General features: G+C 42.7%; 2 protein-coding genes across 12 annotated transcripts in view; one reads left to right on the forward strand and one right to left on the reverse strand.

Annotated features, from left to right (window-relative positions):
• Positions 1–808: 808 nt before the first annotated feature.
• On the forward strand, positions 809–103,691 carry PIGG (phosphatidylinositol glycan anchor biosynthesis class G (EMM blood group)). 11 transcript variants are annotated; one of them, XR_013924815.1, is made up of 14 exons: positions 817–5,296; positions 8,811–9,016; positions 11,529–11,738; positions 13,283–13,471; positions 14,937–15,075; positions 17,469–17,681; positions 26,206–26,423; positions 29,198–29,479; positions 38,607–39,064; positions 46,419–46,610; positions 51,291–51,600; positions 62,763–62,926; positions 65,323–66,397; positions 102,307–102,439. XR_013924815.1 is itself a non-coding variant. In XM_080371719.1 (13 exons), exons 1-13 carry the CDS (start codon positions 5,137–5,139, stop codon positions 102,524–102,526), a joined length of 2,961 nt encoding a protein of 986 aa, XP_080227845.1. In that variant the 5' UTR covers positions 4,120–5,136; the 3' UTR covers positions 102,527–103,691. The 11 variants fall into 11 exon arrangements, 8 of the variants coding, with proteins under 8 accessions (XP_080227846.1, XP_080227851.1, XP_080227845.1 ...); XR_013924816.1 differs by lacking the exon at positions 102,307–102,439 and adding an exon at positions 66,538–81,076; XM_080371719.1 differs by lacking the exon at positions 65,323–66,397 and having other exon boundaries at positions 4,120–5,296; positions 102,307–103,691.
• A 36,987-nt stretch (positions 103,692–140,678) lies between these two features.
• The window catches only part of TMEM271 (transmembrane protein 271), a 23,114-nt gene continuing 19,613 nt past the window's right edge, over positions 140,679–144,179 (reverse strand). Inside the window, exon 1 of the mRNA XM_080371763.1 lies at positions 140,679–144,179. This exon is cut by the window's right edge and continues 19,613 nt beyond it. The gene's annotated coding sequence lies outside the window, so the exon portion shown is untranslated.

The raw sequence follows: 144,179 nt of genomic DNA on the forward strand, positions 1-144,179 counted from the left end.
GCGTGTGTTCTGGTTGGGAGGTTCATATCATGCCCCTTTTCTCCCACTTCGGAGATTCTTTGGCACCTGCTAAGGGGCCAGTTTACACCACAGAGGGTTTTCTTGATGGGGGCACTAATAGAGTCTCTTTGTTGCTTCCAGTTTCTCATTAAACCTGGAAGAACCAGGACCCCTGTTCACTGCCTCTCTAGAAACAAGCTAAGGCTGTCAGGATGAGCAGGAGAGAGACTGCCAGACATAGAGCATAGCTGTGCAAGCTTTTTCCTTAGGAATAAGAAGTAGGGTGGGAAAGGAAATGGGGTTAAAGGAGGACACAGTAATGTAAGGGTGCAAAATTAGAGGGAGGAGGGATTCTGGTCAGTTTTCACGTGTAAAGCAAAGCTGTTGCCTCAGCTGTGCCCTGATTTGGCTCCTTCTCTCAGTGCCTGCCCTGAAGGCTAATGGCTGGCATTACTCTAGCTGGTGACATTTGGGAGGTTTCAGACATTTGTACCACCAAAATCAGTCCACCCACTTAAGTGGTTTGGGAAAGTTTCCTTGAGGACTTAATCTTTCTCATTCATGTTTTATCCAGCCCACTTAGACTGAATGAAAAACTAACATTGGATTAGAGCACCCTGAGATCTGTTCTAATCAGCAGCTTGCGTGGGGATCAGGCTCAGCAATCCCAGCCTATGCCTGCAGCTCGCAGGGAACTGGACTTGGTGGCAGCACAAATGCAGCTCTAAAGCCAGGGCTTTCTTAAGCAGGAATGACTGTTTACATTTCTGTACAACCCTGTTTACATTTCTGTACAACCCTGAGTATAGAAAGGGGGACACAGATATTGCTACCAAGCAGTATAAGCTTTGAGTGCAAGGCTCTAGGGGAAACTAATGACCAGCCTCTTTCTTCAATTAATTCTTGCTCTGCAGCTTTGCTTCCCCTTTGAAAGCAAGTAATTTCATACTGCAGCAGGGAGCAAGTCTGCAGTCTACAGAAACAAAACAGACTTTGGCTTCCTACAGCTCAACACCTCAGGGGTTATCAGGGGTTATCTTCTTCAGTGATCCCTGGCTGACTCCATCTCAAATCCCGTAAGCTCTGCAAGCATGGTCCCCAAAGTATTTAAACCCAGAGGTAGACTTTTGCGCGTGTGTGCACGCGTGCGTGTGTGTAAAGATAGACAATCTATTATTTGATGTGCATAAAGCTAGTGTATCATTTTTTAATACACTTTTGCTGTTTAATTCTCCTTTATGTGCAGAAATTCCCATTTGGTCTCAGCTTTGAGAAGCAGGGTTTATAACGACAGTGCTTCTGCATTGTCTCTTGCCTCAGCAACTACAAACCTCTGAAGATTTTGCAGTGCACTGGAATGGAGGAGGGAGATTCACACTTCAGCAGACAGTCTTTGGTAACTTTTTCTGATGTTTTACCATGGCTCAAATACAGCACAGACCTGACATACATTCAAATTGCCAGGTACTAAAGAACGGAGAAATGATGGGAGACAAAATATTACCATATGTCTTTCTGTATTTCTAACTATATAGCAGTGCTTTCAGAGTGTCAGATCACGTTGGAATGTCTTTTTTTTTCTTCTTTTTTTTTATTACAGCCTCACTTAACTGATATGCTACACAACACCTGTACGTAAAAGTGGTGGCTTTTACTTATACCAGCCCGTTTTGCCACTGTCTGCATTCCTGCTCCTCTTGTGTTCTCCAATACAGTATTGAATGTATTAGAGACAAGTTTAAGAAGTATCACTCCAATTACAGAAAAGGGATGCTCGTTTAAACCACCAGCATGAGATGTTAACATACCTGACCCTGTCAAGTTTGGAAAAATTGTGCAGGTTTCACATAAACACACCTACACACACACCCCCAAAATGTGAAATTGTGATATTAGGACCAGAGAGGGAGAATACCTGAGGCAGTTTGAAGAGCAAATTGGTAAGCTGCAGATCCCCAGAAGTTATTAACTTGGCAGTAGCTAAAGAGACCTGAGAGCAAGACTACAAAGGAATCAGTCAAAATAAGGTTAAGTAAGAGAAGGGGAAAGAAGAAAAAGAAACTGAGGAAACTGGCTGCATATTGGCTGTATTTGAAACTATAGTGGAAGGGAAGACTGGGCCTTATTTTCCAGTCACAATGTGAAACATAAGTGAAATCAGGAGAAAAGGAGCTGCGGAAGTGGGCATGCTGGGTACTAGCTAACGTGTGGCATTTCATTAAGTGCTGGCAGAGGACGCAGAGACTGTTGGAAGGTGGTGTGCTTCTCCCTCATGGGACACACAAAATTTTTTTCTTATCTTTTTAATTGTTGCCCTGGTAAAGAAAAGCCTTTAGAAATGCCAGAGAGATCAACATCACCTGGATCCTTTAAGTGTTGGTTGCTAAGAGCATCACCAAAATGTGTTCCTACTGGTTTAGTACAACCAGCGATAAGCCTGGAGAAGACAAGGTTTGGTTGGCTTTCTGTCTGCTGATTTCTCAGTAGGTTTGGAGCAATGCTTCTAGCGAGGGTTGGGCACAGAGCCTTAAATCCCTTCTTCTTCCTCAAGACGGAGAGCTCTTTGCTTCAGTGACTCTTCACAACAGCTGCAGTAGCAACATGCTGCTCCTGCAGAGAACGAAGCAGATTCATCTCCCATGTAGGTTAGTTGCACTGTGCTCTAAAACGCTTGTTGGCTTTGATGAAGTGACAGCCTTCTGAGTGGCATGGATTGCATTTTACTATACAATCTTTCCTGACACTCTGACGCAAACATTTAACTTTCTAAGGCTACTCAAGTTAGTCAGTGCCCCTTGGCATAAATTGGTATACACAACACTGGTCGTGTGTTTACAAACTAGGGAGGACACGAACATTCCCTCTGAATTCTCATGAAATGACCAGCTCTCACAGGGCATAAACCTGTCACACGAAGTGGGAGAGGTTACACCCAAAAACTTGTAAAATGGCCACAGAAATGCACGGCAGAGATTATGAGTATATTATGCTATCATATCCTTGTAGACTCATAGACAATTACTCAGTGAGATCTAAAGTCTTGCGTAGCACTCAGATTTTTTCCTAGCTATTTCATGACTGCAGTTAAGTGCAATAATAATGAACCTGAAATCATGTTGCTGCAAGAACTTGCCAAATCATGATGGGGGTGAAATAATGATGCTACTCAGGAAATGCTCAGACACAAGTTCTGGGGAGTGTGAACCAAAGCCAGCTAGTATATTAATGTCTGCAGAGAAATCCTTTTGCCTGAAAACAGAAATTATGATCTTATGTGGCAATCTGAAGGTAGAAACAATGGAGAAAGATGCAGTGTTTGGGAAATTTCAACCTTATTGCTGTAAAGGGAAAGTGCTGTAGTATGTGCCCAGGAAATAAAAAGAAGACAGAAATTTTTTAGTTGCTGTTTTGTGATTTATAAACACTACCTACATTAGGGTGTTTTGTATTTGTTAGTGGAGTTAACCTTTCTTGTTTTCTGCTTGGAAAGTCTTACTAGTTCAAGGTTTAAAGGAAAGCAGAAAATGCCCATAAAAAGTAACAAATATGTTTTTCTGGACATACAAATAATGTAACTTTGAGGCACATTACCTAAAGACATTTCAGAGCTTGAAGCAGACATACAATGGTCTGCAGTAAGAGCCAGAAGTTTCCTTTTGCCCTTTCCTACTGATTTAAAGCCTTGCACGTTCTGTCTGAATTTCATTGCACTTTCCATAGTCAGCTGCACTTCACTGCTGAATACCAACTTTCACAGACGTTGAAAACTCACACAGTTCAAGTAATTTTCTGTTTAGTCTCATTAACCATTTGGTTCTCCTTGAGTTTATGTTATTTCCTGGCCTGATGTACTTACAGTGTCTATTCCTTCTCCAAAGGCCATGTTTTGTTAACTGTTTGTAAAGGTTAACGTCCTCAGTTTTTCCAATTCTTTCCTGATTTTCATTATAGATATTTACATATTTCTTTTTCTTAAAGTAAATAATTCTTCTATCCCCAGGACGGTGGCTGCCTGACAGGCCGGCTGTAGCTGGTGGGACGCTGCTCTTGTCAGATCTAGGAAAACGCGCCACCCACAGGTGCAGCCGAAGGGTGGTTACTCATGTTGCAAGAAAACGTTCTTTTTTTGTGGGACGTAAAGAACCTGCCTGGGTACAGATGAGAAGCAGTTTTGTTTTGGGGAATGAAATTTTCAGGGTACCTTCCTGTAGCAATGAACACAGCGAGACCAGTATAAACTCTGCTTCACTTTGCAGAACTTTTTTTTATTCCTTTCTCAGAAAGTTAAGTCTTTTACAAACTTATTTCTCCTCTTTCATCTGCCATGACACACCTGCTACAGTCAGCTTCCTTTCCAATGGAAAGGTTAAAAGATTACTTATTCTGTGTTATTTAAAAAGGGGGGCGAGGGTAGAATTCTGTTTGCCAAACACCTGCAATAGTCACCGACTTCAGTCTCCTTCCCCACTTGCCATACAGCCTTAGCTGGAACTTCGCATAAAGTCTCCCCCCTATCACAGCTCAGGCTTTGGTGCTGTGTTTTACAGGAAGCAGCTCACAGGGCTCCCAGTTCCAGGAGGAAACATCAGCTCTCAGCACAGGCTGCACAAGCAAGTGGTCGCAGCACAGGTTGCCCATGGGAAGCCGAAGCTCCGACACCTCAGTACTTCCCTCTTCCTTCAGCATCCCGCTGTCGCTGGGCCGCAGGAGGCCGCACGGCTGGGTAGCTCGCCAGGGCCTCGCGTCCTGGGGCCCTTCGATCGCCGGAGTGCAGCATGCTACCAGCCGCTGGCCCGACGCAGCCTGCTGACGCCATCCCTTAACGCTCCGGGCTTCCGCCACGGCCGGGGACGCGGGGACCGGCCCCCAGCCAGACCCTGCCCTGCCGGTACAGGCCGCTCCCTCCCCCCAGCTGGCTTCCCATTGGTGCGAGTTGCGGAGGTCTACTTCCGGCTCAGGGTCACACCTCTCGCGGAGGCGTTGGGTGACCGCTAGCCAATAGTAGGGCTCGGCGGACCGAGCGGTGGGCGCTGGTTGGTCAGCGGCGGGGCAGGGGTGGGGAGAGGTGGAAGGGGCGGAGCGCTGCGGGTGACGCCCCGGAGAGCCGGCGGAGGTCGTCGGCGGCGGCGGGGCAGGATGCGGCTGCGCTCGGGTGTGTTCGCCGCCTCCTGCCTTCTGGTGGAGGCCCTGGGGGTCGCGCTGTTTCTCCGCGGCTTCTTCCCGGTGGCCGTCAGGTCCCTGCCCCGCAGGGAGGCCCGCGGGGACCCTCCCGCCGAACCGGCCCCGCCCGGCCCAGGTAACCGGAGCAGCCTGCCCCTCCCCTGTTGGCCGAGGCCACCCTACTCCTCCGAGGCTCTGCTCACCGGGGCCACCGTTCCTTCCCCCCGCAGCTACGGGCAGCGGTGGCCGCGGTAACCCCCCGTCCCGGCCTCGCCGCCCTCGGCTGCGCCGCGCGGTTCGGGCCGAGCCCGGCGGGCGAGGAGCCGGGGCGGCGGAGCCCCGGCGTCCCTGGGCGCCTTTGCCCTTCGCCGCCGCCGGCTTGTGCCGGGTCTCGGGCTGTGGGACTGCAGCCGGTGCGAGCCCTGTGCCGCGGGGTCCGCCGTGCTGCCCGACGGGTTTCTGTAGCGCCACCGTATTTCCAGACCCATTTCGAAATATTTTGGAACTGTTAAGTTCTAAAGTAATTCTAAATAATAATAGTAACTAGTTCTTAATTTTGCATGCAGTTGTCGATCGCTGCCAGCAGTATCAGCTTGCGGTAGCAAAAAGCCTTAAGCATCACCTGTCACGTCTCTGTAGGGTGCACTTTTCTGTCGTTTTATTACACTTTCCCTATCCGGTACAGCTGTCATATCCATACTCTAATGGTAAGTTGTTTGCATTAATTAGTGCCATTTCACTTGCAACGCTTCTTGTGCTTGCTCTGTTACCTTACTGGCTGTGTTGTGTTTGGGGGATCAGTGTTTCTGTGACGGTCACTGAGGTGTGTGAGTGTCTTAATGCCACTTTAGTGAGACTTTTAATGCTTCAGTAGTGAGGAAAGCAACTGTAGTAATACGGGTTTCCTTCACAGACTGGTCAGATTGCAGGATGCACAATAGCACTGTCCGTTACAGTTTCTCTGAAATCAGGGTCTCTACAGGTCCTGCTGTACTCCTTAGTTGAAATTGTGAAACTTCTTTTTAATGAAGAGTCGGTAGAGGATATGCTGATACATAGCCATCTTATATGTATGTCCAGTGGCAAGTTGTATTAAAATAATGTGAAGAAATGTGTACTTGATGGAGTGTTCTTCACCAGTGTTTGGAACTTGTGGGGTGAAACTTCAGGTTCAGTGGACAGCTGGATTCAGTGGTATTTTGCTCATACAGAGCTCTCACTTGGAACATCTGCTTATGGTTACTTGATGGAATAGGGCTGTGAGTGCCAAACTGGGTGTTTAGCTGCTTGTTATTATTAATTCTTCTAATTGTATCATACTATGCGTGTTGGGACAAGCTTACTTACGTTGCTAGAAACAGTGGAGGGAAGAGAAGGTTGTGTAAACTAGAGTGTGGTGTGCTGATACCAGTTAAGATGAATAACTGAAAGAATCTAATTTGGTAAAAGTCCTGAGTAGATGCTGCCAAACGGCAGGTTGCTTTTTAGCTGGAGATTACCAAGACTGCCAGAGATGTTTGATGGGCTGCTGTGAGTGAAATGTTGCATTCACATGTGATTATTAGCAGGAGACTGACATGGAAGGAGGCTTTTTGGGTGGGAGGGAAGTGTCAGACAACTGCGTTTTAAAAAGACTAGTTTGAGTTGAAAAGTATAAATGTGTACAACAGGGCTCCACAAACAGTTTAAATTTAGGCATGTTGCTAGTAATCTTAGGTATAGTTGGGCAAAAATGGAGTGACAGTGGAAGAATTCTTCCTTTCTATAGTTCTTGGGTTACAGCTTTGTAGAGTGATCTTTTGGTTTGGATGATAAGCTCTAAAAGGCAGGGGATTGCTTACTAAACCATTATACATAAGACTTTCAGCCTACTTTAGATCTGTTCAGAAAATAATATTTATTCAGTGCTTCTGTATTTCCTCAATGTTTCACTTTGTGAGCCCTGACGGCCAAAATGAATCCATGCTGTATTGCCTGTGGGATGACTGTATAATAATAAAGCCTTGCAGCACATTGTTGTGGTAAGTTTTTGGTAGAACCTGTGGTTTTTTTCAGTGCTTACAGAAGTTCAGCTTCATTTAAAAGAACTGTTTTCTAAATAACCATAGCAGGGGTAAATAAGCATGCCATGTGCCAAGAGTTGCACAATGTTTGCTCTAGCTATTTTATCTATCTACTTATCTATTATAACTATTTTAGATGGCCTGTAATTGACTCCTAATTCCTTTGCACTTCTCAGTACTTTGACTTACTGATGAGTAACGCTGTAGGAGGGACTTGTGAGTAGGGTATATGTGTTTGTGATCTGAACATTTTTGGTGTCCAGCAATGTTTGTTTCCCTAAGCAAGTGGATAGGAGTAAATTATGAGGATAAAACTGACAGCACAGTACATCCAGTTGTGCCTTCTTGTTTTTTGCTGAGAGCCAAAGCAAAGCATGCCTGCTAATAAGTTGATAATTCGTCCTGGAAAAACTCAGGGTAGCTGATTAAAATGCTAATCAGATAGCATTTTGTTGTTGTTGTGATTTCCTTCTTTCCCTTGCTGTGCCCCCCCTCCCTAGTTTCCTTACCTGAGAAAATCACTAGCAGTAATGAGTCTGTCAATGTCAATTTATTGATGCTTATATATGTACTCAAAAATACAGTTTCTGACGTGTTTACTAACCGAACATTATATGATGCATGTACTGAGAAGTTGCTTTGCCACAATGCTGTCTGAGGAGAGATCTGTGGGTAGAATCTGTTCTGCTTCCATTTTGTCCTTCTGTGTTTTTTTTTCCTGGTAGAGATATGGGACCTGTAGAGGTTGGGCTAATAACTGCTGCTGTAAAAGCTAAATGTCACCATGTGGACGAAGCTCACTGCAAATGCAGAGTTGCTGTGGCCAGCATTAAGTCCGTACAAGAGAAAGACGTGGACTTGAAGGCATGACACTGCCCACTACCCGATGCACAGCAGCATTTTGCTGTGCCCACCCATGTAGCATGTTCAGGGGATTTTGGAATTGGATTCTGGCCCTGCAGCTGCCATCACCGAACTATCCAGACATACAGCCTTCTACCTTGAAGGCTGCAAGCGTACACAAATCTTTTCCCTTCATGTTTCAGTGAAACTGTCTGTTTCTTGGTAATTTTCCTGTTCTCTTTTGGTGGGATTTGATTGAGAGGCATTGCTTGACATACCTTCTGATGTGCAAAATTGGGTATTAGCACAGGTGAATGCTGCATCTTTTTTCTAACAAAAGTTGTCTGTTGGTTATATGTAGTTCAGCTTTACTAAATTAAACAGAGAGAAGGTAGCAGCTATCATTTCTTATTCCTTTGAACCTTCTCAGTTTTGCAGCTTTTCCTTATTTCTTCCAATTGCACATCGTGCATTCCATTCACATTTTGTCTTCCACCCTACAAGCTGTATTGGACTTTTTGTTGTAGTTGTCATGTCATTCCTGTACTGGATGGCCTGAAAACTCAGCTTCCTCTGATTACTTCTTGTGTTTGCTGTTGTTTGCAACTTCTCGCTTCTGAATGTAAATTTAATAAAGAAGTTGGAAGTACTTATTTCTGTGATATTGTCCTTCAACTTCTGTCTAGCCATTGTTAAAATTTGCTGATGACTTTTATATACCCTTGTTTTGTTGTTGTTGTTTAGGAATGGTTTCTAACTGGACCAAAATTCCACCACCGCTTTTCAAAAAAGTTGTCCTCGTGCTGATAGATGCTTTGAGAGATGACTTTGTGTTTGGATCCAAAGGTAAACAGTTCATGCCATATACTACACAAGTTGTTGAGAAAGGGACATCCTACAGTTTCATTGCTGAAGCGAAGCCACCCACTGTGACAATGCCTCGAATTAAGGTAAGTGTTTTTTTTCTACTTAGGGTTGTTCCATTGGGAAAGTTTTGAAGGCTGTGTTGTTTCATGTGCTCAGAGTTGACATGAAGGGCAGGTTTGCTGTGTTACTGAAATTTGGGCTGAAACTTGCTTTGCTGTAGTAGAGCGTGTGACAGTCCTGATTTGCCATGGCCCAGAGGTGCTTCCTGCAAGAAACATCAGGTCAGGGAACAAAGGAGAGTAGAGAGGCTGAGTAAGAGGAAGAGGTGGCACCTTCCACTTAAATCACTTTGCCTTGTTTTGTTCTTTTATTTGGTAGCTCTGTGGTAGGAAGGTCTGTGAGAATCAGTTAAGGGCAGTTAAGGCTCTAGTGCTTATGAAATGATTGACATAATTTTTTTATTTGTAATGATGGGAAGGCAGTAGCCTCTCAGGCATTAAACTTTCCAGTCGTCTTCTCTCCAAGAACTTTTTTGTTGGTATTTACCTGTGTTCTTGTAAATTCTGATACGAAGTCCAGTTTTGTGTAAATCTGTTTTGTCATAGGGATGTTCTTGCAGAGCTTAAGAAAATTGTGCCTAGTTCCAGGTAACTAAAAGATGAATTGTGGCTGTGTCATCAAAATACTTGATCAGGCAGGCTTCTCAGTGGTGGATCTGAGTGATATTTCTTGCACTGAAGAAGCAGAAGCTGAGGGAGTGAGCACAAGTCCGTGGGATCTGATGAGATGCATCCATGGGTCCTGAGGGAACTGGCAGATGAAGTGGCTAAGCCACTATCCATTGTATTTGAGAAGAGGTGGTAGTCTGAAGTTCCCACTGACTGGAAAAGGGGAAATAAGAGAGATAAGGAAATAAGGACCTGGGGAACTACAGACCAGCACAGTCTCACCTCTGTGCCCGGCAAGATCATGGAGCAGGTCCTCCTGGAAACTAAGACACATGGAAAATAATGAGGTGGTTGGTGACAGCCAACATGGCTTCACTAAGGGCAAATCATGCCTGACAAATCTGGTGGTCTTCTGTGACAGGGTTATGGTGTTGATGGATGAAGGAAGAGCAATTGCTGTCATCTGCCTGGACTTGTGCAAAGCATTTGACACTGTCCTACATGACATCCTTGTCTCTAAATGGGAGAGACATGGATTTGATGGATGGACTACTTGGTAGATAAGGAGTTGGCTGGATGGGTTACACTCGGAAGAGTTGTGGTCAACGGCTCAGTGTCCAGGTAGAGGCCAGTGACGACTGGTGTTCCTCAGGGGTTGGTACTGGGACCGGTGCTGTTTAATGTCTTTGCTGGTGACGTGGACAGTGGGATTGAGGGCACCCTTGGCAAGTTTTCAGACAGCACCAAGCTGTGTGGTGTGGTTGACACACTGGAGGGAAGGGATGCCATCCAGAGGGACCCTGACAGGCTTGAGAGGTGGGCCCATGCAAACCTCATGACGTTCATCAAGGCCAAGTGCAAGGTCCTGTGCCTGGGTTGGGGCAATTGCAAGCAGAAGTACAGATTGGGCAGAGAATGGATTGAAAGTAGCCCTGAGGAGAAGGACTTGGGAGTGTTGGTAGATGAGAAGCTTGACGTGACCCAGAAATATGTGCTTGCAGCCCAGAAAGCCAGCTGTATCCTGGGCTGCATCAAAAGAAGCATGACCAGCAGGCTGAGGGAAGTGATTCTTCCCCTCTACTCAGCTGTTGTGAGACCCCGCCTGGAGCAGTGTATTCAGTTCTGGGGCCCTCAACATAAGAAGGACATGGACCTGTTGGAGTGAGTCCAAAGGAGAGCCATGAAGATGATCAGAGGGCTGGAGCACCTCTCCTACAAAGTCAAGGCTGAGAGGGTTGGTGTTGTCAGCTTTGGGAAGAGAGGCTCCAGGGAGACCTTATAGCAGCCTTCCGGTACCTAAAGGGCGCCTACAAGAAAGCTGGAGGGAGACTTTTCACAAGTGCTTGTAGTGTTAGGACAAGGAGTAATGGCTTTAAACTGAAAGAGAGTAAATGTAGGTTAGGTTAGATACTAGGAAGAAATTCTTTACTGTGAAGGTGGCAAGACACTGGAACAGGTCGCCCAGAGAAGCTGTGGATGCCCCATCCCTGGGAGTGTTGGAGGCCAGGCTGGATGGAGCTTTGAGCAACCTGGTCCAGTGGAAGATGTCCCTGCACATGGCAGGGGGGTTGGAACTAGATGGTCTTTAAGGTCCCTTCCAACCCAAACCATTCTGATTTAATGACCAGTAAATGAAGCAAATTTCAACTCGCATACAAGGTCGTTTTGCTGTCCGCTAATTAAGAAAACATTATTTTTGGCTTTCTGCAAAGCACTTATTCTCTCTGACATCAGCTAGCACTGTGTTGTGGCAGATGATGTAGTATGACATGGCAGCTCACGTGTTCTTTTACTTTATTATGTTTCTTTATTGAAAGTGTAATTTCTCTGCTGTTTCATTACTTCCTCTTACACTATTACTGTCTTCTGACTACTGGAAACTTCTTTTTCTGTTAATATGTCTCTTTTCTTTTCTTGCTTTATGTAGGCTTTGATGACGGGTAGCATACCTGGCTTCATCGATGTTATTGTGAACCTCAATTCTCCAGCCTTGTTGGATGACAATCTGATATGGCAGGCAAAAACAACTGGAAAAAGAATAATTTTTTATGGTGATGATACTTGGGTTAAATTGTTTCCAAAGCATTTTGTGGAACATGATGGAACAACATCCTTTTTTGTGTCAGACTTTACAGAGGTGAGAGGCTTTGTGTAATCTGAAGTTAAATAATCTGAGTTATTTACACACAAACACATTGTGGCAACTTCTAAGAACAAATGAGTAAAAGTATTCTTGTTCTGGAACACGAACGTGGTAATTAAACAGAAATTGGATTTATATGTGTTTTTAGTATTGACAATGTGGAAGCTAAGCATTTCCGTCCTCATGCATACGCTGTAGGAAGTGTTTGGATGATACAGTAACAAGCAGTGTGTTATTGTGTGGGTTTTCTAAACATACAATATTCTCAAAAGACTTGTGGTAGTAAGTTAGACAACTTGCTTTGTTTAAAACTGCCACTATCCATGTTTCCAGTTTGCTATTTATGTAAGTGTGTGCCATCTTTAAAAGGGCCATGAATATATCATCTTGGCCTCTTAGAGGCATACATTCTATAGTATCGAATTGCTCTTGTTGCAGTATGAGTAGTGTTTCAGTATGTTATCAAAGAGGAAGCATAAAAAGTAAATTACTTAAGATGTGAAAATTCTTATTGTAGGCACACTAAAAAAGTAAATGGTTTGGCAATTTTAATTCATATTTTGAACTTTTATTGTTTGTAAAACCTCAGGCCATTGACCTGCTGCTACCGTTGTGGTTTATTTTCATGTTTAAGGAAGTTAGGTCTAACATGTGAATTGGAAGATACTTTTAATTGGTTACTTTAATAAGACTTGCAGAAGCTTCAACATGGAGTGGAAAAGTGCAAACATGCTGCTGGGGCTGCAATTATGTGGCTCTCAAGCTCCTTATGAGCCTTTGTGTTTTCTGAATATAGTCCATTAAATGGAAAGCTTCTTATAGTTTTTTTAGGTAGTTATTATCTGGAGTCAACAAAGCAGCATTACATGTGAAATTTTGTAAGGATTTTTTGTATCTTGGAAGAAATATGCAACTAAAAATAGGTTGTGAACTTAAGCAGGAGAAAATGTGAGTTAGGCCCCAAATAGCACTTTTGGAATAATTTTTCTTTCTTGCTATGTCATCAGTTCTTTTTCTTACAGCAAGTACAATCTTTTTGTGTTTGCACAGTAGCAAAAAACTGAGTTGAAAGAGCAGTGGTGGTTTTTTTTCCTCTGTGCTTCCAAGCACCAAAGAGAGGCTTTTCCGTGTACCTATTTCTTGTGAAGTGATAAATCAGGAGTGTGAAAGTGACTGAAAATTGCTCAAAACATTTTTTAAAAGTATCTGTGGAAGCGTGGCAACCCATTTTCTCTGTTTGTATGTAATCTGATGCCTCATAACCAGAAAAGAGTGAAATGAGGTGAAGAATCTGTTTTGTAAGACAGGTTTTTTGACTGCCTGGCATTGAACTACTCAATCTGAGTTTCAGGTGGGTTTTTTTTTCTGTTGTGGGTTGTGTTTTGTTTTGTTTTTTTTAGCTTCTTGTTGATATTGTGAGTGACTGCAATTCTCATCAGCTTCTTCAGAATTTTCATGAGTAGCGTGATCTAATTTTTCTATGTTTGTTACAAGAGGGAAATAATTTTTATCTTTTAACCATTTTCCTTATTTCTGAGGTTGATGATAATGTTACCAGGCATTTGGATAGAGTGTTAAAGAGAGAAGACTGGGATCTCCTAATACTACATTACCTGGGGTTGGACCATATTGGACATATGACTGGGCCAAACAGCCCATTAGTGGGACCAAAACTTCGTGAAATGGATAACATACTGAAGAAGATTCATATTTCTCTTCTTTCAAAGGTAATATAGCTCCTTCTTGGATCTACGTCTGTTAGTTGTAGACCAATACTTTAAAATGCTTGCTTGTTTGTGGGTGATACCTTGTTTACTCCTAGACCAAAGCAGATACTCTGTTCTTTTCCTTCCAAGCCATTCCCCACTTAACAGTATTGTGTACCATTTTTAAGGATTTACCAGCTGACCTTAATAACATCTGTTAAGTCTCTTCTGAACAGCTGTGGAAAATAACTCCCCCTTGGTGTGCAGGAAGAGGAGAGGAATGCATGCCAAAATTCTCTTAAGAATTAAAATGGTGGTTGGTGTACTTTTTATTAATGAAATTCAGCAGAAGGAATAATGAACATGTATAGCCAATGGCTCTGATTTCTACAATTGTGGAGGCATACTTAATTCTTAGATATCAAAAAGATTCAAATAGAAATGATGGTTGTAGAAAGCAGTTTTTCTTATTAAATCCAAATCTGTTTTTAGATTTGGAAATGTAGGTTGTTACTGATCTAAATAGTCTGGATGTTGAAATATAAAGTCCTATATTCCAAGTGACCTGAAGCTTTTTTCTTGTTTGTTTTTGGCAACTGCAGTTCAGAATAGCTACCTATGAAATTTAAATAGTATTTTTAGATCAATACATTTTTTAAATGAAAATAGAGGTTAAATCCTGCTTGTGGAAGTTATAATCTCATTAACAATGCAGTGGTTTTGCCACAACTCTTTTTTTGCTTTTGCCAACTATATACAAGCCACTATCTCAGTTTTAGAATACAGAAATAAAAAAAACACTTTCGGATACAACAGGTACTGGTAATAACTAGAGATGGCAAAAAGCTGCTTTGTTATGGAATGACAATACTTATTCTCTGCCATCTCTGATTTGTTAGCTCAGAATTGTTGGACAGGCCTCACTTATGCTTGTTTCTCTTTCTTCAGAAAAATAAACGTCATTTGACATCAGTCATGTTAGATTTCTACCCCAAAAGCACTTGAGAGACTAGAAACTATTAGAAATAGGATCATATTTTAATATTAAATGTTTATTATATTAATATTTACAATACTGATAAATTAGCATTTATATTGTATTAATAATTAAGTGGAGAGGGGATTACTTCTCTGTTAATTCTGCTGCTACTGGAGTCCTGATTTTCTTCCCACAGTATGGTGACCTTTATTTAATCCTTCAGTCAGTTTCTTGTGACTCTGTAAATTATGTGGTTTTTTTTAAAGCATTTTTATGTTTTTTGTAACATTGAAAAGTATGTTAAGTACTTAATGTGTGCCTTAACTGTTAAACATTACTGCATAACACTAGTTGTAGACATCTCTTGTAATCTGCCCCATGTGTTGTGAGCCGATTTAAAAAATGGAGTTTACTCTGAGAAATATTCAAGTGTGAAAATGATAGTGAAGCATTATGTATATGCATTTTGTTTGTACAGTAACTTAAATTTATTTCTGTGACTTGCAGGAAGAAGCTTCTCTGCCCAATTTGCTAGTTGTTTGTGGGGATCATGGGATGTCTGAAACAGGTAGTCATGGTGGTTCTTCAGAAGGAGAAGTGCACACACCACTGCTGTTTATCAGCTCTGCTTTTGAAAAGAGAAGTGGTAAGGGTCAAAGAAGCTTGACTTTGTAGAATACATTGCCATCTCTAAATTATATTAGCTCTGGAATTTCTCCTGAAAAGTACTTTGGTTTGTTCTGCAGATATCTGGCAAGGCCCATTCTTGTGTGTGACCTAAAACTCTGGTTTTAGCCAGAGTTCGTATTTGTGTTATGGTGAATCCATGACTTAAGCTTTGTAACCACTGGGAAAACTGGGTATTTCTCAGATGATAACATTTTGCAGCCCTGTCCTCCTTGAGTGTTGAGAGCTAATGAGACATGTTGTCAGGATCCTGGGATGCTGGTAAATGAATAGGATTAGAAGTAAAAACCTATTTGAAATGAGTTTTAAGTTTTGTCTTTCTTGGCCAGAATATTACCCTGGCCTCTGTTCTTCCCTGTAAGACAGCCAGGATAGAGGAACAAATTACAGTTTCTCATGCTGAGAGTAACGGGAAAGAGGAAGAATTTCTCTTGTGAAAGGGTGAGAGATGAGAACAGTGAAAATAGGACTGTTGATTGCTAAGTGTTAAGGGAAGAATATAGAGCATGAGTGTATTTACTGTGTTGGCCAGGCAGTTAATTTTAAGTCAGTGATGTGAGTTTATCTGTTTCTGAAACTCATTTTCTGCTTGTGTAGTAGAAGTTAAGGTAAGAGGCAAGAAGGGAGTGGTGTGGTAGAGATGTTTAGTCTAGTTTGTAGAGTCTTGCTTAAATAACTCCTTGACTGACCAAATTGGTGAAATGTAGTTGTTCCAAGAGTATTTTCTTCAAAATAATACTTCCCTCTGCCTTTCATTCTGCCTCTTGCTCATTTCCATCTGATTTCCTTGCTTTTAAAGCCTGTTTGCAGAACCTTGCCTTATTTATCTTGCTGGAGGTTCCTGCAGCACAGTGGAAGTACATTTATCTGTCTCATTTATAAAGCTCTTATACAGCTGCAATAGAAAGCATTGCTTGAGGAGTGATTGAACTCTTCAGATATAAAAACAAAACAAAGTCAAGAGCTGACCAAAGCTCTCTGGTAAGTTTTTGCTTTATAGATTTCACCTCTATGTGTTGACAACCAGGCTACATGAATGTAGATTCTGTAAATGCAATCTGCTGTTCGTTAGGGTTAGTTTCTGTTTGGTTTAAACTGAAGATGCAGTTTTTACAGTATGTGCACCTGTCTTTTGGGATCCAGTTGGTGATTTCTAATGATGCCCATGTAAATATCCAGCAGCTTGCTTCTTATTGCTGCGGTAATCAGAATTCTAGTGACTGGTCCTTATGGTCCTACTGTAAACAAAATGTACTGTGGTTAATTTGGTAGACCTCAAAATAGTAATTCTGTGGGCTTTTGCATTTAGTATGCTGACAGAGTATTGCTTGTGTAGCCTTTTTACAGAGATGTGTCACACATGATTGGCTAAATGCATTTTGTAGTTTGTGGTTTTTTAACCAGTTAAGAACTTTCCTTTAAAGATGAGATCTGAAAACTGCTGACATATAGGCACTCATGCAAAGAGGCTTTAGGGGATTATAGATGGCATTCTGTACAAGTATGGGATTAATCAGAGCTAGATGAGAAATGAGAGAAGTTCTAATGCTCTTAAAGGGAGCCTTGAGAGTAATGAAGACTGTATAGAATTGTGTACTTAAATCAAAACACTCAATGCCTGGAGTTACAAAGAAAAGGAAGTAAAAGTGTAATAGAAAAACACTGTTATGTAACTAGCAGAGCACACAAAGAAACAATTGCCAAGACAATCTTAAACAAAAGGTTACTTATGTTAGTGAAAAAATCCACGCATGTGGGATTCCATTCCCTCATTCTGTGGGACTGAAGGCTAATCCTGATGACTGCAGTAAGGTAATGGGATCCTGCACAGAACCCTTTAAAAATCACTGGGTTTTCCTGCATGGAGCCATGAATTTTAGCCTCAGGATTCTTTACCTGACCTCTAATTCTGTTTGCCTAGCAACCTGATATTAATTAAATCTTGAGCTGTTGTCATTATATCAAAAAGCATCTAGAATGCTGTCAGCATTATTTTAGATTCTCTGTCTTAGTTTATGCATTAAATTAGGCTACTGTAGTGCTTACTGTTCTTTCTAATGTAAAAGTTATCAAACCCTCTTAGAATATAGGCTGCAACTTGATATTAAGGTGATCTGGACCATCTCTTTTCTTACTTGTATAACATTCTGAGAATGGAATAAATTTTGGTTTTACAACAGCAGAGGACAGCAGCTGAAAAAGATTGCTCAGGGCTGTAAATCACTTGAAATAGATGATCTAACACCAAAAAAATTTGAACCTAACAACATGCCTTCTGTCTTTGGAGAAATAGAATGGGCCTGTTATTGGAATACTTTTTTCCCCTCTTTTTTTTTTTTTTTTTGCTTCTAGGTCCTCTAACCCCGCCTGGACTTGTGCAACAAACTGATTTAGCTAGCACATTGGCAGTAGGTCTTGGTCTACCAATTTCAAGAAACAGTGTTGGGAACCTTATATTGCCAGTTGTGGGAGGCAAGACAATGAGAGAACAACTGCGTTTTGTGCACTTGAATGGGTTCCAGCTTAGCAGACTGCTGCAAGAGAATACACCTGCATATGAAAAAGGTAAATCAGCTACAAAAAAAAAAAAAGTTATGTATACAAAAGGAGATTGTTTATAACACTGTTTGGGCATTTAGGTTCAACAGTATAGCATGGCATGCAGATTAGCTATTCAGTTAAAAGCAGTGTTCAGAGAAATGATACTGCATTCAGTCTTTACTGTAACATGCTCCGGTGCTGCCTCTAAATTCTTTTTAATGACCACTACTGCACCTAGTGGTCAAAAGAGGAGAAATAGTGATGAAAGAGGAAGATTAAGGTAGAATTGCTAGTCTCAGTGGTTTCATATCTGCCATTTGTGAGTTATTCTACATAGGGCACTGATTCTGAGGTATTTACAGGAATAGCATAATGGAGTGAATTTTCTAGGATAAATAAGATGCTTGAAGTAAAACTGGGAAATAATTAAGGGTGAGTTATCTTTTTATTTCATTCTTATATATGAATCTACTTGGAGAGAGAACCTGGAGAACTGCAAAGCTGCTTATTAAAAATACACTTGTGCATAGATATGTGTGTGTATTTGGAGGAAGGAATAAAAAACAGGTGGAAAACATGAACCAAACCTAGCAAAATGTAGTATTTCATTAGGAACCATGATAAAACTGCAATATAGGTAAGCAAGTTAATATGACAATTATGTGAAAAAAATAGAGAATGAAGGAGAGCATTTTACCATGGACTTTAAAAGGTGCTGTCTTAAACTGTGAAGCTTGAAGTCCTTGTCACTTGATTTGTAATCTGTTGAATCGTTACAATAACTGGATGAGAATGCAGAGCTGTGTTACAGCTATGAATAATTAAAGGAGCTAACGTAAAGTTTAGCAAGATGATCATTGTAGTTCAAGAATTAATTATCTTTCAACATCATGGCTTGTAATCATAATTAAATCCTGTCTAGGAGGCCTGCCAAAAGAAGTGCCGCTTATGGTAGCAATGTATCAATAGCAGTATCCATGCTCCACCTATCCTGATATTTTTTTCTGCACACATTTGTATCAAGTGAGGAAACTTGCCCTGTTGGTGGTTACAGGATATGGCTGTGTTACTGAAAATTCCAGCACAGAGCTCTGTCTGACAGTATTTCTGCAAATACTGGCAAAACAGACTGAAGTTTCTACCAGCTTCTGGTTTACACCTTCACTTTCATTTTATTTTTGTCCAAAACCAGCTTAATTTCAACTTGTAGCTTTCTTCTGAGAAATGAAATGTGAAAAATTTTTATGCTACTTGCTCGTGACTGCAAACTGCTATTAGAGTCGCTACTGTACTGGAAAGGGGTTGAGGGGCAAAACGTCTGTGATGAGCTTCTCTCCTTTCAGTAATGGAAAGTCTCAGTAACGTGTAACTAGATACAAGTCATGGTAGCTTTTTCTGCAGAGTCTTAAGGTGAAGTGTCTCTGTTGCTGTGAACTTCTTAGAGGGTCTTGTTTTCTGCAGAGTATCGTAGAAGTGCAAGGATGTAGCTTAACATTTTGGTTAGGACAATTAAGATTGGCAGGAAAAAGAGAAGTGCTGTTTGTTTAGTGTTGTTTGATTGATGTGGATACTTCAGGCCCTAGAAATACTAAAGAAAATGTCACTCAGTGACTATAATGTTGCATAGTTTAAAAGCATGCATGAATGGCCCTTTATTTTGGGTGGCTTCTAAGTGAAAATGAATGCCATCCCACCTATTGCACTATAGGAAAGGGATTATCTTGCAAAGAAGTCATTACATTCAGTAGTCAGATTCATCTTCAAGAAGGGATGCCTGTTTTATGAAAGGGTAAAAAGGAGGACCCTGGGAGCTACTGACCTCTCACTACAGCCTCACCTCTGTGTCTGGCAAGATCATGGAACAGATCCTTCTGGAAGACATGTCAAAACACATGGAAGACAGGGAGGTGACTGGAGATAGCTAACATTGCTTCACCAAGGGCAAATTGTGCCTGACTAATTGCCTTCTATGATGGATTAACTGCATCAGTGGACAAGAGAAGAGCAACAGATGTCATTTACCTAGGCTTCTGTAAGGCCTTTGATATGTCCTCCCCCAACATTCTTGCTGTTGTATTATAGAGATACAGGTTTGACAAATGAACTCAGATAAATAAGAAATTGGCTGGATGGTAGCGTCCAAAGAGTTATAGTCAGTGGCTCAATGTCCAAGTGGAAACCAGTAACAAGTGGTGATCTAGTGAAAGCTGTCCCTGCCCATGGCAGCAGGGGTGGACTAGATGATTGTTAAAGGCACCTTCCCTTCCTGAACTATTCTGTGATTCCATGATTGCAAGTTTGGAAGGTAAGGAGGGAGAGTTGTCCTTTACGTGAGAGAACAGTGGCAGCACCTGGAGCTCTGCCTGGGGGTGGATGATGAAACAGTTGAGAACTTCAGGGTTTAGTGGACAGACCAGCATGGGCAATATTGTTATGGGTGTCTGCTACAGACAATCTGATTGGAAGAATTAGTAGGTCTTCAGACAATCTGAGGAAGCCCCATGTGCACCATCCATGGCACTGATACGATGCTTCAGCCATTCTGTTGCAGTTCAGGCTAAATAACTGAACAGTGAGGTGGACTGAAAAGTGGCTCGTCTGCTGGGCTCGTATGGTTGTGATCAGCAGGATAAAGTCTTCCTGGAGGCCAGTCAACAGTGATCAACCCCAGGGCTTGACACAGACTGATACTGTTTTAACATCTCCATCAATGACCTGGACAATGGGGCACAGTGCCCCCTCGGCAAGTCTGCACACAACACAAATCTGGGAGGAGTGGCTGATCCAGTAGGTGGGTCTGCTGCCATCCAGAGGCACCTCAACAGGCTGGAGGAATGGGATGACAGGAACCTTTTTAGATTCAGCAAATGGAAATGCTGAATACTACACCTGGGAAGAAACAATCCCATGCACCAGTGCAGATTGGGTGCTGACTGGCTGGAAAGCACTTGGTGGAGAAGGACAAGGCCTTCTTGGGGATATCAAGTTGAACATCAGCCAGTAGTGCACCCTTGTGGAAGGAAGGCTCACAGCGTCCAAGGCTGCGTTAGGACAGTTATCAGCAGGTCAATCCTTCCTCTTACCTCATCTGTGGTGAGACCACATCTGGGATCCTGGGTCCAATTCTGGGCTCCCCAGTAAAAGAAAGGTATGGGTATAATGTAGTGAGTGCAGTGAATGACCATTAAGTGAGGAAGAGATTGGAATGTCTGTTATACAGGATTCTTGACTGAGAGTTCTAGGACTGTTCAGCCTGGATAGCAAAAACGCAGCAGGGATCTTATCAGTGTAGGTAATATGTGATGGGACAGAATAAAGAAAATTGAACCAGGGTCCCCTTGGTGGTGCCTAGTGAATAGACAGGAGGCAGTGGGCAGAAAATGATATACAGGGGTTTTTTTTTAAATGAAGTAAAACTTTTTTTATGTAATTGTTGTCAAGCACTGCAATGAGTTGCCCAGAGAGGCTGTAGAGTCTCCATACCTGGACACATTCAAGACCTGACTGGAGACAGTTCTGAGCAATCTGTGTAGCTCACCCTGCTCTGAGCCTTTGTTTTTTATTTGTGGACCATCTGGGCATTCATCAGAGTTGTGCTGGCAAGTCTTCGGGCCGTACCATTTCTGAATTCCACAGAAAATGTGTGCTGCCAGGTTTTTTGAGGGAAAGAAACCCCCAGAAGATAACCCAATTAAATAACCCCAAATCTCACTCACATTTGCTGCTGCAGATTCAAGCTTTTCAATGCAGATTCTCAGCTAGTAACAGCTGGTGGATGATAACATTTCAGTTGAATGCTAAGACAAACCCCTATGACTGGACTTCAATTTAAAGTGAAGGATACTTGCAGGGATAGCCTAAGTCTTGATGCTTTTTTTTTCAATTATTATTTTCAACTCTTCCACTGAAAACCAGTAGGTTCTTCTGAAGGGGAAAACGTGGAATTCCTGTGGAGAGTATTTGCAGCACAGAGGTAGGGCACCAGGCATTAGTAGCTTGAATATAGTGGTTAAGTCACAATAAGAAAAGATTCATGCATTTTAAATTATAGCATAATGCATACGTTCATTTTTGGTGCAATATTTGTTTCCTTTTTAATATGAAAAGGTGAAGTCAATTGAGATGAATCACAGTCAGATGGGAAGGCAGAATGACCTTTACATGCTGTTAACGTGAAGCAGCTATGGCGTTCCCTAGATTCAGCAACTCCAAAGTTAAGAACAAACCAGAACAGTACACAAAAATACCTTCCCCTTCAAGTGTGGCTTAAGTTTATCTGTTAATAAAGAGCAGATTGGAGGCAGCTTGGTAATGTTTTTTTCTCTTGCCACTTCCCCTCCCCACAATGTTCGTTCATACAAACATGCATTTTCAAACCAAGAGGTTATAGAGCATTTCATGGGACTCAGGTTTTGTTTTATTGAGGTTCAAAGGAATCTTCATAGTTAAACCTGTCTTGAGGTAAATTCAATTTTAAATGAGAATCTTGGAATAAAAGGCTTGATTATTTTGAGAATGACTTTTTGAAACATACTAATAAATGCTAACATGAGACATTAGGTTTTTGGGTTTTTTGATAGAGACAGAAACATGCAACTGAAAAAAAAAGTCTGGAAAAGGAGAATAGAAAGAGCTGGCAAAAATTAAGCTGAAAAGTACCTAGGCAAAGCATCTAGGAACACACTTTGGGTTTCTTAGCAAGTTCATACCTTAGTGTAAGGTAGGCAGCTGTAGTTATCTAGCAATGCTTCCCTTATGTTCTGAACTTCTGAACATGCATCTGAATGATGGACTGGTAGTGTTTCTTTGAAAGACACTTCACAGTGGAATGAGGAGTCACACTTGAGGGCAAGCTGGATATTGTTACTAAAATGAGTGTCCACTTTTCAGTTTGGGACTAATCCTGAACTTGTATTAGATGCATCTGTTGATTGAAGTAATTTGATTGTTACCAGGAGTTTTATACATTGAAACTGGAGAAGTCACTTCTACATTATCTGTTCTTTTCTCACATTTATAATTTCTTTTTAAAATGATTGCTGCCTGTGACTGGAACTAAGTGAAATTGTTATCGAGCAGGTGCTTGGGAAGCATAGCCATTTGCTTGTGATAACATTAGAGGGAGGCTGAAGCAGAAATTGCTCATGTAATACTACTCAAGTAAACCATTGCTAGTGCTTTGGGAAACCTGTAACTCTGTAAGCTTGCTTTGGATTTTGCCTCAAGTTTAACTTACAAGTATCCCGTGCAGGAGTGACTTGAAAAGGTTACTCTCCAGTTACCAAAATGCTTCTCCAACAACCCAGAGTCTATGACCCTTCTCGTTTTATGCTTATTGCATACAAATGTGCCATTGAACTTGTATCTTTGGGTTCTCAAAGGAAATAACTGCAGTCCTTTATTTCTTTCCTCAGGATCTTTAACTCATTCACTTAATATGTATCAAAGATATAAACCTGGGTTTGACTAAAACAAACATTTTTTCATAACATTGACAGGATGGATTTGGTGGGCAGTAGCATGGAAGGAGGTAGATGACGATGAAATAAAAATGCTAAAAAGAGTGAAGAGGGAGACTGGGCAAAAAGCATGAAAAGGGAGCAGAACAGGAGTGGAAGATGCGGAGAGAATTTATTTAGCTTTCAAAATATATCTTGAACTCATTTCAATGTTCTGTTTAATGAAATAGTCTCATGTCAAATCTCAGTTTGATTAAAGCTCATTTTAGACAATCCTTTCTGGATTTCCTCAAAAGTATGAATATTTAACTTTTATTTCAAATATACTGGAAGAAGAATTTTTTAGGGAATTCACTGTTCAAAGAACTACAGTAGGGAAATGGGAAGTCTCCATGCCCACTGGTATACAAGTGTCTTCTGCTGACTGAATTGTACTTTCTAGCAGATACCTGCAAGCCTCCTGCACAGCAGGATCAACATACTTTGGAGTCTGTTAGAAGCCTTGGGAGACCAGACTGGACATTCTGAGTGAAATGTTACTTTCTAAGATTCTCACTCTGAATTCAGCCTATAGTAGATCACAAAGTGTCTTGTAGTGATAAGGGGCTTACAAATGGTAAGCACAACTCTTTCGTAAGTGTACAAGAATTTTGAATAGAAATAATTTATTCCTCTTCATTCACCTGAAATAAAATTAAAAATGTTTCTGGATTTAATAATGTACTTTTGCTAAAAAAGGCTTAACAAAGAACACGGTACGTTTTTTCCAGGTCTGACATACTGTTATCTACTAGGAGTAAAAATCAGCTGTGACTGAAGTCTTTGTGACACTGAATTTACTTCAGTTATTGCTTTATTCCTTGTTGTCTGAAAGTGTACAGCAAATGTTTTCCTCTACTCTTAACTAAGGATTGCAAGATGGGACGATAACGATAGGCTCCTTATATAAAAATTTCCAAATTGGCTGTTTTGCCCTTAAGTTGTGCCCTTTCAAGTGAAATCATAGGGAAATAGTAAGGATTATTAATGTGAAGTGAAACTAAGCATTTATTTTTTCCAAAAAATACAGATATATGTGAATGTTCACACATAACATAACAATACAGATTTCTGAAATTTATGCTCTTGGTTTTCTTGTGTTTTTGACTGAATTTATGCTGTGATTGCGTACTATGCTTGGTGACTAGTATTTTAAGTATATGGCATGTTGGAGTATGGGGTGATGCACCTATAAAGGGCGAAGACATGTCTTAAGTGCTTTCAGGAACACCACCGTTTTCCACTTTTACAGTAAAACACAGAAACTGACCTAATTGTTCTATTTTAAATAAACTCTCTTGAAATCAAACTTATAGGAAATGAATAGAATGCAGGTGCACGTAGGACCCATGATAATAATTTTGGCAGAAATTATTTATATTTTTTTTACCTTTGTGCTTGTAGTGAGTGTTCACATTTTTTTCCATGTGTGAACAAAATTATGCTCTTCTGTTTTCACCTTCAGAATGTGTTTATTGACACTGCTGAATATATCTTTGGGAAGAAAAAAGGCTATCAAGACTCAGCTTTTGTGCTGCAGCTTTTTGTGTAAATGTTTTGTAATGATAAAATTGATGATGAAAATCAATGGTATTTGACAGGAGAATAAAATAGTAGACTACTTCCGTATGTTCTTTGAATTGATTTGAACTGTTGTCTCTCCACACCTACCCTTTGGCATGTATGAACCAGAACAGGTGGTGTAGAGTAAGGATTCTGTGGAATAACTAGTTAGGGGAAATACATGTAGGAGAAAAGCTACTGCCACTGTACTAAAAGGACTTCTGTAATGTAGGATTTGGTTGTTTGCTTTTTTAGTCTGCCTCCTGTTGTCCTCAAGCTTTTAAAATAAATTTAGAGAGAATAGAATAATACAGATGTATTTCTAGAGTATAAGAGAGAAAGGAAAGAAACTGTAATATCTCTGTACCTATATTAAAAAGGATGCTCGTATTAAAACCCGAACCTGCACAGTTCAGTTAATGATTTAAAATTACTTCCTTCAGGGACATAGTGTAATGCTAGTCTTGCCCTCATCCCTAATTCTGAAAGCAGACCACAGTCTTCATACGTGTTGTCAGTGTTCACCTGCAGTCCTGTTTGCACATAGATTTATCAGAAGACTTAATCGGAACTACATTTATACAAGAAAATAATACCTACATATAGAAAACAAATATGTGTCCTGGAGGTTGGGTTTTTTTCTGGGTTTTTCTTGATTTATTGTTCAGTTTTGGTTTATTTTTTATTTTTCTTCAGGTCAGAATGTTTTTTAGATGTAGATAGGCCATTGTGAAATCAACTTCTGTCACAAAGAGGCTTGCTTCTGTACGTTGGTCGCAGCATCAGATTTTCTCGGTTTTTAATCTGGCTAGGCTGTGGGCCTTCCTTATTATAGCACAGTTACCAAGTTTCACCACTGAGGATTGCTTTGCACCAGCTTCATAGTCCAAATGTCTGAAGCCAGACTGTTTGCTTCAGCTGTTGACTTTTCTAGTGCTCCTTCAAAATCTTGCATTCTGTGTGTTGGACTTCACATTGCCAACTGACTCTTGCTAGCTCTGCAGCGAAATGGAGGTCCCTAATACGGTGTGTGTGTCCCCTTTGGTGTTTCCTCCAGGGATCAGCTATTTGATCATTTCCCCCTCAGCTTGTACAGTATGGCCTGGACAATGAGTGGCTCCAGTGTAAAACAGGACTTTTTTTCAGGATTTAAAGCATTTAGATAGTTTTTTCCTGGAAACCTTTTGTAAGAGTAAATGGATGCTTTATTACATTTGTTACCATTAGAGGTCTTAACATTTTATCTGGTTAGGGATTAGTTGTTTTTATTCTGAGTAACTGGCTCATTGTGGTCTTGCTGCAGGAAGGTAATGTAACTTTCTAGGTATGAAAAAAGTGTCAACCCCCATAGCATTTTTTTGTTAATACTGTACAGGAAGATATAAAGACATGATCACATCTGTAATTAATCCTTCTTGTTCATGGATCCTCTCTTATCTCTGGTGTTTTGTGGTTTGGTTTTTTTTTTTTTTTCTTCCCCTCCTTAGATCCTGGATATGAACATTTTAAGATAGCAGAAAAGTCCCACGGTAATTGGATCAAGTTGTATTTAGAGGGGAATAATTCAGAAATACTCTTAAATCTTGGCAAAAAGGTCCTGAAGCAATACTTGGAGGCTCTGAAGACTCTGAGTTCTTCACTAAGCAAACAAGTGGCACAATATGACATGTATTCGATGATGGTGGGGACTGTGATCATTATGGAGGTATGAAAGTATGTCTTTCTGTGGCAAAGCTAAGTGCACAAACATGAAAGTTTCTGGGTTTTGACTACTTAGTGTAAACTCTTACTGGTCTTCAGAATTACTGAGTATGAACTTTTAGAGTTGGCTGACTTTCTGCTTGGGTGAGGTTAATATCCTTTTTAAAGTATAGCTTGGCCTTATGGTTCAAAAGAGCTTTTGATATACACTACTTACATTTTTGTGTAACTAGTTATAATAAATTTGCAGGTGTGCTGCAGCTTGAATTAGTCCCATATTAATTAGCCTTCTACTTTTTGAGTAGCCTTAATGCATTTAAGAAACCTCAGAAATCTGGCAAGTGAGTTCCTACCTGTTCCTTTTTGTCTAACAGTGAACCTCGCTGCTCAGAACAGGCAATACCTTGTGTGGGCAATTTTCACAATTCCAAGAATTGTTCTTTGTACTGATAGTTGTAGAGCCCTGAAATAAATATCTGCTGTAAGGTGCAGGGTTGCCACTTCGTATCTCCTGTAGGAGTAAGGATAAGATATCCCATGTCTGGAATTTTAAGTGGCTCTCTGCAACTGGTATTTTGGGCAATTCTCAAAATGCTGGAAGTATCCTTTGTGGTAATGCTTTGAGATGCTGAATGGATACTGTGCCTGTATACTGAACTTTTATTTACAGAAGCTTGCACTGACCTTTTAGATGACACAAGTGTCAACTTTTTCAAGGATAGGCATTGTTCCCTAGGATGGAAATACATACTAGAAGCTTAATTTAGTCTTGCATGTGTGTGGTGCTGTACAGGACTGTGTAATTACTGTAGCACTGGCCCTGTTCAGTGCCTGGAATGAATAAGAGTACATGATCATCTGCTCAGTATTTGAGTCTCCTTTGTCCTGGCAGGGCTGTATGCCTCATGTTGTGTGCACTGTTCTCTGTGTAAACTACATCTGAAATGGCTTTCTGGCGGATGGCTCAGTGGGGTTTATCACTCTGTTAACCTCTTCACAGGAGTTAGTTCAACAGTACCCATGGTAGATGAGATGGTAGGTTCTGTTCCTGCTCTACAGATGGCAAATCTGGAGGTGGACAAAGCTCAGCACAAAGTTGAAGTCCTTCTGGGTTTTTGTTTTTTTTTTTTTTTTTTTTTTTTTTTGTTCTTTTGTTTTGGGAACCTACGCATTCAAGCTCTTGACAGTTACTTTGGACCTGAAACCTGATTTCTTTTGCTTTTTTCCCCTGGAATGCAGTTGCAGGTGTTTACACTTTTTACAAAACAAATCTTAGGTATTTTACTCAATGTGCCTTCATCAAAAGAAAACATGCACCTACTAACCATGAAAATTTAGGTTGAGAAGAGCTTGCTCAGCTGCACTGTAAGACTTGGTGCAAAACTACTGGGAATTTATTTTTTTCCTTCAGTGCAGTACTCAAACTGCCTTGCTTTCCAAAAATCTTTTTGTCTTGATTTGTGTTTTTCATGCTCACAGAGTAAAGAAGAATAGGGAATCTCACAGCTGACTTCAAACTACACTGTGCTATAAATGCCATTTATCCTGTATTTCAGATGAGGAGAATACATCTGGGACATGAATTGATAACAGTGCATTTACTCAAAAGAGCTAAATTTAGATTTTTAGTTAACGACAATGAAATAATTTTCCTAGCATGAGTGCTGTCTGTGTTTTAATTGTAAGTGCTGTGTTAAAAGATAAGATCTAAGCCAGTTTGTTACTGTGTAACCTCATATTTTCATAACCAAGTGAACTGTGTGAAGTTGAGTATGAAAAAGGAAGACTGTTGCAATGCATTGAATTTGTTTTGGTCTACTGTACTATACCTCACTGTATTGGGGAGGGGGGGGGGGGGCGGGGGCAGGAGGAGAAATCTTTACAAGTGACAGTGAAAGATTACAGGTTGGCAGTCGTCTGATGTAGTTGTTTTTATCCTGATTCGTTTTTATCTTTGCCTAGTACAAGCTGATTGAGCTCAGTGTAGGCCTAGCTCCATCTGTGCCACTTGCAAAGCATTTTAGCATGTGGCTAAATTTTCCCTTTACTTGTAAACGTTTATACATGGGTAGCAGAAATTATTAATGGTATTATTCATCTCCACTGCTACAGTTACCAGAGAAGAAACTTGGAATTCTGCCTGCTCTGTGTGCAGGTTAGACCAAAGTGAAAGTAAAACCAATAAATCAAGTTAAGATAAGGAGAGGTACAAAAAAACCCACTGGGATAACTCATAAGCTTGAAATGCAGCATACAGTTTTGTGATAGCATGAGAACTTCCCCTGATCTGGGAAGCCATTTAACTCAGCAGGTTCTCTGTGTATGTTTGTTGTGAGATAAATTGCCCAGGACAGAATGTATATGTAACTCTAGGCATCCACAGGTGACAAATAATGGGTCAAATTTGTTTGCTTAGGAACTATTTTGATACTGGGAGACAAAGATACTACTTTTGCAGGGAGTGAAGATCATGCATGTCATCAGTTACCACAGGTGAGGAGGCACATGATAAATTTATTAAACTCTGGTAATTTGTGTGTCCAAGCCCTTAATAAATTAAACCACCATCTTTGATTCTCCTATTCGTATGGTAATAACTTATGGGGGACAAAAATCCAGTGTAGTTCTTCACAGGTTATTTTTGTAATAAAGTATGTATACCAGCAGAGTGACATGGATGACAATGCTATGTTGTTGTTTTTTTTTTTTCTGTGAGTTCTCACTGTATGCTTTGGCTAACTCCATTTCTTTAAGTATTAATTTTCTGTTTTTTTCCAGGTTCTGCTGCTGCTTTTGCTCAGCATTCCAAAAGCTCTGAGCAGCCGGGCAGAATTTGAAGTGCCCCTCTCCCCTCCACTGTTCTCTCTGCTGTTTTACTTGATGTGTCTGATGCTGTGTGCGGTTCATGTCATTGTATGCACATCAGCAGAAAGTTTATGCTATTTCTGCAGTATGTCCTGGTTAACAGCAGTTGGAGTGATGATGCTGATTTCTGCACTCATGTGTGGTATCTTATCTGCCATTGCAAAGATCTTTGAGAATTCCAGACTTCCACTGAAGGTGAGAGCATGCATTAATTATGGTTCGAAATGTTTTGCTCTTTATGGCATACTTTCAGATAAAGTTTCATAAAATTCTTCTATGTGTAGACTTAAATTGTTATTTACAATGTAATTTTAATAATTTAAAATTGGAATTGAAATGTGTATTTACTGTGGTATACCTATTGCTGTAATGAAGATCATAGAAGTGATTATTTTCACATTACTTTTAAGAAAGGTTCTGGTGTAAATTATTTTGCAATCCTTTTTATGAGATCAGAAACATTTACACTGTGTACAAACTTTTTGCTGTTACACAGTGGAGTTTCACAATTGCAATTAAAGCAAGAGGTATGATATTTTGCAGCACGTACCAGTGACAGTCAGTCCTTTCTCAAATACCACAGACATTGATGCTTTAAGGTATTTAAGGTATGCCAGTACCCTTTCTTTTACTGGTATTCTTAATGCTTTTTTGAATATAGTTTTGAAACTGTAGCAGAGGGGGCAAAATTAATCTGTCTATTCTACTTTTTTTAAGTTTGAGTTTAAGAAATTGAGTTTGTTACAGTCCTTGGAATGCTCAGAAATGTTCTCATTTGTGCAAGTAGTTACTTGCTATAAAGTCCTTGATGAGTTCTATTGTTGCATTGAATAGAATTCAGGGAATTCCAAGGAAATAGTATTTGCAATGTCTTACTCTTCTTCTGCTGTGAAACTTAGTATGCCAAGAGCTGTCAGTCACACCTTAAAATCAGCTTCTGGCCATTTTTTCTGAGGCTCGTTAGTTGTATCTTTCTCTCTGAAATTCAGTGGCTTCAGCGCTCGTGTTGCACCATTGAACAAAGCACTCTCTGTGCAGTACAATCCTTTGTCAGTCTGGGTTTCTTTGAAGTATGTTTGTGGATTTAGTACCATTTTTTATTGTGTGACAATGTGGGGCAAGTGTATTGCTTTAATTATAGGATGACATATTCCTTCAAGCTAAAAAGCAAGTTTTCTGACTTAGAGAAGTGTTTAATAACTGCTATATCTCATATAATTCAGAAAATTCACTACTCCTGAGTGGTGGAGATTAATATTTCACTGTGCAGTGATTTTCTGTAATTCCTGAACTTAGTTATAAATTTAAATTCACATAAGTAAGACTGCTAATTTTTATGGTTCAAACTATATCAGTTTATAATGTTTCTGTAATTTCTGAATTTGTGTTTCTTGGAAATGCAGCTTCTCTGAGAGAAGCCTTTGACTAAAAGTCATGCCTTTCTTTCCTGAAGACAGTTTGGGTTTTTTTTCCCTTTTCAGTTTTCTTCCATGCAATTCATTTTAGTGTATTGAAAGTGATTAAAAAAGGAATTATTGATAGAATATGGTGTTTCATTCTTATGTTTGTATTTATCAGCCACGTAGTATTTAGATGTGTCAGTTGATCATTTAGATAGACTAAAGTAGAGTAACAAGTCAGCTAACAACATCTGCTTAATGAAATCAGAGAAAGGAGTTTCATATTGGGTATAGCTGCTAACAGAACAGTCTTTGTAAGCGTAAATCACAGGTTGCTTTTGGTACTGAAAATTTGTAGCGTTAATGTTTTGCTGCAACAGCTACCGATGCTCGTGTGGGTTTTTTTAAAGGCAAATAAAAGAAGGTTAAATTAATCAATGTGAATGGAGAAATCCGCTGAATAAGATGTCTATACTTCGGGGTGTGTTGGTCTCTAAATGGACTCCTTTCACTTAGGGCCTTTATTAGCTCTCTATGTTATTGTAAACGAGGTAGAAATTATTCTTAGAAAAAGTAAAAGAATATGGTCTTGAAATAATAATTAATGATCCAGTGTATTCTGTAGAAACTTCACAATTTACTTGCTGTGCAATGATAAACAAACACAACTGTGGAATACAAGCTCATTTTTCATCTTGTTACCAGTTTTTCTAATTTTAGCAAACAGTAAGAACATAAAAATGACTGTCTAGACCTGTGTAAAATTTACAGGCATTCCACTTCAGCAGAGCTGAGAGCAATGACAACGGATTATGGCTTTCTCCTCCAGGCTGACCCATCTTTCTTACATGTCTAGAGACAAGTTAATTCCTTGTGACACCCACTCCTGTAGGAGTAACTTTCAAGTAACATTCTATGATCCAGGAAAAATGCTTTCCTACTAGGTCAAAGAATCTAGGAAGATGCTGCTATTCCTTGGCTATTACTAAATTTAGAATAGTCGATTACCAGGCACTGGTTGACAGGTACAAGCTCTGCCTTTTTGGTTTGACCTGAGTCTTAGTGTTTCATTCCCATCTGTTCTTGGCACGTTTTCATCCTTGTTAGTGAGACACAGCTGCTGTTGTAAACAACTTCCTGCAGGTGGCTTGTATATTGCTAATACAGCTGCTCTGTCAATGATCACAGCAGCAATTGCAAAATGTCTCCTGGTGTTCAAAACTTGACTTGGGTAGAAGGGCTTTTCTTATGAAAGGAATTAATTGCCAGCTCCCTCATGGAGGCAAATAATTTCTCAAGGAACACGTAAAAGGAAGCACCGATATAATCCATGATGTTCCACTTTTAGAATGAATTTTTCTGAGGAACTTCAGAGGACGAAGTTCCATTTCCATACTGATAATCTGTTGGCCATTTCTGATGATTCCACCTAGTCAGCTATGCCTAGGGTGTATGGACAGAAATGTGGGTGAGAAATCTTTATCTATGCTTTCTATTTCAGTTGTTTTCCTTCCCACCCCTGCTTTCTCCATATGTCTGCCTTTGAGGACAAACTGAGCAAAACTAGACAAACTGATTAGAAATTATATCCAGGATATTGTTTTGTATGTTTGCCTCCAGGACCCCACATTCTGCTTGTGAGATACCTCTGCAGGTGGACCTTTCTCCCTGGTTAATGTTGGGACTTTTGATCTAATCCCCTGTTGCTTGAAGAAGAATGTTTCAGCAGCAGCTTGTCTCATTTTCCTTTTTGATACCAATTATGACACCATCTGGACAAGAAATAGAAAAAAACCCTTTAATTCACAAGTGAAATTTGTTGTCACTGACATTGCCACTTCTGTCATTTTAGGACAGGGATCACTTAGCGTCTTTTGAACATGGAGATGTGTATTTTCACGTTGCCTTTGAAAATATCTCCATTTGGATGTAATGGAACAGTTACCAATTCAAGCATTTCCTGTTCAAACTAGAAAGGCGGTGCATATGTGTTTTCTGGAGTTTTACCTGGCTGGGACCTCAGGACATATCAGCAGATGATCAGATCCTCTGTTTCAAGTTGATAATGCATGAATGAGTAGGTTTTCAGCAATGTCTTCCAGGAGGTTTGTGTGTGTGTTTGGTTTTCCAAGGCTGGCACAGGTAAAAATAAAAAATAGTGGATTCTTCATCCTGGGTCTGTCTGTGATCATATTCCTACCTGAGGCATATCTGAAAATGTGGGAGGCTGAAGCATGTCTTATGAAGGCAGTAGTAATTCTGGTTGAGGCAGACATGACTGTATCCAGAATGTAGAAATCCATTTTCATTGTCCCATCTTCGATCCTGTTCCATAGGTGACTGGATTGCTGGATGTATGTCTCATCAGTCAGAGAGGCACTGCTGTCTCTGTTCAAGTTCCAAAGCAAGTCTGAAATATTTTGTAGGTTTAGTTAGTAGGTACCTCCATTCCAGACATGATCTGGATTTGATTTACATTTTTCCTAGTCTCAGGGCTGTTGCAGAGCAATATGGTGTTTTTGCAGGCGGCTGCTTGTACAAAGATAGAGCCTGGAGAATGCGAAAGGAGCCTGGATAATCTGGTGTTCCTTGCAGTGTGGATGTCAGAGGTTATTTATTGGTAACTGGGGCATACACAGTACAGTTCACAAATGTTCATGTCCCACCTTCCACCCCCTTTTCGAATAGAATACCTAGACTTTGGGGGAGGAAATGGTTGTCTGTATATACTGTGTGTTGATCTTGAAGGGACATCTGTGAGTTAGGAGTATTACTTACGCTAAAATATCTCAGAATCCAAGTGTCTGTGACCTGTGCATCTCCACAGCGTGAATCTATGTATGGGCTCCACTCCTGAAAGAGCCCTGAAGCACTGCTCTTCTGATGGCAGAAGTAGAATCCTGAATCAGGGTCTTGCCATTTTAAAAAGCTAATGGGCTTTTCTAAGTTCATGATATGTGATAAAATGTAGGTATTTTAAAAGGAGTTGAGATAAGCTCTCCTGTTAATGGCTTCAGAGCTTTTTTCTTCAAATTGTTTCCGTTCACATCTAAAGATTTCTCTGAAGTGCTTCTCATTTGTAATGCTTTTTTTTCCCACTGTGGCTGAATATAGAAACTGATTACCAAGTTCATGAATTTTCTGAAGACCAGTGCAGGCAGTGTTAGCATCTGCTTCCTGACTGTTATTTATAGTTTCTGATTACTATGTTTCTAGCAGTGCCAGTCCCTTCTTTTAACGACACTTTAGGCTTTAAATAGTTCTGCAGCCCTTTATGATTTCCAGAAAATCTACAAAAAATTTAACTTGTTGTTCATAGCTTCATTCTAATTGCTTGGTAGTTGACTAAAGTGCGGTATTTACTACTACTAGTTGTGTGTTTTTTCCCTATTTCTGATAGAGATCAAAACCAATAGGTTTTTGAAAACAGAACACAAGTTAAAGTTTATCAAATACAGCTTTTGGTAACTTCTGTTATGCAGAATTACAGTGGTTTTTTCATTATGTAAACAATGTTCTTCTTTCTCTTTATTTTAAAATACCCTGTTAATTTAAAAATATTTCTGGTTTTTCTCCTCTGTGTGATATTCTTACTGAATTGAATAATGAAACATATTTTTATGCAATTATACCTAAAAATCTTACTGCATTTTTTGACCTGGGGATGGGGGTGGGGGGGCGGTGAAGGGTGATGGATAGTACCTTTACTAGGTAGCTTTCAAAAATGATCCCAGACTGCTGTGAAAATGTAGAAGTGTGGTCTGTAGTAGCCTGTCATAGGAAAGTTATCATCATTGGGAATGAAGACTAGGTTCAGGGAGCCCAAATATCAGAAGGAAACAGAATGATTAGTATTTAAATTTTGGGCGATGGTGAGCATGGAAAATAAAACATTTATCATCTGAAAAGTGATTGTAAAATTCCTCAGGCATTAAGTATGGAATGTTAATTTTGGGGAGAAAGAGGTTTACTCTCAGCCATGTAGAAGCCACATAACTGGAATTGGATCCAGACAATTTTGTTTCTACAGGAGTGAAGAAAATGTAAGTTTCATAGGCAGAGATGTATATATTCCATTATTTACCTACTGGCACTTCTGCAAGCTAGCAAGGTATGTTCAAAGATAGGGCAAAGAAGTCAGTTTCTGTATTACTTAATTAGTAATGCTGATACATCAGATGTTAAGGCTACTTCGGCTTGGGAGATTATAGACTTAAACTGGAAGCCTGGCATTTCTGCACTTCTAACCCAAAGATTCTGTATTAAGTTTGTTTGCCAAGATACTAGTGCGAGTCATTGGAGTGCCTGCTGAGTCCCTGAGAGCTGGACATGTTCAGCAGCTAGAAAGAGCGAGCTGTGTGTATCAGAGTAGGACCTACATTTCTGTGCCCGTAAACTAGATCTCAACTAAGTACAATGTAAGTAACCTAAGGTCAGGCTGTATAAAAACTGTAATGATGGCACTTCTAATAAGGCACAGTTCATATATGAGGGATTACCAGTAAATTTAGAAAAATCTGATGAACCTATTTTCAGTATTTCTTAGATCATCAAGGCTCAGGAGATTATAATTTGCAGGATAATTTTTCATTTTGCATAGTGACTAGCTCTGGTCTGAAATGTGGTTTGTCAGTGAATGCCATTGGACTTTAATCCTTTGATATGAATATAACAGTAATTTTTTTCTCTTTTCACTGGAATTGTGAGAGTCAGACAAGCAGATGGGAAATACAGATCTCTGACACTGGACATTTTGCACTAATGCCATCATTTTCCTGAGGCTTCTACATGTTCCCCATTGATAATATGTCACTTCGTCAGTTTTCATATCAGGGCTGACAGCAACCAGATACAAGAGAGCAATCCTTATATAGATCTTATGTTATGTCTTAGAAGACAAATGAATTGTATTGAAGACTCGTTCATTGTCATTTGTTAAGGATCTCCGATTCCTTTGTCTCTGCAAGCAGATGGTGCTTATGTGCTCACTCATTATTTAGTTAGTCAAGATTTTTAAGGTCAGCATGATGGAATTATTGGAGTTTAAACTTTCTGTAGTTTAGTCATGTACTGTTCTTGTCTCATCTTGGTGAATTTCATGGTCTTTGGTCTCTGCATGGGCTACCTTGTCCTTCTGTTCCAAATACCAGCTTATAGTATTCGATATTCAGAGTAGAGCACTAAACAAAAAGGAGCGGTCCTTAGAACACTAAAGAAACTTCAAATGGTAGTAAATTTGTATTGGGCCTGGGCAGTTTCTCAGATGATGACTGTTCTTGTGCTAAGTGTTTACTGTTTTTCCCTCATTATTGTTGTGTGACCTCACGGGGACTTTTTTGTTGCTTTTTTTGTTTGTGTGTGGTTTTTTTTTGTTGTTGGGGTTTTTTTCTGTGGGGTTTTTTTTGTTGTTTTTTGTTTAGTGAAGTGACTGGTGTGGTGTATTTCTTTAACAACACAAGAAAGGGAGAGGATGTGAATAGGTGATAACTTTAACTGTACCTCCTGTATTCTTTCTCATACATCTTAGAGAATCTTGATTTTTGCAAAAGCTGTTTTCCTCAAAGCAAAATTCCAGATAGTGTTAACTAGCTTCTTGCATCTAGTGTGTTTGTTGTCCTCTCCATGTTACGTGGTCTTGCTTATTGAATAAAAAGACGTATGTTGCTGTCAGTAAATCTCAAGCATAAGTGAAACTTGCATCTAAGATGCTCAGGGATATTTGTATTTTTTACATCTACTTTCTTGTTACCTGCTCTAAGGTTAGTGAGTTTCTATATTGTTCTAAGAAATGATTTTGACAGGTCAGGAATCATGGTACACTCTTCATCTTTGAATGTGAGTATGTTCTCTGTGCAATTTGTCTGTGAATATTCAAGGTGTTTTTTTAAAATTTGTTTGTAAGGTCAAGTGTAGGAGAGGAGGATGATAGGGTTGAAGCGTGCAAAGAAATTAATGTGAAAATAGGTTCAGAAATCCTTGTTCTGAGGCATGCAGTGGTTTTGATTTGGCTTTTAAGTTGTTTGTCATATGTTTAAAATATCAATTTAAGAGATAGTCTGTGATATTCTGTAAGAGGAAAAATTAACGAGAAAATAAAACAGTAAAGGATGATTTTTTACAGTGTCTTTTCCAAAATGCAGTATGTAACCCTATGTATTAAGGTATATTAGGAAGCCCTGCTGGCTCCAGTAGCCTCTGGGGCTTGGGCATTTGTCCTGCCTGGCTGCTGGAGCCCAGTTGTGCATGCCCAGTCTCAGTCCTTGTCCCTACCTCTGGCTCAGACTTCGAGGAGAAGTTGAAGAGGCTGAGGTCCCTCCAGTCAGTGATCCTGTGATCTCTCACACATACCGGTGCACGCTTTGGGCCCTCTGTAGATCTGCATCAGCAACCAAGCTTGGTGATCCATAGTTGCTTTTCCCATTGCCAGCACCCTGACTTCTCTTTGCACTCTGATCCCTCCAGCTGCTGGAACCTCGGCACACGGTCCTGATGGCCTATGGTCCCCACTCTGCTCTCTGGCATGTGGACCTTCACACGCTGTGGTTACTGGCACTACAGGCATGTGGTTCCAATGACCAGTGATCCCACTCCAGTTGCTGGTATTTGCTTTTACTCAATCTGGTCTCAAGTTTCTGGCATGTGGGCTTGTGCCCAGTTACTTGAAGTGAGACCTTGGAGCCCCCATGGGTGGGATAGAAAGTGGAGGTCACAGAAACGTGGTTAGGGGAGGATTTGATAGACAGGGTAGACCACTGTGACCAGGCACAAGGCCCAGTGAAAGGAGTTCACTGACTGGCGTCTGCTGGTGCATGACGCTGGCCCCTTCATCCCTGCTCCTCTCACGTTGCCTCCCGCCTCCAGCCTATCCCTCATCACACCCTCTCCCTTGCTTTTGACACTTTCCTGAAGCACTGCTTAATGAGTTTGTGTAGATTCAGAGGCACCATCAGGTATCTGTAATACTCCAGTTCTGTCACTTCCCCCTTATCTGTTACAAAGTCCAGGCTGATGCTCTTCAGAGCTGGTTGCTTAATGGCCTGTCAATTAATGGCTGAAGAGTTTTGGTCATCTTTATGATCTCCCTTCCTGCTTACTTACCAGGCTTGTCTCTCTGTGTGGTCTTTTAGTGGCTTTCCCTGTTACTTTGTATTCCCCGTGAGCAGAAAAGGTCCTTTACCTGATAATGTCAATGAACCAGCTGCTCTCACCTTCCGCATGCCCTTATGCTCTCTTTTTAGCAGTATCATTGAAGGCAATGATGATGAGGCAATTCCGAGTAGCTGCTGTGAACAGGAAATTGAGCTAGTGGGGGCATTAGACAAAGAATATTACGGTTTTAGATAGGCACAGCGTGTGAAGTAAATAATAGATGGGTAATGTTTAAAGTGGATTTTATGATGAAAGACACATTTCAAGCTAAGCAGGGTTAAGGGGTGCCATCAGACTGTCTGCGAGCAACTTTTGTTAATTTGATTAGTGAAGGCTGTCACTGTACTGAGTTGACGGTAGCACAGATTTAAACTTAGAAAATTACCTATCATCTGTATCTCAAGTTTGATCTCTGCAGGACTTCTATTTTTACTTCTACAAATGTGCAACAGGGAGAGAGCTTGTTTCGAATCTTCTGTGACAGAGTGGTAGGGAATCTTAATGTGTATTGTTGTGATGATTATTCATGGAGAAATTTTTTCACTAACACATTGTCATTTTAAAAAGTATCATTATGTTGCAATGCTAGCTAAATAGGCTACACTGAAATGATTCTTTTATAAATTTCTGGGATTTGTCAAGCTAGAAATAACATGTCTCACTGTTTATTTTGTTTTCTTAGAGGAAATGGCTGTAACCACAGTATAAATGCTTAAACAAGTGAAATCTTTGTATGCTTTCACCACTGCTATATTTTTTTGTTTTGTTTGCAGAATCTGGTTGTGTCCAGTTCCAGCTGGTCAGAAATAGATGTGCTGATTCTGGCTGGAACAATTGGCCATGTTTTGAGTTTAGGGGCAAGCAGTTTTATAGAAGAGGAACATCAAACCTGGTATTTTCTTATCAATACGCTTTGTTTGGTGCTGTGTCAGGAACTTTGTAGGAATAATTTTCTTCTGAAAGAATGGGAACCTCACCATAGCACCACTATGAAACAAAATTTTGATAGTGTCGGGGAAGCCTCTGAGTGCAAGAATATAGACATTCCAGCAGCAGGTAATTCAAAGCTGAGCAAGGCCACCTCTTCGGCTGAATTCATAAAAGGATCAGATAAGTGGATAAGCTTAGCAAGTCCATGGATCATCCTTATTTGCTGTCGGCTACTTCGATCCTTGAATCAGACAGGCGTCCAGTGGGCTCATCGGTCAGACTTTGGACATTGGTTGACAAGGTGTGTATCAGATTTATTGTCATATTTTCTGTCTTATTTGAAAACTAATGTATGTTTCATTTGATTAAATAAGTATACATTTTTATAGTCTGTTTAGAAGAGTGCTGCAAACAGTGGTAAACAGTGAAGTAACATAAGGAGTTCTTCACTGCTATTTCATGCAGAAGTAATTCCTCGTGTGCTATCAATAGTTGATAATCTTTGCCCTGCACCATGAGTTATCTAAAGTTTGGGAAATTAAAAGTTAGTTAACAGAACTAAACCCTTGAAATTAGGGCAGAAGGTCCTGCTCAATTCCAAACTTCATAAAGTTGCAGGAGAAGATGCTGTACGTAGAACTCTTCTGTGTCTATCACAGACACTTAACCTGTGGGTGGAAAAGTGAAAAGGAATTTTTCAAGGATAGTATGATAAACAGGAAAGGGAATTTTTTACAACTTGAAGTACACTGGAGAGGGGCTTCTTTTTGTAATACCTTCTAGCATTGTGTAGAAGTACAGTCATTATTCAGTGATAAGAAGTACTTGATATTTGAACTGTCTTCTGTACTTCAGCTGGTGGATGGAGAAGCAATACCTTGTGGCTGACTGAACAGGGTTTTGCAGACAGAAGGTGGGAAGGCTCTGCTGTGTAAGATAGATTTCTTGCCAGTACCTCACAGTGTGTGGATGAAATATCATCATTCATTAAAAGTGACATGAGCAAATGAACTAATATGAGACTTGTTACTTATTGGCAGCCTCACAGATAAAATGTTAATTGCTGTGACAGGCATGAGTGCAGAAAGACATGAGTTATTAGGGAATTTATTGCATTATAGCAATTGTTCTATACCAAAGCTTTCACCATGCCTTCCTCCTCTTGTGATGAGGTGAGGGATTGAGGGAGGAATGTCATATTCCCAATGATAATTGGGAGTTATCTCACATGATAGAGAACTCTTTCATTATGAGCTAAGCCAGTGTGTGAGCAGGATTAGTGTGATCTGATGCCAGTGGGAGGTTTTTTATAATTAATCCTGAACATCTTCCAAAGATGTATTTGCCCAATAACTTCCTAAGAAAGATGTCTTCTTCAGGCTGTCAGCCCTTTTCTTTGGAGTGTACTAGTGCTACAGTGCCACGAAACAAGGACTTGATACTCCTGAAGCTGAAAAACTGCATTTGTTTCACAGATTTCTTTTGCTTGTATGATCCCCCGTGAATGGTTATGGACACTTGGAAATGTTACTAGCCTTCTAAAAATTGTGTGTGCATGCCTGGGTGTAACTTTAAAGATCCTGTCTTGGTTAAGCATGCTCCCACCTCTGATTTCCAGGTGCTAGCTATGCCAGTAGAGCAGCAAAACCTGTTGTAGTCTTGGGCTATGGGGACTCAGGGAGACAGCACAGGTAGAACATGGTCTACAGCTAGAGCAGGTGTTTCTGTGGCTTCCTGATTGATAACAAAACCTGGGAAATCCTGTGTGCCAAACCCTTAACACTGTTGCCTGTGAGGAGCTTCCAAGCAACCCGCTCAGGTAAAGCAAGGTTCTTTACTTTTGTTCTGGCTTAGTCTTTTTTTTAGTTTGTTGGGGAGGGAGCGGGGAGAAGGGAGGGAAGAGACTGTTTTTGTGTTTTATTATTTCTCCTGTAAATTGGATATCAGAATCACAGGATGGTTGAGGTTGGAGGGGACCTCTGGAAATTTTGTTCAGTTCTCCTACTCAGAGCGGAGTGATCAGGAATAGGTTGCTCAGATCTTTGTCCAGCTGGGTCTTTGATATTTCCAAGCATGGAGACTCCACAACTATTCTAGGCAACCTCTTTTTCTCGCCCCCCGCCCCCCATATTTTCATTTTGTTTAAACAGAAATTCCTTTGTTTCAGTTTGTGTCCATTGCTTCCTGTTTGCTCTTTTGCTGGGCACCACTGAGAAGAATATGGCTTCATCTTTTTTTTTAACATCCTTCAGCTCTATAATCAGGCTGGTAAGATTCATACTGAGCCTTTTCTTCTCGAGGCTAAACAGTGCCAGTGCATTGAGCTGCTGCTTGTATGACAGATGCTCTCATCCTATCATAATTTTCATAGTGCTTCACTGCACTAGTTCCAGTATGTCTGTAGCTTTTTCTGTACTGCATAACCCATAACTGGACCAAGGTCTGAGCACAGGGGAAGAACCTTCCTCAACCTGCTGGTGACATTTTTTGTAGTACAGCTCCAAGTGCTGTTGGTTATCCTCGCTGCAAGGGCACACTGCTGGCTGATGATCAACTCAGTGTCCACCAGGGCACTCAGAGCCACATCTGAGAAGATGGTTAGCCCCAGTCTGTTGTGATGTGTGTAGCTATTTGTTCCAAGGTGCGGGAGTTGTTTCTTCCCTATGTTGAAGTTCGTAAGGTTCCTGTTGCGACATTTCTCCAGCCTGTTGAGGTGCCTCTGGATGGCAGCAGACCCACCTACTGGATCAGCCACTCCTCCCAGATTTGTGTTGTGTGCAGACTTGCCGAGGGGGCACTGTGCCCCATTGTCCAGGTCATTGATGGAGATGTTAAAACAGTATCAGTCTGTGTCAAGCCCTGGGGTTGATCCTTCGTGGCTGGCCTGCAGGTCACAACCCTGTGAGCCCAGCATGTGAGCTGTTTTCAGCCCACCTCACCGTCCACTGTCCTAGCCTGGGCTGCTTCAGTTTGCCTGTGGGATGTTATGGGAGACGGTGTTATAAACCTTGTTAAAGCCAAGATAAACAGCATTGGCTGCTCTTCCACTGAGCTAGTCATGTCATCACAGAAATCTGTCAAGTTGAGTAAGTATTACTGCCCCTTCATAAAGCCATCACAACTCTATTATTAAAGCTGTCTGCCTCCCCCTTTAGTAAGGCTGAAGTACAGCAGCTAGATATCAAAACCAAAACTTCAGAGTTTTTTACAATGAGGTGCTCCGTGTGCTTCCCCATCAAACTGTAGCCTCACGTTGGGTGTATTTCCTTGGGTCTTGAAGCAAGAAGAGGAAAGGTCCTACAGCTATAGTCTTAGGCCACAGCTGCTTGTTCGGCTATAATAGTATGTTAAAGTTTCTCTTGTATTACAAGGCAAGTTACCTGCTGTTTTGCTCCTCCCCTCACTAGCCCTGCATTTTACCAGCACAGCTGTTGCTTTGTTAGTATGGTGAACTAAATCATTGAATAAATGTGGCTGGAAAAATAACCCAAGATGGCGTGGGAAACTTTTGATGTTCAGATGGATCACTTCCCAGTCTGATTCATCATCCAGCTTCACAGGCAAATGAGCTGGCTTAGGAATAGGAATGCGGGAAAGGAAGAGTGTGCAAGCCAGCACTGCTGCTGTTGAAATTCCTGTAGAAATGAAATGTGGAAGAAGAATCTGCATGTTTTGAAGTGCTGCAGACATAAACATTTTTTTCTTTCTGCTGTTGTCAAGCATTCCTTACAAAAACTCATTTGCCTTTCAAATCTGATTGAAAAAGAAGCAACTATTCACAAACTTCTACTTTTGGGGGCTTTACAATGATTGTGAAACGGTGCAGAGTGCCTTGCCATGGCAGGCTGAGAGGATGTGTCATTGGGTCTGTAACTACTTCTGCTGTGTTTAGGGAGCAGGTGAAAGAGCAGAACCCTGGCAGCCCTGGCACAGGTTGGCTTGGCCTGTTGTGGAGCTACATCCTGACTTAAATCAATGGGGCGGTTTTTAGCTTAGCAGTAGAATATAATAATGTCACCATGCTGTCCTATACTTCAGTTGCTTTATAGAGTTAAAAGATTGCCCGAAGAGCAGCATTTGAAGTGCACGTTTTTTGGAGTGATGGGACGTAGGTGAGTTCTTGGGTCTGAAATGGTTCACTGGACAAGGTTTGGAAAGATCAGTCAATGATGCAGCTAAATCTTTGAACATCCTGTGGTTTGTAGAGCATCTGTGAATTCCTATTTGGCAATCATGCTTGCATTTTCTTTGGTTGGAAGTTTTAACGTCTGTTACTTCTCTTTCACAAGAGAACAAGGTGGTAGAGATGTCTGTTTCCCTAGTGTTTTGATCAGGATTGAGATGATGTGTTTTCCTTATAGCATAAATTAAAAGTTGGTGATAAGCTGAGTTGCATAAACCACTTATTCCTCTTCCCAAAATGCATTGCTAGTCTGAAAGGTTGATTGTTAGTCTATTTTTAGTATGTGTTTAATTTGCATAGTTGTGTCTTAATAGCACATTTTTTAGTAATAAGAACCTTACTTAGATCATGTGTACCCTTGTTAGTTTGAGTTAAAGGCACTCAAGCTTTTTCTAGCCAGCCTTCTATTTTGTCTCTTAAGGTAAACTAATAAACAAACTACCCTCTTCCCCCCCACCCCCCACCCCCACCCCCTGCTGCATTTGATACAATTATTTACTTTAAAGGAAAAAAGGAAGAATTTGAAAAACAGAGGATGTCAGTTAATCCTTACAAATAGTTAGCCAGACATGGCCTTGGGAGCAGGAATAGACAGCATAAATATGTCAAGCTAAGAAATAACAGGGTAAGCTCAAGGAGAACCAAATGGTTAGTGAGACCAAACAGAAAATTACTGGAACTGTGTGTGAACTGTCCTAATTAGCAGACTAAAAGATCTACCCTCAAGGAAAGAAAGGCCCCTACTAACAAAGCCCCCTCCTCACAGAACATACTTGGTAAAAAAAAGAATCGGTGAGAATTAAGTGTGACTAAACGTCATTGTAAACCATTGTTCAAAGTGTGTGTAGGATAAAATGTTCTACCACGTGTCGAGAGGGGTGCTAGCTTTGTGGATTTACCACCTAGCACGCATCTCTCCGAAGAGGGGCAATAGACAAGTATCTCTACTCTGTGGATCAGCTCTTGCAGGCTGGGTGAAGAACTCGGGTTTGGGATAACATACTGACCTTTTAAGTCTGTGTAAAAGACGTCTTTGTGTCTCATGCTCAGACTAATATTTTGCTTATCTGGACAGTTCTTAAGGGGCTCAGCATTTGAGACAAAGAGGCTATTGTGCAGGTTTGTGCATGGAAAAAAGTAAGCAGCAAACCACAGAAAATCATTCTACCTGTAGCGTGTTGAATTTGGCTACCAGGGATGTATTCAACAGTGCTGAAATAAGGAAAAGATTCCTTGTTGTTTGCAGAGAGACTCTGTGAAACCAGCTACAAAGGAAAAAAAAAAAAAAAAGACTGATGGGGAAAAAGCAAGCAAAAGAAAACCAGACAGTAGATGAAGCAGAAGAGAACATGCAATCCCTAAATTTGTCTGGAAGTCGTGTTTTCTTTTGAATTGGTATTCAGTTAGCTTCATTTGGCTGTTAATCTTGGTCAGAGCTGCTGCATGGCTCACTGTGGAAGGAGTGAAGCTGTCAAAGACAGCATCAGCTTGAAGTGACAAGAAGCAGCAGGAGTTGCATATAAACCCCTGGGCTAGGAGTCACGAATGCACCATTAGTGACTGATGTGCACATGACTTTGAACATACCCTTGTTGTCCACTGGGCCTTCTCTAAGAATTTCCTTTTTTTTGGGGGGGGGGAGGGGGGAGGGGGAGGAGGAAGCAGGTAGAGTAAGATTTCAAATGTTCATTGTACGAAATTGCAGCTGTTAGGGTCTTGCTTGATATAGCACCAGCAGTTACTTAGTAGAGGTAGGAATTTTTAAAATTTTCTATGTGTTTCTATGTAAGTTTTGTATGAAGAGTCTCTTTAATAGAAGTGCATTGAGTGTTTTAGGTAAGAGACAAAGATGATGATGAAGATTTGTTCTTATTTATCCCTGATTTGTTTTATCTCTCTTGTACAATGAACAGCCAAGGAGAAGATGGGGTGAAAGCTTTTAAAATTTTCCCCAAGGGTTCGTTTGCCAGATGCAGTGGCTACTAAATTAGTTCTTCATGTGTTGATCACGAGAGATGGTGTGTGCACCATCTTCACAGGTTGCTACAGCAATCCATTCACTGCTTCTACTGTCTCCTGTAGAGAAAGAGCAATAGTGAGGGTAAACATCAAGACTACATTTTCTCACCCGTAGTGTTTTAGTTCTTATTCCTCTGCTGGCCTGCAGAGAGCAGTGCGTCTCTTGGGTAAGTTGTATGAAGTGCTTGACTGGGTCCTTCAGGGAGGACAAACAGGACAATTTTTCTGCCCCATATCCTTTCCTCTGTGACTTTCAAGCACAGCAGCTGAAACAGCTATTGATCCAACTCCTGATAAAGCATATAGTAGGGAACAGGAAAGTAAACCTGTTAGAAGTATATAATATTGATTAAATCAAAGATAAAATTGCAGTTTTGTAAGTGCAGTCAGAGTTAACACAGATTACAGCCCAGGCTCATTCTCAGTTTGCTGAAGTTGGTGATCTTTTATCATGGGATTTTGAAGTTTGAAAGACAGAAGATGGAGCCCTTGGCTCTCACACACTACATGACGTTCTTAACAAAACCTAAATCTAACAAAATTAGTCGGCTTAGGTCATTTGGGATACTGGCAACATTTGCAGTAGGCAAGGGTTAGCGATTCCTGGATTACAGTGGGCCTTCTGAAATTGTATAGCTAGCTACGGGTAGGAGTTGAGTGCAGATCTTTATGTTACCGCACTACATTTTGTAGTGCTAATTGATATCACTATAGATTTAAATACATAACTTTCCCAGCATGCTCAATGAAATGCCTTTGATTCTGGAATGAATGTTACCTATTTGCGATGCAGGGGAACAAACCAACTGTATCTGTAATCTTGGCTATGATGCAAATTTTTTTGTCTCCTTCTCTTCTATGTACTGATCCAGTAAATGTACTGTAGTTGCGAAAGGGAAACATATTGTGCTTACATTTGTATGTTTTAAACTGTGTAAGTATATTTTTGGTCATTTTGGCTAGGTAATGTTTTGTTTGTCTAAAATTAAACAAATCAAACCATGTGCAGTTATTTAAAAAGGGAGAATAACTGATTTTGTAGTGCAAAAATCTTTTCTGCTTTATGCTAGAAAGTGAAATGCTGTAGTTTAAGCCATATGCACTGTTTCAAAATGTAAAAATAACAAAACCCTAGTTAAAAGCATTAGACCCTTTTCATTATGCAATACGCAGCTCAGTTTTTATATAGTTAACAGAATAACTAGCGTATGGTGGAACACAATAATTACACTTTTAAACATGCATGCTTGAATAGAAAACTTCATTAATAAAACTGCTTTTCTAAAAATAATAAAATATTTTACCATACCTCCTCAAAGTTCATAACAGATGTCAGTTGCAGTGATTAATTTGGAAATACGGTTCTGTAGCTAAGGCTTTGTCAAATGTGTTTAGCAATAATTACAGTGGCTTGAAGGGTTTTTATTGTTTGTTGTTTTCTTTTTTTTTCCAGCTCTGAACATAAATCTGAACTCTCATTCTTGGCTGCAATCTCCCTGCTTATGATCCTCTTTCTGGTTCAAAGAAGGTGCTCCCTAGTTTCAAAAATTGCTATGGCACTCGGGCTCCTGGGAGTCTACAGTTACCGGGCAGCTATTGGAAATGTCATATTTCCATGGCAACATGACAGCAAAGATATTTCAAAGTAAGTTAATCAACAGATATGTAACTCTATTTCTAGAGAGGTGCTAAAACTTTGGATATCAGGGGATGGGGTGGGAGGGGACATGTCTAGGCTGGAATCATATTCTTATGAATAAAACTCTTATTTTGTAGGTGGCCAACACTCAGTTTTTGTGGTGTGTGCATAATTTTGAGCCCCATAAAGCATCTTTCGACTGTGGCAGATCAGTAGCAAGTCAGATAAGAATTAATATGAGGAAAATCTAATAGTCATGCCCTGTATTTTTGCTACAAAGAAACTCCAAAAGCACCACCTCCTCTTGTTTTAGATGGACTTAGCAAATTTAGTAGGGTGCAGGCCAAGCTCATTTAGCAACTTGCTACTTTTGAAAAATGCTCGGGCAGTAATTGGGAGAATTGCTTTTCCATATCTTTCTTTAGCAGGTGAGTGTTCTGTAATGTATGGCTTTTCAAGATGTAACCAGATCCTTCTTGAGGTCTAAGCTATGCTGCAGAATGCATACTAAGAGTATTTATGTGGATGTTAAGTTTCTTCCTGAACTAGTCTGTAACTGTAAGGAAGGTATTAGCTGTTTTACCAATAGCTAGTTTTGGAATGTAGCTAAGTGGCTTTAGTTTTCTTATGATGCTTTTTACTGTTGGATTGTACCTGACTCTGCAGCCTCATTTTTTTTCTAATGTCAGAGAGCTCCAGAAAACTTCCAGAGACAGTAGGACATTTGATGAGGAGGAACAGGTCATAGAAGAGAAGTAAAACAATTGTCTTCTGGATGTAATAAACTTCCTCTCACACTCATTTTGAATTTGGTATGGGTACAAATGGTTTCTGTTGGAGCTTCTTAATCAGTGGCCAGAGATTTACAAGATATGCAGAAGTGGAAAACCCCTGCAGGAGTAGATCTTAGGGCATACAGAAGATCAGATTTGCTAATGCGGCATGTTTTATAACAAATATTTGAATGTATCTATATCTAGATATATTTACATACATTCTGTCATTCCAAATATTTCCAAATAATTCTAGTTATATACTAGTGTTAAGTTAACATTGTGTGCTAGTTCTGTTGGATGGTCAAAGTAATGGTAAACTTTACATAGTTTGCAGGATTTGGCTCTGTGTTTGAAACATTTTGAGTTTTTGAGCATGACCTCTAATTTTGCTTTTTGTTTGAGTAAAATCCTTGGAGAATACTGTCCTTGCATACAGCAATTGATCTGCAAATAAAATGTGGTTAGAGAAATAAGTGGAATACTTAAAGATTAAAGATAAAGCATTTACTGGGAACCATCCATTCTATAGGTAGCATGTTGATCGCTAGTAAGAAAGGTACAGGCTTTTTGTGTAATTTCACCTTAAATAATGAACATGTTGATTTGCTTAAATTATGTCAGACCTTCATATAGCTCTGATTATATACCAGTTTAAAAGCTACTGTCATGTTTCAAAGCTTTATACATTTTTTTACCCTTTGTGTAAGCTCTTTGGTGAAAGCTGGTAGAGTCAGCAAATACAAGTCTGATCTTTGTGTTGGCATGTGTTCTGCACCTGGGGCAGGAATATTGGTGCAAGGCTTTTTCTAGATCTCAGGAAGAAAGGACTAACAACACATATGTAACAAAACTATTGTTTTAATAAGGTAGAGTAAAAAAGGAATGTAGGTAGTGAGTGTCTCCGGATGCTGGGAAACCCTGCTTTTGTGCAGCATCAGACAAACCTCAGATGAATCTTCCGGCGGCACACAGGTCCTACCTGTGGAGAGGTTCTGCATCCCTCCCATACCCATGGTGCCTTTGATTTTGTGTAAAAAAAAAAAACCACCAAAAAAAACCCCAACAAAAACGCCCAAACAAATCCAAACAAACCAAAACAAATCCACTTGTCTAATTCTGCCAGAATGTTAATCTTTGCCATAATGCCCACCAGCATGCAACACAGGCTAGCACAGGGGTTCCAGCATGGTGTCTTGCAGCGGCTACTTATGCTAACATGTGGCCTTCTCAAACCTAAAGTATAAGGTCTAATGGAGCAGGTGGTTTTCCCAAGATCACTGACTTTTCAAACATGTTATTTTCAGCAAGGCTCCCAATACAAGCATGTCAAAAAAGATGGTAGACACATCTTGGCAGATTTCAGATATTAGCTGATGTGTTGACACGGTGATCCTAGTTCATCTTTATTAGATGGCTGATACAATAAATGGTAAAAGCCTATTTAAAATGTTGCCAGGAGCAAACCCAGGACTTTCTTTTACATGTGTCTAGAGGTATCTTTAATATATTTATTATATGGAATAGCTCCAGATCCAGGTGCAAGGTAGAGGTTGTTTTGTGTAATATGGGAAAAAGCTGTAGGCAGCTGCATTTTTCATGCACAGTGCTTTCTTCTGTAAGGTGGAGAATCTTTGCTCTGAAATGCCCCTTCTCTGTACCCTTTAGTGAAGATAAGTGTTTTTTTTTTCTCTGAATGTGACAACTTCTGGGAGGTGGATGAGGGAGAAGAGGCAATAGAGGGGTGTCCCATCTTCTATGGCTCAGACTAAGACAAGCTGTAAATTAAAAATGCAAGAAAGTAATTTGGCCTTCAGTTTTCCTCGGAGTTCTTTTTTAAAAATGATAGTTTGTGTGATGAAAAAGATTAGTATATACCATACTAACACGATAGTAATGCATTTGCTGAGAATTTTTTTTTTAATTTGCATTTCTGTCTATGAGTTAAATGAGTTAAGTGAAAACAGAAAATAGTAGTGGCAAATACCCAAAGCTAGTTCTCAAAGTTTTATTTCTAAGTCACATGAATATATTTGAATATTTTATGGTAATAATTACATCAGAATTACCAGAGATACTGAAAAAGGCCACTGAATTTCTGCATTAGCAAGAAACAGCGGAACTCTGTAAGCTTTACTGTTTTTTTTTCCCCCTAAAGGAAAAAGCCAGTTGTCCTTAAAGGGTTTTTACAAAGGCTTGCTATCTAAGGGAATAAAATAAGAGTAAAGCTCCTTTGCATAGACCATTAGGTATGACTTTGAACCTTTGAAAGCTAAGTCACAGAACTGAGCGCTGTGTTCGTGTTTAGGAAGGTCACATGATTGTCATGTGGTGGTTTTGCCCTGTTTCTTGGTTCTGTGGGTGCAAAAAGAAATCGGAACATACAAATACTGTTGCTTATTATTTCTCCTTTTGCTTTTTGATTCTCTTTCCTGTGTGTGGAAAAGAAATATTGAATTCAAGCTCATTTGTTGGTAGGTGTTTGAGAAGGAAGGTGACTTTCCAAAGAATGAAAAAAAAAAATGGAAGTCAAAAGGAGAAATTTATTTTTAGAGATTTTGACTAGTGGTGTTTTCTGGGGTCAGCTAGTTACGCTAGTTACACCAAGTATAAATACAGTTCTATTATTTTTAGTGCCATGGTCTAATCCTGCATATATTATTAAGTCCAGATGACTCAAGAATCCCCATTTCTGAGTGAATTGTATTAACTTTGTAGGTGTTTGTTCACCACTTGTATATAAATGACTGGTAATCTCTAAGGACAGGTGTGTATTAAATTATGGATAAAATATGTAGATAATGTGTATTTTTATCTTTTGTAAGATTAAAAAATATATTTATAACACAAAATTTAATATGCTCATTTGGCGAGTTCATTGGATGATTATTATTGATTAGCACATACTAACATGATTGTGACTTTTTTTTGTCCAGTAAATATAAGAATATCAGTGCATTTGGATGGATATCTGCTTTCAGGTTCTTTGTTCCTTGGGCCTTGCTCTTCTAGAATAGTAGGTCACTGTTTTTAAGCTTACTGGTCCTTGTCAGTTGTTTGGATGAGATGCTGTGTTTTCTTCACAAGCCAAATTCCACTGGAAACAAAGAGGCAAATGAATTTATAGGTTGAGTGAACATAGTAGTGGATGCTAATTACACTTACTACTTAAAACATCCATTTTTTTTTTAAATGGAATTGCTTAGAGATTTGAAAAATATGCACAGTTACAAGGAAAAAATATGCTGGTATAAACCAGCATGTCTGTATATCTGTGCAGCTGTGTAAGGTGAGAAAATGTCTGAAGAGTGCGAAAATTTCAGACTTCATATGAAATAAAGGTCTTCAGATACTGTTGCTGTTTCTTTGGCTGGTGAAAAAGAAACCTGTATTTGAGTGAATGAGTTGTGAAAAATCACGGAACATCTTAAAGGGAGTAGTAATTTTAATGTCAATTTAATTCCTGAAATGAAGTTTCTTTATCACTTTAAGGAGTATTTTTGGGGAAGTTCATTATGTTATATAAATGGCATGTTTATATGAATATATTTAGGAATCTAGACTTCAAATAATAATAAATTTATTTTGGTTACACGAATTGACATAAAATCTCATTTTTATGTTCTAGGTTAGTTTAGTTTTTAGTACAAGCTGTTTTCTTTGATAAAGTTGATTTGGATGTGTTGTAATGCAAGTATGAATCATTTTTAGAGTTTTTGTATTTGAGAAATCTCTCTCATGAAACTGGTCAGTACTAGCCTTAGAATTTAACCTGTTTGGCAGAACTGCATTGGTCTTGCACCTCTCTTGAAAGACTTTTTGACCTGTGAAATAGATATTAGTAAGTAGTTAATCTTCCTGTTTTATTTATTTATTAATTATTATTACTTTTTTTTTTAAATTTCCTTTTTAGGGGGATTACTGAAGCTCGTTTTGTTTATGTGTTTGTTCTTGGCATAGTCTTCACTGGCACTAAAGATTTACTGAAGTCACAGGTTATTTCTGCAGACTCCAGCGTGAAGAGTACAGGATTATGGGAAGTGTATAGTGGATTGGTTCTACTAGCAGCCCTTCTATTTAGACCTCACAATTTACCAGTCTTGGTGTTTTGTCTGCTGATTCAGACAATGATGACAAAATATATCTGGAGACCTTTGAAATGTGATGCGGCACAGATCACTGTCATGCACTACTGGTTTGGCCAAGCTTTCTTCTATTTTCAGGTAAGCTGAATACTGTCCCTGCTACAGGGGTGGGAAAGGGAATAGTTTTTGAAAGAAATGTTGTCCATTGTGAGTAAAATGCCAAATAAATCTCAGAATGGAAGAGTTTACAGAGTTCTCAGGAGGGTTTAGTTTCTAGCTGTATTATTAATGTTTTGTTTTCACAATCAAGTAGAATGCATACCTTGATGACATCACAGAATGGTCAGGGTTGGAAGGGACCTCTGGAGATCTTCTAGTTCAGCCCCGGCAGGGGGTTCACCTAGAACAGGTTGCACAGTGTCACATCCAGATGGGTTTTGAATGTCTTCAGAAAAGGAGACTCCACAGCCTCTCTGGGCAGCCTGTTCCAGCGCTTTGTCACCCTCAGAGTAAAGAAGTGTTTCCTTATAATCAGATGGGGTTTCCTGTGTTGCAGTTTGTGCTTGTTGCCACTTGTCCTGTCATTGGGCACCACTGAAAAGAGCCCGGCCCCTTGACACTCACCCTTAAGATATTTGTACACATCAACAAGTTCCCACCTCAGTCTTCCCTTCTCCAGGCTACATAGGCCCAGCTCTCTCAGCCTTTCCTCATCAGGGAGATGCTCCATCCCCTCATCATCTTCACAGCTCTCTGGTGGACCCTCTCCAGCAGTTCCCTGTCTCTCTCCAACTGGGGAGCCCAGCACTGGACACAGCACTCCCGATGTGGCCTCACCAGGGCAGAGCAGAGGGGGAGGATCACCTCCCTCTGCCTGCTGGCCACGCTCCTCCTAATGCCCCCCAGGATCCTGCTGGCCTTCTTGGCCACCAGGGCACACCTCTGGACTGTGGACAACTTGCTGTCCACCAGGACTCCCAGGTCCTTCCCCGCAGAGCTGCCTTCCAGCAGGTCACCCCCAACCTGTACCGGTGTGTAGGGTTGTCCCTCCCCAGGTGCAGGACCTTACACCCGCCTTTGCTAAACTTCATGAGGTTCCTCTCTGCCCAACTCTCTGGCCTGTCCAGGTCTCTGAAATAGTCCTCAATAAATTATTCTTATATAGAGAATATCCTCAATATAGATTTCCAAATGTGTTAAAAACATCAGATACTCATACCAGGGGCTTTTTTGGACTGTTGCTGGGCCTCCTAAGTACTGGTCTAGTGATACCAAATTTAAAAATTTCAGCCAAGTTGATTAATATCAGTAAAAGGCAGATGGCTTTTTGCCCCTGATTCTTGAGGCTTACAAAACCTTTGGTAGCATCTCAATAGGTCTGCATACAGAGTAAGACTGAAGGGAAATTCTGTGACAAAGTAATGTCTCTTATAAGAATCAGAATGCCATTCTTATTTTATGAAATGGTATCTTCTTTCTTGAGGAGCTTTACTGATTTCAATCATATAGTTCTCTGCATTGCAAATAAGGTTGCAATTTCATAAAAACTCTCCTTAGCTTTGAAGATGGAGAGGTTGTTTCCACTTCTAATAACGTTGGAAACTTAGTGTAGCAGGCTATCTTAAGAGGGCATTTGTTAAGATGTGAATCAGGTTGTTTCTGGTGTAGGAGGAGAGGCTTTCTGGTTTGTTGCAAAATTTCAGGGTGATACCTCTGTTGGCTTAACTGTTGAGCCATGACCATGACACTCTGGACTCTGTCCATTCTGATTTGAAATACCTGCAAGGATGAAGACTCTGAAACCTCTCTGGGCAGTTGGTCCCAGTGCTTGACTGCTGTAGCCAGTAAAAATTTTTTTCCTGATATTTAAACAAAACTTCCTGTATTTCAGTTCATAAGCATTGCTTTTCATCCTTGTGCTAGTCACTGCTGAGTGACGGAGGTCAGAATATCTCTCTTCTTTACTCCCCCTCATCAGGTATTTACGCACATTATTATGAACCCTGCTGAGCTTTCTCATCTTGATACTAAACAGTCCCAGATCTTTCAGATAGATGTTTGTGTGACAGATACTTGGTTCTCGTTGTCATCAGTGGACTTTCTCCAGTACATGCATGTCTGTCTTGTGCTGGGAACCCCAGAACTGGATCCAGGAGCCCAGATGTGATCTCACCACTGCTTAGTAGAGGGAATGGAGCATCTTCCTCAACTGGCAAGGGATGCTCTTGGCAATGCAGTCCCAGGTGCTGTTGGTAGTTGCACAAAGGGCAAATGGAAGCATGGTGTCCACCAAGACCCTCATGTCCATCTCTGCCAAGCTGCTTCCCATATGGTTAGCCCCTGGATGGACCCTGGCCTGGATTTCTTTCTCCCCAAGTGCTGGATTTGACATTTTCCATTGTTGAAATTCATGAGCTTCTTGACAGCCCATTTCTCCAGCCTGTTGAGGTGCTTCTGGATGGCAGCAGACCCACCTACTGGATCAGCCACTCCTCCCAGATTTGTGTTGTGTGCAGACTTGCCGAGGGGGCACTGTGCCCCATTGTCCAGGTCATTGATGGAGATGTTAAAACAGTATCAGTCTGTGTCAAGCCCTGGGGTTGATCCTTCGTGGCTGGCCTGCAGGTCACAACCCTGTGAGCCCAGCATGTGAGCTGTTTTCAGCCCACCTCACCGTCCACTGTCCTAGCCTGGGCTGCTTCAGTTTGCCTGTGAGGATGTTATGGGAGACGGTGTTGAAAGTGTTGTGAGGTGAAAGTACATTAGATATGTGTAGCCCATATATCTTTGGCCAGTATGGTATGGCGGAATAGAAGATCAGGAGGTTTTGAAATAATACATGCGCTGTAGAAGTGTAATTGGGCAGGTTAAATTCTGTGTCTTCTCTGATCTGAGTGTTGCAAAAAATTGGGGAATAACATTTCTGGAGGAATCTCCATGAACATTGGAAAAGTTATTCAACTGATTCAGAAGTAAGCTATCAGAGGCTATCAAGAGCATAGGTAATCTTTCCTTTTGTCTATGTAATGCCAAAGTCTTTTTTTCTATACCAATAAAACTGTATTTATTCAAGACCAGCAACAGTTAACAGTTAGATCACACATGTCGGGTTTTTTTAGTGGTTTTATTACCAGAGTTAGTGGGAAGATAGAAATGCAGTTGAGGATTTTTTTGCTTTTTAGAAGACTGAAAGTGATTTCCATTTTAACCGGCTGCACATTGTGCTATTGGATATCTTGTGTTTTCAGAGCATCCACCCAGGCCTCATCACACTGCTGGCAAATGTGACATTTCTTCTAGATGGGTTTCCTTTGGAAATAATAACTTCCAGCATGATACAGATTTCAGCAATCTTGAGGATATTTTAAAAATTAGCTCTGACAAGGTAGTCTCTTGCACAGACATGCTGTTGAATCACAGCATCCAAAGTTCGGAAAGGAAAAATTCTCCATTGCCTCATTGTGAGCTAGATTATTTGATTGGTCTTTGTATCTTCTGTCACTCTAAGATCCGGAGAACGAAGGATGATAGTTACTTATCAAAACTTCTAGTATAAGCAGACCAAAGATTCCCCTCTGCCCCTTGTTTTCCATGCTGGTTTACTATTAAGTCTGAGATATGAAATGTAGCAGATCCAGAAAAGGAGCTGCCTTTTTGTGTCTCATCACATGTCTGTAAACTCCAGCTTTGAACAGATTCTTCTGAAATTCTTTCTGTCTTTAACACAGGGCCCTTTAAAAATATATATCAATTTCAGAAGAACTTGAATAGTCTTCTACGCATTATTTTGACTATCTACTTGGAAAAGCAAGGTGTATGCCTATTCAGTGTGTCCAAGACAGAATAAAATGATGAATGACTTAAAATAGAACACAAGGGATTTTAGAAAGAACGGTTTTGGTTGTAGCCTGTGTCTCTCTTTTCTCTATTTTTTTCCTATGTATCTCCATTTCTCTATTTTTTCCTATTTTCAAAACATCCTAGAGATGTTTCAAAAATAGAGAAGTCAATTCTGCTAAAGGAAAAAGTGTTTTTAAGAGTCAAGACAGATGGAATTTTCTTCCACCCCCCACTCCACAGAGAACAAGTTTTCAGTTCTCTTTTTAAACATGCTGTAAGTAAATTTACATTAGAAGCCCTTTCTAGGATGGAGATTAAGAGTTTGACCAAAACACCACTCTTCAGATACTAGCTTTGTTGTTTTATTCTCTGATGAAAAAATTGTTCTGCAGGTATTGAAAGGAACAGATTTAATCATATAAGGCAAAGAGTCGGGGGGATTTTTTGCCCTTCACAATTGAAAGCAATCATCTGATGTGCCAAATATTAATGTAGAAAAACCAGAATGGTCAATCTGATAACTGATAAAATTACAGAAGCTACAAAGGTTCCTCAAAATCTAATTAATGCTCTCTCTTCAATGGGTAACTCTCCCAGTTTGTTCTGAGAATAGGTTTTCCTGTCTGGGGCTGTACATCCAAGGATGGAAGAAACTTCTTCCAGAAATTATGCTTAATTTCATGCTCTTTGTATTTAATTTTGCTCAGTTTAGCATTCTGATCTGCACTACCAGGGAAAGTTACAAACCTGACAACCTACAAAACCCATTTCTTCATTTGCTGGGGTTTTTTTTTTGATACTTAAGTTTCTCCTTCCCTTTCATTTGAGTTCAAAGCATGAATGACTTGTTGCAAAGGAAAAACTGCTCAGTTTGTGTAGCTTAAAATCAGGACTCAAGTGTTTTACTGATTATATTAGTGGCACATAACAAACTGGGAGTCATATATTAAAGGCACTTAATTAACTGGCAATCACTGAACTATAGATGCAGGATTGATACTAGATATACAGCAGATGAACCCTCACCCATTTCTATGCCATTTTATATACCTGATTTTGAAAAGATCTAGCCCTGACCCCTGCACTGGGACCACCTCTCTCAAACACGTAGAGGTAACTTCCCCTTCAGGTGTGTCGTATGGCAATGCAGGTTCCCCTGGTCACTCATACCTTTTGTGACAGATGCGGGCACTCAAACTTTAAACATTTATGTGTATGTGAAGAGTACTGTAGATGAGTAACCTAAGCAGAAACCATAGATGATTTTGTGTGGTTATGCACGTTTTCCAGCTCTTCCTTACCTGAGTGATAGAAGGCAGAACTCTGAAAGTACCCCTAGTTTTCATGATGTAGCTCTCTGGTTTATTAAACAGATTTTAATTGTTTGAATAAACCATTTCATCTTTTTTCCTTTAAAAACCAGGAAGGTCTTTGCTTGGTTGACAGCTTTCAGATTCCCTCCTTCCATGTCTTCCAGTGAAGATACACTGTTCTTACTGAGTAAACTGCAGGTGTCCCAGGTTTAGCAGCTACCTGTGTTGGCCATGACCATTAATACTGAGGTCTTACATTCACTGACTCAGGAAAGGTTGTATTTCAGACAGATTATGTATCATTTATTCTCAAATACTGGATAAATATTAAGGAAGTAAAACTGTGTTGTGTCTGCTGGAGAAGTCTGTCAAGTTCTTAACTTCAGTATGGACCTCTGTTCAGCCTGCCTTGGTACCAGCTAGTCATTCGTTTACTACCTCTGGAGTGAACAATATCTATGCTTGAATGCTAGGGCAGAGATGTGAAAGAAGCACTGTATTATTAGGCATGATGTGCACTGCTGGCATAGATTTACATGTCTTCCCTGACTTACTTTCCTCAAGTTCTGTGTTTACTAGAGCTACTACTATTAAACTGGCTGAGCTTAGAGTGCTGCTAGGTTTTTAATTTCCAGACAAGCACAAAGATCTAATGTAGCGTACAAAAATGATAGCAGGTTTATGGTTGAAATACAGAAATTGAAAAACACTGAAATTAATTGTTGATGTAGATCAGATTGGATACTAAATTTAAACTGTGCTAGCTAAATGAAGCAGAAGAGAACTATAAACTAAATATACAATCCTTCCATCTGGAAATAGGAGAGAGATTTGGAGAACTACTTTTTGCGCTTGTTCTGGTGTGATTATGAGGAGAATGAGACTTCTTGCCCATGTTGCTGAGCCTTTATTAAATCTTGGTAGGGTACGTAATGACAAAAGCAGTAACTCTGTCTTGCTAAGTGTGGAATGTAAGTGATGGCCTTTTCAATATGATTGTGAGTAAAAATAGCCTTGTTCAGGATAGCATATTTAATGAATGAGACAGTGTTCTTTTGAAAAAATACTGTAGCATCCTTAAAGACTTTATGGAAGTATAACTGAAAATCCTAAGTGTACAGAGTAAGCAAGGCTCATAGAAAGAGATACCATTTTCCATTAATCGTTTGGTATAGTTGAAAGCTGCGGGGAAGAATGAAGCGCCTGGGTGTGGAAGCTAATATTTTGATCTGAAGTAGAAAAAAAGCCCCAAGCCCCCACATTAGGTATGGTTTGAAAAAAAAGAATGCCTTGAACTTACACTTGGTTTTGCATTATACACTTCACCTGGGCCAAGGCCCCGAGTGCATCTCCTGTCTAGGAGTTTATTTTAGTGGGGTTCAAGGTCGTCTCCTTCATTGAGAGGGGTTGTTGGGAGAAAAGCTAGAAGGAAGGGCCTGCCCTACTTTCCTCAGGGGGCTGCTTTTAATCCAGTGCTGTACTGCCTGTGCTGTGTCGCAGCTGTGCAAGCAGGTATGTCTATGCCTGTCTGGTACCTTCTTGATCCTGATCTGGACTAGGACCTGGCAGCTGAGCTTCCTGGTCTAATCTTGGACCTGCCTCAGTACTACAGACTTGCTGTGTGATCCCTTGACAGCATCTGGCCCTGATCACTATCTCTGGATCCAATCCTGACCTGGATATGCCACTGAGCATTCCCAATCCTCCTGATTTACTGCCCTCACCTGCCTTGTTTTCATGTGCGTTTCCCAGCTTACGTTCCCTTGCAGAACCAGTTGGCCATTGCTGCTCTCTGACAATGTGAAATTAAAACGCAAATTTATTAAACAGTTGTAACTTATGTGGGAAGACTACACATTAACTAATTTTTCCATCTGTTCAGCAAGATTTTTGTGATTAGTAAGCAGTGGAAAAAGTTGCTCACACAGGTTGTGTAGTCTTCATGCTTGGAGGTTTTCAGAGCTTGGCTGGATAAAGTCCTGTGTTACTTATGTGGAGCTAGTTAAAAACACTTTATTCTTCTGTCTTGTTTTAGTAGTTAGGGTCTTTCCTTCATTTATTGCTTTGTGTAAATCTGTGAAGAGAAGGAAAGTTAAAAATACTCCAGTATTGTTAAACAGATACAAATGTAATACATTTAGTCAGAATGCTACTTATTTTCAGGGTATTATCTGAAGCTTGAGAACCTCTTGATGAATTTTCCAACAAGCTCGAATGATTGATTGTTTTCTCCTAAGTTCTGAGTTGTATACATCTCATAACTCATCAATCACTTCCCAGAAGTATACTGTATTTTTATCATTGCTACCTGCCCTTCAGGTGCCGTAAGACTAGAAATAAATATCTTGGTTGTTTCTCTTAACTGTAGCAGCTTCTAAAAAGATTGTTGCTGTAAATATTTCTTGAAATATTTTAGTTACCTTGGGTGAAAGCTCATCAATAAACAAAAATCCCATGTATTTATTTATTAGCCTTGTGTTTTTTTGTTCCCATCCTTACAGCAGTATATCTGCAGAAGAAGAGAAAGAAAATACAGTCTCAAAACCTTTAAGACTTGCTTGTGTTTTCTGGTATTTTTTATCACTGGAGGAGAACAGAATAGGTTTGTACATTAGAATCATTAATATCTAGTTCATCTTCCCTTCACATAGAGAGATGGACTGAGTGACATTTTAAAGTGGCTTATAGATTTCTCTTGTTATGATTTCAAAGCATTGAGGGATAATTTACATTGGAAAGGACCTCAAAAGGCCCAGAGTTCAACCCTGATCTCAGAGTAGTGTTAGCTGTGAGGTAAAACCAGGTTGCTCAGGGTCTTGAAACCTCCAGGGGTGAAGAGAGCAGAACCTTTCTGGCCAATATTTTCCAGTAACTTCATTTTTTCACCTTAAATAATTTGCTTCAAATAGTTAAAATAAATCCCTCCTCCTACACTTATTTATAGAATTCCAGTTACTAGAGAGGCATACAATTATGTGACGAGCTCAGTGGAAGTGCAGTAACAGTCTGCAGTATTTAATCAGTCATGAAACAGACCAGAAGCGTGTCAGTTTTGTCCTGCACATCTGTACTTCTCAGTTTAGTGAGAGTCATTGAGATACTGCAGGTAATAGCTCATACTCACTGAGTGATGTGGTATCTGAAATTTTCAGAAGTATCATTGCAGCTTTGAAGAGCATTTTAGATTGTTTTCATTACTGTCTGTGGAGGGATTCTCTTACTGTAGCAGATATGCTGGTAGTTTCTCTTAACTAGTGAACACTATATATATATATGTTTGTGCTTCGTGGATCTGGATCATGACATTATCATGGAATGTTTTTATGCAATTGTGCATTGTCTTTCTGCCTATGATAAGCTATTGCACTATTTGAAATACTTGAGTCATATTTTAAAATAAAAGCAGTCTGAATTGCCAGTTATTTATGTCTTGTGTGGTGTATTAAAAGTTACAAGCTGCAAAAATTCATTCAAATATATGAATTAGTCTTGAAGAAAGATATCTAATGTGAAGAAAAAAATGCTTCTTACTGCTTAGCAGAGCTCTTCATAGTAGCTATGAAGCCATCCATGAGGCTTAGGAGATTCCTGGTCAAAGTGGGGTGTTTGGACACTTAACATGCAGTATGGTCACAGCTGGAAGTGTGTGGATCCGAGTGTGTGTGTCCTTGCTCTCCTTGTTCTACAGGTGCATCACTTCACAGCAGGGGTCCTCACACTTTTAACCAGGGCCCGGCGCGGATGCAGTGGCAGGCAGCCATCTGCGGCTGCTTGGTTTCCCCCCCCAGCCCCCGGCGGGGGGGTCCGTAAATACCGGGGGCCGGATTGAGGACCCTGGGGGGCTGTACCCAGCCCGCGGGCCGTAGTTTGAGGACCCCTGCTTTAAACAGTCAAAGATAGGAGGAGTGAGCCCAGTGTGAAAGGAGCCATAGGGAGGCGAGGAGAAGGTGGAAGGCACTGTTCCTTCCTCCTGGTTGCTTTCTCTGCTCTCACTGCCATTCAGAGGACAGTACATCTTTTTTCCCTGTTGTGCAGGACAGTGACGTGCACTCCCAGGTGCTGCCTTTGTTCTTGCTCCTTCTTACATGCATCGGGGTGGGGAGTTGCCCAGAGGTGCCAAGCATCAGCCATGTGTATGTGCAGATGGAGCAAACAGCATGAAGAGATCTTTCAGCTCTTCATGAGAGGAGCAGGACTCCCTGATGTCTCAGGTTTTCTACTGTGCACACATCATACAGAGGAGAAGAAGGAGAGAGAAACTAGGCAGATGTGGTAGGGAAAATACTTGCTGCTGTAGACAGGGACTGGGGGAAAAGAGACCAGGTTCTTTCTTCGCCTGTCCCTGTCAAACTCCTGCATGTTGAGGAGCAGCACCCTGTCCTGCTCTCAAAGTGCTGCACTTGACCACTCTGCTCCTGCCATGTCCTCAGTCTATACCCCTTAAACTTGAGGAGGAGGCTTGTTTTACAGCTTTCTTTTCCAGTCTCGTCTTACAGGTTCTAGGGCACAGATAATGCTTTTTCTTTAGCTGCTGGTCCTTAGTTATGATTTGCTCTGCTCCTATCATTGCTCTACATTATGCTAAATGCATAACAATAACTTATTACACTGGTGTAATGTAACAGTAATTTACTGCAGTGGTGTGTGGTGAAGGTCAAAGTGTGGAGGACTGACAGTCATAAGTCAAAAATTTTTTTCTGCTGTATGATGTCTTGGTAAAATCCATACCTTACTGCCCTCTTACAGCTTCAGGCTGCCCTTACATTCTGGGGATATCTTCATGGTAGGATTCATCGGGACACTGACTACTGATGAGGAGCTCTGAATAGTTCTGTCAGCAGGGACGGCTTTTTTTCTCCTTAGATTTTAGGGCTGTCTCAGGAGCGTGGTTTTTGCTGTCCCTCGTGCCTAGTTACTTATGTACCTGAGAAAGCTACCTGTTTTTTTGTGCTTCCTTGTATGCTCTGGATTTCATGGGCAACTCAGATGTGTTTTGATGACAGTACTTCCTTGCTGGGGTAACTTCTGCGGTTCAAGAAGACTGCAGTCACTAAGGTGAGAGGAGATCAGGTCAGAGGGAAAGGGGGAGCCACACTCCTCATAGGCTCTGCTGGGACTGGGTCTGAGTCTATCTGTGGCGACAACCCTTACATTTGCATTGTTCTGGGATTCTGCAGGGGGGAAAGAATTTGATAGCTGTTAGAATACCAGCGCTGTAGAAACGGATCGGCATCTCCAGATATGGTATATCTGAGAGCTTTTGCACTCGTCTGAGGAAGCCTGCCTGTGACCTGCTAAGCTAAAAAATATTCTGCCTTAATCATGGGGTGTATTTGGTGCTTTAGGTATTTCAGTGAAATTAAATAGTTGGGCATTTTCAGTGGAAAACACTTCCTTTAGTTTTATATTATCCTTTGTTATTTAGTGGTCTTAGTCACTGAAAAAGAAAACTAGATAAAACATACCAGGCTTGGACAGCTCAATACTTTCATTGCTGTATGTTCCTTGTGTTTTTCTAGGTTTTAAATGCCGCTTATTGATGATTCAGGCTGTCTAGGCTGACTTCTGGTCTATTTCAATGCAGTCTATTGTGGTATAGATACTTGCAGAAACGTCTCTGAATTTGCTTGTCTTAATCTGGTTACATGCAGCAACTTGTGTCATGGGACAGGCAGGTGGGTGGTGTAGGGTTGCACTACAGCTCTAAATTAGAGCCCGACTGTCTCTAAGGGCAAGAAATCTTTATTTCCTGGTGTCATTTTAGGCAACAAGCCTAAGATCTTGGGTTTGAATTGTGCGTGATGAAAAATGCATTTTCATTACTGTGACTGAAAAATCAGCAGGTGTAGCTACTTGCTTTAAACTGGTTTTTGGATGTAATTTATTAAACAGGCGTGTTCATTTGCAGACAAAATAAGACAAGTGAAATATCATGTTGTTTATGCCTTCGTTAGTCTGTAAATCCTATATAAAAGCTGTTGTTTGGTAAGGTACTTTACTGAAATTCCCATGTAAAGAATATGGCTGTACTGTGAGGTAGCTTGAAAGGTAAGTATTTAACTGGTACAATAATTAATATTATTCTAATGTATTCTAAATGTTTCTTTCAAGATACTAGAATATTTACTTTTTTATTCCTGCTTTCAGGGGAATTCAAATGGCATCGCCACTGTGGATATTTCTGCAGGGTTTGTGGGACTTGAAAGCTATGTGGAGATACCAGCTATCTTCCTTACAGCATTTGCAACATACACAGGACCTTTGCTTTGGGCCATTCATCTGCTGTGCTACTTGAGTTCTGAAGTTAACAGGTAATCATGTCTTGAACTAAAGTAACACTCCTCTATGTATTGCAGATATGAATACCATTCAGATAGTGTATACCTTTTCAAACAAATAGTTTTATTCACATAATTTTTTGCCTTGGAAGTTAGTTTTCCAATAATAAAATGCATGTGGAGTTTTTTTGGTATGCATTTGTATCATGTCACTCTTCCAGTTTCATTTTCTCTGCAGGAGTTTTGCACTGGGAATATACATGTATATTTTACTAATTTTGTTTCTGAATGAGTTCTCAGTTTGCTGTGCTAAATTACGTAAAATTTTATTATGGTTTTGTAACAGCATGTGCTGCCTAAAAACATTCTTCTTGGAACCTATTAAGTGTGAGACCTGACAAAGATTTTTTAAAGTAATAGAATAGAATTCAAACTCAACTAACATGTAGTTCTTTGAATATTTGTCCTTGTTTGACGTAGTGACATACAGCATTATAAAAAAAAATAATATTTATTGTATGTTACTGGTTATTGCAGTCATTTGTAGCTAAAATATTTGTACTTTTGGGTATCTTGTGTAGTGGAAGGGCTAATGTAAAATGAACTAGTGCATTTGGAATTTTAAGAAGACGTATTTGGAAAACGCTCATGCAACTTACAGCGTGCATGTAAAATCCAACTGGACTCTCCAGTATTGCATTTAACTCACCATCCAGGGCATTCAAACCAAGAGATGCCATATGTTAAAATAGAGGAGCTGTAAATTCCATATATTATAATATCGATGCACAAATGCAAAAACTTGATAGATTTTCACAGAAATAATATTCGACAGTGACTAAATTTTTACTGTCACAGAATCTTTTCACTGTTATCTGTGGAATTCAAATGTACTTTTTTTTTTTTTTTTTTTAATGGGGATCAAAATGTTGCAGCCGGCTTGGCAGGTGGGGTTTTGGACAGTATTTAGTTTATCACAACTCCGCCTTATGCATTGTCATCCTCTGTAAACCTCTGACTTTCCTTTATCTACAGAGTGTCATCTGGTCTCATCTTGTTAGTGCTTTTTGTTTTCTGGCTTCTCTCTTCTTTCCCTTGATTGTTCTGGGCTATACCTACACCATGAACTTCTGTTGGCACATGTGTGTTCATCAGAGGTGTGAGGAGATGGGATCCCCAGCTGTCCAAGCTGCATAGGCTAGTGGAGGCTTTAAACAGGCCCTTCCTGGTTCAAACAGCCTAAATTCCTGCACAGTCATTGTGTCCATTGCTCTGTATTGAGGCACCTTTAACAGGTAGAGTTGTTATTCACCTTAGTCACAGATTTGCCCGTCTGCCATACTGCTTTCTAAAGATGTCTAGCTCTCTCTACTTTGTTGCAGTGCAATTACAGAGCCCTGTGCTGGGCCATTGTATTGGCCTAGTAATGCACTCCTTAGTGCAGACTGAGACTCAGTGCAGAACATTACCTCCTAGTCTGAGGCCAGCTACCTTGAAGTCATCTTTGGTCTTATATAGATTGATGCTGTCTAAGTACTGGTCTTTATGTGTAATACCTCTGAAACCCAGCCTTTCCTTTGTTCATTCTGATATTATTTTTTTTTTGCTGTAGGAGGAGTATATGTAGAGTACTCTAATTATAGATGTCTGGATCTGTATGACCACATAAACCCCTTTCCTGAATTTTCTTTACTACCTGGTGACTTGACACCAAACTAATTTTTAACTTTTTCTAATGCTCCTCAGTTTAGCTTTAGTCACTGCTTTGCTCCATCAATACATCTTCCCAGGATCCAAGCTTTTCAAGTTTTCTCCATTCTTTCAACTTTCTTTAAAAAGAGTTATGTACATATAGAAAGCCCCACCGCTTGTCTTCTGGTAAATATGTGACCCATGACCCTAGGTATCACTTACATTCTGTTAATCTACTGTTTTTTCCAATTACTTTATAACTCTGCCATGCTTTCTTTAAAATAGTGCTAGACAGTTTCATTGGTCACATCCATGTTCCTGTGTTGTTTTTCTCTTTTGTGAGTCCCACTTTCCATTCTTCATTATTACACTGTAGGTGCTTCGGAAATGGAGGTTTTTGCTAGTGCTTGGAGGACTCTGAGCACAGTACAGTAAATCACCTCAGTGCCATTGTCTGGGGAGGGAGAGGAAAAGAGTAAGACTACCCGTAATGTGTTTAAAATAGCTGAAGTTCAAATGTTGTTTACACCCTAGACTGCAGACTGTGATGAACACTAACATACAATGAAGAGAAAATAATACCATATAGCACGTTTTTTGAAAGCTCTTCTAACAAAATAATAATTTCTGTAACAAAATCTTTGAGGATCTGTACTTGTTTAGTATTGTTTCAAATAATGTGCCTCTGTAGCAGTGTTGGTGGTTGTTCTGATGTTTTCTTGGTTGAATTTTTGCAGATTAAAAGCTCAGCTAGTAGTGTTGCCAGGTACAGTGCTGGTTTAAACTGCTCTCAAGTGGGTAGCTGTGACCTGTAATACCCACATCACTTATGTAAGTAGATTCCATCAAGCAGCTTGTGTCTGTAGCCATTTTAAGGTTCACTTGGGTCAACTGGTAAGGTTGTTTCCTCTGTGAAACAGTGCATAACTCTGGGCTGGAATGTCTGTAGCTGCTGGGACTCGTTTAAATTGGTATGTTATGGTGCTCAGAACTTGGTCTATATGCTTTTTATTTTACTTTTGTGTTTTGCTGTTGCTGGCAAGATGGTTGTCTCATTACTTCATTGTTATTCCTTGGAGCCAAAGCCGAAACTGCAGAAGGCAGAGGTCCAGCTGCTTCATGTGTTTTCTTAAATGTATGGGAGACTGAGCTTTTTTAAAAAACCGCTGGATGCTTTAGAATGTTCTTTAGAAAGGCTTCTTACTAACTGTTTTATAAGCAATGTGCCTTCGTCAGGGTCGAACACTTTCCTTTTTTTATATGGTTCTGAGTGCAAGATGAAGATCCTTTCCCTGCTTCCACTAGATGGGAAGTTCTGAAAGAATCCAGCTGCCCTGTTTATTTGGAGTATGCTGAGTGGGTCCTGTTAGATTACTAAAGGATGCCCTCAGGATTCCTGACCCATCCTGGTACAGTCTTAGCTGAATGGATGTGCCCAGAACTGCTCAGCAGTACCATTCAGAGCAAAGTTTCTAGCACACTGTGGCTGTTTTAGAGGTGCAGCATCTGAGGAAGTTGACCTGGACATGGAAGCCTGACTTCAGTGCTAACTTGTCTTTGTTTATTCCAGCCACTTAGCAGAGCCCATGTCATTTATAGCTGCATCAGTTGGGTTGGCTTAACAGAGAGAGCTTCTTGCTGGAGTTCCCAGAAGCTGAACTCCACTGAGGCATAACTTCCTAAGGGCAAGTAAACCTGCACACCCTTCCCTCTCTCTGTACTTCTGTGAAATCACAGAATACTTGAGTCTGGAGTCCAACCCTCCTGCCCCAAAGAGGGTCAACCACAGCAGGTTCCTCAGTGCCGTGTCAGGTTGGTATTTGAGTGTCTCCACAGTCTCCTTGGGCAACCTTTTCCACTGTATGACAACCCTTGCAGTAAAACAGCTTTTTTTCTGTTTAAGGGGAATTTGTCGTATTTTAGTTTGTGTCCATTGCCTTTCCTCCTTTCAGTGGGCACCACAAAGAAAAGCCTGGGTACATCTTCTTTACTTCTGCCCATCAGATATTATGCACATCAGCAAGATCCCTGCTGATCCTTCTCTACTTAAGGCTAAACAGTCCCAGATTTCCCAGCCTCTCATATCGGATGCTCTGATCCCTTCATCATCCTTGTGACCTTTCAGTAGACTCACTCCAGTACACCCATGTCTGTCTTGTACTGGGGGGCCCAGAACTGGATCCAGGACCCCAGATCTGATCTGAACTGTGATCTCCAGCCCAGAACTGGATCCAGAACCCCAAATCACCTTATTCAGCCTGCTGGCTCTGCTTTTTCCACTTACAGCCCTGGGTTCACTCAAGGGAACATTACTTACTTGTGTTCAACTTGTTATCCACCAGGAACAATCTATGTCCTTCTCTGCCAAGCTGTTTTCCAGATGGTCAGCCCCAAGCCTGTCCTGGTGCATGGGTATATTATTCCCCAGCTACAGGATTTGAAATCTCCCTTTGTTGAACTTCTTGACAGCCCATTTCTCCAGCCTGTTGAGGTGCCTCTGGATGGCAGCAGACCCACCTACTGGATCAGCCACTCCTCCCAGATTTGTGTTGTGTGCAGACTTGCCGAGGGGGCACTGTGCCCCATTGTCCAGGTCATTGATGGAGATGCCAGACAGTGTCAGTCCCAGTGTCAAGCCCTGGGGTTGATCCTTCGTGGCTGGCCTGCAGGTCACAACCCTGTGAGCCCAGCATGTGAGCTGTTTTCAGCCCACCTCACCGTCCACTGTCCTAGCCTGGGCTGCTTCAGTTTGCCTGTGGGATGTTATGGGAGACGGTGTTGAAAGTGTTGTGAGGTGAAAGTACATTAGATATGTGTAGCCCATATATCTTTGGCCAGTATGGTATGGCGGAATAGAAGATCAGGAGGTTTTGAAATAATACATGCGCTGTAGAAGTGTAATTGGAACTCCTTAAACAACTTCCTTCCATCCGATCAAACACACGGAACTATGAAATATTCTCCTCATAGGGAAAGGTAAATATGTTTCTAAAATAATTAAGTGGCATGTGACAGACAGTAACATGGATATTATCACCATTTTTAGTCCTTCAGGCTCTCCTAACAAACTTGGCAGTTTAAATGTGTCGGGATTTTCACAGACAGAAATAGAAAGAACTTTTTTGCTTCAGTCTCCATGGAAACTGTGCAATAACTCTTGAAACTGTTTTTGAGACATGGAGTACTGATTAAACTGATGCCTGAACTTAACCAAGTATTCAGTGTGTGATTTCCATGAATTCCAGAGAGCACCTGATTCATGTAAAGGGTAGTTTTTACAGTGACCACTGTGTTGCTCTGACCTGAAGTAGAACTTTGGATTTTTGGGATGCTTATGACCGTGAAAAGGGCCATGTTCTTGGATAATCTGACCTATATTACATGACCTCACTGTGCAATACACTCCAGATGGATTCAGTTTTCAAGCTCCTACCCAAAGAAAATTGTCATGTGGGTGATGTTCACAGTGTTGTGTAATTACCACCCTTGAGCTAGGCATCGTGATAGTTTTCAGATTACTTGCACGTTGGAATCTGTGTTTTAGTTGCTTTAATGAGTCAAGTGTCAGGGTGAATTGGTGGATGTTTTCTAGCATTAGAAGGCTGCATTCTTATTGGGTTTTCTTCGTTAGTGATCAAAAGTTATAATAGTACCTCATGTTAGCAAATGGCTTTCAGGTATTGAAAATATAAGTTATGCCCAACAGGAGAGTGTTAATAGTTGCAAAACTTTTAATGTTACGCTGTGACTTTGTTAATGTAGAATGCCAGCACAGCAAACTTAAGTTTTGCCGTGAATTCTTCTATAATACTGATCTAAACAGAATTAGGAAGGCGTGCTAGCTGAAGGAATTTCAGCAGTCAACATTAGCTTTTGCCATCTTCTACCTAAAGTGTTTGAGACATTGACAGCCCTATTCACAATCCATGTTAACATATTATCCTTTTTCTTTCTGACATAAGCTAGACGTGCAGTGAGTGTTTCTAATCTGTTTTGTTTGTTTTGTTTTGAGTCTCAGGTAGAAAATATAGTAGAGACAAAAGAACAATCCAAACATTTTTCCCTGAACCCTTTAGTATTTTACAGAAGTAGTTTTTATTTCTTCTAGTTTCACTTCACTCTTTCTTCCTTAGTTTAATTAAAGCTGAATAAAATGTTTGCAACTAAGAATATACTGCTGCTGCGTTCGCATGGTAATACTTGTTATCTATTGTGTTTGCCAGCAGTCTTATTCTCTAAATAAAATAATAAATAAAATGTATAGAAGAGGGTATCTACTTGTTCACTGATGTGCATGGAAATCTGGAAGTGATTTGATAAAATAGAATGGGGTTTTATTGCCACAAGCTGGAAGAGTATTTTACTCACCTGTGCTGTCATTGTGGTGATGGCTGGAGATTTCTCTTAGACATCGTTAGTGCTGTGTGATGGATACATCCTCATTCATTTGTCATGCTGGTCAGACACTGACTTTTCCTATAAGTTGCCTTCAGGCAGCCATGGCTCATAGTATTGTAAAGTATTTTCTTAGTGAAAAGTGATCCAGCAAAGTAGGGTAGCCTGCAGTTGCCTCTATGTTGTAAACAAATGACAAGTTGCTTCAAAACCATTTGCAAAATAAATGTCATCGTCTTGTTCCATGGACCAGCTCTACAGCTGTGTTTTAGGAGCTGAAATAATTTCTGTGTAAATATTAAGGAAAGTTGTGTGCACAGAATTTATAAATACACAGATTTGGGATGAGTTAGGTTATTTTTGCTTTGCGTAGATAGAAGTAAGCACCTAAAGAGATCTAATACTTAAAAATTAATGATCTAAGTTTTGGTAGAGTTGGCATATCCAACATGAGGTGTGTTTCTAGTAATGACTGATGACCCTAATGGAGAACTTGTGCTTCAGTGTGCTAGCAACTGCCCAAATGCATTGCAGAGTTGGCCACACAGCTTGTAAAGGGTCTTATTAATTCTGTGTGCTGCCATTGCTATGAGACTCTTCTCATTGACAGAGCTCTGCTGGCTTAGGTAGAGGCCACTTAAAGTAAGCATGCCAGATACGCTTTTTAATTTTTAAGTGGTCTGTCAGTTTGTGGGTAATTTTGAATTGAAAGGAAATACTTCTAAAATTATTTTTTATTTCTGCCCAAACTCTAATTTGAGGGGTTTATGGTTACATTGTCTTCCTCCTCTTGATGTTTTGGTGTTCATCAGACTTACAGAAGTATTCTCAAAAGCATGTAGCTGATTTGACTGTACAGCCTTCCAGTGCCCAGTGTATCTGTAGAGCTGCAAGCTTCAGAGTGGAGGTATGCAGTATCACTTTGCTGTACAAAAGGGTACAGTATTTGACCTTTATTCTTGTTTGGAACCTCTGCATTGTGAGACAGTATTTTTCTGCAGTCCTGCATGGCTGGATTTACAAATCCTGCTTACGCAGAAGAGTTCATTAAATTCAATACACACATAAACTTACTGAGTCTCTTAGGAGAATCAACTTTAACAACATTGGGCATGGGTAACCTAAGAGGCATCAATTATAAGCAGAAATTTGGGGATCCAATGGTAAGCAACTGGAATTTTTTCAAAGAACGACAATCTAGACAGGCTCTATTAGAAGGATTCTAGAAAGACTTGAAAAGTCTCTGAAAATGTGAAAAAAATAATGACAGGAAGGTTGGTTAAGTTACGTGCCTGTAAGTAAACTGATAGTCCTTCCTATTGTTAGTGGACCATGGCAGTTGTAACTTGTCATGGTTTAATCCCGAAGGCAGCCAAGCACGACGCAGCCGCTCGCTCACTCCCCGCCACCCAGAGGGATGGGAAGGAGGATTGGAAAGGAATGTAAAACTCAAGGGTTGAGATAAGACCAATTTAATAGGTAAAGCAAAGGCTGCGCATGCAAGCAAAGCAAAACAAGGAATTCATTCACTGCTTCCCATGGGCAGGCAGGTGCTCAGCCATCCCCAGGGAAGCCGGGCTCCAGCACACGGAACGGTTACTCGGGAGGACAAATGCCATAATGCCAGATGTCTCCCCCTTCCTTCTTCTTCTCCTCCCAGTTTATATACTCAGCATGCCATCATATGGTATGGAATACCTCTTTGGCTAGCTTGGGTCACCTGTCCTGGCTGTGTCCCCTCCCAATGTCCCGTGCCCCTCCAGCCCTCTGGCTGGCAGGGCCCAAGGAACTGAGTATAAACCTCACCCAGCAACAGCTAAACCCATCAGCGTGCTGTCAGCATTGCTCTCCCATCACAGCCCAAACACAGCACTGTACAACTAAGAAGAAAATTAACTCTATCCCAGCTGAAACCAGGACAGAACTCCACAAAGGAAAGCTAACTTGTGTCAGAATTGCAGGATAGCAAGTGGTCATGTGGCATGCTATTTTCAAAAATTGTAGGCACTCTGCAGTGCAATGAAAGGAATTTTAGTACATTTTGATGAAAAGGATTAGGTTTGTCGATACTGACATCTTAAGATTTCTTTGATTAGTCCACACAGCTCTTAGTAGAGGAAGGATTGTGAAGCCTGATGCTGCTATATAATGAAGTTACACTTTCATGTGTGCTTCCCCTCTGTCTCTGACTCACTGTCCCTCATAATCTCTCTCTTTACCATGCTTGGTATTCTCCTCATCCCTCTCGTTCTCTTGCTGTCACCCTCACCACCCCCCACTCAAGCTTCCCTTTTCTCTTGGACAAACTCTACACCTCTTTGATGTGCTTTGGCTCTCTCCCTCTCCCAGTTGCCTTCTCTTGTGCATTTTCCATCTTGTCAGAAAAATTTGCGACTGACCCCTGCCAACTGAGGAGAGAGCCAAGGATGCAAAGTATAGAATTAGAGAAGTAAATATTTATTCATGCACATGAGGTGTCCTAAGCAAACTGGGGCACCCCAAATGCAGTTTTACACAGCGTTCTTACACCTTTGCTCATGTTTCCCTCTTGCGATCCTTCTCTCCCACCAAGCAATTCCTCTCTCTTGCTTTCCCACCCTCTCACAGACACTTCCTCTCCTTGTGCACTTTCCCTGTCTCTCATGCCTGGGCTTTCATGATCTCTCATGTGTGGATGTCCCCAGTTTCTTTTGGATGCAGGCTTTTCCCACCTCTCGTGTGGGCTTCCCACCTGTCATGCGCATGCGTCCCCTCCTTACATGTGCTTACCTCTCTCTCACGGGCTTCCCCACTCTCATGCACTCCCTCACCATGAGTTTCAGTCCCTCTCAGACTTCTGCCTCTTTGCAAGCATGCTTCCCCCGTCTCGTGCTTCCCTGTGCACTTTCCTCCTGATGTGCTGCCTCCCTCAGACTTCCTCCCTCATGATCCCCCATCATTCTTTTCCCCTCTCTTGCAATCACTTTCTCCCTCTCCCTGTCATGCTTTCTCTCTCTCATACATGCTTTCTCCCTACCTTGTTTGCACTTTCTCCCCTCCTTGCATGCACCTCCACCTTCTCCTATACACTTCTCTCGCTCTCATACACGCTTCCACCTTCTCTCATGTAATTCTTCCCTTCTTGCATGCACTTCCACCTTACCTCACACGCTTTTCTGTCTTGCTTGCTTCCCTCTACTTTGTGCTCTTCCCCTTGTTGGCACACTTCCATCTCTTTTGTGTGCCAGTCTCCTCCTATGTGTGTTCCCTTCAGGCATGATTCCCCCTCACTCTGGCATGCCACGCTCCATGCTTTCCCCTCTCATGCATGCACTGTCCTCCTTGCGCATGTGCTTTCTCACCCTTACATGTGCACTTCTACTCACACATGCTCTCTCTCTCTCACTTGAATATGCTTTGTCTTTTCCATGCTTTTTTCTTTTGTGCGCTTTAGCTGTCCTGCTGCCTTGCGTGCCCTTCTGTCTGTTGCTTTTCCTTTTTCTCTCTTCCTTTCCCTTCTGTAGAGTTTCTCCTTGGTGTGCTTTCCCATGCCTCACACTTTTTCCATCTCTCTCACACACTCAAATTCTTAGAAGTTCAGATTGTTTGCACTTTCCTTCTCTGCATGTTCAATCGTTCACTTGTGTCCTTCTCTCTCCCACCTTCTGTCTCTTACAAGCCTTTTCATTCTTTTGCACTTCCCTCCCTCATTCTCTTTGCATCTTTGTATCTTGCTTTTTCTCCTTTGTATGATTCCCTGTCTCTGACAGACTTTTCCTTTCTTGCATGCACTTTCCTTCTCTTAAGCTTGCAGTCTCTCACTTGTGCCTTCTCCTTCTCACTTGCTCTCTGTCCCTGTATAGTTTTTCCTCTGAAAAACTTAAAAAAACCTCTGAAAAACTGGAAAAAAAAAGAGCTCTCCCCAGCCATACCCTGCTTTCTGCTTGTCTCTGACCTGCTTTCCCTCCCTCTTAGATGTGCATTTCCCCTCTCTCAGGCATTTCCAGTCTCTGATGCACTTCGCTTGTCTTTCAAGCTCACCTTGAGCCCCTCACCCCCAACACTGGCTTCCCCCCTACCCCACCTTGCAGTCATCCTCTCCCTTTGTTTCTCTTCCCTCTCTCTATTGTTGTACACCACCCCACCCCATTCCTTTTTACTCTGAGGCTTCCCCTTCCTTTGATACCCTTTTTCTTTGTGTCTTTTTGCCTTTTTCTGATATGCTTTGCCTGTCCCTTATTGCATATCCTTATCAGTGATCTGAATGAGGGGATCAAGTGCATCTCAGTAAATTTGCAGATGACACCAAGTTGAGTAGCAGTATTGATCTGCTTGAGGGTTGGAAGGCTGTATAGAGGAGTCTAGACAGGTTGGACCAATGGTCCAAGGTCAATTGTATGAGGTTCAACAAGGAGAAGTGCTGGGTCCTGCACTTGGGTCATAACAACCCCACACAACACTACAGGCTTGGGGAAGAGTGGCTGGAAAGCTGCCTGGCGGAAAAGGACCTGGGGTTGTTGATTGATATCTGGCTGAACATGAGGCAGCAGCGTGGCCAAGAAGGCCTACGGCATCCTGATCGCTTATATCAGAAATAGCGTGACCAGCAGGAAAAGGGAGGTGATCAGCCCCCCTGTACTTGGCACTGGTGAGGCTGCACCTTGAATACTGTGATCAGTTTTGGGCCTTTTACTTGTCCAAAGAAGGGCAATGAAGCTGGTCTGGAGCACAGGTTTTGTGATGAGTAGCTGAGGGAACTGGGGTTGTTTAGCTTGGAGGAAAGGAGGCTCAAGGGGACCATACTGCTACATGCAGCTACCTGAAAGGGGATTGTAGCAAGGTGGGTGTTGGTCTCTTTTCCCAAGTAGCAAACGAGGGGACAAGAGGAAATGACCTCAAGTTGTGCCAGGGAAGTTTTAGATTGGATATTAGGAAAAATTTGTTCACTGGAAGATATATTAAGTGTTGGAACAGGCTGCCCAGGGAAGTGGTTCATTCACCATCCCTGGAGGTATTTAAAAGACATGTAGGCATGGCATTTAGGGATGTGGTTTAGCAGTGGACTTGGCAGTGTTAGGTTAATGGTTGGACTTGATCTTAAGGGTCTTTTCCAACCTAAATAATTCTATATGCTATTCCTCTTGCATGTGTGTTCCCTCTCTTATGCTTGCCCAGCCCCCCAATGCTTGCATTCTTCTGCATGTTTTGCTGCTGCTGCATTCCATCTGTCTTATGTGCTGTGCCTCTCTGAAGTCCTTTTCTTCTACTTCATGTCGTGCCTCATTCTGTCACTTGGCCCCTTGCGTGTGCTTTGCCTCGTGCATTTCCTTCCACTCGCATGCTTCTCCTTGCATGCAGTTTCCCCCCTTGCACACTTCACTCCTCACTTGTCTTTCTTCCTTGTGCATGTTGTTTTTCCAGTGTGCATGTTGCCTCTCTGCACACTTTGTCTTTCATGTGTTCTTTACCTTTATGTGCTTTGTGTCTCTCTCACTCGTGCTTTGCCTCTGGTGTGTGCATGCACTTTGCCTTTCTGTTTCTTGCATGAGTGTATGCATGTGCATGTTCTCTCTCTTCCCCCCTCAGTTTCTTGTGCTGATGCTTTACTTCTCATGCATGCAATGTGCATGCTTTTCCACTCTCTCTCCTTGTCATGCACTTCTGGTTTTATGTGCTTTGCTACTGCTGTTAGGCACTTAGCTCTCTGTTGCTTTCCTGTCTAAAGTTTCCTGCTTTCTCATGCATTTCCATCTCAGTTTTTCAATTATTTGCCTTTCTCTCACTCAATCTTTCAAACTTTTACTGCCCCACTCTGTCTCACTTGCTGTCCTGCTCTCTGTCTTGCTTGCTGTCCCTCTCAATCACACCCTCACACCATTCTTCTCTCTCTAGAACTTTCAATCTCACTCTACACCTTTCTCTTCCCACCTCCTCCCTCCGCTTACTACATTTCCAGCTTCCTCTGCCCTCTCTCCTTTGCTTCCTTGGTCTCTTCTGCCTGGTCTTACCTCTTTCCCTCTCCCTCAGATGTGTTTTTCCTCTCTGTTGTGTCCCGGACCCTCAGCTTTCCTTCTCTTCCAGACATGTTTTGCCTCTCACTCACATACTTCACCTCTCACATGATTTTTTTTCTCTTGTGCTTGCTTTGCCCCTCTCACTTTCTCCATACTTCATGTGCTTTTCCATCCCTGACACACTCTTGCATGCGCTTTCCCTCTTGCTCATGCTTTTTTCAGTCCCTCACTTGTGCTTTGCCTCCAATGTTTGCTATTCTCTGTTACTCCCTGTCCTTGTTTCTCACTCTTGGTAGCCTTCTCTCTTCCCCCCTTGCTATCTGTCTGTCTCTTGGGCTTTCCCTTTGTCTCAGATGTAATCTCTTTCTCCCTCACAAATTACCCCCTAATCTCACTTTTACATCCCTTCTCTCTATTTAGCTTCTGCCTCTTTATCTCCAGGTGTCTTGGTCTTTCCCTGTACTCCCACTCTCTTGTCCTTCTATTTGTCTTGCCCCTCTGGCATGCTTTTCCTCTTTGCAAGGGCTTTCTCACTGTCTCACTTCTCTCCACCCCCCAGCCTTTCCCTCTCTCGGTCATGTTCTCCCTTTCTTAAAGAAATGGTCTCTCTCAGATGTGCCTTCCCTCTCAGTCTGTTCAGCTTTCTCTTTCACAGGCCCTTCCCCTCTCTCACAATCTTAAACACAGGCTTCCTCTCTCTGACATACTTTGACTCTCGCACATGCTTTGCTTCTCTCTTGGTTTCCTTATCTCTCATGTTCTTGTGAGTATTCATGCTTTTGCATGTTTCTTTTCTATTACTTCTCTGTTCCCCACTTTTCCTCCCCTGCCTCCTGTCTCCCTATTGCTTCTTCTCTTTCTCTTACTTTCCCTATGTGTTTCTCTCTCCCTCCACCCTCCATTTTTTCCTTTTCTCAGATGTGCTTTCCTTCTGTTCAGATATGTTCTCTCACACATGTTCCTGCTTTTGCCGTTTTCCTCTTTTGCTTGCATTTTCCTGCTTCTGCTTTTTCACTTGTGCTTTTCTTCCCCCTCTCTTGTGCTTTTCCTTGCTATCTATTGCTGTCCTGCTCTCACACTTCTGTTTTCTCTTGCTTTCCCTCTGCCCTCATCATTCTCCTTCCCTTTCTCCCTCCCCGTCTCTCTCACCTCCCTCTGGCCCATGCTGTTCTCACCCACCTCGTTTTGCTTTTTTTTTCTGTTTTCACCCACCTACCCCCCTGCCCCTTTTTCTGTCTCACTTGGGATGTCTTTGCCTGTGCCTTATGCGCTGTTCCATTTCTGACAGTTTGCCTTCACTTTCTCCCTTATGCTTGCAGTTTCTTGCTTATGCTGTCGCTCTGTTGTTCGCTATTGCACTCTGGATTGCTCACATCGCCCCCCTTTTGCTTTCCCTCTCCTGAGCTCTCTGTTTGTCTCAGACATGTGTTCCCTCTGTTTTGGATGTGCTTTGCCTTTCTCTTGAATACGCTTTTTCACTCTCTGGTAAGCTTTCCCTGTTGCATGTGCTTCTCTTCTCCGTCTTACTTTCCTTGGCTCCCTTGTGTGCTCACAGTCACTAGCACAGCCTGTAGCATGTTTCTTCTCTCTCATGGTCCCTTGCTTTCTGCCTGTCTTGCACACTTTTTCTCATCTCTTCCATGCACACTTTACAGCTTGCTCCTTTTTCCTTGTGCTTTTCCTCCTGCTTTCTTGTGCTGTCCTTCTCTGTCTTGTGCTGAACCTCTGACACATTTTTCCTTTGTATTGGTTCACCTTGCACATGGTTTGCCTCTCTGAGAGTGAATCCCCCCCGACTCTCTGCAATGCTCTTCCCTTTTCTTGCCCCTCTGCCCCTTACTTTTTTCTCTTGGGCACACTCTCCCTGCCTCTCATTTTTGTTGTCATTTGCACTTTCCTCTCGTTCAGGTTCACTTTCCCACTCTCTCTTCCACTTTGCCACTCTGTCTTTTGTTTTCCCCATCTCTTGCATGCTTTTCCATCTCTGAAACATTTAATTTCTTGCGGGTACTTTCCCTCATTTATGCTTTCACTGTTTCCCATGCTTTCTCCTCTCTGTGGCTCATTACACCATCTCTCTTGCGCAGTCCCCACTGGCCCTGCCTCTCTGATGCATTTTTGCGCTCTCACATGCATTAACTCTCTCTCATGCTTTCTTTTTGTCTCTTTTGTGCTTTGATTCTCATGTGTGTTTTTGTTTTCCTTTGTGTTTCCCTCTCATTCTTTTGCTTTCCCATTCTTTCTTTCCTCATCTAGCATGCTTTCTCTCTGTTGCACAATTTTAATCTCTCCTGCTTGCAGTTCTCCTCCCTTTCTTGAGCTAGCCCTTGCTAACCCTTGCTACCCAATCTCTCTCTCTGGCCCCCACCACTCTTCTTACTCCCTCCCTCCCTCTCCCCAGCACCTTTCTCTTCCCCTCTTGATTTACTTTTCTTCCATTTTCCCTCTCTATGCCTTTTGTTTTCACTCCTCCTTCTCACTACCCCCTCATTTGCCCTATTCCTCTGTAATTTTTTTCCTCTGTTGCATGGTTTCTGTCACCTGCTTTCTTCTCTCTTGCCCTTTCTTCTCTCGTGTGCCCTTTCCCTGTCACATGCACTTTGCATTTCTCTGTAGTTTCAGTCTTGCACATTTCTTCTTGTACTTGCTTCTCCCTGTCTTCCGACCTGTCTAGCATTTCTCACTGTCACACAATCCCTTTCTCTTCTGCTTGTACTTTCCCTCAGTCATGCTTTCTTTTGTGCTTCTTTCCCCTTTTGTGCTATCCGTATTTCTGTTTCTCAGTTCCCTTCTCTCTCTCACTTTCCCTCTCAATCTCTTGTTCTTCTTTCCTTCCCTTCTTTCCCTCCATCCCCACCCGCCACGCCTCTCTTCACCCTCGTTTTTGCTCTTTGTCACTCTTTCAGTTTCCCTTTCTCACATGCTTTCCCTTTTATCTTACATTTTTTGCCTCTCAGAGTTTCTCTCATGTCCTTTGTCCCTCTCTCACATGCTTTGCCTCTCTTGTGTGCTTTTACTTTCTCTTGCGCTTCTCTCTCATTGCGTTCATTTTCTGGCTCTCTCATGCTTTCTCCCCTTTGGGTGCTTTTCAGTCTCTGACACATTTTTAAACTTTCTTCTATGCACTTTCCCTCTTACTTATGCTTGCAGTCCCTTGCTTATGTTTTCCCTACTTTTGTTGCTTGCTGTGTCTGTTTCTATTGCTAGCTACCCCTACTTCTTTCTCAGTATCCCTCTCTCTTTCCCTTGCTATCCCTCCCTCTGACTCTCTTGCTTTTCCATTGCCTCAGGCATGTTTTTCCTCTCTCTGATGTGCTTGCTTTCTACCCCTCCCAGGCCAAATTTCTCTCTCGAGCTTCCCCCTGTCTAGGTCACCCTATCTGACATGCTTAATCTCTTGCATGCGCTTTGCCTTTCTTGTGCACATGCTTACCTGCTCTTCTGGATTTGCTGTGCCTCCCTCACAGGCTGTTGAACCCTGATGTGATTTTGTGCTTGCTCATACTTCCCTGATGTCATTCGACTCTTGATCATGCTTTTAGTCTCTTAGCTGTGGTTTTCTCCTCCCTCTCATGTTACCCCTCTGTATCTCTTGTACCCTCTGTTTACCTCTCTCTTTCTAGCTCTCTCTAGGTGCGTCCCTTTTCCTCCCTCTTTCCCCTGGTTCTCTCTCTCCCCTGTCCCTCTTACGTTCTGCCTGCCTCTCACACACTTCACTGTCTATATCATTCCATTTGCTTCTCTTTCTGTCTCCTTTGTATCTGCCATGTTACGCCCCTTTCTCAGACGTGCTGTACCTCTGTCTTCCTAGTGCTTCCCCTCTCGTATCTCGTTTGCTGTCTCTCTCATGCACCTTTGTTGTCTTGCTTGTTTATTCTTTGTCAGTGATTTCCTCTCCAATGTTTGTTGTTTGGTGATTTCAATTTTTAAATCTTGCATTCCCCCTCTCATGTGCTTTCTATCTCTCACACAGTTCTCCCCTCTTTTGATTGCACTTTTCTTCATGCTTCCACATTTCCTTGTGCTTTTCCTCCCTCCACCTCCTGCTATCCCTGTCCTGGTTTGCCTTTCTGTTGCTTTGCCTCTTTCTCTCTTCTCCGCCTTTCCTACTTTTTTCTCTCACACTTTTCCTCTCTGTCTCAGACATGTATTTCCTCCATGTTGCTCTCTTTCTGTCCCTCACACACTTTCCTACTCCTAGATCTCACATGGTTTGCCTCTTTCACCTCCTTTGCCCCTCTGTCATGTGACTTGCCTCTGTCTCTGTCACCTACTTTGCCTCGGTCTCTCTCATGTATGGTTTACCCCTCTCATGTGCTTTCTTCCTCCTGCTGTCATGCTTTCCCTCTCTTATGTGCTTTCCCTCTCAGTTTTTTTCCTCCCTTCTCATACACTTGCCCTCTCACAGGCTTCCCACACTCTTTTCCTCTTTCTGTCGTACCCTCTGCCTGGCACACCCTGTGCCTGCCTCACTCAACACCTTCCCTCTCTCACACGTTGTCTTTCTCATGTGCTTTCCATCTCACATGAATTTTGCCTCTCTCTCATGCTTTCTTTATCTCTCATGTGCTTTTCCTTGCCTGCTGTTTTCATTCTTTTACACTTCCTGCTGTAAACTCAAGTGTCATTATCCCTCCTTTCTGTGTCTATCTCCCTCTCTTGCATGCTTTCTCTTTCAGACGTTTTCTCTTCTTGTTTGCACTTTCCATCTCACTCATGCTTTCTGTCTTTTGCTAGTGTTGTTCTTCCTGCTCTCTCCAGCTCTGTGTTGTGAGCCCTCTCTCTCGCTTCCTCTTTTTTCTGCTTGCTTTCCTTCTCTCATCTCATTCCCTCTTCTTGTCCTCAGTTCCCCCTTCCTTCTCTCTTTCTTCAGCTCCCCCCCATTGCTGTACTTTCCCTCTCTCCCTCACATACTTCCTCACTCAGTGTCACATGGGTTGCCCCTCTCCATCGTGTGCTTTTCCTGTGTGTCATGTGATTTGCCCCTCTCATGCTTCCCCACCTCACTCTTTCTCACAGCCTTTCCCTGTCTCCACCTCATGCACTTTCCCCCTCTCACACACATCTTCCCCCTGTCGCTCTGTTGTGCGGTTTGCCTCTGCCATGTGCTTTTTGTCTCAGACACGCAGTTTGCGCTCTCTCTCACATCCTTTGTTCCCCCTTGCATGCTTCACACCCCACACCCCCCCTTGTGCTTTACTGCTTCCCTTTTTCTCTCATGTTGTCTCTTTCTGGCTTGCTGACCTCCTCTTGCATGTTTTCTCACATTCTCTCTTTTTTGCATGCTCTTTCTCCTCTCACTCATGCTTTCAGTCTCTTGCTAATGCTTTCCCCCTCTACCTTGCTACCTCCATCCTTGCTTGCTGTCCCTCTCCTACTTTCTGTCCCTTGCACTTTCTCTAGCTCTCTCTGTCTTGCTGTGTGTTACCTGTCTGTTATATGCCATGCCTTTTGACACTGTCTTGGATGTTCATACTGTCTCTCTTGAATATGCATTCCCCCTCTCATAGATGCACTTTCTCCCCTCTCTGGCCTTCCATGTATCTCTTGTGTGCATCTTATTTCTCTTGCATATCCCCCGTCTCTGTGTCACTTCATTTTTCTGCTGCCGCCCTCTCTTGCATGCTCTCACAGGCACACAGTTTTCCTCTCTTGCGCTTGCACTTTCATTCCCTCTGTCAAGTTTATTGTGTTCTCTTCCTCCCTCTTAGGCTGTTCCTTTTGATCTCTCGCTATCCCAACCTTGCTTTCCCTTCTTGGTTTTTCCCTCTGTCTTCTCCTGTTCCACCCCTTCTCTTCCTCTCTTCTGTTGTCCCTCTCCCTTGCATTCCCTCTCTCCCTTTCCCTTGCTTCCCTTCTCTCTGACACACATTTTCTCGGTTGGTTTCCTTTTCTCACACTTCCCCCCTCAGTCAGACACTTTCCCTCTCCCTGCAGTGCCCCTTTCCTCTCTCCCTCACACACTCCATCTCTCTCTGTCATACACCTTGCCTCTCTTGCATATGCTTTCTCTGGTGCTTCCTTTTCTTGCTGTCTGTGTCTTTCCCATACCCCCCTCCCTCCCCCCAGTTTCTCCTCACTGTCCTCAAGACCTGTCGTGTCGTTCCCCACCCCACCCCACCCCACCCCCCCGTCCCGTCCCGTCCCAACCCCCCCCCCCCCCCCCCCCCCCCCGTGGATGTGCTTGTCATCTCTTTAATGAGCTTTCTCACCCCACCTCCTCAGTCCTTCCCCCTCTCTCTTCCAGTTTCTGCCTGAGCTTTCCACTCCTCTCAGCTTTCCAGCTCTTTTGCATGCTTTCCAGGTCTCTCATGTACTTTCCCTCACACATCTTTCTCATGCTTTTCCCTCTCTTGTTCCCTCTTGCTTTGCTCTCTTTTGATTTCCTTTCCCTTCCTGCATGCTTTTCCGTCTGTCACACCCTTTTCCTCTCTTGCTTGCACTTTCCCTTCTGTACATGGTTTCAGTCTCTTGCTGACAAACCTTATCTGCCCTGTTCCCTTGCTTCCTCCCAGTTTTCCTCGCTTGCAGACAGCCTTTCCCTCTCTCTCGCACTTTTGCACATGCTGCCTTCCCCCTGCCCCACCATGTGTCTTTTGCAGTCCCTCCCTCTCTCTTGCAGTCCTCCCACCCATCACTCTTCCCTCTTACTGCCCCCCATCTTGCTGTCCCCATCTCTCTTCCCACACCCCATCCTCTCCCTTCCATGTCTTCCTCTTTCTTTGTCTTGCTGTACCCATCTCTCTCACTCAGTGCCCCCCGTCCTGCACTGTCATTCCATCTCTCTAGCTGTTCCTCAGTCTCTCTCGCTGTCTGTCTCATGCCCATCTTTCTTGATCAGTGCCTTCTCCCTGTCCCTTTGTCTGTCTCTTTTCTTGCCCTTGCTGGTCCTTTCCCTCCCCCCCCAACCGCCCTGCCCCCCCCCCCCCTCTGTCCCTCTCTACTCTTCCTGTCTATCCCCCTCAGTCTTTCTCTGCCACTGTCCTTCCTGGTCTTTTTCTCCCAACCCCACTGTTCCTTACTCTTCTCCCACCCCTGTACCTTCCTCTTTTCCTCTCACTGCCTGTACTGCTCTCCCTTTGCCTCGCTGTTCCTTTCATTCTCCCTGTCTTGCTCCATGCTCCTCTCTCTGTCTTCTTGTCCCTGCATCTCTTTATGTCTGGCTCTCACTACCCCTACATTTCTTTCATGCTCACTGTCCCTTCCCTTTTCTCATATTTTCTGCACATTTACATTTGTCCTCTCTTATCTATCACTCTCCCTTTCTCTGTCTCTCATGCTCCCTTTTTTGCATATTTTTCTTTCTTGGACACATGGACTCTTTCACAAGTCTTTCTCTGTCTTTTGCATACTTTGTCTCTGGCATGCCTCTACTGCATGGTCTTTACTTCTCTTGCACACTGCCTCCCTTGAGTAAGTTTTCCCTTGCTGCTTTACAAGCTTTTTGACTCATATTCAACTTGTTACATCTTTACTGTCTCAGTTTTTCCATCTCGTGCTTTTCTTCTCTTGCATATGCTGTTATGTGCAACCTGGCACGCTTGAGCTGTCCCGCACACTTGCCCTCTTTCACACTCACTTCTGCAGTCTCTCTGTCACATTTGCCCTGTCTTGTGTGCTTTCACTGTTGTATGCTATCCTTCTCATTTGTGTATCCCATCTTGTGCACTTTCCCTTTCTTCTGCCTTGTCTTGAGTGCTTTATTTCTCTTGTGCTTTCCCTGTCCACAGGTGTGCTTTCCTACTTCTGTACATATGCTTTCCTTCTCTCTTGCATGCATACACTTTCCTGTCTCTTGTACATGCTTCTATTCATATGTGCACTTTACCTCTATTGCATGTGCTTTCCCTCTCACTCACTCATGTTTACTTCTCCCTCCATTCCTCACATACAAATTCCTTCCTTCTCTCTCGTGGACATGCTTTTTCCTCTGTATTTCTCACACATTTTCCCCTCTCCCTCTTGGGCACTTTTTGTCTCCCGCCCCTGCCCAGTGCACTTGTCCTCTTGCTCACGCTTTCTCTTCTTGTCCTTGCTTCCCCTTTATCACTCACACCCTTTCCCTCTTTTTCTAACGCCTGCTTCCCTCTCCCACTTTCTTGCATGCTTTCTCTTGCTTTCCTCACATGGCTTTCCTTTCTAGCATGCTTTCCTTGTCTCCTGCATACACTCTTCCCTATCTCTACTGCCTCCCTTTTCCTCTTACGTGCCCTTCCCTCTTTTTTTTGTGTGTGTGTGTGTTCTGTCTCACATATTTACTCTTCTATACTTCACTGCCTTCAGTGCTTTCCCTTTACTACATATATTTTCTCTTTCTGTTGAACAGTCTCCCAGTCACTCTTTCTTGTACTTTTCCTCCCTCATGCACTCCTTCTTCCCACCCCTGCCTTTCCCTCTTCTCTCTTGCTTGTTTTCTGCTCTTTCATACTTTACATCCCTCTCATTTTCTTGCACTTTCCTTTTTGTGCATGCTCTCAATACCTAGCCTACTTTCCCTCTGATGCTTGCTCTTACTTTGTGGCATGTACTTTTCCTTTTGTCTATTGCAGTTTTGTTTATTGCTTTTTCTTGTATGCTTTTCTGTCTTGTGTGGGAATATGCTTTCCCTCTCTCATTCCCTCACACTCTATAGTAGTTTTCCCCTCCTCTCTCAAGTTTTCACTCTTACATGCATGCTTTCCCTCTCTGTTGTGTGTTTCCCTCCTTTTGCATGTGCTTTTCCTTTCTTGCATGCTTCCCCCTCTCATGCTCTTGCACTTCCCTTCTGTCAGTCGTGCTTTCCCTCTGTCTTTGTTGTTTGTACTTTCCCTCTTTGGGGCACACTTTCCCTCCCTCATGCAGCCCTTTTCCTCCCTCCCTCATGCTGTCTTGCATGCTTTCCCTCTCACTTGTACGCTGTCCTGTTCGGTCACATCCTTTCCCTTTTTCATGTGTGCATTCCATTTCTCATGAACTTAATCTTCTTTTTTCCATACATTCCCCCTCTCATATCTTTAATAATTTTTAGTATGCCTTTCCGCTCTCTGTCACCTTTCCCTTGCTCTTTCTGTTGCACCTTTCCTCTCTCGTGCATGTGTCCTCTCACTTTCTTATATGTACACCCCAATTTGCTTTCACTTTCTCTCTGGCATGCTTTTCCTCTCTCTCTCACGCTTTTGATCTTTGTCTCATGCACATTCTCTTACTCACAGTTTCCTGCCCTATGGTATGTGTTCCTGCTCCCTCTCATACTCTCACTTTCCTATATGTGCTTTCCCTCTTGTTGGATCAAGCTTTCCTTGTCTCTACTGTGAATGTTTCTCGCTTTCATGCTCTCTTAAGCTCTCTCATTTAATTAATGTTACCCTGTTTTGTCTACTTTCCCTGTCAAATACTTCTCTTCTTGGCTGAACTTCTCTCTCACATGCTCCTTTACTCCCTCTTGCATGCTTTCTCTTCCTCCCTGTTGTATAAGGTTACCTTCCCTCTTACATGCTTTACCTCTGTCCCATGCATCTATTCCTCTCTCTCTGACACTCTTCACACTTCATGCTTCTTCTTTCCCTCTCTCTCTTCTGCATTAATTCTCTGTCATGCATAGTTCCTTTATTGTGTGTACTTTCTCTTCCTCCCTGGTACACTTCCTCTGTCTGTTTCACCATCCCTCGGTCACAGATGCAGTTTTCCTGTCTTTTTTGCTTGCTTTCCTAGGCACATTTACGCTTTGTCACATGCTTTAATACAAGTGCTGTCTCGTCATGCTTTCCTTTTCTCCCTTGCCTGTTTTCCTGCTCTGCCTGCACTTCACATTATCTTATATGTGCTTTTCTCTCTTTTTTTCTTGTGCTTTGTTTTGTTTGCAGTTTCTTTTGCTAACACTCTCACTTTCCCCTCCTGTCTTATACACTTCATCTGTGTCAGGCTTTCCCTATATATCATGTTTACCTCTTGCACACACTTTGTCTTGCATGCTTTCCCCCTCTCTCATGCACGGTCAGTCGTTACCTCTGTCATGTGTCTGCTTTCCTTATGCATTCTGTGTAGGTTCCTTCTCTTGTGTACTCTTTCCCTTTAATCTTGGGCATTTGCTCTCACACATGCACACTGTGCCTTTCTCTTGTATGCAGTTTTCCTTTTTCTCCTCTTGTGCTCCCCCTGTGTTGTGCCCTTTTCCTCTTCCTGTCATGTTCTTTCCCTCTTTCTTGCATGTGAGGGCTTTCTCTTCCTTTTGTGCACATTCTCTTTTGTGCATGCTGTTTCTTGCCGCCCTGGGCTTTTTGTTCTCTCTCATGCAATTTTTCCTCATGCACTCTTTCCCTCCCTGTCTGTCACACTTTCTCATGCTTACTCTTGCATTCTTCCCCTTTCTTACATGCTGGCCCTCTAGTGCATGTTTTTGATTTCTTGTGCATGCCATTTCCTTATCTGTTGTGTGCTTTACTGCTTCCTTGCTTGTACTTTGTCTCTCTTAAATGTTTCAGTCTTTGTAATCCTTTTCTTCTCTGTTGTGTGTAGGCTTTCCCTTTTTTGTGGGTTAACTCCAGTCCACAGTTAAGCACCACACAGCCATTTACTTGTTCTGCTCGCAGTGGGATGTGGAAGAGAATCAGAAGGGCAAACATGAGACACGTGTGGGTTGGGATTGGTTAATAAGTGAAACAAAACGCCATGTGCAAGCAAAGTAAAATAACGAATTTATTCACTGCTTCCTATCAACAGGCAGATGTTTACCCACTTTCCTGGAAAGCAGGGCCTCAGTGTGCATAACAGATACTTGGGACGACACACTGTAACCACAAACATCAATCTTCCTCCTTTTTTTTTTTCCCCAGCTGTTACTGCTGAGCACAATATATGGGATATCCCATTGGTCAGTTGGGGTGAGCTATACCGGTATACCAGCAGTGTCCATTCCCAACTTCTTGGGCAGCCCTAGCCTGCTTACTTGGAGGGCAGCATGAGAAACTGAGAAGGCCCTGATATGCAGACAGGGTTCAGCAAGAATTAAAACATCAGTGTGTTACCAACACGTTCCATCACAAATTCAAAACACAGCACTGTACAAGCTGCTATGAAGAAAGTTAACTCCACCCCAGCCAGCCCAGTAAATACTGTCATGCTTTAGCTCTCAAGAATACTGATGTGCGCTTTCCCTCTGCATGCTCTTCCACTCCATCTTATGCTTTCCCTTTTACGCTCTTGTTTGTTCCCTAATGCTCTCTCACTTTTCTGTCCTTTTCTTGAGTTTTGGGGCTTATCTTCATTGCATGCAGTTTTTCTTTCTTGTTTTCCTTCTCGTGCACACTTCCCCTTTCTCTTACAGCATTCTTTCATACTCGCTGTCTCATGCTTCATAGTGCTGTTCAACACTGTCCTGCAGACATGCTTTCCTTCTTCTTATTGTTCACTTATTTTTTACTCTTTTTTTTGTTTACATCTTTCTTGCTTTCCCTCTCCATCTTGCTCATCTCCCTTCCTCTCTGTTTTGCTCTCTATCTAGCATATGGCCTTTTTCTGTCATGTGTACACCTTTCCTCTCCCTGTTTTTCACTCATGCTTTCTGTCTCACACACTGTCCTGCTCTTTCATGCAGTTCTGTCTTGATCTCACATGTGCTTTCCTGTTCTTCGACTTTCCATCTCTCACAAGCTTTACCTCTCCTTGCATATGCTTTCTTTTGTTGTGAGTATGCTGCAATGTTTCCTGTCATTGTCATGCATGCTTTTCCTCTTTCCTGCATATGCATGCTCACACTTTTCTTACATGTGTTTTTCCCCTTACTTGTGGTATCTTTCCTGCATGCCCCATCACATGCTTCTGCTTTCTCATGTCCTTTTCCTCTCTTGTGCACTTGCTCACTTGATCTTTCTTGCTGTCATGCTTCTGCAGGCTTTCCCGCTGTCACACTTTTTTCTTGCTGTGTGCTTCTCCTTCTTGTGTGTGTTTGTCCTGTCTTGTGTACTTTTCCTGATCCATTGCACTTTCCCTCTGTGTTACTCTTACCATCTCATTCCTTCTGTCTTGCTTTTTCAGACTTCTTTTCTTGCTTTGCTGTCTTTTCAGACTTTCCCACTTTCTCTTGCATTCTTTTCCACTCTTGTGTTTGCACCTTTCACCCTCCCATGTTTTTTGTCTTGCATACTTTTCTGATCTCATGTGCCTGTCTTCTTATGTCTCTTAGTTTTGCTTTCCTTCTCACACAAGCTTCACTCTTGTGCAGTTTTCGCTCTGTTAATCTTTCTTCTTGTTTTCTTGCTCTTCCATCTTTCTTGGAGGCTGCAGCTTTACCTCTTTTGTGTGTTTTGCCTTCCCCTTTTCCTCTTCCTTTCTCACACTGTCCCTCTGTTGTGGTTTCTGTCTGTAGTATTGCATGCTTCCCTTATCTCACCTGTTCAGGTTTGGTTTCCCTTGCTTGCTCTTTCTTGTGTGTTGTCTTCCTCTTCTGCATGCTCTCCCTTTTTTAGGGGCATATCCCATCTCTCTGCCCCTGAGATGCTCCTTTCCTCTCTTGCATGCTTTTTCCTTCTCACACTGTCTTGTGCTTTTCCTTTGTAACGGATGTGCTTTCTATCTCCTGCTGCCCTGCATGCTTTGTCTGTGTTGCACACTTTCCTTTTCTTACTGGCATTTCTGTCACACACCCCTTCCCTGTCTGGTGCTCTTTCTATCTCGTGGTTCCCTGTGTCTCTCAGTGACAGACTTTCCCTCCTTTCTGCCACACTTCCTTGCATGTGTATTTATGTCTTCTCAGGTGCGTCCCCTCTCTTGTACATTTTGTCGCACTCTCTTTTCCTTCATGTGCAAATTTGCTTTCTCTCTCTGTGACATGTGTTCTTACTCTATTGTGACCTTTACCTCTGTCTTCTCTCTCCCATGTGCAGATGTGCTTCCCCCCTCTCTTTTCCCCTTTTTCCTTATCTTGAGCATTCTTTCCTTCTCTAGTGAACACAATCGTTTTCTGTTGATCTCAGTCTCACACATGCTCCCTCTCTCTGTTATGCTTTCTCTCACTTGCATGCTTCCCCTTATGCACCTGCTCTCCTTTTCTTGTGTGTACCTTTTCTCTCACATGCTTTCCCTCTCTTTATGTGCTCTTCTCTCTCTTGGATGTACCTCCCCCTGCTCCTGTGAATGGTTTTGCACACTCGTGCACATTTTCACACTCGTATCTACTTTTTGTCATTCTTGCAATTTTTCTCTTAGTCTTTCACTCTTCTCATCTAGCTCTGCTGCTTCCTTTCTTTTGCTTTTCCCCTCTTCTTTGATCTCTTGAGCTTTCCATCTTTCTCATGTGCATATTCTATCATGCACTCCTTCCCCTTGTTCAATTCTCCCTCTCTTGCAGGTACTTTCTCACATGTTTTCCCCTTCTTGTACTTTTCTTCTCATGCAGTTTCTTGCGTGGGCTCTTCCTGTCTTGTGTGTTCTTGCCCTCCCTCTTAATACCCTTTCCTTTTCATCACATGAATACTTACCCTCTCTGTCACATGCTGTCTTTCTGTTGTACCTGGTTTCCCTCTCCTGCACATGCATTTTCCCTAGCTCTTTTCTTCTCTTTTTCTTGGTCTCTTCAGCTTTTTCTGTTTTGCCCCACTTGTTTGATCTTACATGCAGTCTTCATCCCTTATGTGTGCTTTCTCTCTTAAGCATGCTCTCTGTCTTGCAGATGCTTACCCTCTCTTGTGTGCCTTCTCTTTTCTTAATTGCTTTCCCTCTTTTTTTCATGCTTACTATTTTCCTCTTACGCACTCTTTCCTAATACCTTCCACAACCTGCTTTCCCCCTCTCTCCTTTCTCTTGCTCCGTCTTTTTCCTTTCACTTCCCCTCTAGTTTTCTGTTGCACATCACCCCCTATGCTGGCTCTCTGTCCTTGTCTCTCACTCATTATCTTTTGTTCTTGCCCTTGCTTACTTTCCCATATTTCTTTCCCTCTTCTGCTTTCTTTCCCCACTCTTTCCTTTGTTTTCTCTCTTTCCTTATTGTTTGCTGTCCTTGTGTCTTGCTTTTCTTTGCTCTCACTTGCTTTCTGTCTTCTCTTCCTCTCATGACTTTGCTGTCTGCTTTCTCTGGGTCTGTGAGCGCTTAGATTTCTGAAGAACTGTCTTAATAGCAAATACTGAGGTGAAGAAGATACTCAGTACCTCGTCATTTTCTATGTTTTGTGTCACCAGGTCCCCTGCTGTCTTCAGCAGCAGGAACACATTTTCCTCAGTCATCCTCTGCCCATTCATGTACTTGTATAGAAGCCCTTCCTGTTGCATTTGACAACCCTTGCTGATTCTGACTACATCCCTATATGGCCAGACACTGTCTCTGTATTCCTTCCAGGTTACCTGTCCCTGCTTCTACCTTCTGTTTGCGTCCTTTTCACGTTTGACTTTTTCCAGGAGCTCCTTGTTCATCTGTGCAGGCCTCTTGGCATTTGTGCCTGAATTCCTGCTCACTGGGATGAACATTTTGAGCTTGGATGCAGTGATCCTCAAATAACAGCCAGCTTTCACGGGCCCCTCTTCCCTCCAGGGTCTTTTCCCATAGGATTTTCTAGCAGATCCCTGGAGAGGCCAAAATCTTTTCCTGAAGTCAAGGTTGTGATCTTGCTTTTTCCCCCCCTCTTCCCTCCTCTCAGGAGTCCCCATCTCATGGTCACTGCAGACTTTGAATTTCACAACCAACAAGTCTTTCCCTGTGGTTGGGTCAGTGTCATGGTTTAACCCCAGCTGGCAATCAAACACCACACAGCCACTTGCTCACTCCCTCCCACCTGGAGGGGTGGGGAGGAGCATCAGAAAGGAATAAAACTCGAGGGTTGAGAGAAGAACAATTTAATAATTTAAACAGAATAAACAGATAAGAACAACAGTAATAACAATAATAATACTAACATCAAGAATAACAACAATTAGGATGGAAAGGTGGGGAAAAAGGGTAAAATCCAAAGGAAGGGAAAAGGAAACCAAGCAATGCACAGTACAACTGCTCACCACCCGCTGACCGATGCCCAGCCAGTCCCCGCGCAGCGATCCCCCCCAGTAACCCTCCAAGTTTATATACCGAACATAATGTCTCATGGTATGGAATACTCTGGCTGGTTCAGGTTCGGGTCAGCTGTCCTGGCTGTGTCCCTTCCCAGTCTCCTGTGCCCCTCCAGCCCTCTGGCTGGCAGGGCCCAAGAAACCCAGAAGTCCTTGACTTGGTATAAATATCACCCAGCAACAACTAAAAACACCAGTGCAGTTATCAAAACTGTTCTCACATCAGAGCCCAAACACAGCACTGTAATAGCTACTAAGAAGAAAATTAACCCTATCCCAGCTGAAAACAGGACAGTCAGGAAGTTGTCACTGATGCTTTACAGGAACTTCCTGGATTGCTTATGCCCTGCTGTGCTGTCCCTCAGCAGATGTTGGGATGGTTGAAGTATGTCTTGAGGACCATGACCTGCAAACATGAGGCTACTTACAGCTGTCTGTGGAAGATCTCATCTGCTTGTTCTTCCTGGTCAGGCAGCCTATAGCAGACACTCATTACAATCTCATCTGTACTGGTCTGCTTTTTAATCCTCACCTAAAAGCTGTCTCAAAAGCACACCCAGATCCTCCTCAGTGTTCTAAAAGCTGTCTCAAAAGCACACCCAGATCCTCCTCAGCGTTGAAGACAGCAAACTTGTTTCATAGCTGAAAGCTTTCAGGTGGAGCAGGAGCCTTCCTTTTGGTGCCAGAAGCCACTGTCTTCCAGCCTTGGCCTTCCACAGAGTTTTCCCTTACCATTTTGCTATGGACAGACTTTTCCTATGCCTGCACTGCATTTGGGGTCCCAGGCCCTTGAAGCTATAGGGTGTCTCTCTTTCATCCTCTCTGATGCTGCAAAGCTTGCTCACTTCCTCCTGTAACTCATCCACTTTGTGACACAGTTCTTCAACAACAGCGTATCTGCTGCAGGAAAGAGGACCATCTCTGCAAGCCTTAGGGAGAGGCCCTTGCACAATCCCTGCAGCTGGGGACTTGGAGGCCTGCATCTGCTATGCAAAACTCAGTCTGGGACAGCTTTCCAAGAGCTGCTGGAGAATGTGCTCTGGTACATCACTACCATGCCTGAAAATGTTTAAACTAGTCTGAATTGAGATGAGGATCCATTCATTGCACCCTTCTGCACAAACTCCTGTCTTAACTATGTTGTAGGCCTACAAGCTGTACAGGTGCTTGACCCTTTTTTACCAGGCAGCAGCTGTAACAAAGGCTTCAGACACTGTGTGTCAAGGGCAGCTGACTGAACACATTAGAAACTGCTATAGCTTCCTGAGGCCCACCGCCCTGTGGCTCTCCTTACCTTGTCCCTGTCTTGCAAGAGCATGTACCCTCAAATTTCTCAGAGTTTTCCCAGCATTCGCCCAGTGTTCCTGGACCCTGTCACCAGAAGCTCCCAAAGGAGAACCCAGAAACTACTGTGCAAACTTCTTGCTCTCCTGCTACTTGTCTTTCCCTCCCTCTCTCTGTTGCCTTTTGTTCCTCTTGCTCTTCCCTTTCCTTACACTTGTTCTCTCTGCTACTCTCCTGCTCACTTGTGCTCCGTCTCATTTGCTCTTTCCTGTTCACTGTGTTCTCCTCTCTCTCTTCCTCCCTCTGCTTCTCTTTACCTGTTGCTGTCTTTCCCTCTGTTGTTTTCTTTCCCTTTCTCTCGTAATCAGTCTTTGCAAGTCATTCTTTCCCTTTGTCTTCTCTCCTGTTCTCTTTGCCCTTACTCTTTTCTGCTCTCCCATGCTGTCCTTAGACCTGCCTTTTGCTTCCTTACTCTCCTCTTCACTTGCCTGCTCCCCTCTCTCGTTAGCATGCTCTGTGTCCTTGTTGTTGTCCCTCCTTTCCCTTCTCACGAAGCTGTCCCACTGCATCTCTTTCACTTTTGATTTCTTTACCTTTTGCTCACTGTCTTTGCCTCTTTGCTTCTGTGTCCTTCTCTTTTCTTCAGTCCCTGTCAGTCTTTGCCTATGCTTCTATGCCTATTTCCCTCTTCCCCTCCTTCCTCCTTGCTTGCCGTCTTACCTTTGCCTCACCACCACCCCCACCCCCCCACCCCCCCGGGGCCTCTGCCTGACTCATTTTATTTTCCTCTCACTCTTCTCTATCTGTTCTTTTTTCTCTCTCAATCACACTCTGGCTTTCTTTGCCCTGCTTCTATTTCTGTCTCTTTGCCTCTCACTCAGTCTATCACGCATGCTCCTTTCCAAGTCTCTCTTTCTCATTGCTCTCTTTGCCCACTTTTTTTTTCTTGCTTGCTCTCTCTGCCTTTCCTGTCTCACTCCACCTTTGTCTCTGTTTTACTCCAGTCTCCCTCAATCCTGTTTCTTTTCCTGTTTCCAGCTTAGTCCCCTGATCTCTCTCACCAACCTCTGCTCACCCCTTGGCTCTCCTGATGTCACTATGCCCACTGTGCTTTTTTGTTCTCTTCCTTTCCTTTCTCTGCCTTCCTGTCTTTTTCCCCCTCTCCTCTTACTCTGTGCTCCCTTCTTTCTTGGTCTCTGTCTCCACCTCATCTCTGTCTTATGCCAACATGTGCTCTTTCTTTCTCCAGCCCCCTTTCTTTCTCCAGCCCTCTCACTTGCCCAGCTTCTCCCCTTTCCTTGTTTTACTTCCCTTGCACATGCAGTTTCCTTCAGGCACATTCTCTTTCCCGCTTTGTCTTTTCCTCTTCACCAGTGTGTTTTCCACTTGTTTTTTCTCTCTTCCCCTTGTCTCTTTTCCTTTCTTACTCTCCTTGTCTCTCTCACCCTTTCCCTGTTCCCTCTCTTTCCATTTCTTTCCGTTAGTAGCTTGCTTTGTCTCCTTGCTTCTCTCATTCTCTCTTCTGTCTCTCCCTCTCCCTCACTTTTCCCATCTATTCTGCCTTTCTCTTGTCAATTTTCTCTTCCCCATGCACTCTCTTCTCTGTCCCTCTTTCTCTCTCCTTTTTGTCTTTCTCTACTCCACCCCCTTTCTTGATCTCTTTCCCTTTATCATGCTCTTCACATCCATTTCGTTTCGCTTCTCTGTCTTCTCCCTTTCTCTCCTCCCTGTCTCCTTTTCTCTCTTTCTCATCCTTCTCTTTCTCCCTTTCCCTTTTCCTCACCTTTTCCATCAGTCTCGCTTTATCTCTCAATTGATCTGCCTCTTTGAGTCTCTCTCCCCGTTGCTTGCTTTCTCCCCCATCCCCTTCTATTTTTCCTGCCGTTACTCTTTTGCCCCTTTTGTTTTTCAGTCCATACCCATATCCCTCTCTCCTCTTTTCTATCCTTTGCTTTCATGGTCTTTCTCCATAAAGTTCCCCCCCCCTTTTTTCCTCGATCCTGTCCCTCCTCTCTCTGCCTCTGTGTGCATCTCTCCCTTCATGCGTCTCTCTTCAGACTTCCTTTCTGTCTCTCTGTCTCCCCTTTTTTCTCTTACCCTCCTTCCTCTCTTGCTGTTTTTCTCTCCTTTTGTATCTCCCTGTCATGCATGCCTTTTCTCTTTTCCTTTCCCTGTGCACTCTTTCCCTTCCTTTGTGTCTCCATATTGCTCCATCTCTCCCTTTCTCCTGTGTTCCCTCTCTTTCTGTCTCTGCCCTTCTCTCTCTCCCCTTGTCCTGCTTGTTCCCTGTATCACACACCTTGTCTCCTCACTCACACTCACCTTCTCTTACTTTTGTTTATTTTCTCCCTCTCACTTCCCCTGCTTCCTCTCTCTCCCTTGCCCTCCCCCTCTTGCACTCTCAGCTGTCTCTGCTCTTCTCTACCTTTTTGCTCCCACCCTCTCCCTTTTCCTGTCATTCTTTCTGCCTCCTTTTCTCTCTCTGCTTCTCTGTCTGACAGGTGATGTCCACATTTTCCTCGGAGCTGTCTTTTTAGGTTTCTTGGCCACTGGACACAGTCAAACTGTAACATCTGCATCTTCTGATGTAGTTGTAACATCAAACTAACATCTGCAATCTTCTGAAAGATGTATCCTGTCTGTTTGCTTTACATTTTATGTGTTACAGCCAAGATTAGCATTATAGTACCATCAAAACTATGGTGTGAAAAATCCTGTGCTGATTTTTCTGCTTTCTCCTCAGCTAGAGTCTGGTGAGGAAGAGGGTCTGCAGCTGGTATACCAAGGTATCTTCCTCAGAAATAAAATTGGTCTTGCACTTAATTTCTTGGCAAGGTGAAACCATTTTTGTTTACTGTTCCTTTTATGCTCCATGGTATTAGCATTGTGTAATCCTTTGCAGAGATCCTAGGGTATGGGTTTACAGATCCTGCTGTAATCCATTTTGCTTGCAAGAGAAGGCTTGTAGGGCTCTACAGTCTTTATGCTAATACTGAGTACTGTGGTTTGGAGTTTTTTTATATAGTTTTAATTATACAACTTCATGCAAATTATTTTTAAGTCCAGTGCTCCTATAAACTTGACAAAGTAAAAATTATGTATGATACTTGGGCTCAGTACGAGTATCCCTGCATAATCCCAGAAGTCATATCATGGCATCACAAGGAATAATGAGTCTCTGAACATGAATCCATTGCACATTGCACCAGAAAAAGCTGTGAAGAAAGCTGGGAGCAATATTCTGATACACTGCATGAAATATACACACTGAACTAATTCTCCTCCCTTTCTCTTTGGTACTTTGGATATTCCTTCCTCTTGATTCTGAAACAGAAATCTTCAGATTAAAGCGCAGTACCAACTTCAGCTCTTCTCTGCTGTTGGTAAGGGCTGCGTGATGATGCTGGATTCTCAGTGGTTTGGAGCCACTGCAGGAGCAGAGCTATTCAGAGGGACACTTCTGGAAAGAGGGGGCCATATTTGTAGACTTCTGCTTACATACTTGTTTATGGTATAAATATTTCTAGATGTCACCTGTACTTTTTGCTGTTAATGGATTTGTCTTACTATTCTTACTTGCAGGGTTGTTTGTTTTTTTCCACCATTAGTTTTCTAGTCCTTTTCTGTTCTGTGGCCAGCATAACTGACTGCTGGTTCTGGTAGCTGTGGATAGGACTGTACACGGGATGCTGTCCCTCTGCATTTATCCAGGATTTTTCTATCTTCTTTTCTCACACATTTTCCTGAAGTGCACAAGTTCTCAAATGTGTGTTATTGGCATGGCAGGAGTAATTTGAGGAGAGAGCTGTTAATTTAGTTAAGTCACAAGTTTAAAAATGGTTACTGTAATGGAAAAATACAATGAAGAACTGATTCTCTCCTCAGTGCAGAAGAGTGAGTATTGCTTCACAGAACAATAGAACAGCCCAGGTTGGAAGGGACCTTGAAAGATCATCTGGTCTGACCTTTCATGGGAAAGGGAGCCTTGATGAGATCATCAAGCATCCTGTCCAGTCACATGTTAAAAACCATCAGGGATGGGGAGGCTACCATGTCCCTGGGAAGATTGTTTCAGTGATTAATTGTTCTCACTGTAAAAAAGTCTTCTCTTATCCGGAGATGAAACCTCTCCTGATGCAACTTGTACCATTGATGCTTTTCTTCTCCATTTGGTAACTGGTGAAGAGAACACCTCTGTGCTCTTTTTAGCCACCCTTTAAATACTGTAATACTGTGATGAGGTCTCCCTGAGCCTTCTGTTCCCCTGGGAGAGGAGACCAGTTCCTACAGTCTTGCATTGTAGGGCAGGGTCTCCAGCCCTTTGATCATCTCCAGCCCTCCTTTGGATCCTCTCCAGTCTGTTTGCATCTTTTTTGAATTTTGGGGACCAGAACTGAACACAGTACTCCAGGTGTGCCCTGACAAGCACTGAGTAGCATGCGGCAGTCATCTCTCTATCTCTGCTACGCATGCCCCTGTGGATGTTGCCCAGGACCCAGTTTACCTTTGTTGCTGCAGCAGTGCTCTGCTGACTCATGTTAACCTTGTTGTCCGCTAGCACCCTGAGGTCCCTTTGAGCAAGGCTATTCCCCAGCCACACAGATCCTCATCTGTACTGGGGCCTTTGGTTATTCCGTCCCAGGTGCAGAATTTTGTGCTTGTCTTTGTTAGACTTCATCCGGTTCTTGCTAGCCCACTCTTCCAGCCTGTCTGGGTCTCTGTAAGATGCCTTTCCCTCCATGGTCCACCTCACCGCCCAGTTTAGTGTCACCAGCAAACTTGGTGAGGGTGCTTTCACTCCTATCATCGAAATCTTTTATGAAGATGTTGAACAGCTTGGGGCTCAGTATCAATCCCTGGGGGACCCTACTTGTGACAGGCTGCTAGCCTGAGTAAAAAACATTGATCACCACCTTCTTGAGTTAGTCTTGTTGGCCAGTTTTCTACCCATACTTAAATAATTTCCTACCCATTACTTAAATAATCTGTGCCTCACCTCTCTGGAAATGCCATGTGACACTGGTCATATCTTCTGTTAGACTGATATATTCTAAACTGGTAAGTCTGAATTTAATTAAATAACATGGTAACAGTCTATTTTAAGTTTCTTCAGAGCCTGCCTGTCCAGAATTGTTGGATGCAATTTTTCTTTACATCTTTAGCTAAAAGGATGACAAAGAGCTCTTTGTTTACAAAGGTGGGCAGAAAAGCCTGTAGATGCACCTTAACAGAAAATCAAGCTGTAAGTGTCCTTGTTATTCCCTTCATGTATGATGCTGACGTAAAATGCTTCAGGTTTTTTTCTGTCAGAAGTCTTCAGAAGTGCTAAGTGGATTTTGGAAGAATACTTGCAGAGAATTGACTAATGCTGGGCTTTGGAACACTTACGATTTGTGTTTTGCTTGTTAGGAATTTTAGTGATTTGGTTGTATCTTGTTGCTTTAAAGCCTGGGCCACTGTCAACAGGAATAGACTGGTTTAACTTTTTTGGTTTCTTTGGAGCTGAACAGAGTAACATGTGCTAAGGACTAACCTGAACAGAGCCTTATGGGAAAACCTGAGGCAGTGATAACAGGCAGGAGCAGGCACTGCGTATATACCAGTATGGCCTGCCTCCGAAGCAGTGAGGAAAAGCATATCAAGCGGAGCACTCGGCATGCAAATCTTGTCTTTGAAGAATGGCTGGAACTCATCAGTTTTGTGGTGAAGAAATCTAGAGACTACACGGTCATGGTGCCTAAAGTGTGGTTTAGCTAGTTCTTTGTCTGCAGTCCTGAAATAGAAAGGGTGTTTGAGCTTGTGAAGTGTTTTCTTTTTTCTATAAGAGAAGGTGAGAACTGATCAAATGAAAAGCAGAGAGTTTCCAGTTCTTTGTAAGTTGATTGCCACAGGATCAGTATTTGGGGAAATGAGCACATGCAGAGGGTGAATTGGATCTAGCGGACATCTCTCCAGTTAGGCTTGTAAAAATCTTGGCAACCTTTATTAAAGATACACTTGATTTCTTGCCCTAGCAGTTAAATAATGATAGTAGCCAGAGTGGCTGTTCAGACCTTCTGGCCCAACGGCAGCATAACTGCATTCCTGCTTGCAATCTAATATAAATCTTTGTTAGGTCTCCAGTTTAGGGAGTTCATCTGAAACTTTCAGGGGCCAAGCCTGATTGGAGAAGGGAAAAAGAAATCTGAAACTTACTTGATATATGCCCTGTGTTTTAGATAGAGCTCTGTTCTAAGCAGGTTAGCTAGTAGTGGATGTGAATGATAAGAATTACCTTTGCTGGGTGACTGAGACTACTCTTTCTGACAGGTAGCTCCCAGCACAACTGATTATGCCGGCAGCGAAAACAGACAAAACTATTGATATGATCCTATTTTTCCCAGTCTTGATGCTGAAGTGAAGAGAATTGAAGTTTCAGGTCTTAATAGCCTTTTATAGCTAAGTCTTTGTAAGAACCTGCTGAATCCTGTGCTACAGTCCACATATATTACAGTCTACTGTAACTTACTGCCATGGACACTTGACCTTGCTCAGGTAGTTGTAGCTTCTCCACCTTTCTTACTAGAAGGAGGATGCACAGGAAAATCAATGGTCATCCCCAAGTTCCTTCATTTCCTTGACTAGAATATACTTGACAACCCTTTTAGCTTGTTGGACACTGCCCTTTTTGACTTCTGTCCACTGATATGGTGTGGTGTCAAAAATTGTGACTCTATAGAATTAATGCTTTTCTGATTATATAGTCCATACCAGAGTTGATAATGTAAATTTCCAAAGAAGTCTTGGTTCCCTTGTGTCTACTAAAAATATATAGTGTTTTTCCATGACAATGCAGGGTTGTGTGCAATAATCTAAAACAGCACTGTAAGAATTATACTAGGTGAGAGTAGGGCATGTGGGAGAGATGTAGCAAATTTGTTCTTGCTGCTAAACTAATTGATATTTGCTTGCTTAGATCAGAGCAATTTCTTAACAGATTGCAGATATTCCAAGATGCCACAGACAGACACTTGGAGTGCTACAGGGTTTGTTTCTGACTGCAACCCTTTATTAATATATGCAGATTAACAAAGTGCCAGCTATTTTTCAGAGAGCACTAAAAGGGAGATCTTGCAAACTGAAACTGCAGAAAGCCTAGAAAGAAAATTGCTGCTAATAGAGTAAAAATTTACTTCAAATATGCAAATTCAGTATCTCCAGTAAGAGGTAACCTAGGCACTGATGTTCAGGTAGAAAAGAGGAACTGGAAGGGCAGAAATGCTGGAGGATAAGTTGAAAGTACTCAGAATATTTCACACTGAAATCCTCCAGACATGACGCTCCTCTCCAATCCCAGAAAAATGACAGCCCTGGGGTATTCCTCACTCATATGCTTGCATATTTCTAAAATGTTTGTTTAATTTGGTGCGTTACGACAAGGGTTGGAACAATGTAAAACAGTGTATTTTAAAATACCTTGTGGAAGGATTTTTAGGGCAATCTGTGGAGGGGGTTTTGCTTTTAAACTACAAAACTTGTGCCACCATCTGCCAATTATTCTATATAACTGAAGACATGTTTCACAAGAGAAGAGTTGTTTTTCTTTTGTGGTTCTGGCATCATAATTTTTTTTCATTTTACAAACCTTGTATTATCCATAACACCTTAGAGATGGATTGAGAGGTGAAAGATTTGTTGACAAAACATTGGCAAGTAGGATTTAGAAGATCCAGAGAAGGAGAAAACCTATTAATAGCACAAATGCATGGCCATATTTTTCTACATATTAAACATTCAATTAAAAGAGATTTTTGTTGAAAGCCAATATGTGTTCTCAACTATACTTAACGTTTGCAATCAAAATATGGTGTGTTCAGTGATGTGAATCTATAGTGTTCTTTGCTTCAGAAGTCTCTGAAGACATTTTTTTTTCTGGATCTAGCAATCTTCAGCATCAATCTCGCATGAAGTTTGGATATGCTTTGTCATCTTTAAAACATTTGGATTTCTCTCAGGTCCACAGAAGCTAACTTGCTAAATGAGCTTAATATTAGAGGCTGGGTACTTACCGGTTTGCTCCTGCATTGTGCATAGGCCTTAATATTAGGCTGGTTCTGTCAGAACATGGAGGTAGTTTACATCCCTCTATGCTTTTCTCCTTTAAATAAGAAAAGGCATTAACTGCTGCAGAGACAGTTCAGTATGAAATAGTTACAGGTTGATGCTTTAGGTGTGTCCTGTAATCTGTTGTTTTCACTGAACAGCACTGAGAGGTTGCAAGGTTATTCATTACTGGCGGATCCAGCTCATAAGCAGTAGAATACATGAGTGGCATGCCACAGCCAGCTTTCTGTGCTACCCTGGTGACTTCTGGAATAACTCGGGTACCAGCTGAGCTACATGGATTGACTTGATCACATTAACAGCAGCAGCCTTATGGCCTGGTGAAGCCCTGTACCCTGTGGTTTCTGTGTGTGTGTATAATGAGCAGAAGGAGCACACAAAATCATTATTCTTAGCTATTCAGCAAATTGGGTGCCTGGCAGAAGCCAGAAGAAGGAATGGTGCTGTGCTCAAATAACTAAATCATTCATTGTCCTGGCATCAGAATAGCTGAGTAGGTCTGACTGCTTCTGCTCAGTCATTCCAGTTCTGTTTCCGCAACAACATGCACGGGACCTCCTATACCACGTTCAGAATAAACCAAATTATTCTGCTGTTGAACCCACTAACAGTTCAACTTTGTAGATAGTGTGCTTCTCTAAATTGCACTGCTGCATTATACTGTGAAACTGTCCAAGATTTCACTCCCTTCACAGGTAGGTGTCTGTATTTTGTTGAGAGATGAAGCCAGTGCCAAGACCATTTGGAAGTAAAGGTATTATATAAGGAGAAGACAGTTTGTTATTTTTACTGTAGCAGAATACAAAAGGAATTGTACCATTTACTTATTGGCTTAAGGATTCTTTGCTGGTAATCATAATGTGAAAATGCAGAGTTCAAATGTTTCTAGTAAAGATTACTATGTGCTCTCATTCCGCTAAAATATTAAGTCTACCTAATTTTTGAGGCAAATAAGTGAACACAGAGATTCAACTCAAAATAATCTTCCAGCCAGTTTCTTCATAATTGAAAAAGTAGCCATTTTTTACATTTTTAACACCACTGATTTACAGTTAGGAGCTTTCTCATGATAGGGTACTAAATATGTTGTTAGGTGAGCACAAACTAGGGAAAAAGTTATGAACTGAAATTTAAATTTAAAATGCAGAGTTCTTGAAAGACCTGGATGTGTAAGTCCATGAGCACTCTCACTCCTTTCTTTTAGGATTCCCTTGAACATCCCATCATTGAGATTTACAAATGTGATAGCCACAACCACTGATAGCCTTTGTCTAGCTCATCTATCAAGTGCATTTTTTTACTCTGGAAAATGGTTTAAAAATTGCCTGTTTGCCTATCTGACTCAAAAACCATTTCCTCTGTTTATTCAGTTGTATCATCTAACTACTATAAACACTATTTGTACTCATATCAGCACGAAAACAGCTAAGACTGAGTGAACTGCGGTTTGTTTTAATCCTTGTCAACAAAATCAGTTATTAAACATAAAGCTGGTATTTACACAAGCTCACTGAAGGATAAGATAGTTATGCAGAAGCAGGGAGCTGCCTAGCTCACTGCCAAGTCTCAGTTTCCTTGGTCAAGCAGCAAGGGAAATAGTTTTTTGTGAACTGATTGTGTATTTTGCAGTCATCCACACCTGCTGTTCTTAGCTGCTTTTTCAACTCTGCGTTCATAACCTGTTCTTGCTTCCGCTCAAAGTCTTTGGAATTTTGCTGGGAAGTAGGACTGTATCCTAATTATTTTGATTTAAAGAGTAGTAAGTTTAACGGTTTATGTCAAATACTGCATTCTGTAGCTTGCTTAGTCGTGACTAATTTTCGTCTTACAGAAGTGCTAGTCATCTTAATTTTTTATTACTTGGAACAAGATCAGAATTAAAAACAGGGAGGAGCAGAACAGATTCTCAGATCAGGACTTCAGTGTAAATACTTGAGCTTTTTTCTGGTGTGTTCTTTTGGGAACTGATGATGTAAAATATTTTGATGGAGAGAGGAGAATGTTCTGCTTATTTTTCTAATGAAATAGCTTTATTCCTTCCTTTTGTCTGAACAGGTAAGCATCTGAATTTGGTGGGAATTAGTCTCTGCAGAAGTGGTTTGGCCAAAGTGGACATGTGCCAACCCAGCATCATAGCCGCAAGTTGGCACCTCAGGGGAGGGCGAACAGTCGAAGTGCAGAAAACTCTTTCACTTCCATTTTCATCTGACTCCGGTCACCCACCAGAATACTTCAATGTGGCAGATCTGGGTGACGCAGGTTACATAAGGGGCAGACATTTCTTGCAATATAGTGGGTGCAGCTGAGCTAAGGAATGCAATGTGTTGCTTATGTAAACCGAAGAATGTGGTATTCTCTGCAAAATGCTGTTAGGTAACTTTGTGAAGTTTTCTAATAGCATAGGTTTTATGTTGCTTTGTACAATGTTACTGGCTGTGGGCAGCAGCACACTCTGGCAGGGTTTATGCCCTTTACACGGGCAGCAGGCTCCATGTGATCATCCACTGGTTAGGCAGCCTTGTGAAGAGTACTGAAGTCTTTCTTCTCTGCCTCTTATCATCCAGATTCTGTGGAAAGGCACTGGAAGGCCACCATGAGACGAAGCTATCTTGAAACTGCTTAATGGAGACTTTAACGATTAGAAAAAAGTGTGTTAAAGCACAGAACCTTCTAAGTGTGAGGAGAACTACTGGGCGCTTTTATTGCGGTGACAGTTGCTATGCTTATGCTTAACATGCTTACGTGTTATAGGATATATAGAGGTGATAAGGACAAGCTTTATTAGTTACATCGTTGCATCAGTAATCGGTTTTCTAACATAAAGTGGAGATCTGTGAGTATTCTTTGTGTTGTGAAATAATGCTACAGAGCAGAGGAACTCGGATGTCTTTACTAAATTTGCCTGAGAACGAACTCCTCTGTTTTTGTTACCAGGAACTCAGCGGCGGTGGGCCATGGCTGTTTTTGCTACGCTGTACTCCGTTCAGTTCCAGTTGCCATCTACATTGTTTTGGTAACAGGTCTGCGTTACCACCTGTTCATATGGAGTGTCTTCTCACCAAAACTACTTTATGAGGGAGTGCATGTGTTCATCACAGCTGCTGTCTGCCTGTTCTTCATGGCCATGGATCAGAAGCACTCTCAGAAAGTTTGAAAATAACTGCGGTACGCAGTTCTGCATCGCAATGTCCAGTGTGTCACTGGAGTGGAAGAAGGAAAACAACGGCTTTAAATTGTTGTGCAGAATTTGAAAAGTAACTTTGTTTATTTTAGTCAAGACCAGGCTTTGAAGGGCCTGTCTAGTTTTAAAACTGGGTCTGATTTAAAAATGTTGAACTGAAATAAACTGTTTTTCCATGAATAACTTTTGTTCTATAGCTGTCATTATAGCAGTCTCCAAATAACAGAATGGTAATATTACATGATTTGAATTTTAAAATGTACATCCTAATATAAATACAGACCAGTGCCTCATGGGCACTGAAGAAATCTTTTGCACATACAATTTTTATACCTTCTTAAACTACAGAATTCTAAAAATATACAGGACTTCTTGGTGCTGTTCACAGGATGTTACATTAATTAGCCTTGGTAGTTGGTTATTTTTTTGTTGTTTTGTTTCTAGTGTGTGCATTGAAATTATTATTAGATTATTGAATTATTATACAAATATCCCAGGTAAAAGATGTTTTTGTTTGTTTTGCATAGGAATTAAATTCTGTTTAAAGGCAGTATTTTCTTTGTAAGGTGAGTGCAATCATTATGTGTAATGGATTTTGATCTGCACTTCAGGCACTGGGTAAGAAACGCTAATGGGCTAACAAAGTAATGAATCTTCTGTGGAGTCCATTCACTGCTAGAATGTTGTGTTTCTTTTTATTAACATATAAATGTTAAATCAGGTTGGTGGCGGCTGTGCTGGACATTTGATCGTGTTTTCTACACTAGGATAGAGAATTGTGAGCCATGAACAGGAAAATAGTTTAATGGGCTGAGTTACCAGCAGAATAAAGGGTGTGTTTGTATCACCTTCTCCCTAGTGACCTGTCTAGCCTCCTCGCTCGAATGTGCTATAATTAATTCCTAACAATGTTGTTTTCCTTGCTTCTGTCAAGAAGGTACACATCGATGACTGTCCTGAGTATCAGTATTCTTTATGTGGGCGGTATTCTTTATGTGGGTTTTTTTGCCTCATGTTTTTTCCACATTAGCAGCCAATAGGATTTAGTCTAAACGTATTAGAGGTGAAGCAGAAGAGAAGCATGCAGGGAACTCTAACTTTTGTTATAAATCTGCAATTAAAAATATTTTAAGCCCTATGTAGCCGACAGCACATTTGTTAGGATCACTGATAAACTTTTCTTCTCATGTTTCAGATAGAGCAAATCTCAAAGCAGGCCTTTAGTTTTTATACATTAATGATAGGCCACCTTGATCACCAATATTTACATATTTTTCAACTGTAAAACAATACAATTTTCAGTACTCTGGCCATGTATTGCAGTTCACCTGGAGAAGAGACTAGTAGATTTTAATGTAATTCACTGTGACCTGTTGGAAGTTTGAAAATTAAATATTTTAATAAATTATTTTTCACTGCTAATTATGGAATATTTAAAACAGTTGGTGTTTGTCAGTGTTGTACACGTTTACAATTTCCATAATTGTCAGTATTATTCTTGTTACCTGTTGGCTAGCTACCGTGTGGGGATTACTGACATGGTCTCTGATTGCTTACTTGGTTAATTCCTAAGCAATCCTCTGTAGGTGGAGGGGAGGTTGCTTCTGGGGTACAGAACCCTAAAACCATGTTGGGTGACATTCACAAGATCTTTTATTCCTTCCTTCAGATATTTCTTGCTTCTAGTGTAACTCAGACATTTTATGAAATAGTGGAATTTAAACTATTTTGGGTGTATTAAGATTGCATGTCTTCAGATTACTTTTTAGTTAAATAATCAGTGTCCCCTTTCTCTTCTGAAGTTGCAAGACGTCCAGGTTAAATCCAGGAGAAAATAAACAGCTTGGAAAAAATCAGTTATTTAGGTCTTCAAGACTAGGAAAGGAAGAAGGAAGGATGAACTTAAGACTGCTTCTCTGTCTCAAGTTAACCCATGAGTTTGGGTGATACCTCAAGAAAACATGGTGCTTTCAACTTCAGAATTGCTATTTTTGTTCTTTTTCACACTTTCTCTTTGGGTATAGACAAATGAAATACTGTCACTTTTTTTTACTATGTACTTCATCAGCTTTGGGGCTATGGCAATGTAAAGCTGCAGACGTGAAGAAATGATTTGGTTCTTGCGGCAAGCAAACAGACTTGGAACTGGGGAATTATGTAAAAATCATTCTATTTTAAATCAACACAAAGTTTTGGCAATTGATCTGAATGTACAGTGAAAGCAAATGCCTGAACGAAAATTCTCATCTCCCTAGTTAGCGGTTCTACTTCCCTCTTCATCCCAGCTCCCCTTGTCACGTTCAGTGTGTCCCAGACCCTCAGACAAGGAGGCGAGTGATGTGGGAAGCAGGAATGGTACGTGAGATCATTTCTGCCATTCTGAGCGTACTGGTTTCCTCTGTCCAAGTCCTCTGTGGTCCCTGCTGTGGTGTGGTATCAGCCTGGGCTGCAGCTTCCTTGGGGGGACACTATGCACAGGCACAGACTTCTCCTTAAATACGTTCTGAGGAGGGATGTTGTGTACTTCTCTGTTTGGATAAATTTTCCCACTCCACATCTTCGCTGCTGGTCAGAGCCAGGTTCAGCCAGTTACAGTGTTCTATAGCTTCCTCTGTGAGATTTCAGTAGATCATTGTTGGTCAGTGTGGCCCACTGCCGCTCAAAGCTTGTAACATATGTCCAGTATGGTCCTAAAGATGGATGCCTTGAGCTAAGAAGAGACTCTTGTAAATCAATTCAGGTTTAATGAAAAATAGATAAATCTATTAATATTTCAGATACTTCTTGGCTCTACACAAGCCAGCAGAACATCCATACCATGCTCCCCAGCCTTTGCTTGATGATGAATTTGTGCTAAGCCACTGCTCCTGGGTGATGACGTCTGTAAAGGCCATGACTGTGCAGTCATAGGAGGAGGTGCCACACATGCAAGTCTCTGTGAAGGGCTTCCTATGAAAAACTGAGGCTTCCCTGAGTGCTTCAGCGGCTCAGGGAGGGGAAGGAAACTGTGGTCCTACTGATCAGTGGAGCAGGAGAGGGAGCTGGCTCATCTTACTGTAGGCTGCCCGCTTTGTGAAAGGCTGTGGTCGGGGGGTGTTTGTGAGGCTAGCATTGCACCATCTTCCAGAACTGTAAGGAGGGTCTGAGGTATGACTGGCCATTGCCTCTCCTCAGTCCCCAGGCAGGCGATGGAGATGGAGACTATTGCCGAAGAACTGGGTGGAGGGCAAGCGACTAAGCTCCTCTTTACGGGAAACTTGTGCCTGCCTCATTAGTGCCTGATTACCTCTCTGAAGAGATGACAGAGTCTGTGGAGAAGGGAAGGGCACTACATGTTGGACAACTTGACTTTAGGAAGCCCTTCAGCATGTTGTACTTGGTGCTCACACGGTGAGCTAGGTGTCAGTGGGCTTGAAGGTGGACTGGATCGCTGGGCTCTGAGGGTTGGCTTTAGTGGTCTGAGGCCCTGAGGTTGACTGGTGAGAGTAGTGTTGCTGTGGGGTAACGCTAGGCAAGGCAATTTAAGATTTTTCTTGAGCTGGATGAGGAGATGGCAAGACCAGAGCAAGTCTGGAGGTGGTACCGAATTGGGGGAGCAGTGTATATGCTGGAGGGAAGAACCACCCTTTGGAGAGACCTTGGCAGGCTGGAGAAATGGGCTGCTGGGAACCTGAAGTACAGCCCAAGCAAAGGCCAAGCCCTGCCCTGGCTGGGAGGAGCCTGGTAGTGGTGCAGGACGGGGTGCATGGGCTGGGGAACAGCTCTGGAACCCCAGTGGGCAGCAAGGGGGACCATAAGCAGGACTGAAAGCCCGATCCTGTTCCCTAGCTGATCAGTATTCACTGGCTCGCTCACTCACGCGCATACACGCACGCAGACACAGACAGACACACATGCACACACACACAGACGTTTGCACAATATCCAACACCTGGCCCAGATCCCAGTGGCCTCCCCTGCTGCTGGCACCCAGACAGGGGAACCCCAGAGGTTTGCAGTCATGATCCCACTGCTGGCATCCAGTCCTCTTGTATTACTGGTGAGTGTAACTTGAAGTTCACTTGTGTTCACACATGCCAAGAGTAGAGACCACTCACAAAGAAGTAGGATTTAGTGAGAGGATGTGGCACACAACAGTGATGAAGGGCTCCATCAGAGAAATACACTGACTAGCAACGTATTTATACTCACCCAGCCTTTTTTATCCACTTTTTCATCTGCTTTCCCATGTTTGTTCCTCCCCAAGCCATTCTGATCCTTGTTTTTCCCCTCCTTTGGTCCTTTCGCTAAGCATTACAGAATGTCTTGCATGTTCCATCAATCCCTTTAAAAATGTTCCCCAAGATTTACAGAATCCCCAGGTCCTCTTCCCTCCTTCAGGCAGTAAGTTCCTTCGGTCTGCAAGGTCTTCCCAAAGAGGTGTTTCTTTAGTTGACTGATACTGGTGGGCTTCACACCAGGGACAATTGTCTGCTTAGTGAGTGATTAGGTTATTATCTACATGAATTACTATCAATTACTGATTAAGTGGTTATGTTAGTAGAGGTCCTCAGCATGTCCTTGTTCATCTGACCCTCTCCAGACCTTTGTGTTAACCATGAATAGTCTTTAATTGCCTAGGTTCAGGAAGCTCTGTTCCTCCAGCAGCTGTCTCCGCCACTCAGTGTAACACCATTGTCCTCCCCACTGGCAGGGTGTTGAGGACACATTTTCAGCGTGATAGCTTAAGGTGTAGCTCCAGGTCAACCCATAGCAAAAAGCACACTCTTTTTGCACGACATTGTCATCTTGGGAATGAGAGTGATAGCCACTAAGAAGGGCTTCAGTGTAATGCTTAGTCTCAAGATGGACTGGACATGGTAAAAAACCTTAACCACCTATTCCATCTTTATGGCTCTGATTTTACCACTGCAGTGTGTTGTATTTGGTGATATCTGTTGCAGAGACCACTGGTGATGCACAACATGAGCACAGCTCACCCAGCAAGTGTGCAACCAGTATTGCAGGGCTGTGTGGTTGCTGTATTGGTCACAGGCAGAAAGACATGAGGTCCAAGGCACTCAGAAGCCCCTGCAGCTTTTACCGCAAGAGTTGGTTGTATCTGATGAAAGATAAGATGACTTGAACTGAATGAATGAAAAAATGAAAGCTGCTCGAAGAGTGCTGTCTTTGGAGGCTGTAGGACTTCCCAGTGGGTCAAAATAGCCCTACCTGGTCCCAAGCTTTTGCTGAGCTGCAAAAGCTGTTTTTATGGGGTGGTACCCCTGAATCTGTTGTCCCAGAGATGCCGTTGGAGAGCAGTATAGTGTCTGCAGCTGTTCAGGCTTGCAGGTTTGGCATTAGTTTGTCACTGTTTGTGTACAGCAGTTGATAAGCAGTGTCAGTCTGCAGATTCTTTGGGGTGGCTGGGCACAAGATCAAATTAAAGAAAATGTGCAGCTGTATCAGGCCAAGGGCCATGGGTATCAACATCTTACAAACAGGTCCACTGGCCCCAATTCCGCCTCAGCCCCTGTATGTAGTACCCCCTACAGTCAGCTGTAGACTCACAGAGGTGCTTGACTGATGAGAAATGCAATGCACGGGGACAGAATGAAAGTTTTGGGGCAACACTTGCGTGTATTGTGGGTGGCTTTTTGCTCTGAAGAAATGCTTAACAAGAGACTAACACGACTGGTGCAGCTGACTTGGCTGGAGTCAACAGCCCACAGCAACAGCTTAGGAGTGGGTGAGCAGCCTCCTGCATTTTGGCTGCACGTGCATTCTCCCTGCACATCACTGCTCAGGACTTTTGGCAGGGGCCCTGAAGGTCTAGTTCCTCCACAAAAGACATGCTGAAGGTACCTTGTCAATGGAGGAAAGTCCTTGGTCCTCCCCTTGACAACTGGGACACAGGACACAGCTGTTTAGAAAAGACAGGCACATTAGAGAGGGCTGCCACATCTGGAAATGCAGTTACAACTGGGTTTTTGTTGTCTGCAGCTCTGCCAGCGACATGTTTGTGGGGGTGTGAACACCTCCTTTCTGCTGTGGGTGTTGGCAGAAAGTGTCCAACGTTGCCTGTTTAATCATGCCAGGCAGTATGCCATAGCACAGAAATCCTAGGCTTCCCTCCTGCTTTTCTGTAAATTTGCTGGGCTAGCCGGTGGAGGTACGCCACAGGAGGCAAACACGCGTGTACCACCAAGGAGACCACAGCACAGCACTTCATGTAGGCACTTGCACTGAGATGCCTGCGTGTGATAAATCCTTTGGTGAGCAGCAGCATGGGACACCGCTGTGGTTTACAAAGCGCAGCCTGATGTACGAAGCATGTTAAAGATTAATATGTGGAGAACCACTCTCCTCTCACTCATGTATTTGGTCTCCAGAAGCAGGTCCCTGTGGAGTGGTTGGGAGCTCCACGCTCTCCAGGTCTGGGTGCACAGAAGGCATTCTGGGGAGGTCCTGTAAGGGCACTGGGGCTCCTTCCTCAGGCTTTCAGTAGAGAGCTGAGCTGATCCCCAGGTGGTATGGGAAGAACACTTCAGGGAAGGTATGGTGTGGGTGGTACAGGAGCAAAACAAAATGGGGGTTACTGGAGGCAACTGGGAGGAATTTTCCTGTTGTGGGGTAGTTTCTGCAGGGTGGGCAGGGCCAGGGAAGAGTGCTCTAAATTCCATCTGCCGTTTTAACGCATGCAGAATCTCCGAACAAGCCAAAATGAAGCCATTTTATGAAAACCCCAGGGGAAGAAAAAAACACCACAAAATCAAGACAGTTGTCTGACTGGGAGCAGTAGTTCACCTACACATAAGCTCACAAAAGCTAACTTCTAGTATGCTTTCATCTCAATATCCTACTCAGGGAAAGCTTTGCTGGTGGGGGAGAAAAGGGACATAAGGAAACAAAATGTGTGTGCCCTTATTCATACCGCTGACCTGTTTCAACCAAACCTGGAGCAAAGCAGAGGTCTTAGAATAATCTGAGTTCCTGCATCTCTCTGCTAAGCATCAGCAATGTGTCATGGATGAGTTTCTCAGATCATGCCGCCTGCTAAAGACTGGGGAGTCAGGACTTTAGCTAGTGTCCAGCCCACATAAAAGCAGCTGATAAATCTATATGGGTATGCTTTGGGCAAAGGATGGATGCTGAAACCAGGCTTTGCTAGTTCCCCTAGTCCTCATACCACTTGCTTTAAATGTATACTGAAGAAGCTCCTAGAAGTTCCTTCTCGGTCCAGAGAGAGAGTAGCAGCTGGACTCGCCTGGCAGACGTGCCTCAATAGCAGAATTTTACTGTGCTTTTGATGTAGGCTTCTTAGTTCAGACCATGGCCAACAGCTGTACGTCTGCCTTAGCAGCCTTGTGGTAGTCTGAACAGCTGTTGCCTGTTTTGGGTCCTGAGTACAAGTGCAGGGTAAAAAGGAGATACCCTTTCCATTGTTCTCCACATTGCTGCATCTATCAGTGCCTGTGACACTGTCTGCACTGGACTCTTACCTCCATGGAAAGGGAGCCAGAAGTGCCATACAGCCTGCCTGGGACTTGGACTGTGAGTTGGGGGTGAAAGCCTTTTCCTCTTCACAAAGGGGTGCTAGGGACAAGCCTGGGGCTGTCTGCCACTGGAAGGGACAACCAGCACTCTCCAAGCTTGCAGATCAGCAGAGACACACAGTTAAAGAAAGCTCAGTCTTTCCTTCTGTATCCCCCAGAAAACTCTTGTGTAGAGCCTGCTCACTTGCTCTAGGGTGAATTTTGCAGAGCCAACATGATGATACCAAAAGTATACCATGTGCTATACCATGGCTAGCAGACAGGTATAGCACAAACCAGCTATTTAAAGCCTGAAATTCTGATGATAAAATACTAGATGATTAGCAAAGTAATTTTACTCCATTTGCAACAAATGTGCTCATTTGCATGAAGAGTGCGGTGAACGTAGATTAGCTGAAACAAAAGGACAGAGATTGGGCAGTTTTCCTCTTTGATGCAAAGATTATAATTAGTTCGTATTTTCGCATGTGATGGTTTGAAAATGTCTTTGCTGAATACAGAGCAAGTGTAACTTCTCCGGAAGTGTTTCACCTACTGTTGGATGCTTAACTCAAATTGCTGGATTATTTTCATCAGATCAATTATATTTTTTACATTCTTACAGAAGACAACCCCTCCCCAAAGGTCTACAGATACTGTTTGCCTGGAATGGGCTTTTTAATGTTGTTTAATGGCCTTGCTCCATTCCCACTGAAATCAGGGGAGTTTTGCTTATACTGCCAAGAGACCCCTAACTTGCAAATCATTTCCAGTTCCCATCACTGAAATCTTTTGCTAGCCTAATGCTGTATTGTTTCAAATGTCTTAAGTACTCTTAGAAAATAAAGGCCAAATCAGTTTAATTCTGCATTTGAAATGTCAGTGTCATGCTGCTTTTATGTAGGCATATGCATATTGAGTATTATTTTCTGAGTGTAATTGCCTTAAGTGCTGTTGATCGTGCAAAGAGAATGATGCATTCTCTGACTCAAGGGTCTGAGAATCAAAGATCCAAATGCTGCAAATGCTTAAGCATGTGGAGAAAGCCCTCTCAAGGGATGACACAGACATTGAGCTACTCTTGTCTTGAAGGCTGGGGTCCACATTTAGCAGACTGAAACCAGCAGAAGCATAAAGTGTCTCATTCCTGAGCAGTGCTGGTCATTGAAGGGAGAGGCTTGGCAGGAGAGGAGAAGCGGTGAGGAGAAGTGCAGGTAGGAGAAGAGCTGTGTGGATAGGATGGAAGTAGCCCCATGGGGCATACAAAGCACCATGAAGACAAATGCACAGAAGGAAAAGAAAGGAAAACTGGGAAATGTGTGGATCCAGGGCCATGCAGTGATCCTTCAGCTTACTGGAGGTAACATGAAAAGGTCAGGTTGAAATCTGTTTTCAAAGTGTTTGCAGAGGGCTTGTTGTGACTAGCTTCACTCTATTCCTGAATTGCAATACCAAGAAAATAAAGGGAGGTTTGAAAAGATAGGCTGAACAGAATGAGAGCTGCAAAATTAGACCAGTTTGAAGACCAGTAGCATTTATAAGAGTTGCCAATTCCCTGAGCGCCTTCCCTCGGCATTTTAAAGAACATTCATTCTGTTCTACATTGCAAGATTTCTCATGAGCAGTGTCTGACATTATGAGCTTAGGGTGCTGAGATCTCACAATCCGTAGTGTTTGGTGTTGCCTATTAATCTTTAGCCTGATTTGCTGATGAGCCAGCACTTCATTGGATCCTCTTGTGTCACCCTCACAGTTACAGATGTGTTCAGAGCACTGTGTCTTGACCTAGTGCAGGCAGAAAAACAGTACAAGAAAGACATGGACTTGTTGGAGGAGGTCCAGAGAAGGGCCACAAAGATGACCAGAGCATTAGAACACCTCTCCTATGAGGAAAGTCTGAGAGAGTTGGAATTGTTCAGCCTGGACAAGAGAAGGCTCCAGGGAGACCTTACTGCCGCCTTTCAATGGTTAATGGGGGCTTATTAGCAAGATGGGGACAGGCTTTTTAACAGAGGCTATAGCGAAAGGACAAGGGGTAATGGTCTTAAACTAAAGGACCATAGATTCAGACTAGATACAATGAATAAATTGTTTATAAGGGTGGTGAAACACTGGAACAGGTTGCCCGGAGAGGTGGTATATGCCCCGTCCCTGCAAATATTGAAAGTCAGGTTGGATGGGGCTCTGAGCAACCTGATCTAGTTGAAGACATTCCCGCTCATTGCAGGGGGGTGGACGAGATGGCCTTTAAAGGTCCCTTCCAACCCAAACCATTCTATGATTCTATGATCCTATGAGAAACAGGGAGGGGGTGGGAAAGCTGTAAATGTAATGCACAAATATCCATAGACATTACACCCTGAGCATTGTTAGGGTTGATAGTACAGAACAATTTCCTTTTTCATGCATGAGTGTATTACAAAACACTCAGTTGAATGCTCTTCACTGAGTTGCGTGCTCCCTGAAGGTAATATCTGAGGAAAGGCCCTCCCACAGCTTGTGAATGAAGGAGGGAAGCTTGTTTTAAGAAGAACTAAGCCAAAAGTCTTGAAAGTGGCTGGGAATTTATTTGCTTTAAAGAGAAAGGGGTTTGCAGGTGAAAGAAAAACCATAGCCATCTGCAAACAGGTATTATAGCTGGGAAATCCCTTCTTTTCTGGACATGCCCTCTTACACGAATATGCAAGATCACTGCAAGCTGAAGACAGCATGTGTGCTTGCTTGTGTTGCCTGTTTCTTTGACATCCCTTCTACCTTTTAGCCAACTTATACTCTCTCTTGCTGTATCTACTGCAGTCCCTGCACTACTCAGCTGCACACAAGCCAGCTTGTGGGAACACCACTATCCCGTGCCTTTTCCAGGGTGTGTCTCACAACTCTGTCCATGCCTTTCTGTGTATGTGTTTGTCCGTCTCCTGCATGTCACACAGCTATGTTGAAAGAAACCCAGCTAGGTTTCAACAGGGGGAAAAGCTCTTTTAGATGACAATCTTGTGCCTCTAACTCCAAGGGGCAATTACTGCCTTGTTGGTCTCTTGCATGGTATGCACATGGGGTGTGAGGGAAGTGTCTGGGATCCTGTTCCAGTTCTAAATGACAAAGATCAAACTCATACTCTTCTGCACATTTCTTCATGACTGCTGTCTGTTATGTGAGGTAACACTTAGGAAAACTCAAGTATTTGAGTCTTGGTGACTGATGAGGGTGGTGTCACGCTACTGCCTGTCAGCTGAGGCTGGTGCAGGCTTTGGTGTTGCAGGAGGAAGCATGAGGAGGGCAGAAAGAGACCAGCTGCCCTATCCTTTCTTCTGCTGTGCCTGAGTAATGCATTCACAGGAAAATGGTCTTCTAGTCATGCTCAGCTTCCCCACTTCAGGCTGAATTCACCATGCTGATTTTATGGTGGAGGGGAAGTGGAGAACTTAAGAGATCAGTCACAAAGTGGGGCTGAAAAGTGACAGTGGCAGCTCTTTCTCCAGAGCCCTCTGATAAGAGCACTCTACATGGGGAAGACGAGGGGACAGTTGTCTGAGTCCCTCCAGCTCCCAGGCAGTCAGGAGCACTTTCCTCAGTATCACTGGTATGTATTTTCACCCTTTTCTGTTGACTCTGTTCTCCTTTGTACGAAGTAGTTGAGTGTCCACTGCAGCTGATGTCCCTCCCTGCCAGTTAGTGAGCTTCTTCTGCTTGCTATGAATATTTACATGTCTTATGCAAACTGGAGGTCTTCGTGGGAAATCAAGGAGAGCTGGCCTCAGCACAGCGTGCAGCATGACCTGCAGGGATGCAGGCAAGACGTCCATGTGCACAGGGACAGTCTTTGCAGGTCAGATCTGGAAAGGGCATAGCTTCTTGTAATGTGGCTGAGAGAAATGAAGCAAGGCTTGCAGGAGGAGAGAACAAATTTTATTAGCTAAGCTAAAAATCAGACTAGCTCTTCTTGCATGCATGTGTACACGAAGGACATGCATATGAGGGAAATACCATTGGTAAAAGGCTGGGGGCAGGGAGGGCTGGAACCAAAGTAAAGCATGTGGAACCTTCCAGAAACCTTGACTAATGATGTCTCCTGATTTGTGGTCTTTTGCAAGGGCTTGTGGCAGAAGCCAGCTTACTTCACTGCAGATGGGCTGGACAAAGCCCTGGAAACATTTCCCTCCCACTTGACGCGCAGGAGGGAAGGGCTCTGCAATCCTGCAGCTCTGTGGGGAGCTCTCGGCTGCTGTCACTGGAGACTGGTGTTCTCTGAGATAGGGCTTAGCAGCCCCATTCGGACTTGTCAATGTCCATGTTCACGTGGAGGGATTTTTCTGGTGTGCCTGCTCCTATGTGTGTGAGAGGCAATGTTTCACTGGTTCCTTCCAACTGACGAAGACTTTCCTGACCTCAAGACCAAGTGTTTTCATGACTTCAGTGTCATGAAGGCAAAAATTTTCCTCTGTGTGGAGTGAGCAGGGTTATGTCTGCTCCAGGTGGAGGGCCTGAGAGAAAGGCAATGCAGAGTTACAATGGGCTTGTGGCCTGGTAAGAGCAGTTATCTGAAGGTGTGCACAGACCTCCAGTGTCTAACCTGGCAGGGAGGGTGCTGCTGGGCACGCTGCTCTCTGGGGTGCAGCCACAAAAGCAAGTCAGTTGCTGAGGTGCTGACAGGCGAGCTTGCAGCTCCCTGGGGACATTGCCTGGAGGACTCACGGGGTGCCAAAGGAGATGAGTTCCAACTGAAATGGCAGATGAGGAGCTCTTAATTTCTGCAGCTGGCTTCTGCTGTACAGAAAACCACCATTTCCCCAAGTGTGTAAGTGCTAGTTTGGGAGATTTTGTTTTTCAAAGTGTGAAGTTTGGGCATGAATGGGTTACAAGGGAAGACAGAAACCCCTTAGCTATGATGCTGGGTACTTGCACTGCCTGGAGATTGCTGTTGCTTCTGCCTCACGGTGACCCATCCTGGGGCCCTCACATAGTGCTGCGCAATTCAGCTCGATTGTGGCAGGCAGGTCACAGGAACTTCTGAGATCCTTGGTGAGAAGGCCAGCCTCTGCAGATGTGGATGGCTGCGGTCAGTGCTGATGCCAAGGCAGCTGCACAGCAACTGTATGAGGGTGACCAGCTGTGATGTCTGCTGGAGCGGGGTGTAAAACAGCCCTGGGGCAGTGAGACCTCACTGCAACCTGATTTCGCTCCGTGCAAGTGGGTGCATGCCCACGTGCACCGCTGGATCGGGGCCCCAGCCCATGTCCTCCTGTCTTACAGAGGCTGCTTCAGGGTCTGACCAGCTGGAGCTCCCTGCATGGATCCTGTGCTGAGATGTCTTCTAGTGAACCAAACAACAAACCAAAAACCAGCATGCACTTTCAGTTTTCTGCTATCTGCTGCCGTTAATCTACTTGAGATAATTTGGCAGGAGCCATCAGAATGAATTAATTTGGGATTTGCAGGCTGCAGAATGTTTTTCCTCAGGCAGCTTGCTGTTGAGTTTATGGGCTTTGGAGATTAGCTGCTGTTTAAAGCAGCAATGTATGAATTTTAGTGATGCCTTGTGGTCTGTTTGTCCAGCTGTGCCAGAGGAAGAAGTGATGCATGTTGGTGCAAGCCTGCAATTTTGTGCTCTGCTGCTCTGCCTTGGCTCTACCATTCCTGGTGGGATTGACCTTGACAAGTTTCTAGCATCGAGGTGTAGACTCTCAGATCTTCCTGTGTGCTGGGCTCTGCTCTGTGAAAGCTAATGTGGCACTGGAGACCTGTACAGACTCGACCTCTCCAGGAAGGGACTGTTACTGCTCAACAACCACTTCTTGGGGGCTACCGCAGCTGTTATCCCCTGTTTGCTTCTTCACACAGGTAGCTCAGTCTGCTGCTTCCACCTCTGCAGCACTCATCCTTTGCTGGGGGACCAACCTTCAGTGTTGTGAGTAAAACAGCTAAGTAGAAAGAACAAGCTATGAAAAAGGGACAGAGGAGTTTGGGGAGTAGTGTAGGGACACGGTGAGCTACCGTGTGAGGGAGCTGCTTCCCGAGCTGTTCAGAGCAGAAGCAAGTGCACGCAGCCAGGGACCGGTACACATTGTGCAGGGGCTTCTGTCTCCCTGGCCCGGGCAGGATAATCCATGGCAGAAGCCATGTCTCCCAGCCTGCCTGAGCATTTAAGAACATGATTCATATGTGGATGTCCATACCTTTTTAAAACAGATTCTCTGACTTCGGTGGACACAGAGGGCAACTGGAGTCACAGGAGGCTATGACAAGAGCCTGGAGTCTGGAAATCACCTGCTGAAAGGCAGGCGCTGAAATACTCATGTAGAGGCAGAGATCTGCAGCCTGACTTTCAAACGGGCAGAGAACGTGATATTTTCCATAGTCTTTAATAGCAAATGTTTGGAAACAAAACTACCCAACAGATTTGTCATCTGTGTACCTGATATCAAGTTTTCATCTTTTTTGTTTTTTTATGTCCTGGTCCACATTTTCCTCCTTTTTTACTACAAAGAAACTTTTGCATTCTTTGCAGTGGGAATTTAAAGAGGGAGCCAGGATGACAAATAGAGTTGGTGCGTTGGGCTTTCTGATCTTGATTTTGCAAATGAACTTGTCTGGGATGCTGCAACCCAGCATGAGGTCTGTAAGATCCACGGAGAAGGCTGTGTTTGACCATGATAGGCCTGAACTTGCATTGGCAGGAGCTTGATCAGCAATTCATTTCCCCCAGCAGCTGCTGGAGCAAGCCTTGCACTAACTCCTGCATAGACGAATTATTTGACCTTACCTGTAATCTGTGGTTTAAAAACATAAATATATATTTTTAAATGTTTTGATAAGAATCAGCGCTCAGTCAGACCTTCCTATTTTCAAACTAGGAATTTTTAACTGGACAGAAGAATATATCTGTGACAAGAAGAGATGGCAGCTAGAACTGTCCTGGTGACTGATTTTACATTTGCAAGTTACTATAGAAAACTTTTCAATCCAGAAATATTTTAGCTGGCACTTGTTTAAATTGGAACCTCTTAAAATAGCATGAGTTATTTTAGAAGCTTTTTCTGCCTTGAGCTTCTTAGTACCTATTAGGAAATATTAAGTGTGCATTCACTACACTAAAGAGAATAATGGAGATCTCAGAGCAATCAGTTCTGTGTGGGATGCTTAAAGTGTTAATGTATTTTGAAGTGATTATTTCCAAATTAAGATACCTGGAGTTGGAAGTGATCATAATGTGACTTCTGCAGTTGAAAGACATAAAGTAGGAAATACAGAGAGCTGGCAGTGTGTATGTGTTCTGAATTAGGATTAAGTGTTTATGTGTGCACTCTCTTAGCCTATTGCTATAGCATTATTAATATCCATCCATCCATAATCTATTTAAAAGCTGCTCACTCTAAGAGTCAATTTCTGTGATCTGAGAACTTCACACAGAGCTACTAACCTCAGCCAATTTAAAGCAAATAATGTTGTTATTTGTTATTGTGCAGCTAGTTTTATTGTTTCCCTTTTATTGTACATAGGAAGAAATTTTCTTTTCAGTGGAAAGATAACAACTGCTGCCACAAAAAACAACCTTTTGCCCTCATCTTCAATTTGGATGGACAGGCATGTGCCAGAGAAAGCCACATGAAGGTGGACCAGCATGTGCAGAAGCGAGCTGCTGTCACATGCATCTCTGGCCATCCTGCTGCCCCTTGGGAGCCTTGTGGTTTTGGGACCATTAATATTTGCTTCTCTGTGGAAATCCCAGGGAGCTTGGGGATCCCCAGCCAATCTAGGGCAGGAGCTCCAGGTAGTGACTGCAGTAACACCTTCAGGCTTTGAGATGCTTTTTCAGCCTGCACTCATGAGGAGGTGGCAATTGCATGACCCTGTGGAAAGCAGAATGCTGATGATGAAAGCAGAAGCAGATGGTAACTACCTGCTTGCCTCTACCGTGCAAGGCCACGGTGCAGAAAGGATGGCAGAAAGAGGAGGGATCTGCACCTCAGAGCAGTGTGATAAGGTAAGTTTGAAGTGGTGTTGGGAGGTGGGCAGGGGGCAGTTGTGTTACAGGCTGGAGCAGCAGCGGTTTGCAAGCGTACTTTTGCAAGCTTCTGCAGGCTATTCTGAAAAGAAGGAAGTACTGCAAGGTAGTGACAGCCTGTAGGGATGATAGACTTATTCCCATTTTCCCTGCAGCTCTGCTTACAGCATCCTTCCTCTGTTTATGTAAGCACATCCCTGTTTCTGGCCCTTTTTCTGTAATGCATGCTCATAAAGATGCTAATTGCCCCCCAAAACCAGAAAATGATGCATGAAAAGAAGTTTGGCTTGAGCCGCAGCATGGTAAAAAATTCATGCTCTTTTTTTTTGCTTGTCCTGCTGCTTGGAGCAGTTGAGGCATAGCTCTCTGGAACTGTGTAGTCCTGAAGTACAGAGGTTTCTGTCCGCTGCTTGGGCTGCTGCAGCTCTTCCTAAGTCCACCTTATTACTGAAGTTGCTGCTACTTAGCCAAGGGATTCAACACAAATACATATCACACATACACACACACACAATTTCATAGCTCTGCATGGCTCTGCATCCAAAAACCCAAACAGAACATCTGGTCTGCATTTATTCTAAAAAATTGCCCCTAGTCTACTGAATTAATGATTTATCTTCCTTATGCCATGTGCTAACGGCTATGCTGTTAGAAATGAAGGGTAATGTTGCACTTGGGGTTTTCTCCTTGCACAGAATTTCCTCAGCCTTCATGCTCCTTTGTGTTGTGTTCAGTGCCCTGCAACAGTGCCTCCATGTTTAACAAAGGAAATGCCAGGGTTTTCGGTGTCTTGAGTCATAGTGGAACCAAACAGCTTCTGGTGGGTGTTAAAATACCTTCCTAGTTTGCAAGGTACATACAGCAGACATTTGTTAACAAACAAAAGCACTGGTTATTGGCACCTGCTGGAAAGGCAGTAAAATTAATTCAAATCAAAGTGAAACCCATTGTGCTCATGCCTTGCCTGGCCCATGTTAAATGGACCTCAAGAGGGTGTTTAAATACACCCCCGTGGAACTTTTCATTGAAATGCCTTCTAAACAAAAAGATAAAAACCAAATGTTTTTCTAAAAAATGTTTCCCAGTGCCCTTCCTGCCCCAATGCCTCAGAGCATTTTGAGCTCACACTTGTGCTGAGCAAAATCTTTAAATTTGTAGTAACTGCTCAAATGGGTATCCTGCAGGAAACGTGTAATGAGGAAGAGAAGTGAGACAGTAACCGGATTTGAGCCCTTCAGGGAAAGCATCTGGGTTCTGCATCTGCATAGTGGGAGCTTTAGCCCTGGCTGGGATCATGGAGTGATCTTTTATTTTGACACCCACTGATGACAGGCCAAGTGGCTCAGGTCAGCTTTCCTAGCACAGCTTCACTGACATGGAGGACCCCTCCCGTTCCTCTTGGCAGGATGCAAATAAGGACAAATTCTCAGTGTGGGGCAGAGCTGGGGCGGACCCTTCCATGCATTAAACTCACTAACACCTGGGAATACCTTCAAGGTTTGTTCGAGCAGCTGGGCACAGAGAGGGAATGATAACATTCCCTTCTGTCCTGCAAGGGACCACCCTGAACTTTGCAGCAGCGATTGTGGCATTGCTGCAGATGGATGCTGGGTGAAGGAATGGCACAGGTTTGGAGACCAGTAGCCTGCTACCTTGGTCAAATCCTAGTTGCCCCAGGTGCTCAAGTAACTGACAGCAGGAATGTACATTGCAATTGATACGCAATTGCTGGGCTGTGTCACTGCTCAGTGAATGGCTGCAGCATGGCACGACAGACATGGCAAAGGAACAGGAGCATGAATCCTATCTGCAGTGCTGCTCTCCTGTGTCGGCAAAGCTATGTCCATGGCATGCTGCCCATCGTCCTTGTTTTTGGTTTTTGCTAAACAAGCTGCAGAGCTGGGTGCCGAAGTCCTACTCCACCCTGGAAAGCCTGTCTCTTTCAGGAGGTTCTTCTGGCTGGTTTAGCATATTTCAGCCAACCATGACATGGGATTTCTGGTGACATGCCCAGGAACCTCTCTGAAACTGACAGATAATGGGGCAAATCTTGCTGATGTGTGCTAGGATGTGTGCTGACACATCGCCCATTGCTGGATAAATTTGCCCTTGTTGTTAGGAAAAGAAGGAATCCTACTGTCCACTGTAAGGAGCCAGATAACTGAGGGGCATGCTGCTGGATTGGATGGAGGCATTAGGGGGATGTAAAAGAAGTTACAATACAAAGGTTGTAGTAACTACAGATGGGAAAAGGAAATAATTACTGAGATAGGTTACTTCTTAATGAAATAACCTGGAACCCATCTCAGCTGGGTGGAGACAAACCATTTGGACAAACAAAGGTCTTTCAGCTGGCAGTGAAGAATGCAGGCCATATCCAGTGTGACATCGCTTATCCTGGACATTCGCACGGAGTGGTGTCCCAGCCTGAGGCTGGAACACAAGCAGCAGCATCAGGGTAGAAGCGGAGTGATGGTGTCACCATTATGCTTGCTACTGGAGTGACTGCAGCAGAAATGCTGTGTCTAGCTCTGAGTCTGCAGCTCAGAAACACGCTGCTAATTTGGAGGAGGCTCTGAGAAGAGCAATGACAACAATTAGAGACCAGAAAACTTGCCTTTATAATGAAAGAGTTAGGAGTTCGATTTGACTTATCACCCAGGAGGCCAGGGGCTGACTTGATCCACATCTGTAAGTACCTGCTGGGAACAGGGTTGTGATGACAGAGGGCTCTTTGGTCAAGCAGGCAGGTGGATAACAAGACCCAGCTACTGCAGGTTAAAACAAAACAAATTCAAAGCAGAAGTGAAGGGTAGCTTTCACCAGCTAGGTTAATTGAGGGCTGAAATGGAGTCTCAGTCTTGCTCCAGAGGCTGCCCTTGAACATCAGCACTCCTGCCAGCTGGAAGGGGGTGTCAGTGGAGGAGCAATCCCTGCCTTGCAGTTCATCTGGGGGAAGGCTAGCAGGGTGGCGTAGCCTTGCTTTAACCCCAGGGCCATGCAGCAATGTGGATGGCCCCGCTGAGGCTCAGTCTTCTTCCCTGCAGTGACTTCAAGGTGTTGCATCCTCCAAAGTGGAGGAATTATCCAGGAACGCAACAGCTATGTTTCTCACCTGCTGGCTCACCTCATGGCTTGCTTTACTGCTCTCCAAGGGCACGGGGCAGGCTGGACCACTAGCAAACTGTGTGGCACTGGTGTTGCAGGAAACACTGCCCTGGCACAGGTTGCTCAGCCAGGGGTCTGAGGTGAAGGTGTTGCCTTCCTGCTGATAGGCCCCCCCCTGGGTGCTGATGCCACTCTACAGATACCACTACATATACATGAATGTCAAAGTATTCTGTTAAGGGAAGGTTGGTGGCTCAGCAAAAGGGACAAGATGTCTAAATTCCCACACTATCAAACTCTGAGTTAGTGTTTAGCTATATGTTAAAGAAGTCTGTGCACAAAGTTTAGGCCAAGCTGACTCTCTAAAGTTGTTAGAAGTGATGAATGAAAGGACTTCTAATTGAGGGAGTCAGTCTTGGGAAGGATGGGGAACAAAGAATGGGTGGTGAAAAGAACACCGTTATTCTAAGTCATGCAGAGAGAAGCCTCCAAGTGAGGAAGTTCTGGCAGCAAGAGGACACAAGTTGATAAAGTGTTGCAATCCACAGAAAGCTGGCTGAAAGTAGGGTAAAGGTAATTGTAGCAATGGGACATCACAACCTCTGGATCAAATAGCTCCCCAAGAGAGGGCAGTCCCCCCCCTGGGGAGCCTGCATAGCTGGGAAAAACCTCCAGCCATGCTACCTGAGGCTGTGCGCTACTTTGCATTAGAAGAGAGAAACTTGTACCCAGCCCTGTGTGTAAATGAAAATGAATATTTCATGTACTATGAATGTGCAAGTACTCTGCCGTATATCACATGTGGCCTCGAGTAACTTGGTGAGCATGCTCAGAGGAAACATTCCCCCGTGCTCCCAGCACTGTAATGAAGAATGCCTGCTTTCTAAAACTTCAGATCAAGTCTTGGAGGGTTGTTCTCTGTGACTGACTTTACAGTATCAGTGGCCAGCCTCTTGGACACCAGGGAAGGGACTACCTGCAGATCGGCGATCTAGCACCGTGTCCCTTCACTCCTTTATCTCAGCATAACCTTTTGATACTCCCCCTTGGGCCCCAAACCTGGCAAGGCGAGTGTGCCCTGCTTTGGCTTATGTTGGTGGGAGCAGCAAGGGAGGGAGGAAGGAAGGGCAAGGGGGCCCAGATGGCCTGATTTTCCTCCTCCTCCTTGCTACTTCAGGGAGGAAGAGGCCATGCAGGTAACACCTCCTTAGCCTAGGCAAGGAAGGCCAAGGACACAAGAAGCATGGGCAAGGCAGACGTGATTACTAGCATGAAGTCAAAGCCTAGCTTTGGTGGCATGTATGTTTGGGTTGTCTATGTTGCCACCACTCCAGGTGGTCTGCAGAAAAACACCAGCATCTCAAGCTAAATGAGTCTTGTGTCTCTCCTGCTTGCAACTAGCACGTGCATTTCGTGGCAGGTGACTCTCGTGTCCTCTGGGTCCCATGCACTGTATGTGTGCCCCTGAAACAGTATATGCTTTTGGGGTGGAGGTCTATAGGATGACCACAGGGAACTGTCCTGTGCACAAGGCACCCAAGAGTGTCTATATGCCTGTCTGTAGAGGATAATGGAAAAATTATCATGTCAGGTGTGCACATGTCAGGTGTGCACAGGTTTCCTCCAACGGGGAGTTACACTGCATGAAATCATTGCTACCAGTCTGGGATCAGAGTCTGGGAATGAAACAGGCAGATCCCAGGCTTGGGCTGTTGACGTGGCTTTGCCTATATACTTTGCATTGAGTACTGCTGTTCCTGCACCTCGCTATATTGATGTTTTTAAGACCTTGCACAAAAGCTCAGAAGGGTTTTCCTTGCTAGCTGAATGGCCGAATTTTTATTATTATCCCCAGGATTAACTCTAGCGCTCAGGCAGCTATGCAGGTTTTTCTCCTAGCTATGGAAGTAGCTGATACTGTCTCTGAGAGATTGTGTGACTTCCTGAATGAATTAGGGAAGGCACAGAGATCTTCCGTGAGCTGCTCAGCTCCACTACTCAGTAACACATGATGTGTGTTCATAGCAACCCCCTTCTCCCTAGGAGAGGATTTTCTGCTCTTCTTGGTGAAATATGTACTGTAACACTGAAGTCCTCTAAAGAGGACATTTTCTGCTTGCAAAGGAAAAGCTTTAAAAATCAGTTGGATTCAACCTTTCCTCCCTTGGTAGGAGGTGAGAAGAGTATTGCATGCATGGTACAAGTTGCTTTTATACCCAGTTTTTCCCCCTTTCTTAGCACATTCCACTGAGATTACAAGAAGGTATTTATTACCCAATGCTGTAATGCTCTTCCAACCAGAGGGCTAACGCTGGCTCTTCCTCTGTCATAAGCATTTCAGACTAGAAGCTGAAGACCTGGATGATGTCCTCCCTGCATGTGCACCTACCCCCAGTGGCCCCACAACTGTGTGTGCCAACTTTATGTTTTAGAGGAAAACATGTTCCCTGTTTTCGAGGTTTCTCTTGGGGTTTGGACTGTGAGGAGCCTAGCTGCAGCTCTTGTGATTTCCTTTCTTTTTCTCTACTCCTGGTATTTCCCACGGTGGCAGCCAGCTTGCCCCATGGGCTGTGCGTAAAGAAAGTCATGTCTGTAATTCCACACCAGTCATGGAGGAAGCAGCAAGTGCTGCTACAAAATGAGCCTCAGGGGACACTTGCAGCTTCCTTTTATTGACTCCAGGAGCCTTTCTTGAGTTTGCAATCTAAACGGCTTTGGACTGGATAAAGGCAAATCTGGCCCTGACAAACTCCCAGGAGACTGCATGTGTGCTCAGGGCTTGAATCAGCAGAAGTTTTGGTGACTCCATTAACTTTGGAGGAGGCACAGGAGGACAGGCCAGTGGTGAAAGTGAGGAAAACCAGACAGCTAGTAGCTAAGCAGGAGAGGGTGAAGGGAAAGAGAGGTGGGATGACTCTTCTTTTCCCTTCCATATGAAATTCCGTAATAGAAACCAAAAAGACTTGTTTTCTGTTGTAAGGAAAGCTGATTTCATAATAAGTGAGTAGGAGATTTCATTCTGCCAGGATGAGCTGGCTCACGGGTTCATAAGACACTCGTTTCCAGCTCTTTCAGATATGCTGTCTTTGCTAGAAATGATGTTTGGCTGAAATCTGCCATCTTTGGATGTTTGCTTGTAATTCCAGTTGTTCAATAGCCTGGTCAGAGTTCTGCAAAAATTTAGAGTCCACACACTGCAGGTGAATTGGTGTGTCCTGTGCAAGTGCCCTATTTGCTACACATTGAAATGGATGTGTTTAACTTTTTGTACCTGATGCAGAGAGGGTCATGTGCTCAGGATGCCAGAGAATCATTACACAAGCTTGTCTGTGGTGGGATTTGTGCTGTGCAGCGAGCTGGATGTGCATGTGCATGACTTTTGTCCTGGAAAACCCTCCATGGGGAGAAACGTGGCAGCCCTGTTTAGGGGAGAAGGTCTATGAGGCTGAATAATCTAAGTGCTTTCATGGTTAAGAGGCAATTGAAAACCTCTACTTGTCAAAAGAAGGGAGGTTATCTTCCCCCTGAAGTTAAGACACCCCTTTTTCAGGTGAAGTTTATAAGTGTAAGTGGAGGAATGCTTGATGGGACCACAGACCACCTAGTTCCAATATCCAGTCTCTGTCAATGACCAGTGACAAATGCTTTACTGGACAAGCATAATATGGGAGATAATATTTAGTGACAGTTTGGCAATTCGCTTAAAATCCTGTTCTTGGCAGCTAAGTTATGCAGAGAAAAAGACTTTTTCCTGTTTTTGGGGTAGGCTGCTGTGGAGCTGAATGATGGCTCTTGCTCTGTGATGTTAGATTAGTGACTGTGGTTCCATGACTGTTCCATGACTGTCCTCACCTCCCCCAGTGTCCCTCCTTGGCTGAAGTCTCTGTCACCTGCCCTCATGCTGGGGCCCTGTCCTTTCCCTGGCTGCACCTTCTGCCTCTGGTCCCGCTGCCTGTTAAGGCTGTCACTGTGACACCAGAGAGCATGTCACCTTGTGGGAGTGCAACCATTTCCCACTCACTTTCCAGCTCTTCATCTCTGATCCTCATAGCAGGCACCTCAAGCACCTTCTTGTTACTTCCAGCTGTGGCTTTCTTTGCTGACCTTTGGCAAGTGAGCTTGCTAAGTGTCCCTGATTCACTGCAAGATGGAAGTAAGAGAGTATATTTTAATTACCCTCCAAATCCAATGGGTTGGACAACTTCTTCCTGCGGCCTGAAAGCACTGTGCATTCTGCTCTGTAAATCAGGTGCTTTACTAGATCCACTGAAGCGGAAAATGCAATGTAAAACTGAGCGTAGACTTATTTTAGTCACAGTAGTAGCAGAATTAAGAAGGGAAATATCTTTGACTTACTGGGGGAAGTAATTTAGGAAGAAATTAGAATGGTTAATTAGAGAAAATTATCTCAATCTAATGCTTTAAGGCTAATTTAAATGCTCCAGTCTCTTTCATGTAAGGAAAGATCTCTTTTAATAGCTTAGATTATTATCCAGGGATGTAAGTTTAGTGGTAGCAACAATTTTTTATAAATTTTCCATCCAGAAATATTGTTAAAGTGGCATCCAAAGTACTGCAACAGAGATGTAACAGTCATCATAGTGGACTTTCTTTTTTTGCTCTTTTTCTTTCTTTTTTTTTTTTTTCTTGGAGGGTGGAAAGTTGGGGACAGGGAGAAGAAGAGGACAGGGAAAGCGATTTATGAAGCTTTACAGATTTTGACGTACAGCATAAGGGCTAGAAACTTTGAGAACAAAAGCCATGCCTGTGTGATTCCTGAATTTTAAACTATTAGAAGAAACACTTAATCTCTTGACAAAACCCCAGGATTTTAGGGCTGCTAGTAAAAATTCTTTTTCACAAGTAAATGTGATAGTATGTATCATATGGCAAATTCCCAGATTTTTTTGTTTGTTTGTTTGAACTAAGAAATCCAAAAAAGCTTCAGGCTAATGACCTACTCTTCATTAATCTTTTACCCAGGCTCCCAGTTGTTACAGTAAGAGCTTGGGAGTGGTTTGGCTGCTTTCCCAAAGCAGAATTCTGACTTTCACGTGCCAAAGACCTGAAGTTTTGCAGGTTGTGCTGCCAGTGAGGTGGCAGTAGACGGTCAGCTTGTCACTGCAGAGTTGCCGCAAAGGCATGACCAAAGTTAGAAAGAAAACCCGCTTGTCGCATTACCACTATGTCCCAGTCTCCTTTGCCTTGGTTGGGGTTGTCTGTTGTTCCCTCATTACTTCCTTTGCTTTCTAAAGCTGCAGTTTTCTAGCTGAAGAGAGTCCTCTCCCTGGACACTCACTACTGGATTGCTTGCTAAAACTCTAATTGTTCAAGAGAAGCTTGGTTGCATTTTATTGATTTTCCAGTTAGAAGAGGACATTACTGTTTCCATCTGCCCAGTTTCCTGTGCTGCCCAGGCTGAGCTACCTGATACAAATGAGGCGGTGTGTTAGAGAAGCAAGACAGAACAGGGCCTGGAGAGGGACTAAGTACCACTGGCCCTGTGAGAACACCACACCAGCACTAGTTGCTGTCGGCACTGTACACGAAGCATTTAGATACGAACTTCCTAGTTCCTACTTTCATTTACCTTCATTCCCACAAGAACTAAAAGCAAGCCAGCTGACGGCTCCTCACACACTCAGAAAACCCCCTTCACTCCAAAATCGGTAAAAACCCGTTGCATAGTTACATGTTTAACATGGGTGGCCATTAGGCTGGGTGTGAGGGAGAGTTTGTACGGGACGCTCCACAAGACAGCCTTAATGAGTCAGTGCCCTACAGCCCACACAGGGTAGCCCTTTGTTTTCTCCTGAGAGGTGGCAACCTGTTACACTGCTCTAAGAGGCAGCTCTACCCTTACACCTCCAGGAGGCATGAATGTCATTTAGTCACTGGGTAGATAACATATGTCTCACAACAGTATCTCCAATTACCTAATGAGAAGTTGTAGGATATTTTTTCCCTTTGGGAGATACATTTTCAATGTAATTATGCATCTCCTACACCAGGGATGCTTTGCTTCAGCTAGTGTAAATTCTGCTTTTCACTGCAATTTTTGCAGAGGAGTGGGACAGATTCTGCTATGTTTGTCTAGAATAAATATGCAGTGATTCATATTTTCAGTAGAATAATTCCATTACGCCAATGTTACTATAATAAACTTGATTTTTTATTTTTTTAATTTTTTTTTTTTTTTTTTTATAGCACAGTTCTGACAGTATTGTGTTTTGAAAAACATTAGAAGAGTAGATGAATTTCTGTAAAAGTGGCCAGCACTCCACTTCTTATATAGGCATGATGTGGCAGCTTTGGGACCAGAATACAAACGGCTCCTGAAGGTATCTTTCTACCTATGAATTTTAATGTTAGGAATTTTAATAACAGCGGAATGCTCCAATGACTCCTTTGTGCCACTCTGGCACAAAGCTGGTGAGCAGGGCATGTGCTGCGCTGATCATTGCATTCCCAAATGTTCATTAGCATTTAGCCCACAACTTTTGTAAACAGGACTAAAATCGGTGTTCACCTTAAATTACAAAAAGGAGTTATAAGAAAGTAATCATCACATTCAGTGTTGTAGCTATACTTTCAGGCATAAGTTAACCTCAGTGGAGGCTGGGAGGAAACAACCGACAAGCGAGTTACTTGGCAATAACCCAATGCCCAAGAATTTTGTGTCCTTCTGTGGAGCAGCCAATCCTGGCCAAAGTATTTTAGCTGGACACACCACTGGAGTTTTCTAGTATCACAGACACTGTGTTTACCGGTGTAATTAAAGACCTTTTAAAGGGATGATGTAATAGTACATGGGGCAAAACCTGAAAATAGGTCCAAATTCTGATCTCATTTGTATTAATTTTAATGTGGAACAAATCCAAGTATTTAAGCAAATTTAGTTCATGTACAGCCACTGCAAACTGATCCTGAATTTGCTCCAAGCTGCCACACACCTCAGTTCACCCCCCTCAGCCTTCCTCTCCAAAGCTCAGGCAGCACACTAACCCACTGTTGTGCTGGCCACAGGGAGATGGTTGCTGTGTGCAGGCTCATGCTCCTTGGTGCCTCGTTTGCTCTGCGGCTTTGCAGAGGTTGGGAATCACTGCCCCAGGTGCCTACACCAGATTCCTACCAGCTTTCACCATCAGAAGGCCTGGTAACAATCAGGCTATATTCAAAATTATGTTTTCATATAGCCTTTACCTGCATCTGTGGTGCCCTAAACATGCTAGTATGAATCCTGATGGGGAAAGGGAACTTCAGACAGCAATGGCTGAAGTGGCATGGCAGAGCAGAGGTGGGGAGGTTGAGTATGAAATGTAGGGGCAGGGAATGTCAGGTCAGACCTAGGAAAGTCTGGGAAAGGAAAGAGGCAGACAGCTGTTAAGGTGGCTTGAATCAGCGTGGAGAGCTTTCATTGAGCAAGCCAAAGGGATAAAGGGAAGTCTCTCCTCCTATTTTTAGCCAAGCAGCTGAATTGCTCCACTTCCCTGCCCATGGGGGTCTGACGGTAATGGAAGCCACCCTCTGCGCAGCTGTCGAGCCGGAGCAGGGCTGTGCTTTGCCTGCAGGTACGGCTGATTTCTGAGCACTGCATGATGGCATGTGCTGTGGTGTAGACCTCCTCTGAGCTGAAGTTCAGGAAAATGAAAACACTAAGGGATCTAGCCATAGATGGACACACACACGCTGCCAGCCACCCCAGGGGACGCAGGGGCATCGTGGTCTGTGAGTGACACAGCTATGCCTGGGCAGAGGTTGTCCCAGCTACCAGTGAGCTCCCCATCAAGCTTGTGTGGAGCAGCCAGTTGCCATTTCCACACTTGGTGCATTCCCTGTGCATGTGAGCTCGCACACAACATCGTTTTGGGTATCTTCAGTAAATCCTCAGATATCTAGGGAGATTATCTTCTTAATTTATCAGCAAGCATCTTGTACTTTTCCAGAGGGCAATTCAGTGCAGCTAAATTAGGTTCCTGCCTTGCTTTGTGCTTTGAGAAAGCCTTTGTCACTGTCTAATGACTGCTGAGTACATGCTTCCAGCTCACATGCTTAAGTTAGGTGGTGCTGTATATATACACTACTGATTTCCCCTGGTCCATGTCCAGGAATTAATGCCACATATTCCTGGCCTTGTGGGAAGGCATCATGTTAGAAAAACAGATCAAGGGTGTGCCTAGCTGAGCAGATAGAATGGGAGATGTGTAAGGCTGAGGGTGATAAAGGAGAAGAGAGGATCAGGGCTGCGCTGACATGAGCGTTAATCACATTTGCAAAGACCTGCCTGGGTTTCCTTCTCTAAAAGGAGTTCTTGGTGATGTATTCTCAGGACCCATTGTCATCAGCAGTGGTCTGTGGGGAAATATAAAAAATCAGTTCATGGTGCTGATTTCTTTTAGAATTAACTTTTTTTTTTTTTTTTTCTGTAACCTTTTTTTCTGCCATCACAACCCTGAAGATGGTGTTTGAAGAAGAAATGGATGAACTGACATCACCTCCAGGGGTCTGTGAAGAGAAGAAGAGATGAAATGTAGCAGGTAATTCACTGCTGCCAGGATCATATATTCCCACAGAACATGTCAGGTTTAGTTTTTGGTTTTGCGATTTTGAGTTATTATCCACAAAGGGTGGGTTCCAAGGGGGCCACAAAGGGTGGGGGTTTTGTGTCTGTCCATTGAGGTAACCCCCTGCAGCTCAGCTTGTGGCTGGTGAAAAGCCAGGCTTTGCTGGAGCTGTGTGGTTTGCCAAATGCAGGCAGCAGCATGGCTTATTGCACTGCTGCTGGTGGTGCCCTGGAAAGAGGCAGAGATGATTCATCCCCTACAGATGTGTAAGAGCGGTGTGGATGTGGAGGTCATAACCTAAAGGGACAGAGCCTAATAAAAAAGCGTCCTATTAGAATCACAGGGCATCCATGGCCACAAAATAAGCCATCTTGTCCTGCTGTATCTGCTTAGTTTACTCTTGTGGGTATGAATATGGTGAAGAGAACAAACTCTCTGGGAAGAAGCTGGCTGGAGGGAAGGAGAATGAGCTGGTGCTGAGTTACAGGCAGCAGCAGCCATCCACTGGGCACCTTTCTTCCACTTCTGTGTGCAAGTGAGAAGCTCTGGCAAAGATTAGTGTTAAGTCCGTGTCTGTTCTGAAATGGATTCAGGCGCCTTGACGATATTAAGTGCTAGTGTCTTTGGGACATTAGTTTATCTCTGTGTCTTAGATCAGCATGTTGAGGAATTTGGGACAGTGGAAGCACTCAGTGCTACTTCCTATCTGACATGTAGGAGGCAGCAATTTGTGTGATGTGTCTGGCTAACTGTGGCATAGGTCTGGTGAATCCTTTTGTGCCCCAGGTGCCTTGCAGTAGCAAGGTACTGATGGCACAGTGCTTTTCCACCTTTAATTTCCTTGGCATAGGGTGGTTGATGAATGTTGTCACCAGCATGTATTGGCTCCATGTGCAGCCTCATCCTTTGGTTTTGCTCAGGTCCCTGTGTCCTTGTTCCAGGACAGAACATACGTGAGGACCACCTGCTTTTCCCAGCTCCTTTAGCAGATACCAGCAAGATGGGATCCTGCTGGTGGTACTGTCACCTCCCAAGTAAAATGACTGCACAGCTCTCTCTTGAGTTTGGTCAGGACAGGGCTATGGGTCATTTGAGCAAAGTGAGGTCACAAGTCAGGCAGGCAAGATGCAATGAGTAGAGTTACACCTGGGCAATTTCTGGGATGCTTTCTGGGCGTTTCCTGATATGTTCCTGTCAATTTGTTTGTACATAGGCCGAGGAGTCATACCTCCCTTCATGCTGCTGTTACTGCCCTAGCTGCTGGATGCCGATGAAAATGTTGTTAGGAAAGGAGGAAAGCTTGGAAGCAAAGAAATTGCCTTTCTATGCATATGACCAGGCTTTACAGGGGCCATGAGAGAACCCAGCTTAGGCAGGCTTGAGTTTTGCATGACTTTGTTGGGTTGGATTTAGGCAGTTTAGCCCAGTTGCTGCTCTGGGTCTTTCAGCAAGTGAATGCACTTCCAGAGCCTGAAGCAGACCTGGGTGCAGTGGGCAGGTGGCTCCTGCTGAGCTCAGAGCTGCTGGCTGCCTGCTGGTCCCAGAGGAGGAAGGGCAGCACCTCATGCTCCCTGCTGAGCTCGGCTGAAACATGGTCTGGCTGTAGCAGCTGCCTTTTGTTGCTGAGAAACACCACTACGCTTCGGGTGGTGTCTCACAGCTCAGGACCTGCTGGGAGCTGTGACCTGGCACTGCCCATCTGCAGAGAGGTAAACCAACCCGCTCCACCTGGAGTGCCAGCAGGAGCTCAGGGGGTGTTGTGGCCAGCAGTTAAATAGGCAGAACCTGGGCACTTGGCATACTGCTGCATCCCACCTCCGCTCTGAGGTCTGGGTTCTGTGCTTCAGTGCAGTTCCAAGGTGGGGGCTGAAAGGTAAGTTGCTGCAAGAGGAGAACCACCAACACTCCTGTCACAGGTTTCCATCAAAGGAAAATCAGATGCTCAAGTATCAGTCATTCAGCATCTCTGTCCTGGCTTACAAAAATGCATTGAGTGAGGGGTCATGCTGCCTTGGTCCCCATCCACCCTCAGGCTGATCTTGGTGACTCCGAGGAAGTTTGGTTCTCCTGGAAGGGAGCCAGGAAATTAATTTTCCCTGGGAATGCCAGGCTTTGAGGGTAAGCAGTATGCCTCCCAAGATGTGCTTATCTGCTTTTAAGAAAGAACTATGGATGGCCCCAAGACCAATGGAAGAGTATCAAAGAATTTTTGGAGCTGGCTGGTACAATTACTTTAACTTTGCTGAGATTTTAGTATACCTGTGATGTGTTAGGGCACTGAGAGCCTTGGGCAGACATCTTTTTATTGTTGTTTAAGCTGACATGATGAATCGCTGTCGGTACCTGATTTCAGCTAGATCTGATACGGTGGCTGTCTGTACCTGCTGTTCTGGTCTTGCAGCTTTTTCCGTTGTGTAGTTTCTGAAGATAAGATCTGTGGTGTGATTTGAACATGAAGTATTGCGGGTACAGAAAAATACAGATTTCCAGGAAGTTGAAAGGTACACGAACAAGACTTCAGTGATGCTGCGTCTTTGAGTCTTGGCTCGTTTGGAAATCCAACAGATGAAACATCTTCAAATTTTGCTGGCAGAGAAACCACAGATGTATGTGGAGCACTTTCCTTTTTCTGGCATTACATCACAATACCAGCCAGTCTGGCCTTTCTTATTCTGCTTCAGGCCTGCTGTTCCCCAGCGCCTATTTCAGCCTGAGTCCTTGCAGGCAACACGTGGGTCGTGGTGGTTCACAAGAAGACATTTAGCTCTTTGGCTTCATCTCCAACACTAATGCACTATGTGCATTTTGAAGTGCATGGCAGCAGATACTCAGGCAAGCAATGAGAGTGACTAAGAGACAAGGATGTGCTTTGGATGCATTATGGAAAGGCTGCTATGTTATGGAATCATGGAGGACCTGGGTTTGATGTATTTGATTACAGCCTTGAACCCATCCCTGCTTTTCCCAGAAGGCTCAGACTAAGCTGCTGACATGAACAACAGCTTCAGTTCAACAAGGCTTGATGCACTTAAGGTTAATGCTCTCTTGCCTGTGCCAACCCTAGGCAATACCCTTAGTTTTGGAACAAATCAGGGGTAAAGGAAACAAAGCCAAAAGGAGAAGAGGCAAGAGGAACTGCTGATAACAGTTACTGTTCCCTTTAGGCAGATAGGAATGTTTTGTTATCCCTTGCACAGTATCTAGGGGAACCTTAGGAGCTCCCTAGCAACAATACAGCAGGAAAAGGAGGTGTGTTAATTCCTGGAGCAAGTGCATTTGCTCAGGGCTGTTGGTCCATGGGTGCCATCTGTCCCAGCTGTAAGGGAATGGAGCGATGCTACCTTCTTCCACAGTAGTGCCAGGCAGCAAAAATGGCAAAGGCTGCAATTTCTGGAACTGAGAAAGAAGAAAAGCAGTCATGCTGCAAGGGGACCATGTAGCTGCTCCATGAGGAAGTTCTCCAGTCATTAACTGAGATGCACAGCCACCCTGTATGTCTCACAGAGTAAACCTGTTGTGACCTCCCCATTACCCCACTCATAAAAACCCACCTTTTCAAGTTCCCTTCTTTTCTATCTCCATTTAATCATCCTTTTACCCAAATCTAATGTTTCCTTGTTTCTGAAGATGGCATACTTGATCTTGCCATTGTTTCTCTGACTGTTCTACAGTGGATCATTATGAGAAAATGGCAAACTGCGCTCTCTCTGTTCCCTCAGGACTGGCTTTATAGGAGATCCCAAATTTCCCTGACGGCAAAGCTTCCAAAGACAAAATGTAGCCCTCTGCCACAAGCAGGTACTAAGGTCCTTTAGCACTGAAAGACCACTGACACTGGAGACAAATGGCTCCATGTGTAACTCACCTTACGAGTTTGATTTTAGATTTTTAATTTTGACAGTGTGCTTAGGTACATCCCCCTTTTATTATACAGGCCATCAGTGCATCTTTCATTTCCTCTGCATCTGAGATTTGTTCACCTGATGCAGTTCCCCTGAAAGCACCATGACAAGGTGCACTTTACATGTGTTCAACTTCAGATGAAGGCAGTATCTGGGAGTTGGTTGTGTCCCTTCAGTTCTTCCAGCATGGTGCTTTGTTTTGCTTGACTAGACTGGCAGGTAAACGTCTGTAACCAGAACTGAGCTGTTAACAAAAAAAACCCTCACTGTTTCCTTATAAAGTCTTGAAAAAACACCATGTTGTACTGTCATCTCCACATGTAAGCTCTGCTGTTGGCAGGCACAGGCGTGTCTTCTTCCAGAGATGGGATTGCTGGCAGAGTTCATAGCTGGTCCCAGGTGTCCATGGGACTGGTAGCTTCTTTCTGTTGCTCACCAGGGTGTAACTTCCAAGTATCTGGTTTAGGTAAGAGCTGCAGACACCTGGAACGGAGTTTGCCTTTCTGCCTGGGGCACGTGTCAGGCATTAAGTCCAAAATGTGGTCCTTCCCTAGACAGTTCTGATAATTAGAAAGGGATGAAGCACTCCCTTCCCCCATGGGATGCATTGCCTTCCCCTGTCTTGACATGAGGGGTTTTCCTGACTAAAGGAGGCATGGCCATAGCTGGGCAATTTTGCTGTTCTCTAAAGCACTCTGACTAGAGGGGAATAAATTTGATTTACTACTGATGCACGTTGCACTGCAGACACCTTACCACAGTGTAAGTATCTCTCCTTTATTCAGCTCTGCTATGGGTATCTTTGTACTATGCCACTTTCCACATCAGCAGGGTAAAAGTTTGCCAGCTTCATGGGCATCCAGCATCCCCTGGGCTTGGTCATTTGGAGATGAATCCGTGTCTGCCCCAGTTTACTGCTATTGCAGCATTTGCAGCCATGATAAGCTAAGCAGAACCTGGGCTGATGATTCATTACTGGAAGAGTGTAGAGCATACAAATGAGAGGGTACAATCAGCAGTGGAGCTTATTTTGCATATTTTCTGCTCTACTTCGGTTCACCAGCAGGAACGTTTCTAAGACCAGCCTGCAATCCTCTGCAGCCCTGATGGCCTGCTCTCTGGTGATGTAGCACTGTAAAGACTTCTCTGACATGCACAAGCAGTGAAAAGACTCTTCTACTTACTGAAGTGCTGTTGGCATGCACCTATGGTAAGCGCCTCCTCTCCTGGTGGCCTCTATTAGTGCTTTTTATTAGTCAGGCAAGTGAGCAGTTCAAACAAACACCAAAAGAAAAATAACGGACATATGCATCTCCCTGCCCTCCTCCTATACATCAGTGTGCAGTGATGAACCCTTATTATTTATGTGCTTCTAGCTACTTGTAGATGGCCACAATCCAGATTAGATGCTCTGTGCCAGTACATCTGATTATCAATAGGAGGCAGCTGGACCCAGCTGAAGCAAAAGCTTTTTCTGCATGTGACAGAAGAGTGTTGCTGAAGTTGGCTGACTCCCAGACTATGTAGCATATATTCCAAATAAAATGGTGGGGGTGGGGGTGGGGCGTTCGCTAAATATCTGCCAGATTATTTTTTTTTTTTTTTTTTAAGTAATACATTCATTATTTCCCATAAGGCATTTAGCAAAGCTGACATTCAGCACTTTACGTGCTTTGCTCTCCTTCTGGTGAAAAGAGGCAGTTTTTGGTGTAATTCTATTGGTGGCAGTGGTTTTATTTCCATTTGTCCTCATCAGGGAGGTCAGAATCAGGACCTGACATCCATTGGTGGCACAAAAGTCAGTGATGGCTGAAAGGCAGGTGGAGGTGGAAGGGAATAAGTCTTAGTGAAGAACACATTGAAGATCACAGTATCAGCCCTGTTGCGCTGAGAAGTCTCCTGTTAGTGCTGAAGTGGCCAGCAGAAACTGGTAGTTCACTGAAACCGGCAAGTTGCGGTGTGGTAGACCAGCAACACACCCATTTTCAGTGCAGTTGCTCATGCAAGCATTTATTGAGCTCCTTAGGGAGGCAGCTGAACTAGGCTATTATGCTGCCTCCCAGGTGCTGTAATAGCCTGTTGTCTCTCTGTATTAGTTATTTGTGTTGAGGTTCTAGTGGTATTTCTAAGTTGAAGTGGGTAAATGTTTGTTCTGGAGATGCACTTTGATGCCCATCTCCTCTGAGCAATACAGTTATTCATAGAAGCGAGGAAATTTAGCATGCAGTAGCTCAGGAAACTTGCTCTTTCCTATTTGGAGCCCTAATTAGAGCAATTAATCACTGCTGCTTCTGCCTTCTAAGCTTCCAGGCTAGAATATATTGTCCTCTCTTGTCAGAGCAGAAATGTAAAAATGGTTTCCCTTTATCTGACATTTTGCCAGTAGAGCCTTTATCAGTGCCTGCCTCCTACCAGCTTCTATCTTGCCTGAGAGCTGGAGCTGAAAATGTAAAGAACAAATTGACACGACTGTTCCAAAAGAAAGAAGAGGTGTGAAATTTTAAGAGATCAGCTTCTACTGTGTTTGTGTGGGTTTTAGTTGGATTTCTCCACTTGAACTACCTTTCTTGGGAATTTCTTGTGGGTTTCCATTTTACTGTAACAAGATGACCATTTTTTTCTGGGAATACCTGGACATTTCCACTGTAGAGAGGGATTTTCTTTCCACTTGATATAATTAAAACTTCTCTCCTACAAAGTCCCTATCTATAGAAGTTCTCCACATATATGCCCAGGGCAGGGTGAGGATAAGATTGCCTCTGTGTGTTTTAACTTCATCTCTGCCCCTTGGCTGTCCATCAGTGCTTCATTTAACTGGTTAGATGCATGATTGTCACTCCAGTCCCCCTACTTCCCCATGTATTGGTGTGCATCAGCTGATGAGCTGTAGGGGCTGGGGGTCATGGCACAGTGCCACGGCCCTCTCTGTCTCAAACTATGCATCTCTGTAAGTTAGGGACATCAGTGTTTTAGTCTCTCTTCTGTGTGGTCTTGCAACACTGATAACTCCTTCAGAGAAAGGTATTACTCATGGCACCTCGCCTCCTGGTGTGCTGTGCCCCATGGTGTGCTGAGGCTCTGTGCCACCAAATATCTCACAGGCCTTGAGGATAAGGTGAGCAGCTGAAGATCTCATCTGCCTCCATATTGCCTTGTGAGACCTGTGCAAAAGCATGGTGGTACCTTCCTGCTCACAGACCTGCAGGTTTCACTGGGGCCCACCATGGAGCGTGGCTTGAGAAAGGTGTGGCTCCATGATGCTGGAAGTGCCTGCCCTTCTGCTGAGTGGGGATGCTCTCTGCTCCCCTGCAGTGCCAAAGAGAATGGGCGAACTTGCCTTACCTGTCACAGTCACCTGGCTAACGAAGATGGCCATCTGTCTGCAGCCGGCATGCACATTTTAGCCAGGCATGCACAAGGCTAAAACCTCCCAATACATAGCTCGGAGCACAGTAGATACTGGACTGCAAGTCTAGTAATGTATAAAACATTTTGGAATAGTCATCTGGAGATCTGAAGCATTTCCAGCTGCATGTGTAAGGCAAGTTGAGATCACCATTATTGCCAGCCTTTGCTGCATGTATGAGCACGGTGACAGCAGAATTGTGAAATATCCATATTCCTTTGATGTAGACACCTTCTGCTGCTCCCTTATCAGTCATCTTCAAAACCTCTTACGATGGAGGAATTCTCTAGATCTGAGATGTTAACGGTAACGTTTGTCTTTTTGTTACCCTTGGTTAAAAATTAATGTACTATGAAAGAATGAACAGTTCTGCGCTGTTTACGCTTTTTTCTTTTCATGCTTGGGTGCCAAGATGCATTTACTGAAAGAGGGTGGGGGTTTCTTTTTGACTTTTGAGATAAATTGGTACAGGAAAACTTCCAACAGGAATCCTCATTCTTAAGAGCTCTGGACCTTGCAGACCTTAAGCAGATAAGAACTGCCACAGCCTTCAGTGAAGGACAGCTCAGAGTGTCATACAGCTCTTGTAATGCGCCAGACCTAGGACACAAGCAAATGCTTTTCATGTCTCGTTGCTCATTTCTATTTATTGCCTCACCAACTGATTGAGTAACTCAGTACACCATCGGCACTCTCCCCCTAAACACAGAGGCAGTAGAGCACGTGCACTTTGTCATCCTGAGCCTGTGCACACACTGTTCCTTTGGAGAAGTTGCTAGGGGTAGCAGAGGATGAAAACTGAACCCAAGACAGAACTGAACACCTCTGTTGTGAAGGTCTGCAGTTTGATCACTTTCATTTTGTTCAGGGGGGAATACAGTCCTCCCCTCTCCATTCTGCTTGACTTAGGCATTTTGCTTTTGCAAAAGTGACTCAGGAGCAGTTCCCCACATGCAGCCTCGGCCCCTCTGCACCCAAGACCACTGTGTAGCAAGACTGGAGCCCTGGCATCATGACAGCAACCTGCCTTCCCCATCCTGTAGCACAGGGCAGTGTTTCATCTGCCCTACCTTCTCTCAACACGTGCACAGACCAGTGCCACAGCATGCCCAATTCCAGGGGTTCAGAAGCTCCCTGTGCGTATCCAGCAGGTCCTGGCTCAGTGGTGTCACAAGACACAGCTGCTGGTTCCCACTGGCAAGACAAGACACTATGTGGTCCACTGCATATGAGAACATGAAGCTCAATGCACTAAGCAATGGTTCAGGTAAACCTGGATGATGATGGTGCCTTTCAGTATTTTCTGGTAGCTCTCCAAGGACTTTACTGAAGAGGAAGTAAGTCTCCCTGCCAGCCAAATGTGTTTCTGTGCAGCTATCTGCTCTCAATTTGTTGAGAAGAACCCTTCTGTTCTATTCAGCATAAAATCTTATTTCTTAGCAACAGTTTCACAAAAAGCTGTATCTGAATTTCTTTCCTTTTGATTTAGAGCAAGGGACGAGTCAGAAAGCAGTATATGATTTTCTCAATCTCCCAGTCTTACATTAGTGGTAGGAATTTTTTTGGTTACTAGTAGTTTTGACTGCCTAGGCCAGGAGGTACTGCTCCTGGAATTAACATAGCTCTTGATTATACACAAAAAAATTTTGAACAGATTGAGTTGTCTTCAACACTTAACATTTCTGTTTCCTCTGTTTTCCTGGGAGTCTAATTCAGATGATCTGCATAACTTCTGGGTCATTCAGGAAGAGGCAGATATTCCAATATGCAACAAAGTAGAAATTTCTCAGTTGCTCTGTCCTTTCCAGTGCAAGTATGAACTCCTTCTGGTAGGAGTTTGCCATGTTTCCCTGCACATGGCAGGGGGGTTGGAACTAGGTGATCTTTAAGGCCCCTTCCAACCCAAGCTGTTCTACGATTCCATGATTCTATGTTTCTAGGGGCCATTTAGCCTAGAGCTAGCAAGATGTATCTCCTCAGATCCAGCACTGACAATCCCTTGTGAATATCTTTGTGAGGGCATTTGTTCTAATCATGAAAGCATGGTAATTACACACACCTTGAAACTGTATGTAGCTCATCCAAAATCCACGTCTGCCTAGTTGCCTAGGACTGCATATTATCATCTGGAGCTTTTCTTTCTGTAGCACAGCTTTGTGCTGTTGCTTCCTTCATTTGTAAGGAAATGCTGAAATTCGGATGTTGGCATATAAGGCTCCATCCGTACCATGTGCCAAATTCTTTATGTGACTTCTACAGGAGCTGGTGGCATTCAGTAATTTTCAGGACAGCTCCACTCAATCTCCCTAGTGCCTGGAGATTTCACTGAGTATTTTTGTGAGATAAGCTTTCATTTAAAATGTAGAACCTGCAAAAGAACCCTCTTTACACCCAAGTATTGGATTTCCAAAAATATATGCCTGGAAAATAATCCTTTTTGATATCATAGGTACTCTTCCATCCCCAAATCCTGTATCTTAATATAAAACCAATGAATGCATTGAAATGTTTGGTCCTCTGAACCCATTAAGTGGATCAAGATAAGCTTTGTCTCCTCCCACACTTCACTTTATCTTCTGCTAACAATGGCCACAGAGGAGACCAAATGGTGAGGATGCTTGCAGTATTTAGTAGGTGTTTATTCCCTATATGATGTAGTGAAACAAATGATTCATTTGCAAAGACCATAAAATGAACTTCCTAACATATCCATTAGACAAAACCATGCCAGGAGCAGAAATCCAGAAGTGAAACACTGGGAACTTCTGCTAGGCTGTATTTCTACTGGGATACATCTACTGGATAGTTTCACTCAGGATATTAAATTTTCTGTGATCTGGTGATGAGTCAGAGCCATTTTGTATGTGTTTTTCACCAGAAGTGTTTCCTTCCATAAAGTTTATGGAGGTCTTCCAGATATCTAAAACTCGATGACTGAAGAAGTAGCAGTCTGCAGTGTCATCTCCACTCCTACCTCAGGGTAAACTCACTGAAGTTTAACACAGCTGGGTCAGAAGAAGGAGGGAAAAAGGACATCAGATTTTTTCTCTCTGGAAAGGAAAAATACACTCTTCCTAAGAGAGTCTTACAGCTTCTTAAATGACTTAATCTTCAGTCTCAGATTATCTAGGATGACATCAGAGTGACATACCCATAAACCTCAGCAGAACCTCATGAGGTGCCTGAACATTGGGTGGAAAGTACATAGCACAGGTGGCCAGCAGAAAGCAAGGCAGTTATTTGAATCAAATTTTGACAACACCAATTTGTGGATTTCACTCTCAGAAACTTATTGAAGGGGAAGAGTTTCAGAACCAATACTGTGATAGATATAACATACAAACACCTCGCATCCAACTTAAACTCTCAGATTTCTTCTAGTTGCTTTGTTTGGGCAGTGCCTCCTTTTGGGCAGGACACACCATACACCAAATTGTTGCAACAAGTTTTTGAAGATTTTCCCCCAGCACTACATTAGCCTGTGGGTTTCCTGGAAACCACCTTTTATCTGCTAAACTTAATAGATCAGCTACTACTGATTCTGGAACATATACTAAGAGCTAGTCCCATGCCATTAAGTACTGAGAGATAATGAAGAAATTCAAAAACTGGACAGTGACAGTCAGAAATTCAATCTTACCCTTACACATTTTAATTGGAAATACGAGCCTGTACTGCTGAAAGGTAACTTTAGCATACTTAAAACGAGTGCCATCACACGAAATTAACAGATCTAGATTTTCACCAGTTGAATTTATCTGGTAATAAAGCAATATTTTTATTGGAACATCCTGTAACAGGGAAATATCTAACTCATGGAAACAGACTTGACTTCATGGTAAAACCTGGAATTTTATGTCAGGATTCCACTTGTACAAGTTATAAGTCCCTGAAAAACATGTTTTTGTAATGGAAGTGGTAATTACATCCCTAGTTTCAGTTTTACTATTAGACATCCATCTAAGACAATGAAGAATATGAAATGAAGAGCATTAGGCTTTTCTTATAGGATATGCTGTGCTTTAAAATGTATTTTATTGATCCTAAAATTACAAGATCAATTACTGACATTTTCTTGAGGATCAATCTTAGATTAAATGGCAAAATGAAGAAAAGGTTTTCATATGTACTATGTCCAAAAGCAGAAACAGACTGCTGTTCTTGTGAACATTCAGAAACCTTTTCTGATGATTAAACAGTATGTCTGAAATATGTCTAAGTTATACCAGCCACCATAGCGCTTTTTGGTGAACCAAAGAAGTCCTACAGTGAAATCAAACTTTTGAGTAAAATCTGTACTACTTTAATACAATTTCCCTCTAACATCATTTTTACCTGTTTTTAGATTCATATATATTCTGTCTGTCCATTACAATGCAAAGTATAAGTAACCAATTTAAGCAAGGATGTTGGAGTGTGAAAATAATTCATGTGAATTGCTAATAGGCTGGTGGGAATACATTTTTTTTTTCCACATGAAGGCAAATTCTGTCCCTTCAAAGACAGCAGACTTGATTTTCCACCGTTTCATTCCTTGACTAGCTGCTATTACCTGCAAAAGGGACAGGAAAGCTGGAAGCATTCTGCTACCAAATCAGTACTACACTGTGACCAAAACAGCAGTATTGCGTCTATTCTTCCTTCCCTTTGAACAGATGTGAGTAAAGCTGCAAGCAAATTAACACAACAAGCCACGGGGCAAAAAGCGGTTTTGTCGTTACTTCAGCTAAGCAATGTGGAGATTTCATAGCACACACATGATGTTTCTCTTCTGATCTCCCTGGTTTTGCTACTTAAGGCAAAAGCCTTGCAGTTAACATCCTCCAGTGACATGAATTGATCAGGCTTGCATTCACCTCGACAATCAGGTGACAGGGAATGGAAAATAAAGGGACAGTATCAGTCCTCTCAGGTAATTAATCTACGCTCTGATGCTTCCCACACCAGCCTATTTTCAATTTCGGCACGGTACAGTTTATACACTCTAACATTATTGCTCAGAAGATAGAGTGATGATTCAGGTTTACTAAAAATGGCTTCACAATACTGCAATCATGCTTGTGAAGCTTCATCTTGTATCCTGTATTTATAGGTTTCTTCTCACTGAGAAATAAATACTTGTGTTTTATCGGAAAAGTTAGTCACCAGATACCTGAAACACTTGTATACCATCTTTAAGAAAACATGGCTTGTTTAGTCAATTTGCCTGCCAATTTTTTTCCTGTTTTTTTTTTTTTTTTTAATGTGGATAATACCATAGGTGACCTCCCTTAATACTGCTGTCCATACAAATAATAACTAACTGAGAAATAATATGCCACTGCTGCACCCTGTCATGCCAGAAGATCAATATAGAGTAGGTGTTACATATAATTGGTGCCCAGACCCACTGAAGTCAATGAAATGACGCCTACTGGCTTCTGTGGGAGTCCAACTTGGACGTTATTCTGGCAATCTGTCCACCACTAAATTAAACTATTACAGGGGATAAAAGCCCAAATGAAGTAGAAATTTGGGAACTAAAACTGAGCCACAAATAAATATCCTAATTCAATGGCATTCTGAACAGACTTAAATAAAACGCAAGCACACTTACACGTGTACACACACACATACAAAAAAAAAAGTTATGAATTTAACAATCTTAAAAATTCATAGTTTAAAATTGTTTACATTTAAACAATTGAGTATAATAGGTAGCTTTCTTGACTTTCCATTTATTTCCCTGAGCACTGATCTTTGGAACATCTGGAGTTTCAGAACTGTCTAGTTCACAATTCCTAAAATAGTTATCTTAAGTAAAATACTGTCTTTTTATGTCAAAAATCAATTCCTTAAGTAAAACTAAGATACAACTTCCATGAACTACAGTGTGTATAGCCAATTTTTTTTAAAGCCAACAACTATTATTACACTTCTGCATCTTTATTTAGGCACCTAGCTGGTCTGTTTTTCAAAATGACCCTGCCGCCTAGCAGTTCCCATTTAATTCAGTACAGGGTACTAACGCTGTCACATCCAACTGGAGACCCACATAAGGATTTAACCTCCTTGCTTTAGTTACTCATTTTGCAAAATCTCATCTGTATGAGCAATGCAGTATGTTACAGGATTGGTTTTGTGCCTAAATGAGTATTATACGTAAAGACTACAGGACTTCCTGGTCACTTCCCCATAAGGGGTTAAGGACATGCATCTGCAGAGAGCTAGCATAAAACTAGTCTTCAGTACTAAAATGGGACTTAGCCAGGGCATATGTTTTAGGCTGGCATTCTGCACAAGAAAATCTGCTGGCCAAGAAGAGCTATATTTTAAATTTCCGCTATTTAGAATTACTTGGCAAATTGGCAACTGCTGCTTTTAACTGTCTTCTCTAGATTACAGCTTTAATTGTGAGCTTCACAGACATCAGTTTGCAATTTTAAGACTTCTCAGTCATTCTGCATTTCAGATTATAGAAAGTGTGCAAGTCAAGACAATTTAGAAAACAAAACAGTGCAGAGATTTTAATATTTTTAGGTTAAAATCTTCTCTCTCCAATTCCAAGGCTTTAAATTACGTCAGTCTCTCTGCAGCTAAAAGTTAAACAATAATTTTGCATCGACCACAGAAATAGACTGTAACTTTGCATTCCCTTAACACTCTCTCTCTGTTTCTGGGTAGCTGATACACTGGCATTATGCAGCAGGCTCCAAACACAGGATTAATAGAAATGTTATTTTGTAATATTTCATTTTAGTATGCTGTACCTGGGGGAGGGGGTACTGAACTAAATGCAACCTGAAGAGTTGCTTTTTGGTTCTGTGTGCAACATGAAATTAAGCCTTTACCTGTTCTCAAATGATGTAATAAAATACGCCATACCTGCTTCTCTTTAATTAGCACTTTCTTACACTATCTGGTACTGGCATTCCACAGCAAAATCCAAAAGAAGGATTTAGCAGTTTTTCTCTTTGCAGAAAGCCTTTTTAATACCTCTAAGTTCAGAAAGAGTTAACACATACAGTGCTATATCCATCCCCCACCCCACCCCCCTTCAGGAATTAAAGTGGCCTCTTTTTTTTTTTTTTTTTAAACAAAAAAGAAAATTCTCGTAATAGGAGTATAACTACTGTTTTGAAAACACATTT

This window comes from Falco punctatus (assembly GCF_963210335.1).
Source record: "Falco punctatus genome assembly, chromosome: Z".
Lineage (NCBI taxonomy): Eukaryota > Metazoa > Chordata > Aves > Falconiformes > Falconidae > Falco > Falco punctatus.

Bases quoted from the DNA above. Each gene is read 5' to 3' on its own strand.
- PIGG (XM_080371719.1), top strand. From the start codon at position 5,137: ATGCGGCTGCGCTCGGGTGTGTTCGCCGCCTCCTGCCTTCTGGTGGAG. The intron at 15,076-17,468 runs GTAAGGGTCAAA...TTTTGCTTCTAG, and splicing joins TGCTTTTGAAAAGAGAAGTG to GTCCTCTAACCCCGCCTGGA. The intron at 62,927-102,306 runs GTAATCATGTCT...TTTTGTTACCAG, and splicing joins TTGAGTTCTGAAGTTAACAG to GAACTCAGCGGCGGTGGGCC.